This window comes from Equus quagga, chromosome 3 (assembly GCF_021613505.1).
Source record: "Equus quagga isolate Etosha38 chromosome 3, UCLA_HA_Equagga_1.0, whole genome shotgun sequence".
Taxonomy (NCBI): domain Eukaryota; kingdom Metazoa; phylum Chordata; class Mammalia; order Perissodactyla; family Equidae; genus Equus; species Equus quagga.
The window spans coordinates 119,559,074-119,670,246 of record NC_060269.1 but is presented as its reverse complement, the minus strand read 5'-3'; the positions used below and the strand labels follow the sequence as shown (position 1 = coordinate 119,670,246).

General features: G+C 36.5%; 2 protein-coding genes across 4 annotated transcripts; one reads left to right on the top strand and one right to left on the bottom strand.

Moving 5' to 3' along the window:
* Positions 1-21,733: 21,733 nt before the first annotated feature.
* On the top strand, positions 21,734-45,873 carry LOC124237181 (translation factor GUF1, mitochondrial). Of its 2 annotated transcripts, XM_046656584.1 has the most exons (18): positions 21,734-22,086; positions 24,336-24,447; positions 24,595-24,743; positions 25,022-25,102; positions 26,621-26,698; positions 27,729-27,812; positions 31,500-31,564; positions 32,073-32,276; positions 33,641-33,780; positions 34,929-35,052; positions 35,415-35,547; positions 36,364-36,507; positions 37,474-37,607; positions 40,490-40,591; positions 42,769-42,888; positions 44,360-44,396; positions 45,221-45,361; positions 45,501-45,873. In XM_046656584.1, exons 1-17 carry the CDS (start codon positions 21,922-21,924, stop codon positions 45,356-45,358), a joined length of 2,010 nt encoding a protein of 669 aa, XP_046512540.1. In that variant the 5' UTR covers positions 21,734-21,921; the 3' UTR covers positions 45,359-45,361; positions 45,501-45,873. The 2 variants fall into 2 exon arrangements, with proteins under 2 accessions (XP_046512540.1, XP_046512538.1); XM_046656582.1 differs by having other exon boundaries at positions 45,221-45,873.
* A 2,279-nt stretch (positions 45,874-48,152) lies between these two features.
* LOC124237182 (glucosamine-6-phosphate isomerase 2) lies at positions 48,153-76,556 on the bottom strand. 2 transcript variants are annotated; one of them, XM_046656585.1, is made up of 7 exons: positions 76,426-76,556; positions 73,215-73,376; positions 69,732-69,833; positions 68,057-68,239; positions 61,697-61,881; positions 57,986-58,160; positions 48,153-48,995 (listed from the first exon to the last, which is right to left on the bottom strand). In XM_046656585.1, the coding sequence occupies exons 2-7, from the start codon at positions 73,336-73,338 to the stop codon at positions 48,934-48,936; spliced, it is 831 nt and encodes a 276-aa protein (XP_046512541.1). In that variant the 5' UTR covers positions 73,339-73,376; positions 76,426-76,556; the 3' UTR covers positions 48,153-48,933. The 2 variants fall into 2 exon arrangements, with proteins under 2 accessions (XP_046512541.1, XP_046512542.1); XM_046656586.1 differs by lacking the exon at positions 73,215-73,376 and having other exon boundaries at positions 76,426-76,547.
* Positions 76,557-111,173: the final 34,617 nt, after the last annotated feature.

Below are 111,173 nucleotides of genomic sequence, written 5' to 3'. Positions count from 1 at the left end.
TCTACAGAGAGTAACAATGACAAGAGATATATTTAAGTTTTGAGTGTGCTATATCTACAGAGAGTAACAATGACCAGTCAGGCATTGTTCCAGAAACTCTAGGTTTAAGTCATTTAACTTTTGCAACTACATTATGAAATATTATTATCTCATTTTACAGAAAAAGAAATAGAGATTAAATAACTTGCCCAGGTTATCAGCTATTAAGTAGAAGAGTTAATGTTTGTAACCTGGTAGACTGAGTTCAGAGCCCACATTAATATCCGAGATAATTTCAGGAATCAGCCAAAATCTATCAAGAAGTTTGCATATGTTATAAAGATGGAGAGCTCAAAGGGGAGAGAATTTGGGTATTCACTGAAGGCCTCTTAAGAAGGTCATTTGGATTGAGACCTGATTGATGAGAAGGAAGAAGCCACTTAAAAGACTATGCAAAGAGTATTTAAAGCAAATGCTCTGAGATGGCAAGGAGTTGGTTGATTTGTGGTTTAGAAAGAAAGCTACGTGGCTAGTGATTTTGAATCAGGGAAGAGTTGAAGGAGATGAGGTCAGAGGCATAGGCAGAGGCCAGATCGTAAGGTAAGGAGTTTAGATTTTACTATAATTGAAATGAGATGCTACTGCAAGGTTTTAAGGAATGGGATGATGAGATCAGTCTTACGCAGAAACAGGAGAGCGAGACCGGTTAGGAGGATGTTGTGGCAGTAACACAGGCCTGAGATACAGTGGGCTTGGACGAGGTGAACAGTGGAAGTGGAAGAACTGGTAGAAGAGTCATGGCAGCTGTGGGAAGAATGAATTGAAGGAGGCACGACTGGAACAGGCATATAAGTAAGAAGAGAGTTCATTCCAGGGAAATGATGGTAAGCTGTCTGAACTGGACAAGGCCCAACAGAGATAGAGCGGACTGAACAGGTACAAAAGATATGTGGAAAGAAGATTTTTAGAGTTCAACTTCTACTGGACAGGAGGGAGAAGAGAGAGACAATTACTGAGGATGATTTCTAGAATTTCCCCATGCAACAGCAGGGACTCAGGGTGCATTCTTTTTTTTTAACATATAAATTTACTGAAAAGTTTACCAAAGATAATATTTTAAATCTTAGTCTATTTAGCTAAATTTTAAACTTATTTTGTGATTTTGCACTTTTCAACTTAGTTTTATTGATGAAAAACCAGCTTGCTTAAATGAATTGCAAAAATACGTAGATCAAAAATGGCATATAAAAATGAAATTAATCCAAGCCTCAAGTGAACTATAAGCCATGAAACATTGAAAACCAAATGACTTCATACTCCTGACAAGTGCATTACTGGACCCTTAATACATGATGCCAGAATACTTTGAACTACTCTAATACAAGTGACACTCTATCTGTGTAAAAGATGCATTTAAATCTTTTTTCAGTTAATGAATCATCCAATTGTTATGGTGTATGTTGAAAGAGTTTAAAGCAATATTATAAAGAGTCACAGTTTCATTAATTGACTATTTTAGTTCATTGACTCAAATAATTATTTCTGGATTCTGGATGACCAAAAAGACTGGGTAATATGAATAAGGATTCTCACCTGATGTAAAGAGCACGGTGTTCTACTTACAGCCACTTTCCTTTCCTCTTCTTTTTTATTTTCCTTTTCTCCCTTCCTCCATCCTTCTATCCCTTACCTCTATAAACTCTCTCCTAAGGTGACCTCATTCATTCTCCTGGCTTTATATACCATTGATATAGACACAGTTCCTGAAGACACATAGGCAGCCCTCATTTTTCTTCACAGCTCTCAGACTGTCTATTTGATATCTGATAGGCGTTTCCAACATCCTATAATCCAAACTGATTTTTTTAAAATCTCTACTCTCTCCAACCAACTCTCTCTTCTCCATTCCAGGAAATGGCATCACAAGCCACTCATTCACTTGTCAGAGATCATCTAATCCTTCAATCAATTCTATCGATTCAGCCTCTAAAATAAATCTCCCACTAACCAATCCTCTCCATCTCCACTGCTATCACCCTGGGTTAAGCCTCCTTGTTCTCTCACTTAGACTTGTGTTGGTAATTACTCAATAAAGTGAAACACTCCTTTTAAAGTAGCAGATTCATAGGCAGTAATACATTTTACATAATAAAGACTGTAAAAATTCTACCTTTAATGGCACAGAGACTTGCCAAAATCAGGAAAAAATTTTTCTGTGGTTGCTGAGAGCAATTAGCAGTGGAAATAAGGAGGAGAATCTCCATTCATAATTTCTTAGTCTCTCTCTGGTGATCTGTAGAAGTGTTGAAGAGATTGTGAGCTGACCAGAAGCTACAACTGAAACAACTTGCCCTGTACCTGATAATTATGCATATATATGTGTTACACTAAAGGATGAATGGTTAGATGGATGGATGAATGATTACCACAATTAGTTTTGCATACTCAGAACCCAGTATTTCAATTGGTGTATATCAATCTAAGATTCATACAAAATTATGACATCCATTACAGCAATCCTTTGATGTAAAAATGGAGGCTCAGAGAGGCTAGGTGACATGTGCAAAGTCGCACACCTAGTATGTGACAGAATTTAGTCTGGAGCATCAGTTCTCTCACTCAGCCCAGTTTCCTTTCATTACTCAGACTGTTTCTCCCAAAAGACTATGTATGGCTGTCCAAAATACTGGTATTTTGAATGTACCTGTTTGGACACACTAAACAATATTTATCTACAACCTCCAAAAAATATTTTTCAGCTGGACAGAGCTACTATGAACCAAGAGAAAAATATGTCCTCACTTTCTACGTCTGCTGACAGAGAAATGGGTTGTTTGTTATCAGTGTTTATCAAGTAATTATTTTGGCAGTCTGTATTGCATTCCAATGTACATTGATTTCATTCTACCTATAAATTGTTATTCTCATTAAGATAGAGAAGAAAACAATACATTCTGTTTTCCATTACTTTTTTTAATACGTTTTGGTCAGTATTCTCTACATGCTTCTTTTGTTAATACCACATAAGATTTGTTCCTGATCAGCTGCCCTTTAAAGACCATGCTGCTTCTATTTTATAAGCCTGAAACTGCAGCGCTGAATATCACATAGTCACATTAAACTGGGCATAAAATTCTGTCCAGATGCATGAATTTTAAAGAGCTCAATGTGTCCTATGGCAAGAAAAGAAAAGAAAAGTGCAGGGTTTTCCTTCATTAATACTATAGTAATTATCTTTGACTTTTAATTTGGCTATTTCTTGTTAGCTTTCACTTTTATCTTAGTAGAAAAAATTGGAATCTAGCAAAATTATTACTGAACATTAATAAAACTTTTAGTTTGGTAATAACTAAATGTTAGCAAATACATAATTTGCACCTGAAATTATGAAAGTAGACATGAGTAGTAGTTGAGTTGTACATTCTTAGTAACTATATTCTTATAATAATCATTTTAAAATGTAATAGCAAATCAAATTTATATACAGTTAGCAGACTGATATAATTAATTTTTATAGGAAATCTTTCCTAGGAATTACAGAAATTCCTCCACAAGTTATCTAACCAAATGGATCCACAGTTCCCACATCCATAAAAGAATAAATTTTATACCTACCTCTTAGCAACTATTTATTGTATCTTTATCTCATCAACTTAATTTTATTTTTTCGTTTCATAATATACATAAATTATTAATAAATACATATATATAACATATGTGTGTATAAATAAATTTGTGTATAAAATATGAAGATTAGGCAGGATTTTGCAACAGGAGCAATTAACACAGTGGGAGGCAAGTAGCAAATGCTCATTAAATGTTATCTGTTATGATTATGCTTCTAGGTGAAATGAAGTTGATCAATAGAAGGTGTTTGTTTTTACTCGTGTCCATTATTTACAGTCACTAAACAGATATTTTCTAGTGAATTCTACTCTGATATCATATAAATCTATATGAAAAACCCATTTTACCAAAAGAAGGTGGGGGGGGAGAGTATCTGCAAATGCTGTGTCATGTAGACAGATTGTGATGAGACATAAGACAGTCCTTCAGCATTTATCTCTTATTTTTAAATAAATAAATAAAGTTTCTAATAATAGAAAAGCTAGGACTTTATTTCCAAGATACCACCTATTATTTTGGCTGAACTGGCTTAGGTAGCAATCAGTAAAGATGCAAGCATATATTGGCTATATTTCTTTCAGCTATGACAGGCAAAATCCCTCCCAATACTCTGCCACAATTACACTTTCGTAACTGTACCAATATTAATATTTTTTCAAGATATTCCAAGTTTAATTGGAATATTTTATCATGATCAGTGGGTAAAAGTAGTTACAGCAGTTTGAAAAAATTGATGAGATATGATATATATTTAAACGTAATTCAATATACAAATTCTATTTCATAAAACAATATTTCAACCATCTTTTGGCACTAGGACCTCACTAACTACTTACAGCTTAGAATTTTAACTTAATTTGGGACATTAGCTCAAACATTGCCTTGATATAGAGGATCTCTTTTAACGATAAGAGGATAATATTGCCTTGATAAGAGGATCTCTTTCTACCTTGCAGTATTTATATTTTCATTCACAAACATCAGCCAGGAAAAGTAGTAATCAGAGTAACAAAATAATATTTGGAATATAATTTCATTTTCTTTGAAAAAAATTTGGCATCTCTTGTTTAAACTGGCACTAGACTAGACAATTCCTCACAATTCCAAGAAAAATGCCAGTGGGATTTTAGAAAAAGATAAATATTCCACACTCTGGAAAACTAATGTTTGGAGTCAACTTGATGCCAGAATCTGGGTGAAATTTCTGTGATAAAGCTGATGAGTCTGTGGTGATAAAAATGATTTTTGACCATCACCTTCTTTCCGTCACACACAAAAACAGCCCACTCATATGAAAAGAAGTAGGAAGTTCCTGAGACCCTTGGAGCCCTAGGTTTTATACTAAATGGAAGAAAGAGCAGCCATCTGCCTCCTATAAGGATGCTGCTTCTGTAAGAGCGGGCAGAATAATTCTGCCCCCTGCTCCTGTGTTCTGAAGCATAATTAAGAAAGCTACTCCCAGTGGAAAGGAGGACCGGTGTCAGGAGATATGGGAAGAGGGGTGCAGCTTAGTGGGTTTGAGGTGGAGGTTCTTGCTAATTATGGTTCTACACATCCTGGGAACTATTGTCCCCCCTTATCCTGCTGTTGTAAGGTCAGAGACAAGAGGCATCTGGGGACAATGTACACTGGGGGAATAGAGCTTTTAATGTACCACACTACATTCACTGAATGATCTGACGTGAAAGATGTGTAGCAGGATCCAGCGGAGTGATAGAAACCAATAGAAGAATTACTTTTTGTATTTATTCTTTTTTTAAAAATTAATTAATTTATTTTTAATTGCAGTATTTATTCTTATCAAACAAGAAGGAAAATATCAAGCTTTACCAGTATTTAGTATACAGATTTATACTGTATTCTTCCTGTTTGTCAGGGTTTATCTATAGCCTTGGTGAGGTCCTGAGGGAAGAGTAGGAGTCCATAACTTGGAGAGGTTGACAGTGGTACCCATTTTTATCCCTTCCTTTTGGTAGGACTTTGAGGTATTCTGGGTTCTGAGTGACAGTTAAATGGAGTTGTGTATTGGATTTTTTAACTTAAACTTTTCCTCACAATTTGCACACATGGCTTCAAAGTCAAAGTCAGAGAAGAGACAAAATGAGAAGACAATTGATTAGAACAAAACATAAGAGTAGGAAATCGACATTAAAAAGGAGTAAAAGGAGTTGTTGAGCGGGCAGCCCAGTAGCATAGCGGTTAAGTTTGTGTGCTCTGCTTTGGTGACCCAAGGTTCATAAGTTCGGATCCTGGGTGCAGACCTATGCACCACTTATCAAGCCATGCTATGGCAGGTGTCCCACTTATAAAGTAGAGGAAGATGGACATGGATGTTGGCTCAGGGCCAATCTTCCTCAGCAAAAAGAGGAGGATTGGTGGCAGATGTTAGCGCAAGGCTAATCTTCCTAAAAAAAAAAAAAAATGGAGTTGTGGAGGGTGGCCCATGGCCTAGTGGTTAAGTTCGGTGTGCTCCACTGCAGCAGCCCAAGTTCTGTTCCTGGGCATGGACCTACACCGCTTGTAGGTGGCCACACTGTGGCATTGACCCACATACAAAATAGAGGAAGATTGGCATGGATGTTAGCTCAGGGTAAAGTTTCCTCAGCAAAAAAAAAAAAAATGACTTGTGCATTCTAAAAGATATCTACACCCCCATGTTCACTGCAGCATTGTTTACAATAACCAAGACATGGAAACAACCTAAGAATCCACTGATGAATGAATGGATTAAGAAAATGTGATATACACAATGGAATATTGTTCAGCCACTAAAAAGAAGGAAATCTTGCCATTTGTGACAACATGAATGGACCTTAAGGGCATTATGCTAGGTAAAATAAGCCAGAAAGAGAAAGACAAATACCTTACAGTCTCACTTATATGTGAAATATAAAAACAAAAACAAAGAAACTGAACTCATAGATATGGAGAATAGATTGATGGTTGCCACAGGCCAGGGTTGGGGGGGGGGGGCAAAATGAGTGAAGAGTGGACAAAGATACAAACTACCAGTTATAAAATAAATGTCATGACGATTTAATGTACATGGTGACTATAGTTAATAAATACTGTATTGTGTATTTGAAAGTAGCTAAGAGAGTAGATTTTAAAAGTTCTCATCACAAGCAAGAAATTTGTAACTATGTGTGGTAATGGATGTTAACTAGACTTATTGTGGTGGTCATTTTGCAATATATACATATATCAAATTATTACGTCATACACCCGAAACTAATATAATGTTATATATCAATTATACTTTGATTAAAAAAAGGGAGTTATGCTAGTTTAGGAAACATGTAAGAAAACCATTAGTAAAATAGAATTTAAATCGTCAATGGAAATGGTAGAGAATATAAATGGTAGTGCAGAGAATTTAATAATTTTAGAGAGAATATATTTAAGACATTTTCTAGTGCAGTATAAAAGGATAAATAAATTGAAATGAGAGAGAAAAGAAGAGGAAAGAAATGAGCAATTCATAATAGGGAAAACTGTGAAAAATATTTAAACTCACTATTAATAATTTTAAACTACAATAAGATATAATTTTGACCTATCAAGTTAACAAAGATAAATGAAAACACTGAGTTTTAGTAAGAATGAAAACAACCAGAATTCTCATATAGAGCTCATTTTAGTATTGTTTTTAAAAATCCTTAGTCATTGAAAAAGCAGTATAAAACCTGTAATTCTCCTGTCTTATCAAATCCAATTGAAGGGATTTGTACTAAGGGTATATTCAGGGACATACTTTAAAGTAAAATCTTATGCTGGTCTAAATGTCTAATATTAGGGTACTGGTTAAATAAATCATGATACATCTCTGCAACTGAACACTTGGCAATTTGAAGCACATTAAAGATATCTGCAAATCCTTTGCACTCCTCTTTTTAAGAAGTGAGATCTAATTCCCTTCACTTTGAATGTGTGCTGGCCTTGCCTAGTAACTTGCTTGACCAATAAAATGCAGTGGAAGTGGTGTTCTCAGACTCTCAAGGTTGGATAATGAGAAGCCATTAGCTTTTCCTTGGGTCTCTTGGAATACTTGTTCTTGGAGCCCAACTGCCACATAACAAGACCAAGTCTCCTGGGATTGTCATGCTGCAGAGGCCACGTGGAGAGACCAAATGGAGAGGCCCTGAGACCAAAAGAAGAAAGAGAAAGAGATGCTGGGTTTTTCAAGTCCCCAGTTTTTTCAGTCATCCCAGTTGAGGCCACAGACATCAGGGAATGGTACCCAGTCATCCCTGCCAAGTCTTGCCCAAATTACAAATTCATGAGCAAAAGGAATGGTTCTTCTTTTAAGCCACTAAATTTTGGACTGGTTTGTAAGATAGCAATAAATAAAGAACACAATTCGTTATGTGAAATTGCACTTTTCTAAAGTTAAAAAATGCTTTTTGACTGGGCAGTAGGAAAAAGCTGCAAGTGCCTCAAGTCGACTGTTGGTGGAACCTTGAAGGGCCCCAAGGTGAGGGATTGAAGGACTGTGAAAAAATTGTTTTTGGAGGATGGAAAAAATTGGGACTGATTTTATGCAGTATCAGAAAGTTTGGCAACACTGTTGCCTAAGCCAATGTGAAAAATAGAGAGAGAACCTTCCAGGAAGAATACAGAAAATGCCAACCAGCTTCTTGAAGCAAACCTATGAGAAAATATGAGGAGAAAAAGATGAATTAAAGTAGAAACAGTTATGGTTCTGAATGGAATTTAGAGAAAAATTTAAAAAGCCAAGATTTTCTTTTTTTTTTTATTGAGTTATTGATAGGTTACAATCTTGTGAAATTTCAATTGTACATTAATGTTTGTCAGTCATGTTGTAGGTGCACCACTTCACCCTTTGTGCCCACTCCCCATCCCACCTTTCCCCTGGTATCCACTAAACTGTTCTTGGTCCATAGTTTTAAATTCCTCATATGAGTGGAGTCATACACAGATTATCTTTCTCTCGCTAAAAAGCCAAGATTTTCTTGATTTGAAAATAAAACTGTTTGCCAACCCCATTCTCTCTGAGCAAAAGTTTCTTAAAGTGAGAAATGGTATCAGAGCAAAGATAAAACCCTGAATGCCACCATTAAAATATGGAATCAGGTGATTAAACTCGAGGATGTGACTGTGAAACCATTGGAGACCTCAAATTGATTAAAGGGTATACTTAGTAGGCCTTCTAAGTATCTTAAAAGCATACATTATTGTGTGCCAGTCTCAGCCTATCGATAACCAATGTTGTGGCTGGACCAGCCATTGCAGTTCTTATCATGACTAAAAGACACCCTCAGCAATAGCCATCAGGAAACTTTGAAAGAGACAAGGTTTATTACTTAAAACCTGGCCACACAGGGAGGTCGTGGGGTGAGATGAGGGGGCAGAGGGAGGGAGAGAGAGAGAGAAAGAGAGAGAGGGCACAAGCCTTGGGTTCTGCTTTCATTGGGGCTGAGGGTGGGGGATTAGGGTTTCCTGGGTCACTCTTTATTAGTGAATTTAAAACATACAAGCAGGATTTTAAAGCATGGGAAGAGAAAAGACTAACAACGTAAATCGTCACTTATCAAAAACAGCTAAGATCTCTAAAACAAAGTGGGGATGAGGGGCACATGTGGCCTGGTTCTTTACCTAGTCGTGTAACTGGCAATGTGATTATTTGGGCTAGCCATCTTTGCAGTGGATGTCTCTTTGAAATGGACACCTTGGCAACCAAAGCTTAAGCTTGTATTACAAAAAGAAAAGCCAACTATCAGGACTTAGGCTACAATTAAATACCCTCTCAGTTAAATGATAAGAGTTTTAGCATATTAATGCTCCACAACAGTGGCATGAGTGGCCCAAGATAGAAAAGGGACAGTCTTGGAAGGAAATACTGGCTGTGAAGTTGATTGTGACTTGATCCACAAGAAACTCGAAAAGGGAGGCAGCAGATTCACTGAGCAGATACATCTCTGTTCTTTCAATGGACGTTGGTACAACTTTTGGTTAGTAAGAATTCTTACACAAACTTTGTATAGGTGAGCAGAATTTGCTACCCCGAAATGTGTCTCTTTGGCTTGATTATTTTTAAGAACAAAAGACTCAGGAAGAAACTTTGACCTTCCCCGTAACTGCCTAAAAGAATTTAAGATAGAAGGCTTGTTTCAGAGAGGAGCTATCATGATTAATTATAGTATAATATAAACTAGATGTGGTAGACCCAGAGGAACCTAGCAAGGCCACTTTGATCAAAGTCCTCTCCATGTCTCATTGTCTTTGCAAGGCATGACTAATAGTTGTTTACTAAACATTTGCTTTCCCATCTCCATGTGAATTGCCTTCCTCCTCTTTGAAATCCCAAGCCACTATCCCCAACATCCTTCTTTATCTTTAGCTGAAAATGGTATTTAAGGTGGTGCCTTCAGCCATTTTGATGAGTTACTCAGTTTTCCTGGGCTTCTTCCATGTAAATATGTTATTAAATTTGTTTAATTTTCTCCTGTTATTCTGTCTCATGTCAATTTAATTCTTAGACCAACCAAAAGAACCTAGAATGGTAGAGCAATATTTCTTCTTCCTCTACATTTGCAAATATTACACATTCCATTTGTTGCAATATATATATATTTGTAATCGTTTGTAAAACATGGCTATGTGTCTTGATGGCTCCTTCTGAAAAACAATATGAATCAGTATAATATGTTAATCCTATATCTTTCCCACCAGGGAGGAGACATTATTCTTTGAGAAGTGAGAATTATTGGGCTTCAAACCTTCAAGCTTCAAACCTGAAAAGAATGTTGCAAAGAAATCTGTATGGAAGACGGAAGATAATTGGAAGATTACCTCATGAGGTTGAATCAGAGCATGGGAACTTGGTTTGCAATTCCCGTGCCTCCATCTCTAGCCAGTAGATAAAGTTCTTGGCTCAAGGAACTCCCAGCTCTAAACCCTGTAAGGGCACTATCAACCTTTGCCTTCTCAAACTCTCTTTCTTCTTTGTTTCTAATTTATCTTCTTTCTGAGGGACACATCAACCTACAAAAACAGAAACTAGTTTAAAGAGCAAAGCGTTTATTTGGGATCAAAGAATTGCTATTTAGGGAGCACAGATTCCGGTAGAAATCCAAATAGTGTCCCAATTACAGAGTGAAAGAGGATAGATTTTGTTTTTTTGTTTTTGGGGTTTTTTTTGAGGAAGATTACCCCTGAGCTAACTGCTGTCAATCCTCCTCTTTTTGCTGAGGAAGACTGGCCCTGAGCTAACATTCGTGCCCATCTTCCTCTACTTTATATGTGGGATGCCTACCACAGCATGGCTTGCCAAGCGGTGCCATGTCTGCATCCGGGATCCGAACCCATGAACCCCAGGCCGCCGAAGCAGAACGTGCGAACTTAACTGCTGCGCTACCGGCCCAGCCCTGAGGATAGCTTTTTATGGGGAAAGGAAAAGAGTAATTATATGAAAAGAAGAGAAAGAGAAAAAGAAGAGAAAGAAAAAAATTATAAGTGCTAATAAGCTAGGTTATTCTTTAGCTAAACATGAATGGTTACCAGTTGTATCTTCAGAAAGAGAGTCCATAATCATCAGTCTTTGCGGTCAGGATGCCTGCTTTTCTCTTACCTTTATAAACAGTTTGAAAGACAATGTTGGTTTGGCCCAGCCCAAAGGTCTGGCCCAGTTCAAACAGTCCAAAACATCAGGGAGTAAGACATGCAGGCAATTCCTCTGAAATGTCTGCTCCAGCTCTCTTTTAAAATGGCTCCACTTATGTCAACTTTTCAGAGACATGCATTTTTCTTCAGGTAGACTGGAACCATTTATTAAGTTATACCAACTGTCATTCTGGTCTATACACCATTCTTTCTCCTTGAAGTGGTTTTGGATATTCTTGATCTCATTTCTGACAGAAGGATTTTTAGGCTTGAAGAGATGAATGTTTTGGTTCTGATTTCCAAAACTTGGAGGATGACTAATAAAGGAAAGAGCAGAACCACTATTGTGATCATCAAAGTGAGCACAGAGTTTATTGACTGGCCAGGCAAGAGAACATACACCAGTGAAAAAATTCAAAGAGTAGTTTTCTAAAGGGAATACTTTAGGGAATATGATGAGCTAGGAAAGTCGTGGGAGTTCATGGTGGTTATGTTAATTAAGGTGTCGACGAAAATAATCCATAACCAATCTATAAATGAAAATTTGGGTGAGTTTATTCTAAGCCAAAATGTGAGGAACATGACCTGGGGCCTTCCCTCCCAAAGGAAGGAAGGGCACCAAAGAAGTGGGGTGTACAGAGTGGTTATATACCCTCAAAGAGGATGTTTCACATATGATTGAAATGTCCCTTTTACAATAGTCATGAGACTGCTCTGTTGGCACAGTGATTTATGGACACAGCACGTAGTAGGTCTGCTGTCTCGGTGGACACAGCAGAGTGGCAGTTCTGTTATCTCGAGTTGGGTGGTCACAGGTAAGCACAGCAATCAGTTCCCTGTCTAAGGGAAGATGCTTATCCTTAAGGAAATGCCAATGTCGGGGGAAGTTGCACCTTTATCTTAAGGCCATTTGTTCTTGTCTTTGGGACATAGCAAATGCCTAAGCAGATATACAATGCATGCTCAGTGGCCATGTCAGGCCCTTTTGGAAAAACAAAGTCAGGCGGAATTAGGTTTACACCAAATGGCTTTCTCATATGCTTCAATATATCCTATTGCTTGTCATTTCTATTTGTCAAAGGATAGATTTTTACTGTCTGGATAGGCCACAAAGGTATATAAGTCTCTACAAGATGAGTTAAAACAAGCCCCATTGTCCACTGGTCAGCAAAGAGTCTTTCTATTTTGTCTAGTGATGGTTACTCAAAGTTTCCATTCATTTATCAGCTATGGCTGGTGAACACTCAGTGTTCATGATGGCTTAATAGCTTCAGTTGTTTAAAACCATTTGTGGAGAAACAGCATTTAGTCTAAATATATCATAGGCAATTACTGCTGTAAGTTGAAAAATTTTTCTTTTAAGTACCTCATTGTGGCCATAATTTACCAATTACTATAATTATGTCCAAGGCTTATATTCCGTCCTGGTAAGACACTTGAGAGCTCATTTGCATTTGTATTTCATTCACAGCATATAGCACAGTGCCTGGATGTAGTAGACGCTCAATGAAAGTTTACTGGATTACTGAATACTCAAATGAGGCAACTAAAATTTTTTACCACATATTTTGTGTTTTATCAAGATTAATGGATATGTATCATGACTAAAAACTCTGTGTAATAGGCTTTCTTAACATTTTATTAGAGTAAGATACCCTAAAGTATCACATAACATAGTAAAATCCCCATCAATAATAACTTTTCTCTGAAAAGGAGTCATTTCCAATTAGAAGTTTGTTAAAAATAAGATCCACTTATACCTTCATTTCTCTGTGCTTTCAATTAACTGGTAAATTAAATAAATGATAAATGGAATATACACTATTCTGTTCACAGCATTTAATAAATAAGACTAATAAGAAATACACTCCCAAATTCATTTGGCAGAATTGTTTTTCAGGACTGACTGTTTTAAATACATTTCTCAAATCATATAATGGCCTTTATAACTTACGTGACTTGTTTTAGTTAAATGCATATATATATACACACACACATATACATATATAGCATGGAGTTAAAAACAGTAACAATTCATAGTAATTAGCAAAACTGATAAATTAATTGCTTAGCAAATATTAAAGACAAACATTTCTACTAAAAAACAGATATATCACACTCCTTTGTATTTACCCAAAGGAGCTGAAACCTTATGTCTACACAAAACCCTGCACATGGATGTTCATAGCAGCTTTATTCATCATTGCCAAAACGTGGAAGCAACCAAGATGTCCTTCAGTAAGAGAATGGGTAAATAAACTGTGATGCCTGCAGATAATGAAATACTATCCAGTGCTAAAAAGAAATGAGTTATCAAGCCATGAAAAGACATGGAGGAAATTTAAATGCATATTACTAAGTGAAAGAAGCCAGTCTGAAAAGGCTACATACTGTGTGATCCCAACTATACGACACTTTGGAAAATACAAATTTATGGAGACAATACAAAGATGAGTGGTAGCCAGGGGTTGGGGAGAAGAGGGATGAATATGTGAAACACAGAAGATACGGGAAATTTCTGAATCTTCCTCTCAATTTTGCCATGACCTTAAAACCACTGTTAAAAAATAAAGTCTTAAAAAACAGATGCAATTCAAATCTCATTAATAAATATGTTTGGCTACCCTTTTGGTTGCAGAAATAAGAAATTACATGTTATAAACAATTTCTGGCTTTTTTCTTGCCAAAATAAGTATATTATGTACTTTAAATACAATAAAATTATCTCCAAAATCTTCCTTTTACTTTTTATTGCATCAGCGTTTCTATATGGAAATCTCCTGCTAAGCAGGTTTTTAGGCTGTGGATATCATACTATGGTTCTCATAGAATAATCGTTATACTGACAGGCCTTACTGGAAAGGTTGCTTTCTGATTGTTATAGGCAGCATCTTACATGGTTCCCGTTGATCCAGGCATCCTGGTATTCCTGCAATGTACAATACCTTCTCCTGAGTGTAGCTTGGACAAGTAACTTGGATCTAAACAGTGAAATATGTTAAATGTGATGGTGTATTATGGCCGTGATTAAGTTATAAACCATTGTGCCTTCTATCTTGCTAGGACGCTCTATCTATTCCTTCATGGCTTGCACACTTTGGGAGAGGCCCAGGTGGAGTGGAACTGGGGGGTCTCCAGTAAACATACAGGTAGGAAATGAGGTCCTCACTCCAAGAGACAGGATCTGAATGCTGCCAGCAATCACTGAGTGAGTGTGGTAAAGGATCCTTCCCAGCTGGGCCTTCAGATGAGACTCTAGTTCAGATGAGATCCTAGCTCAACACCTCAACCGCAGCCTTTAGGTGGGCTGCGAAGCAGAGGACCCAGTTCAGCCATGCCAGGTCTCTGACCCACAGAAACTATGAGATAAGGGATGTGGGTTGTTCTGTAGCAATAGACAACTAATACATTAACCTTGTCAGTAAAACTGCCTTTACATAAGTTCTGGGGTTTTTTTACTGCTTAAATGAATAAACACTCCTCTTCACAAATATCATGCCAATTTATGCAACTCTCATTTTCTAAGAAAATCAGATAATCCATCTGGCAAGCAAACCAACAGCCATTATAATGTATCCTCTTCTGTCAGATATTCACACTATTTCTTCCTAAATTATTTATCATGACAAAGAATGGAGATGGGAGACATTAGAGGCATCCAACAAAACTTACATGATACCAGTGGACCTACAACTCATCTTTTTCTAGAGGGAAGAACAGCATCAAGTTTCTCCACTTAGCCACTGAGCTTTGTCTCAGAGATTTCCCTCGTCCTCATTTCCTGCAAACTTGTAGGCTTACATCCAATAAGCTGCCTGCTTCCTCCTGTTTGATCTCAGGCAATTTACTTAGCTTCTCTGCATCTTACTTTTCTCATCAATAAAATGAAGTTTTTGGACTATATCATGTATAAAAATACCTCCTTTAACTACTGAAACATTGCAAATAAGTGCACCTAAAAAAATGCTACACTCAATGTGGCCACCGCAGTAGCTCTGATGGGACACTATTACCTGTGATACAAAACTGCTGATGCACAGCCTGAACGTGCCAACAATTTCTGCTCATGCATTCTATTACAAACTTAACTCTACTGCCATCTGCAGAATCCTTTTGAGTAGAGCCTCTAGGCCTTTTTTCCCCTCTTTTGACAGTTGTTTCCTTTTTTCATGTTCCTAGTGCAACCTTGAAAGTGTTTATTCCTCATATTCTTTACTCTAGATGTGACACTTTCTTTCCATAGGAATAAGAAAGAAAAAGATAAGTTCACAACTGCCAAAGAGAAATAAGCACAAAAGGAAATGTCAATCTCTAAGGTAACTCTCTTTCAAATAAATGAAGACTTATGTGAGGTGTTTAATGAATCTAAAACTAATGATAAAAATCAAAGCAATTAGAATATGACAAATTAAGCAGCACTCTACAAGTAATAGTTCACCTAAAAAGAACAAAAAATGTCAGAGGAGCAAAAAATAAGGCAGGTAAGAAGTGGATGCTAAAGTTATTTTCTAAAAGACAAATGAAGTCACTGAGAAATTAATTCCCTTAAGGAGTAAAAACCTATTTTCCTAGGCATTTGTGCACTTAGAAATGCACTCGCCTGGATTATTTGAGTCCTTTAATGCCTGTAATGGACATTTACTGCTCCCCAGTATCCACCTCTTTTTTGGTTTCCTGTCGGCACCTACCTTTTCCTTTGGAGAACATTCTACTGATGTGCTGTGAGAGTTACATGGTTCTGATCAGAAGGACAGCACACCTTCTGGTAGACACATTGTAATAACCAAGGTGTCTTTTATTGCTTCCCCTTGTTTAGCAACTGCTGTACATGTTGAGTTGGAATACTTTTTCAGCTTAAACACTTCTAATCTTATGCTTCCTCGTATTTTCTGAGGATAAAAATTACACATTAATATCCATATTAAATTATTTATAAGTAATTTAACGTTTTATAGCAAAATCTGTCAAACTCTTAATGAAGTTCTCTTCTTAAATGAAATACAGATGCTGACTGACATAGCATTTGGAAGAAGATAGAGCTTTCACAGTGTTACTAGTGAAGATGTGAGCTCCCAAACATATGACAGTCCAAGGAGCACAGCCATTGTTGGGCATTCCCTTGGGGTATGGAAGTTATTAGACTGATGAACTAAGAAGCCAGGCTGTTGGTGCGTGAGCAGCACATCATCTCAGCAGGTCAATGACTTTAAGCATCAAACAGGTCCTGTAACCCCAAACAGTAAAAATAAGATGCCAAAGACAAGTCATTTCAGTTATTTCTAGATCCCTGATTCAGTAAGTTTCACTGAGGAATCTGTGAACCATAGCTTTACTTTTGAGATTTTTCTTTTTTTTAATCATTAAGACCAATATCCCATGAAGTTAGAAAGTAGTTGAACTGGTCTTCATCTGACAAGACCGCCCCAAGAGTCTCAACAGTGCTAAACAAAACTAAATGCTGCCTCTTACCTTGTCTTCTTACTTTTTTAAACCAATAGACAATATCTGTGATGAATGGAAATCAGAGACGAGTTGATACATTTCAAGTGCGAAATAGGAAAATCTTTTTTTACCTTGGGTTAGTAAGAGGCAATCACCTCTTTCACATTCTATACCCTTTTTGAGGCAGACTAATTTTACTTTCTAGTCAAATTTCTTTCTTCTCCTTCCACATTACCACTACCCTCACAAGCTGTCATCATTTATCTCTTAAATCTAACTTATTCCCTGCCTTCAAGCTGCTGTCAGAATGACCTACATGAAACACTCAGTTGCCATTTGACTCTCCCTGCCTAAAACCTTTCTAACCTTGCCATGGCTACAATCACCTGAAACATGAAGTCCATGCTCCTCCTTCTATGGTCTGGCTCCTAATTTCCTTCCCAGTTTCATCTCTTTCTGAACTCTATATTCCCAAAACCTAGAAGTGCTGGAAGTTTCCTGCATGTATCATGACTTTGCTCATGTAGGACCTTCTTTCTGGACCTTCTGCCACCCTCCACTTTCACTTCTCAGCCTATTAAACTTGATTCACCCTTTAACACCCAAGTTAAGGGGCATGACTTTGTGGTCAATGGAATGCCAGTGGTTTTGAAATCTATCAGAGTGGTGTTTGAATGTCCCTTTGCTACATATTATCTGTGTGAATTCAGACAAATTATTTAACCTGCCTAAGCCTCATTTTCTCCATCTGTAAAATAGGAACAACAATACCAATCATAGGATTGTTTGAAGATTAATTGAGTAATATTTATAAAGTACTTAGAAGAGTATGTGGCACATATTAAGTCCTTGTAAGTGTGTATAAACATTATTGTCACCTGCTTTGTGAACACTTTTCTGATACCTCCAGCCCTGATTGTAGAAGTTGCCTTGACTCTGTTCTCCTATAATAACACAACCATATTTCTATCATAGCAATTACAACATTGTCATACAGTTATCTCTTATATAATGACTTTCTCCTCCTGATGCTGAATCCTTTCAGTACCATAACCATATCTACTTCATTTTTGCATCGCCATGACTTACTACTGTGCTCTACTTACTACTCTGGGGAATTTCTGAAAAATGTAAACACACAGCGTACATGCTATTCAGTGACTGTGAGGACTGTTTCTCTCATTTCACAAAAGGGTACCCCAAAGCATGTCGAATTCTGTCGACTATTTTATTTCCTACTCTCTGACTTCAAAAACTCACCCAATACCACAATTTTTATTATGTTTTTATATATGGTTTCCAAAATGCTAGCCTGAACTTTTTCCCAAGCTCCATTTATAACTACCTGTTATATATTGAATATCTAAGTTTCACATTCTGGCAAACATCAATTACATTCTCCAGTCTACTAAAGTTGGAAAATTTGGAGTTATCTTGGACCCCTCCTCCTCTCTCTCCATCAAATTAACCCTGTTAATTCTCTCTCCAAAAATCCTACCAATCACTCCCTTATCCTTTTTCTCTGCCAGTGACTCATTCAGGCCCTTACTGTGTCTCACCTAGATTATTAAAATAGGAGACTTTCCTCTCTCTGTCTGTTTCTCTTTCATCCCTTTATTTGCTTTTGCTTTTGTTTTCAATCCTTTTACACACCACTGTCAGAGTAAGCTTCCTAAAGCAAAAACCTGATGTGTTATTTCCTTGCTTACAATGGCTGCTGCACAGGATAATGGTGAAAATGCTAACCAGCAAGACTCTATTCAAAGTCTTTCACAAACTTGGCTGAAATTGTTCTTTCCATAGATAACTTCTGCCACTTTTCTCCTCCTTTCCCCAAGCACTTTCGATTTTGTGTTCCAAAAGTATTTATAAAGCCCTAATTTATGTCTAAAATTTGAAAATATATGAAATTCTAAAAAAATAAATCACAAAAGACTTAAACTGACTTAAAAAACGAATTCTAAGCTGTATTTTCCACTGTAGACACACGGTGGCACCATTTTATCTGCCTAACAGCAGTACCGGAGATCCTTTGTCAATATCGCATGGATAAGCCATAAATTTGTGCATGTGCTTGTGATCACTATTGTGAAGTTTGTTAATGGTATGCTACTGTTAAAAATACTCCAAATATCAATAACTTTGAAACATAATTTAGAGGTGATAAAGTTATTATTCATTTTTACATTTTTATTTATTATTTCCTTTGTTATGGGCTGAACTGTGTCTCCCTCCAAATTAATGTTTTGAAATCTTAACCCCCCATGCACCTCAGAATGTGACTGTATTTGAAAATAAGGTCTTTAAAGAGGTAATTAAGTTAGAAAGATGTCATGAAGGTGGGCCCAAATCCAATATGACTAGTGTCCTTAGAAGAAGAGGAGATTAGAACACCGATTGGTACAGAGGGAAGACCACGTGAAGACACAGTGAGAAGATGGCCATTTACAAGCCAAGGAGAGAGGCCTTAGAAGATACCAACCCTTCCGACACCTTGATCTCAGACTTCTAGGCTCCAGAATTGTGAGAAAAAAAATTTCTGTTGTTTAATTTACCCAGTCTGTGGTACTTCGTTACGGCAGCCCTAGCAAACTAATAAACCCTTCAAATATGTTTAAAAACATAAATTTAACAGTTGTGGATTAATGTGCTATGTAAGAAGGTAATCTATTACACATTTATTCCTAGGGGAAAATGATTCTGATTTATGAGAGTTTTTATTTATGTAAGCTCTTCAGATATCCTTGTCTCAAGTAAAATGCCACTACCCCAAATTATGCCCATTTTCCTCTACTGACCATTAACTCAATGTATCATATGTTTTACTCATTTACTCTTGCTCAGCAGCATATAATGGAATGGTTAAGGATGGACTCTGGAGCCAGACTGCTTGGGCTCACAGCTCACTCCATCACTAACTGTGTGACTCTGAGCAGTTACTTAAAAAACCTGAGCCACATTTTTCTCAGTTATCTGTACCACAGGAACAATCACAAGAATACCTGCCTGAGAGGGCTCCGTAAGGATTAAATTAGTTGATATGTAACAAGTGTGTGTAGACTAGAACTGGGAACACAGTTACAGTAAGTGCGCTTATGCTGGTGATGATGCCTCTACTTCATTAGGCTCCTTGAGAAAGACTCTTATCCTTCAAGGCTCAGAAGAAAAGAGACCTTCACTTTGAAACTGTAGACTCAAACTCCCCTTTCTTCCCAGGTTGAATACTAAATAAAGTCATGCTGTCAAAGATCCTGCAGAGGGATGAGCTTGTTTTCTAGCAATCTGAAGTCAAATATAGATTTTGCCATTTACCTATTATGTGATTTCAGACAATTTGCTTAATTTTTCTGAGTTTCAGCATCTAGTACATTGCCTGACACAGGATGCTTAGTATTTTTCTAATGAATACATATTTTAACTGTTGGCTTGGGCATATAACATCAACCACATAAGATACTGCAGTATTCTCAAAGTGGGGGACTAATGGAGGTATCAAGATGACTTTAAGTGAGAAATAGACATGGCATTAAGGCTATTGAATCATACAAAGAAAATTCTCCTTTCAATACTGCTGATTTGGTGCTGTTTTTAAATTCTTCTCTAGCTCCTGCTAACCTCCAGGTTTTTTGTTTTTGTTTTTGTTTTTTTGTCAGGAAGATTGGCCCTGAGCTAAAATCTGTTGCCAATCTTCCTCTTTTTGCTTGAGGAAGACTGTCCCTGAGCTAACATCTGTGCCAATCTTCCTCTATTTTTTATATGTGGGATGCTGCCACAGCATGGCTTGATGAGTGGTGTGTAGGTCTGCACCTGAGATCCAGGCCCAGGAACCTTGGGCCACTGAAGTAGAGTGCATGAATTTAATCACCATGCCAACCTGCAGCCGCTAATCTCCGTTGTTAATCAAGACAGGTTCGGAGCTTTTAACAGGTGACATCTTAGCTAGAACTGAATCACATTTTTCATTCATTAGTTTTTACTTAGGACAGGTCATAGCGCTTTTTCCACTTATAGTAATGATACAAATTTTTCCTTTAAAAAAGTATAGAAGGGACATTGATTTAAAGAAAAATATTAAATATATAATAGCCATATGAGGATATGTTGAAAATGCAAATTATTGCAGTTTGGGGCAACACTGATTTATATAAACTATTATGAATTATTGTGTTCATTGCATTTCAAGGTAACTGTCAAGTTTGGTCTCTAACAGTAACAGGAGCAATTAATGGTGTATCAAGTACTGTTTTAATTTATAGCAGTCCCAAGAACAAACTAGAAACAATACAATGGTGAATTCAACACAGCTGCTACATCCTTCCTCTGCACCAAACTCTGGATATTCCAGAAAGACCGAAGGGAGAGTAGGAGACAGATACTGGATACGGTCTCATTCCGTATTTCCCACCTTAGTCAGAGTTCTGCCCTCTGCAAGGTGAACATTTGTTGAAGTCGTAGCTTGAAGATGATGGAGACATTAGGGCATTCAGTGTGTAAATTTTTTTCACCTTCACTTCTGGCCGAAACTTTCCTAGGATACATTATTACAGTCAATTTTATGGCCTATTTCCTTTCAGATGTGCTAAACACCGACAGCGTAAGGAATACACTTCGACTTCCAGAGGTTTTTTTTTCAATTGGCGCTTGAGCTAACATCTGTTGCCAATCTTTTTTTCTTCTTTTTCTTTTTCTCCCCAAAGCCCCCCAGTACATAGTTGCATCTTCTAGCTGTGAGCGCTTCTAATTGGCCATGTGGGACACCGCCTCCACATGGCCTGATGCACGGTGCCATGTCCGCGCCCAGGATCGGAACCAGAAAACCCTGGGCCACCAAAGCAGAGCACCCGACCTTAACCACGTGGCCACGGGGCTGCACCCTCAACTTCCAGATCTAACAAGTTACAACAGTATTTTGCCACTTGCCAGGAGGCTAAACCCCGACGTTCTGTTAAAAGCACAGCTAACACGCACGAGAGTGCTTCCCCTCACGTGACTTCCTTACCCCGCACGAGGCGCCATGACGTCACGACATCTGCGACGGGCGGCCGACGAGGCGGGGCGCTGCGTCCCCGGCTCCCCGCCGGCGGCGCTAGTTGGGCGGTACTGTGCGCCGCAGGTTTTTTCTGTGCTCTTGACAGGCTGGTTGACTCCTGCCCGGTGGCGCCCAGTGGGGCGTTCTGGAGAAAGCCGAGCCGCGGGCATGGCGCCGTTGCGTCCCGGGACCCTCGCGTGACGCCTCCGTCGCCCGGGGGGATGTGGACTCTTTCGGGCCGGGGCTGGTGGCGCGGCCGCGCGCTCGCGGCGTGGGCCCCTGGGGCCGCTCATCGGGGCCTTCTTGGGCCTCCCCGACCGACGACCCGCCAGGCTGCACCCGGGTCCAGGGCTCCGAACAGGCTCTCCAGCTCAGCAGAGCGCCAGGTGACCGGCTCTTAGTCTCCGATTAGGCACTTTGTGAAAGGCGGGAGCGACCGCCTTGCGAACTTGGGAACGTGCGGGACTGCGGCGAACGCGGGATGCGGTTCTGTGCAGGGACTGAGCTGAGCGCGGGTTTTGCTCGGGTTTCTGAATCCTTCACCACTCCCCAGTGTGACCTCCGCAGGTCACTTCCTGGGTTTCCTAATTTGTAATGTCAGTAATTGATCCATTGATTGCTTATGTGAAGCACTGCCCTAAGCACTTTGCATGCATTACGGTAATTCTCCTAGAAGCCTACTAAAGAAGCTGTTAACACTCCATTTTCCTGCGACTTGTTTGTCTTGTGCCCTGGGCTAGTTATTTGACCTTTCTGTAACTATTTCTTCTGGTAAATTGAGATAGCAATAGAACACCGAATGGCTTATTTATGAGGATTGCCCGATGTAGGGCATGGAACTTTTTAGTCTAGTACCTAGAATATAAGAAGTGTTGAGTATGCCTTAGCTTATGTTTGTTTCCTTTTACCTCAACCAAAGCGCACTGGTGTAATTCTGCCTCTAGTAGTTGGGGAAGGTGGGGGTTTCAGCAGCTCTGCAAACGACACTATCTGATAACTATGAGGAGAGAGAGTTTAGGCAGAAAAGTGAAGTGCTTGAATGCAAGTTAGGAGTAACTGGGAAAAAGTAAGACTGTATATTAATCAGTTTTGCCCATTTTTAAAATGCCTGTGGAATTTTAAATGGATTCTGTGGCAATTCAAAGTTGTTAAAAGTGGGGCAGTCCTGTGTATCTTTTGAATTGAATGGCGGAAAAAAATTCTACAGGGCAAACAACTCAGGTTTAGTGTTTTTGCAGAATTTCTTTCAAATATAGTTGCATCCTTATTGTCAGTCTTGTTTTGGAGCACTTATAAAAAGGAAACTTAGGGTCCGGCGCCGTGGCCGAGTGGTTAAGTTTGCCTGCTTGGCTTCGGCGGCCCAGGCCCAGGGTTTTGCTGGTTCCGATCCCCAGCATGGACATGGCACGAGTCGTCAGGCCACGGTGAGGCGCAGTCCCACATGCCACAACTAGTAGGACCCACAACTAAAAAATATACAACTATGTACTGGGGGGGCGGGGGGGGCGGATTTGGGGGAGAAAAAGTAGGAAAAAAAAAAGGATTGGCAACAGTTGTTAGCTCAGGTGCCAAGCTTTAAAAAAATAAATAAAAAGGAAACTTAAAGCTCATGAGAATTTTGTATTTTATTGTAATTTCTTTTCTTTTTTTTTGGTGAGGAAAATTGTCACTGAGCTAATATCTATTGCCCATCTTCCTCTTTTTGCTTGATGAAGATTGTCATTGAGCTAATGTCTATGCCAGTCCTCCTCTATTTCTATGTGGGACACTGCCACAGCGTGACTTGAAGAGCAGTGCTAGGTCTGCACCTGGGATCTGAAGCTGAACCCTGGGCTGCAAAGTGGAGCCCGCAAGCTTAACCACTATGCCACCCGCTGGCCCTATCTTTTTTTTTTTTTTTTGCTGACTATGAAATACAGATTTGATTGGGAAAATAAAATACAAGAAACTGACATATTTTACTTCAAGACCAATTTTTAGCTGTTTGTGATGACTCTCAGTAAAACATTGAAGAAGTTGTATACAGTAAAAATCAGGAGTTTCGTTTTAAAATATTTTTGAGTTTTAAGTGATAAATAGCCTTTTTCTGGTGATGTGATGTTTTTCTCTCTCTCCAGAGAAGTGCCAAGTAACAAAATTGTATTTAGATTAAATTTGTAGACTCTATTAGGAGCACAGAGTTTTAAATAGATCTGACTCTGGTGATTAAATATATGATAAGGGCAGAGAGTTTCCTTTTTTATTTTCAGCCTGAAGAGGTTTTGTTAGACCAGCTCCTCTAAGGCTGTTCAGGAATTTTAGGTATCTTGTGTTCTCCGTTCATGAAAATAAACTCAGTTCCACATTGGTCCTCTTAGTGGTGGAAATATTATAAGGAACTTTTACTTAGCTGTATCCTCCCCTTTGACAATGAAACTAATGTATTTGGTGAGTCCTCTTGTAATCCATTGCTTGTAATATGAGATTAGCCATACATCTCTTTATTGTTAGAGGAATAATGGAATAATATAAACAATGTAAATTCTATAAATGAAATTGTCTAGAGAAGGCTAAAAGAATATTCTTTGAATTAGTATACTTGTTTCATATTGTACAAAATGTATACTCAAATGTAATATTTCTCCTCCCTTTCTAGGAAAAAATTGACATGTCTAGATTCCCTGTTGAAAATATTAGAAATTTCAGTATCATTGCACATGTGGATCATGGCAAAAGTACTTTAGCTGACAGGCTCCTGGAACTAACAGGTATTTTCGTTTTATATTATATATTTAATGGCAATGAGTAACTGGTAATTACTTTTACCATGCTTGTTAAAATTTTGATTTTAATTTTATGTGCAGTATTGTCTCTTTCTAAAAGCGCATAGAAATATCACGTGTTTCCATTTATAGGGACAATTGATAAAACAAAGAATAATAAGCAAGTTCTTGATAAATTGCAAGTGGAACGAGAAAGAGGAATCACTGTTAAAGCACAGACAGCGTCTCTCTTCTATAATCATGAAGGAAAGCAGTACCTTTTAAATCTCATTGATACACCGGTAAGTTTAATATTAATTTTGTCTCTGTTGTTAAAGTCAGCCTTGTACTAATAGTACAGACAAATTCTTATTTAGTTTTTGAACTGAACATTAAACACTTAACTTTGCTTTTTGTTTTCTCAGTTCCCTTATGTTAGTGTAAGTTGATTCACAAGCGCAGGCTAAAAAAAGAAAGCTACTGATTTTTTATCAGGTGGAATCAGTAGATTTGCCATAATGCCCCTCCCTAGAAAATTTGTTGCTGACATTTAGAGGTATCAATATTTTTTGTTTTTCAGGGCCATGTTGATTTCAGTTATGAAGTATCCAGGTCACTCTCTGCTTGCCAGGGTGTTTTACTTGTGGTTGATGCAAATGAGGTAGGTACTTTTCATTTTATATGATTGACTCTTCTGTTGTTTCAAGATGTTTTCTTTAAAATGTGTTTTAGAAGCAGAATTTTTCTGTTTGGAAAAAATAGGATTTATGTATTACTTAACCAAAATCATATACTTTTTTCAAATAAAATTTGAAGTTTTATTACACTAAAGCATTCTGTGAAATTGACTAGTTCATCTTTTAAAATTTTTAAGCTGATCAGAGGACTTGTTCAAGAGATTGTTGTAGTTTTTACTGAAGTACAATGTCATTCATACATCCTACCAGAAAACTCAATTTTCAGCAGTTCTTAATCAGCAGTTCTCATATCAATTTTCAGCAGAACTTGAAAATAAATCTTTAGTGTGTGTTTTTTTTTAAAAAAGATTTTATTTTTCCTTTTTCTCCCCAAAGCCCCCCGGTACATAGTTGCATATTTTAGTTGTGGGTCCTTCTAGTTGTGGCATGTGGGATGCTGCCTCAGCATGGCTTGTTGAGCGGTGCCATGTCCGCGCCCAGGTTCTGAACCGGTGAAACCCTGGGCCGCCAAACTGGAGTGCGCGAACTTAACCCACGGGGCCGGCCCCAGATCTTTAGTTTTCAGGTCATTTGGGGTGATTTTAAGGTAATAGTTTGGGAAGTGTTAGGTTTAAAGAACTATGTAGATAATAGTATGAGGTTCTTTTGTGGCATAAACATAATCATAAAAACATATTCAGCAGATGACCATATAAGAGCTATGATACAGTATTTAAAGTAAACTTTTGATTTATTTCAGTTTCTCACAAACTCTTCATTCAAAACCCAAAGGTGTTTTTTTTTTTATTGTGTTAAACTTTCCCTGATCCTATCAGGGAAGGTCACTCTCTACCTTATATACATGGTAGTGGGCTTTATAAACTGCATCATGTGACTCTGTCCTCTAGTAGGCTTTGATGATCTTAAGAGTTCATGTTTCACTTTTGTGTCTTCAAAGCCTAACATAGTCCTCTTCAAATTAATGCTTCCTCAACTGAAAGAAATTTTCACAGGAAATGATCCAGATGCATGGAAGTATAGACACCGTAGTTTGCTTTATACCTCTGCTTTTGTTGAAGATGTGTGGAATGTTTTTGAGTTACATTTGGGGTTACGCTTCCAAGAATTCAACCAAGCTTGGATTGAAAGGCCTATGATGGTTGTGCATGTACTGAACATCTACAGACTTTCTTTTCTAGTCATTATTCCCTAAATGATACAGTATAACAACTATTTTCATGGTGTTTACATTGTGTTAGGTGTTATAAGTGATTTAGAGATGATTTAAAGCATATGGGAGGATGTGCATAGGTTATATACAAATTCCTTTGGCAGATACCAAAGGACTTGGGCATTCTCGGATTTTAGTATCCCTGGGGGGCAGGTGAGGGGGCGGGTGGAGGTGGTCCAGGAACCAATCAGCAGATACTGAGGGACGACTGTACAAGTTTTGTGATAGACTGGAATGATTATCTCAGTATCTTGTGTCTTGATATTTCCAGGGTATTCAAGCCCAAACTGTAGCAAACTTCTTTCTTGCCTTTGAAGCACAGCTGTCAGTAATTCCAGTTATAAACAAGGTAATTACAATGAGAAAGCAATGCTGTAATTTTATTTTCTAAAAGTATATTTAGTGTTTGGATATCAAGCGTACTTTTTTCGGGGGCGGGGGGTGAAGAAGATTGGCCCTGAGCTAACGTCTGTGCCAATCTTCCTCTATTTTTGTGTGTGGGTTGCTGCCACAGCATGGCTTGATGAGCTATATGTAGGTCCGCACCCAGAATCAGAACTGGTGAACCCCAGGCCGCTGAAGCAGAGCGCGTGAATTTAACCCCTACGCCGCCATGCCAGCCCCATCAAGGGTACTATTTTTTATATGAGGGATCTTCAACTATTTATTAAATATATTGGTAGAATTTATTTCTTTGAGTTGCCTGTAATAGAATTGCAACTAAACTCCTGTTCCCTTTCATGTCATTGAGAAGATCGTCTCCTTGAATTACATGGAGTGATGGAGGACTCTTTCTCTAGGAAAAGGATGTATGGTGGCCAAAATGTCTGTTATGCTAAACTGTATAACTATGTCTATGAAAAGAAAAGGAGCATATGATCTAAGAGGAAACAATAAAACAACAGTTAAATGCTAAACTGAGCACTGTTTGATAAATTTCAACTTTTACATATTAAAATTAATGAATTAAGAATCTTAATTTAAAAGTCTGTGTTGCATTCAATGATACTTTTGATATTGGAGTTTAAGTTTAAAAGAAGCCAGGTTGCCCTTAGGTAAGTCAGTTTGTTGTTATAAGTTATATCTAATTTATAAAATCAGTTTACCTGGTGTTAATTGATAAACTGTTACTGAACTCTTCTACTGCCTTGAGTAGCTAACTGTCTAAATTTTTTGCATGCTCTGCTTTCTACCCTCTATTTTTCAGTGGCCATGCTTATTAAAATTGTATTGCCCATATGCAGATTATTTTAATACTTTGGGAAAAAAATCATAAGGGGTCATGTTAAAAGCTGGTATGCTTTCAACTATCTCTATATACTATTAATACGTACTACAGTCTATATTTTATATTAAGACATAATGAAATTTTTTTTAAGATAGATCTGAAGAATGCTGATCCTGAAAGGGTTGGAAAACAAATTGAAAAGGTGTTTGATATTCCAAGTGATGAATGTATTAAGGTAAATAACTTTATTTTGAAGACTCAGTTATACTTTTAAAAATCTCAGTTAGTCTGTCTGTGTGCAATTTCATACTATTTGATAGCTTATTATTATATATTATTTTTATAGTTTTAAAAATTCTTTTTACTAATATTTCATTTGCTCCTCACCAAAAATCCTTTTTATATAGTTAGAACAGATGGGAATTTTTCTTCTGATACAGTTGAGACAAGGAATGCTCAAAGATGTTATCATGTTCTTATGATTACAGATCTAGTTAGCTAATGTGCCAGGACTCAAACATAGGCTTTCTGAAACTAATTGCAGTATTATTTCTTTTATTCTATTTTGCTTCTATGAAAATATTCTTGAAGAGCAGGTTGAAACTGATTTTAAGGCATTTGTATGCATCATTCTTGGAATTGACAAAGAGCTTTTATGTTATGTTTTTTTTTGTTGTTTTTTTCCTGGTGAGGAAGATTCTCCCTGAGGTAACATCCATCGCCAATCTTCCTCTTTTTCTGCTTGAGGACAATTAGCTTTGAGCTAACATCTGGGCCAGTCTTCCTCTACTTTCCGTATATGGGATGCCTCCACAGCATGGCTGATGAGTGGAGTAGGTCCGTGCCTGGGATCGGAACCTGTGAACCCTGGGCTACCAAAGCAGAGGGTGTGGAACTTTAACCACTCAGCCACGGGGCCAGCCCCGACAAAGCTTTTTAATAAAAGAGCTAGCTATAGTAATAATCTTAGAAAACAATAGTTTTCTTTTTTTTAATATCAGAGTCGATTCTATTTTAAATTTGAGTTTTTTATTTACCTTTTAAAGATAGTTTAGGTGTTAAATAGTCACAGCCAGACTGTGCTGCGTGCTTGTATCGTATGTCACTACAACTATGTAAAGTTTAGTTTCTACTTTCAATCTCGTTTGATTTTTGAAAAAGCAAGTTTCAGGTGATGAACTGCTTTTTTGTTTGTTTGTTTAACCTTAACACCGTGGATGATTACATACAATTTGGTAATAACTGAAAAAGCAATAGTTTTCTTTCTTGGATATATACATAGAATTTAATGGTTATTATTATGAAGAGGGACATCATTTCATAAGGCATTTCTGAAATTACTGTTTCATAACTTAGATTGTGTTGTGTTGAAGTATAATTATTCTGATTTTAATAAGTCTTTACAAAATTTTTCAGATACTTACGTGATATGTGCCAGCTAGGGGCACAGCAGTGAACAGGACAGGCAAGACCCCTTCTCATTGTGTTTATATTCTACTTGGAGAGGTGGTCATTAAATAAGTAAAGAAAAAAGTCAGCATAGTAATTTTTGAATGAGACAGATATTGTCAAGGAAATTCATTCAATGAATTGTATTGTTCTAGGTGGAATACCATACTTAACAAAGAAAAACTCTTTTTTCTCAGAGAGATGCTGTGATGTAGAGTAACTTAGGGAAGTCCTCTTTGATGAAGTGAGACCTGAGAGAATGAAGAGTTGGGAGAAACGCATTCCAGGAAGAGGAAAGAGCAAATGTAAAGGCTTGGCATGTTTGGCATGTTCAAGAAACAGAGAGGCAAATTAGATGAGGTGGCTTTGTGGGGTAGGCAGGAATGAAGGCATGCTGGGACTCTTGCTGTGCTAAAGAGTTTGAAAATTATTCTAAAATAACGAAAGAGTTTTAAATGAAGAGAGGAACATAAACTGATCATTCAGGTTCTGTTATAGAGAATGAATTAGAAAAGGATAAGAAGGGATACAGGGAAACCAGCTTGCAGTGATAGCCCAGGTGCAAAATGGTGGTGGCCGAGAAAGTCATGGTGAGGTTGGAGAAGTGGGCAAATTTGCGGTATATTTTGTAGATAACAATACATTTCCTGGTTGGTTACATGTAAGGAAGTGAAATAAAGGGAAGAATCAAGGAGGCTTTGGGTTTGAGCAACTGGTTGATAATATGGAGAGGACTTGGGGAGCAACAGATATGGGAGGAAAATAAAAAGCTCTGTTTTGGACATAGTGGGTTTGCAGTGTCTATTAGACATCCAAAGTCTGGATATTGGATAAATCTACAATTCAGACATTCATGGAGAGGGCTGAGTCAGAGATAGATATTTAGGAGTCTCTATATGTGGTATTGAGGCCAGGGAAGTGGAAGGGGTTTCCTAGGGAGAAAGTGTAGGTAAAAAAGAGGTCCTAGAAGTCACACTATATTGTTGTCAGTTTTTTGGATGTTACAAGTAAGAACTTGAGAAGGATTAGAGGGAATACGATTCGGGATAGAAGCATGGAAGGATTGAATTTTCAAAGTGGGAATAATTCTCGGATGGTAACAAGAGAGAAGGCAAAGAGGTTGTGGGTATAAGTGCAGATATATCTGATATTTGGTTAAGGCAGTGGTTGATGTCTTCTGTTTCCTTCAGAGGCAAAGTCATCAACTGAGAGTGAATTGGCCAGAGGGGAAAATGTGGGAAGTGAAAAAGAAAGTGATGTGAAATATCTTACTGAGTGGTAATGTGAATTTACTAGGGGATGTGTTCTGGGACTGCCAGGAAGTGTTAATTGTCCATTGAGATCTGTGGTCATGAATTCACAAGAAACTAAGCAGACGAGTAACTTGACTTTTCTCCTGTAATGTTAAGCTGCTCTGATTACAGGCATAGAAAAAGCACATAGTTGGATGCAGTCACACTTGAAGTTGTACCAGTTGCTTATGATAGGGAGAGAACAGAAAGTAATTGAACAGAGGAATGCCGTATAGTGGACCTTGGAGTCTCATCTATGAGAGGATGAAAAGGAGGAGGCAGGAGTCTAATTGATAGTGACAAAAAGTAGTACGTTCAGTGGATTAGAGGTAGTGATCTTAAAGGATTGTTGCAAAGAAGTCTAGAATCTAGAGCATTGGTTCTCATTAGGGGGTAGTTTTGCCTCACAGGAAACATTTGGCAATGTCTGGAGACATTTTTTGTTGTCACAAATTGGGGTTGGGTGCTACTGGCGTCTTGTGGGTAGATGAGATTCCATGGATGCTGTTACACATCCTACAATGCACACAGCAGCCCCTCACACAAAGAATTCTCCAGCCCAAAATGTCATTAGTGCTGAGCTGAGAAACTGATCCAGAAGGAGTTTGAAGGGTAAGAGCCAGTATTCAGGGAATGGGTTTTGAAATCAGGATTTCAGAGACAGTCCGATTATTGGTGATGACAAAGGTCAGTCATGCACATGTGTTTTCAATCCTTTGGCTTGCTTTTTCACTGAGAACAATAGTCATAACATGCCTTATAGTTACCTGTATGCCATCCATTATATTGTTTATTTTCTCCACACAGCAACCTTAAGATTTAGGCATGGTATGAATAATCACTTCATTTATAAGATGAAGAACTTGAAGCTCAAAAAAATATTTATTGGTCAAAGTCATACACTCCATGCAGAGTCACGATTGTTACCCAGATATTTAGAGCTCTGTACTTTCAATACCATAAGCAGAATGCTTTTCCAATTTAATCCAAGAACAGTAAAATCACCTAACTGGACATCCATCAGTATACTGTATGCTTTGTGCTTCCCTTTAGTATGTTCTTCAAACAAATTGATAACTGTTAGAATTCTTTCTTTTTTGTGATCATAAAGCTCAGTCACCAGGACAGAAAAGTAGAGTCTTAACTTGAAATGTTTATTTTTTTCACATATATATTTTTAGATTTCTGCTAAACTTGGAACAAATGTTGAAAGTGTTCTTCAGGCGGTCATCGAAAGAATACCCCCGTAAGTATTTTGCTATTTTTATACTATTTGTTTATCTTTAATAGTAGAAAGACCATAAATTTGATTGTTATTTTAGTTCAGTAGCTATGGCAAATATACACTTGTGGTCAGTGAGAATAAATTTTTTATTTATTTTTAGTAATGAAGGTGAATAAAGTAGAGAAAAACAAAAGACAAAGATGGTAGGGGATTTCTTCTTAAAAATCATCGTAAGAGACTTGACTGCATTGGCAATTATTGTTCTTTGCTTTAATACTGAACAAATATATTTCATGTTTCATCAGTAATTTTATAGTGGTCATTTATTTAAAACTCAAGGTTGAATTTGAACTGATATACAAATAGGCATCATACCTTATTTTATAGAAAGGTCCTATTTTGGCTGTCAGTTACCAAGCTTTCTCAAGTGCTAGGGTAAGTTAAGTATAATATTTGAGTTAAAAAATAGGCATTTTATTAATTTTTTAATTTGTTCTGAGTGTATATATTTTTTACTTATTTTTAATAGTCCTAAAGTGCATCGAAAAAATCCCTTGAGAGCTTTGGTATTTGACTCCACCTTTGACCAGTATAGGGGTGTGATAGCCAATGTAGCGCTGTTTGATGGAGTGGTTTCCAAAGGAGATAAAGTTGTATCTGCACATACTCAAAAGACATATGATGTTAATGAAGTGGGAATCCTGAATCCTAATGAGCAGCAAACTCATAAACTGTAAGTAATCTGCATTAGTAGTTAAAATACACTTGTATGGGTTTCTCTGCCTTTCTCAACTCAGTATGCTTAGAATGATGCCAATTTAGCAACTTCGAAAAAAACCCATAACCTGGTTATTTAATGCCTCTATAGTGAATGCTCTTTCAGAAGGAATCTCATGTATAGAGGACAGTAGAAATTTGATATTTTTTTTTATTCCTTTTGACTAGTCCTAACTAATTTTATGATCTGATGCAGATTGGGTCCTATACTTAATGTATTTGATGAGACAATAAAAGAGACAGTTCCTTCACTCATATCCATATCCCTACTGGATATCAATGTTGACCTTTAATTCTTCTATAATTAGAGTTTTCAACATAAAAGTAGTGAAGAAAATTTGATAATTCTTTAGTGTGGAATTCACACTAAAGGTGGTAAAACTGTAACTAAAATTCATGGCATGTGGGGTAGGCAAGGTAGTATGCATTCCAAAAGCTGAGTTCTGAGTTCACTTATAAAACAAGTATTTATTGTGTGCCTAATCCATCAATACTCCAGGTACTGATGAGATAAATCGCCTGTAGGTACATAGCTGGAGCTTATTAAGGTTTTTGTTTTCTTATCTGTAGAAATTGAGATATTGAACCAGGTGACTATATAAGTCACACTTGATAGTTTAATGTTGTTTTTATGTTTTAAACTAGCACTGTTTTGCTCATTACATTTTTTATTTAATTGTGAGTCAGTCTGTTTTATTTTAATTTTACTCAAATATTTGTAAAGTCTGTCTATTCTGCCACATATATCATATATTGACCATTACTGCATCTTCAGTTAAGATTCTTGTACCTTATCCTAAATGTAAATTGTTTGTTATCATGTAGGAAATTTGCTTTAAAAAAATTAAAACTCTGAAATCTTGGGATTTGCTCTTTTCCTATAAGAGGAACGTCAAAATAGATGTCAGATTTGTTGAGAGTTCATTTTTCTACTTGGTTAAAAATTTATCTTTTTTAAAGCACATTTGTAACAATTCACTAATAAAATAGTCATTACAAGAAGTATTTTGTGTTTCTGTACTTATCAGTTTCTCTGTGTTTACATTATATTTTAGAAGCTATTGTGTAAAATGCAAAGGGGGGCAGAGCCATGAAGAAGGCCTTGGGCTTGTGTTGTAGAGGCCCTTGGTAAAGGATTGTAAAGCATGGTATGTTCTGCTGACAGTCCTTAGAGTTGAGCGTTGATATGTAGCACTTACTTTCAGTCTGGTGAGGTTTTATTTGGAAAGGGTGATCATTTCCTGGAAAGGTCAAACTGATTGTGAGTGTGCACTTGAAACGTTAAAGCAGTAAATATTTCCATATGACAATTTTATTTAGATATGCAGGACAGGTGGGCTATCTGATTGCTGGGATGAAAGATGTCACTGAAGCACAAATAGGAGACACATTATATTTACATAAACAACCAGTGGAGCCCTTGCCTGGGTTTAAATCAGCGAAACCAATGGTATTTGCAGGTGAGGAGCTCACAAATTCAGAGGATGAGGGCCAATTGATTGTGTAAATTAAAATATAAATTACTGGAAATACTTATTTTAAATAAGAGCTAATTCCAGAATACTGTTTGTTTTTTTGTGTGCTATTTAATATCAGTATGCTGAAATTTTATGTGGGAGATCATTTTCTACATTTTTTGAAGACATTTAAGTAATAAGCTATTAAGAAACAAGCTCCTTGATACATAGAAGAGCATAGTAATATGAACTTCCTTCGTGTTTCCCTAGAGAGTAGGTCATTATATTTGAAATAGTTTTCTAAATAAGATGGTTTTATTACCAGTTATCAGTGGACATTTACTGAGTGCCTTCCTCTTTGCTGGTCTTTCTTTAATATTGTACTAGTGTAGACATGGCAGAGAATAGTGTCACCTCACGTGTGTGTAACTTCACAGCCTTTTTCTTCTGTGTGGTATTACAGACATTTGAAAGAGGAACACCTAATTGAAGGTCATCCAGTTTTTCTGTGCTGAGTATCCAGCCAGTCCTCATTTTTCTCCCTTTAGTATCTCCCATTGGGAATTATGAACTTGGTTTACCCTCCAGTTTAGGCAAAGTCATTCATTTGGATTTTGGAAGACTTGAGAAGAAAGAATCTGATGAGTCAGTAACTTCTTAGTTTTTGTCAGTGAATTGAAAAAAGCAGAATTTATATTTGATTTTAATGGATAATCTGCTCTAGAGAATTAAGAATTCAGTGTAGTTTTCATTTCTACTGTTGTTTATCTACTGATAGAGTTTCATTTGTGGATGTGGAATGTCTTGCACTTTTGTTTCTTGAACTAAACACAATGTATTTTCCTAATAGACCTAATTCCCATGCCTCTTTTGTTTTCTCTGTATTTTTGCAAAAGCATAAAAATGTCACTTGGGGTGTGAATCTAGATTCACACTTAAATTTATTAAGGCTATGAAACTTGCAAGATACTTTGAAGCCAGTGTAACTTAATATTCATAGCCTTTTAAGCAAGCCAGTATTTTGGTCAGTGAAATATAGGAAAGTAATTCAAAAGCTAGATGATTAATTTTGAACTGGGCATCATTATATATTAACTTAGTTCTGTAGGCAACTTTTCACATGTGATAATTAGAAATCATTGTGTCCCCAGGAATGTACCCTGTAGATCAATCTGAATATAATAATCTGAAGAGTGCTGTAGACAAACTGACTTTAAATGATTCCAGTGTGACAGTTCATCGGGATAGTAGCCTTGCCCTAGGTGCTGGCTGGAGGTAAGATTCAGTTGCATAGTAGGGTCCCATTTTTATTGAAAAGTAAAGTTTAAATGATTTATTGCTCTTGAACATTTCTGAAGATAAATTCATATTAGTATAACGTGAACTAAAACAATTAATGTCTGTCTGTTTCACACTATAGATTCATATTTTATGGGTAAGTTTTATAGTGATTTTAAATAGAATCCAAATGGAAGAATTGTATCTTTCTCAGTGAAATTATGCTAGCATTTAATTATGATGTGAATGCTCAAAGACTTTCAATTCCACCTCTCCCCTACAAAGTAACAATATATTTATCAAAGAAAATAGAGCCCATGGGACATAAATATTTTGGAGTTTGGCTTTTTCTCCCCCAGGTTGGGATTTCTTGGACTTCTGCATATGGAAGTTTTCAACCAGCGACTAGAGCAGGAATATAATGCTTCTGTTATCTTGACAACCCCTACTGTTCCATATAAAGCTGTTCTTTCATCAGCAAAATTGATAAAGGTACTGTTGTGAACCAGCATACAAGGGAAAAATAAATGTGTGTGTACATGTATGCAAAATGCAAGAGAAACTTTTTAGTATACAAGTAGCTGACTGGCTACTAAAACTAAATATGTCTTGATTAGTCATAGTAAAAGTTGAATTACCTTATGAATAATGATGGAGAAGCTACTTGAGAACTAATTTATGCAATATTTTTCTGAACCAGGTAAAATCTCCACATTATCAATACTTGTCTGTTACTGAGGGTAAAAAATAGAGTTAGTACTGAAAATACTGTTCTACATCCAGCAGAGAGATGAAGAATATAGTTTTGGTTATAAATAATTTATCTTATGAAAAGTAAAGCTTTCATTCCTACATGGCTGTAGGAGATTTTTCAGATTTCAAGTTAATGATAGAGACCATATTCCCTCTAAGTGGCAGTCTATTCATTTTAAACAAGTATTAACTTTGGGACTGTAAATATTTTCCAACAAAATTAATTTAGGAAACTAATTATAATCCCTTATAAGGGGCAGATTAAAATGTATTCTTAGGTCATACTATTTTTAAATGGTACATGAAATGGGTTTAGTAAACGTCAATAACCAGAATACATTACTTATTAATAAATGTTAAATGATTATAATTGGAGAGTTTTCTTAATCAAAAGCATGTTAAGATAGTATTCTAACCTTTCAGAATTCTTTTGTTTTTATTCCAACAAATTTAGTAACAATAAATTCTAGCATGTACTATAAATTAAAGGAAATTTAAAAACATGGTAATAATTAAGACTTCTTTTTAACTATTGGTGTCTTTTCATATTTTTAGGAATATAGAGAAAAGGAAATTACAATCATCAATCCTGCACAATTCCCTGATAAGTCAAAAGTAACAGAATATTTGGAGCCAGTTGTTTTGGGCACCATTATCACACCAGATGAATATACTGGAAAAATAATGATGCTTTGCCAGGTATAAATATAATACAATTTAATACAAAAGTAAGTTTTAGTTCTCTCAAACAGTGCTTCCCAGCTCAGGTTTTGAAAGATTTCTCTCTGCAGAGCACATTGAATTTAATAAGAAATTGTCATAAAGATCTATACATTTGGAGAGAGAAAGAGATCTATGTCTGTACCTGTAGATGTAGACACACAGACTTTTAAAAATTATTTTGATTTTAAATAAGAAAAATAGAGCCAGAAGTTTTGATCATCTGTGTTAGTTTACTGCATTGATATTTTAGCCCAAAGGAAAGAAACTGGATGCTTATTTATCCTGAATAGCTAAAGTGTAATTTGTTTTAGCCTTTTTGAGTAGTTGAAGTTCAATATAGTTTGAAAGGTAATTATAATACTTCAGAGACCTTTGATTGAAGGATATTCCCCGTTGTGCTTTAGGTTTTGCCACACTGTAATAATGATTTAATCCACAAATCAGATATAATCATACTCCTCAAAAAACACCTATTTGAAATACTCTGACACACACTGGAAAGAACCCTCAAATGATGACTAATAGACTTGAATTTTAATTCTGTTACCACAAGCTAGATTATTACTTTACTCAATCATTGAGTTTCCCTGGACCTAATTTCTTTATTTGTAAAACAAGAAATTACAACTTTGACTTTATCTGTAGTTAAATTTAATTTATTGTTAAATGAAAAACTGTATAATTAAAAAAGATAACATTATTAGATAAAGACAAAAGATTAAAAGCTTTGGTAGCAAGTATTCTGTAATTGAACTACGAAATGGTTCTCTCTGTATTAGGAATTGCTCGCAAGTTTTTACTAGACCATTAAAGAAATATTCCTTCGTTTTGCCCAGTCTTTATTAGAATTTGTAAGGAAATTTTAAAGTTTAATATCTGTATTCATTTTTAAATCATTATTTGACTAGATTATCATTAAACATATTTTTCTTTCCTTTTTAGGCTCGAAGGGCAGTTGAGAAGGATATGATGTTTATTGATCAAAATAGAGTTATGCTTAAATATCTCTTCCCTTTGAATGAAATTGTGGTGGATTTTTATGATTCACTGAAATCCTTGTCTTCTGGATATGCTAGGTAAAAATTTAATGGGAAACTCGGATACCTGGACAATATTTTTGAAATATTGACCATCAAGAGTGCACTAATAACTTCACTTATTTAACAATCTCAGCTCTCTTGAAGATAGTTGAGAATCACACTCTAAGGCTAGAAGGCTTGGAGCAACATTACAAGTTTTACAGAGTGCTTGCAATTTGCTTATGGGAGAATGAGTTCCTTTGATTCATCAAACTCTTACCCTCTTAATGAAAAAATTTTAGTGCCCTCTTCACAAAAAGAGTTGTATTCCTCCTGTCTGTTGATTAAGAATTAGACATAATTTCAAAAAGCTACTCTGACCTCAGTGGCACTTTTAAAATGTATTCATATGTTATGTAATCCTGGGAGCATCTGTATACCTTTGAAAAATAGAAGTACATACTTTGTATGTAAAAAATGCTTAGTTGTGCCCCTTATGTTTGAACACTTTAATAACTCGGTCTTGCCAGGAATAAGTGGTCCACATCATGAAAACTATTGTCTTATCCCATAGGAGTACATGGAGGAACAGCCTAATAAAAGTGAAGGAAGAGTTAATATTAAATAACAAATAAGGAACTTGGTGCATAGATTTGGGGATTATTTTTTCTTGGTGTAAATGACTTGATACCCTTAGTATCCTAAAGTCTATTACTGGATGGCATATAATAGAGTATAAAGGAGATATAAAACACACTGAGGAAGTGAAGGAGGAATGAGCATTCATGTCAGTAGAACGCACACATGTATGTGCACAGGTATTTAAACTGAACATTCGAAGAAAAATTCCAATGTTTAAAGAGTATGCTACAGTATCTGGAAGATTATTAGCTTTATGAAATTAACTTTTCAGTGAAGAGGGCATAAATCTTTTTCTTTTCTTTTTTTTCTTTTAAAAGATTGGCACCTGAGCTAACATCTGTTGTCAATCTTTCTTTCCTTCTTCTTCTCCTGAAAGTCCCCCAGCACCTAGTTGTATCTTCTAGTTGTGGTATGTGGGACGCCGCCTCAGCGTGGCCTGATGAGCAGCGCTAGGTCCGCACCCAGGATCCGAACCAGCAAACCCTGGGCTACTGAAGCAGAACACGCGAACTTAACCACTCAGCCGTGGGGCCTGCCTCTGTAACTCTTGATACCAAGGAATTTTACATTTGTTTCTTTTGAGAATTTATTTTTTCTGCTTTGTCACTCATTTTTTCCTTCTGTGTCTTCTTTCAGAAAAAGTGGCAATGGAATTTAAAGTAAAATGAATTGAGGCAGCTTGTTGTTAAACAGTTACTATAGACAAAAGAATGATTACTAAGCTGAATGTTTATGAACATTTTTAACAAAAGTCTGTCGATTGTAGTTTGCTTTTGGGGACCACTTTCTCAGTTAAGTGGTCTTGAAGTCTTTTAGCTTGGAAACTTTGATATATTTCAAATTAAATGAGAGAACATGGTTTACTTTGAACTATGTAAAAATAAAATAATTCCAGCTTCCAAAATTAAGGTTCTTTTGTTCTTACATTCAAGATGGATGTTTTTCATATGCAGTCAATTCCTAACAAAACTTCATCGTAGTCCATGGCCTTCTAACCTAGGCCGTAGATCTTTCATGGATTGAGATCAGGAACAATTTCCCTGATCCTAAATGGCAAGAATCTACTGCAGCTGGGTCGGAAGGGGGATTCCTGTGTTATATAAAGACTGTAGTGAGGCTGCTTCTGTTACTTAACCAATAGAGCTGTTTGCCCTCAATCCCCCAGTAGCCTTTTGGAGTTCTGAAGGTCTTCCCTGCATTTGAAGTACCCTGGAATGCTCGTGTTTTGAATAGAGGTTAGGTTTCCGTTGGGCTGGCTTGGAAACACAAAATTTTGGAGCGCAAAACATACTAAAGCTGTAAACAAGGTGAAAGTCTAGGGACTATGTTTTAGCTCTCTTTGTATTCTGCATAATACTTAATACGATGTCTTTCAGATAGTAAGTGCTTAATGATGTTTGTTGAAGAAAGAATGGATTTTAGCAACTTTAGGCAGTAATCTGGTTTTAGAGAGCATTGGTATCACTTCGTGACCTTCCTGCTGAAAACTTTTAGAAACCAAACGTATCTGCAACTCTAGGCACCAGTTTGTTTTAAAATTAAGACAATAGGAATACACATGTTCTTGTCCATAATCGAGAAGACATGTAAGCATAACTGAAATTTCCTTTCTCATTAGACTTTAGGTTTGTAAATTAAACTCTCGTTAAACATGTCTGTTTTAATTTCATTGTAAGCTTTGATCATATTGTTGCTAGTAATAGCTGACACTAGGTGTTTGTATGTGCTAGACTAGGATCTCTATTTACTAGGCACAGGTCAAGTGCTTTACATGCATGAACTCATTTTATCCTCAAAAAAGCACTGTGAAGGTTCAAACTGAAGAGCTATATATGAAATCCAAAAATCTCACTTATTAATGGCTGTTTATCAATGCCATAGCATTTATTTAGCTGGTAATAAAAAACTGAATAGAAACCCAACTCATGAATCTGAGAATGAGTAGTTAGTATATACTACTTTATGCGGTCAGCCAGCTGCTGGGAGGGGACAGTAGGAAGGTGACATTTGCCTTCAGTGATCCATTTTTGTAGACGGTGTACTAGTTTCTTTTCCTTCCTTCTATAGAGCATGTTCCAGTTGCTTTTGCCTCTCATTTCATAAATATAAAAAGATGAGGAAGTTGCTTTCTTACTGTGGTCACTTAGATCCATTCACCTGAAATGTACATGGACTGTTTTGATGGAAATAAAATAGGGGGGTATAGAACCGGGTAGCAAAGATTTGCAAAGAAAGAAAAATGTAATCTCTTGAGAAGTATAATGTTTATCTAACACTTGGACATTTTTCCCGTTCAGTTTTGATTACGAAGATGCTGGCTACCAGACTGCAGACCTTGTAAAAATGGATATTCTACTGAACGGAAATCTTGTAGAGGAGCTAGTAACTGTCGTACACAAGTAAGTTGAATAGAAACTAATCATGGAGTATGAAAGGAACGACTTTTGACATGTTTTTATTTAACTATTGGTTGCTCATTTTTATTTGACAGCTACATTTTGAAAACTTTTAAAGGTAATTGATTAAATTTCCCTTTACTAGTTTTTCCTTCCATTCTTTTTCCATGCTTCTCTTTCCAAACTATAAAAATATGAAAGGAGAATAGAATTATGATAGCCAGAAAGAATAATGTCATGGAAAGGAATGTTGCCCTTAAAATGTTGCCCTTGCTCATACAGGTAAGACAAAAGAAAATGGGTTTTAAACTTTATGTGAGATCTAGAATTGAGAAAATGTTTTTTATCTTCATAAAAAAATTTATAATAATGAAAAATGAAATACCCTACATGTTCAAGAAATAGCAGATTGGTTAAAATAAATTATGGAGCACCTGGATAATAATCTGTTATTTTAAACCATTAAAACTGTACTGTAGAGTAATACTTGGTGACTTAAAAAATGTTTGTTAACACCATGTCTTCCCAGACAAGGGAAACAATAGAAAGAATAAACAAATGGGACTTCATCGGACTAAAGAGCTTCTTCAAGGCAAGGGAAAACAGGATTGAAACAAAAAAACAGCCCACTAACTGGGAAAAAATATTTACAAGTCATATATCTGACAAAGGGTTAATCTCCATAATATATAAAGGACTCACACAACTCAACAACAAAAAATCAAACAGCCCGATCAAAGAATGGGCAGGGGACATGAACAGTCATTTCTTCAAAGAAGGTATATGGATGGCCACTAGGCACATGAAGAGATCCTTATCATCAGTGATCATCAGAGAAATGCAGATCAAAACTACACTAAGATATCACCTTACACCCATTAGAATGGCAAAAATAACATAAACAAAAAGTAACAAATGTTGGCGAGGTTGTGGAGAAAAAGGAACTCTCATACACTGCTGGTGGGAATGCAAGCTGGTGCAACCACTATGGAAAACAGTATGGAGATTTCCCAAAAAATTAAAAATAGAAATACCGTATGACCCAGCCATCCCACTACTGGGTATCTACCCAAAGAGCATGAAGTCAGCAATTCCAAAAGTCCCATGCACCCCTATGTTCATTGCAGCATTATTCACAATAGCCAAGACATGGAAGCAACATAAGTGCCCATCAACTGATGATTGGATAAAGAAGATATAGTATATATATACAATGGAATACTAAGCCAGAAAAAAGGATAAAATCACCCCTTCACAACAACATGGGTGGATCTTGAGGGAATTATGTTAAGTGAAATAAGCCAGATAGAGGAAGACAATCTACGTATGACTCCACTCATATGTGGAAGTTAAACATGTAGACGAAGAAAACAGATTAGTGGTTACCAGGGGAAAGGGGGGTAGGGGGTGGGCACAAAGGGTGAAGTGGTGCACCCACAACACGACTGACAGACATTAATGTACAACTGAAATTTCACAAGGTTGTAAACTATGATAATCTTAATAAAAAGTAAAAAAAAAAATCTATTAAATAAAAAGGTAGAATATATCATATACACTATGATCCAAACTGTAAAAAACATATAAATATGTATGCAGGAAAATAACTAGAAGGATATATGTTTAACATAAACATTCTAAAATGTTTAATAGTTGGTTTTATATGGCTGAGGGGAAGGGCATCAAGAATGGGTTTTCTGGGACTGGCCTGGTGGCACAGCAATTAAGTTCACGTTCTGCTTCTCGGTGGCCCAGGGTTCACCAGTTCGGATCCCAGGTGTGGACATGGCACTGCATGGCACGCCATGCTGTGGTAGGTGTCCCATATAAAAAGTAGAGGAAGATGGGCATGTATGTTAGCTCAGGGCCAGCCTTCCTCAGAGAAAAGAGGATTGGCAGTAGTTAGCTCAGGGCTAATCTTCCTCAAAAAAAATAAATAAATAAAGGAATGGTTTTTCTTTTCAAATGTTTTTTTGTTCTAGATTTTCTATAATAGACCATGTTATTTTTGCAATCAGAAAAGTCATACATGATTCAGAGTAAGTGATATTGATGATAAATGTGTTCCATTTGAACCTCCTTAAGAAATCACCTTTATATTGATTATGCATATGGACTAGAAAGCTACTTTAAACATTCTTATTTATGATATGTAAATACTTGGATTTTGTCTGTCTCAGAGATAAAGCACACTCTGTTGGCAAAGCCATATGTGAACGTCTGAAGGATTCTCTTCCTAGGCAGCTATTTGAGATAGCAGTTCAAGCTGCTGTCGGAAGTAAAATCATTGCAAGAGAAACGTGAGTTGAAATTCATTCTTGTTCCTGGGTTGGTTTTAGAAATGATATACCTATAAAATGAAAGAATATTGAAAAATATAACTTAACATTGGCCTAAGCTTTATTCCTACTTGTAGAAACACTAATCTGACTCTTAATTCCATTAATTTAATTGATTGTTACTTTGAATTATGTAACACTTTTGGGTGATATTATTTATGGTTATTAATATAATGTATATGGTTTTGAGGAATTGCTTTTTTTCCACCCATTTATTGAATGGCTGTACTGAATTTCCTGGGTAAGGAATTTCTGTAAAGTTTTTATGGTTTTATACCTTCAAGTAGATTATAAGCTAATAGGAACTGAAACAAAAGGTTTTGGAGATATTCTTCCAAAAGACAAAATTAAACTGTGATTTTTACTTAAAGCATTTAATCTCACTTTCTCAGGGCTAGTGAGGTTGTAAATCAGAAAGGTGAGAGAGTAATGCTATTATCATGTTAGGCTTTGCATTCTAGATTAGGGACCTCACGTGATATAGTAGACTTGGAACATAGGCTAATTTGTGTAGGAAATGGGTCCTTTTCCTAAACTGTATAAATCAGAACATCGAATAAGCTGCTCTGTAACTAATAATATGTGTAGGAAGTATCCTGCAGCATTTCCCATTTCCTTTCCTTGATGAGCTTAAAACTTCTGGGAAATCAGAAGTATCTCCTCAGTTGGAAATTGCTGTTCAATTCTAGCTTAACCCAAACCTAATGTATCTGTAGCAGTGAAATACAACAATCATTTTCATAAAGTCTTGAGATAAAGTTTATGCCTAGATGTGCAATGAATTTCATTTCTTAATACTGTCTTGCTTTAGTAATTTTGTGTTTCATGAATACATCTTCTTAAGGACTACATAATAATGGAGCTATTTTTGAATTTCTGATCGTCCACATTTCTCTGAAACATGAATGAAATAGATTAGTTTATACCTGTTTGGATGGATATATTAAAATTATTTACCCTGAATTCAGTTTACCCTGAAATGGGTTTTATAAAAGTAATATATTCTTTATATTCCTAGATACTCTTGACCCACACTCGGAGGAGTTAGTAATAAGATAACAACCATCTTTAATTTTTTTGGAAGTAGTAGTGGTAGTATTTTTAGGTTGAGCCAGAAATGACCTTATATAATTCTGGTAATCAAGGTCACACCATGCTTGAGTTTGGCCTAATCAAGACTACCCACAAGACTTAAGCCTTGACCTTTTATTCTTAATAAAATTTATGTTGATATTCCTGTTGAATCGATTTTCTATTTTATCTCAAATACTTTCAAATACAAGAGCATTTGAGCTAGTTATTTGCTTATGGCGGTTTTACACAGGTATGACACGATCATTTAAATCTTTAGTAAAGGGGAGATTGTAAAAATAAAGTACTTTTGAATAGTATATTGAACTTATGTACTGATATGAAATTTCCTCTTTTACAGTGTGAAAGCTTATAGGAAAAATGTTTTGGCAAAATGTGTATGTATCTACCTATATTCTACTTTTTAATGATATATCTATTTTATGAGTTTAAAATCAAAAGGGGGTATAAGTATCTTGGTTTCTATTGTTGGTGTTTATAATGTCCTTTCATATCCAAATTTTCTTTTTAAATACGTAAATTTTAGCTTGACTATGATAGCGTATTCATTTTGATCCTAGTCTTAAATATTTTTCCATCTTATAAAAATTCCTTTATGTGTAAGTAATACCTAAGAAAGTATTTTATATAAGTTATGGCCAGGATAACATGTTTTGTTGATCTAATTTATAAGGAAAGATTTTGAAGACCATGGCTTTGTCTTACAGTGGGAAAAGGGTGGGAATTGAAATCCACCTCTCCTGTGTTGCTTTGCCAAGTTTGCTGGTGTCATCTATTAACAAACGTAATATTCTTAACTGTTATTATATTAAGTGATAAGTGGTTTCTCTCAGTCCTTAGCATAGGGACTGGAACATTTATGCCCATGTGAGTTTCAGTATAGACTACAGCTATATAATCCAAAATTTCAAGCCTTGAATCAATAAGGAGATTGATAATTCTTCCTTGACATGCACAATGTAGTACTAGGTTTCCTTGGAGATGTTCATTTCCATACGAAAAAATAAGCCTTTATCATTCTTTCAGAAGGTAGAAAAACTAGGATCTGCTAGGAAGGGGATTAGAGAGGTAACTTTGGAGATGTCTACCTCCATGGATAATAAGTGTAAGGTGGTTGTAGTTGTGTTGATGTCTTATGTAATTGTATGATTATGTTTCTGTGGAGTGATTTGGTCTTCCAATTTTTAAAAATATGTTTCAGTATGGCGGTGATATTACCCGAAAGATGAAACTTTTGAGGAGACAAGCAGAAGGAAAGAAAAAACTCAGAAAAGTTGGCAACGTTGAAGTTCCAAAAGATGCTTTTATAAAAGTTCTGAAAAAACAATCTGATAAATAATTGGTGGGCAAATATAAGGAATTTTCATAAATTAAAAACTGTGTATCCTTTTTCTTAGTAGTTTGTTTTTTAGTATAATATATAATTTATAATATTATTTATAACATGAATGAAAATTATAAAATTTGCTTGTTACTTTCAGGGTTTTCAGGTTTACATAACCTATTGGCTTTTCTTTGAAAGGAAGTAGTGGATGGATGAGAGCTTGGTTCTGAGGCCCTATTTCCTGTTTCAAATTTCTGTTCCACTACTTACTAGCAAGGTGAGCTTGGCCAAATTACTTACACTCTCTATTTACTATTTAGTAAAATCAGGATTATACTATTACTTATCTCCACAGGTTGTTGTGAAATTAAATGAGATATGTTTAAAATATTCAGAAGAGTGCATGACACATAATAAGTGCTCACTGAATTTTAACTATTTTGTTTTCATGCATATTTTTCTTACCAACACAGGCCCCATACTTAAGATTCTGCCTAGTTCAAGCCCAAAATAAAGTATTTTCAAAATCACCTTAAGTATCAATCTGTTAGCTGAATTTAGATGATATATATGAATGTTATTTAATAAAAGTCAGATAACATACTCTATAGACATGTGCTCTAGTTTTTAATAAAATTTTTACAAATGTTAGTTTGAAACCAGACAGTTTATATCTACATCTAAATTAAAATCATGGTGGGGGCTGTCCTATTTCTGATAATTAAAATGCATTTGTGCAAAGTGATAGGTATTTGGTATTAGCAGAAGCTGTTATTAATGACAGTTCAGTAATTATTGTCTAGATTTCATAATTAAGGAGACTGTACTTTAGAGTAGTTAAGTAACTTTCCTGAGGTCACAAAGCCAGTAAAATGGCTGTCTTACTCCAAAGCATGTTTACTCAGTGAACAAACCAGAGGGCAGACTGTTTTACAGTAAGCTTTATATTTTATAATTTAGCCATTGATTTTTGTCCGCTATCTTGAATGAACCGAATGAAGTAAATGTCTTTTAGGGATAAGACTATCAATGATGAATTTTATACTAAGGTTATTATGAGATGATTTTAATTATAAATTAAGATAGTGGGAACTGACTTAAAATTGTTTATAGAGGTTAAATAACCTTAGTCCTAGTTTTATAAATTAATCTTAAGTAACCTGTTAGTCCTAGTTATATAAATTAATCAGCTCATATCTTCCCTACCTCTTCTAGCTCTAATAGAACAGATGAAATGTGAGACTCCACACAATAGTATTTTGGAAAATGGCAGTATATTTGAAACTAGAAAAACATTTTAATATAATTTCTAAAACAAAATATTCTGTTCTACCATTATTGCCAGGGGAAAGTTACAAGTTGGTACCTGGCACACAGTATGCACTATATGTCTACACTATGTGTCTACTATTTAATATTTGTGCTTAATTAGTATGCTTGCAGTATGGACCCAATTAAATTTCTTCCTTTAACCTCTGACTTTTCAGGAAACAGTTTCTTTAGTAATCTAACAGTACAGAAAAGTATTTTTCCAATATTTAAGCGTAAGCATAAGTTCTCTCCCTGGCCACTCTCCCCAACAGGTGATTTTCATGATTTAGAGTTGTATATCTCCTAATATATCCCCTAGAGGACCTTTCATTACTAAAATTTTTGCAAACTTTTAAAATAATGTCAACTGTAAGATTAGCATAGTCACTATTGAGTTTAATATGTGACAGCCAGTGTGCTGAGTGCAAGTCATTCCCTCATTCAAGCTACACAAAAGCTGAGGTATAGGTGCTGTTACCATCCCATTCTATAGGGGAAGCAGCTCAGACTTATGTATTGCCCAGTGTCAGTTACTGACAGAGCTGGGATACACGCTGGCTTCTCTCTCCAAACCCCAATTCCTAGCTACTACGCTTTATTGCCTCTTGTGGAAATGCCTTCAATAGGCTTCTTAGTTCTCTCCCTAACAGCAGTTTAGCTCCTGACTTAGGGAGCTAAAGTGGCCAGAAATCAGTTTGCTGAGGAGCTTGAGTACATGGACCTAAACTAGCCTCTCAACATGAAGGGCAGTTATGGAAAGATCTTTAGACACTGTTTCAGCTAGCACATTTAAAGCACAGAAATAACTGGTGAACCATGCACTGCAACAGGTATCTTTAGTTTTTTCACTATGATACTATATGACCCTTCTAAGGTAGTAAAGTTAGTTTGCAGTAACTAATACTTTATTACCAGGAGTGTGACTGGAAAATGATACTGATTCATTCACTAGTCATTTAAAAACCATTTATAACGCTTAAGGCTATTAAAACTTCATTAACTGGAATTAAAGCAGCATATTTTATCTAATGGTTTTATTTATTTTTATTTATTTGCTATTTAAATATTTTAAGGAACTTAACCATAAATACATTTCAATCACATAGGCAGTTAAGCAGGTATATAAGTAATGCTTCTACCAGGTGGGCTTGTAAGATGCAAAACATGCAGACTAAAGAAAACATTTTTTATTCCCCAAGGAGCAAGACTAAGAAATTATAGACAGAGATACTGTCTTTTGACTTAAATCTCCTAATTGTATGATGGCAACAGACAAACAGTAAATGCAGGCTCACAGCTACTATTAATTGTTGGACTCTCTCAGATGCATGTATTCAGTTTCACTTCTAGAAATAAAATTTAGATAACATTTGTTATTATAAACTTTATTTGAATTAAAGATAGAAAACAATATACTTTTATTTGCAGTTTAATGATGCAAGTTATGACAATCTAAAATAGTTTATAGTAATTCCTTTTGTATGTACACTTCATATTATCCTTTTAGACATATATGTAAGAAATAAAACTAATTTATGAAGTTTAACAATAATCAGAAAATTTTCTTCAAAAGAATTTCCTTAAGAGTGTTGCTAGGTATAAAGCTCATAACTGCCAAAATATTTATACGAAAAGCATGAACCCAAGTCATTAAATAAGAGCACATTTGTAAAAAAGTGCTATAGAAGAAGGTGCACAAAAATCATGCACTTAGACATACCTTCCCAAAGGACATAAACTGTACTTTTAGGCACTGTCATCTCTAGATTTTGTGTACCAACAATACATAGCAGGACTTCTGATGTCCAGATGCTATTGCAGGAAGATGACTAAGGCAACCACGTGCAGAAAGCTTGTGTATAATGCCCCCAAAATACAAAGGTAGCGTTCCAAAAGTAAAGGTTTGCCGTGATAGTTGTTTGATACCTGAAAGGCTTGGAGTGTGATTAAAAAATAAAAATGTACTTGATGTACAGAATCTCCACCTTTAAAATGTTTAAACAGGCAGACATTTCATTTCTGTGCTGTTTTATAGAATGTCTAGGTGGTTTATATACTTAATAAACAGCCAGTTACTTGAGAGCCAACTACTTCTCCTAAACCCTAGTATAAAATGGACATATCCTAAATATGGAATGTTTAACATATAGATATTGGACTTGAAAAATGATGCTCTTCAAAAACTCCCCATGTTTTATATCATATTGCATAGCTGAAAGTTCATATACTACTTATAAAAGTGTTCTGTTCAGTCAAGCAGAATTTTGCTCCAATCTCCTTCATTTTCCTTCTTTCATACTGTATAGTGGATCCACAAGTTTATTGTGCACATGCATTAAACCTTAAAGGAAAAAAGCACAGTTCTAATTGTATTTTTAGTTTTGAACTATTTCTCATTTACTTTAGAAAACACAAGATTTTATGAGATACAGTAAGTACATTTGTTCCCATCTGATACAAAATAGGTTTATTGAAAAAATGCAAAATGTTTCAGAATGTTTAGTTTTAACTACCTAGCAAATACCCATTTACAATTATTTATGAATCTGTAGATCGAGAATGTGGACAGGTTCTTTGGGAGTAACTGGAAGGAGCAGTTTTTGTCTTCAGAGCTTCAGAATGACAAGATGACAGATGTGAATACTGACTTAGTTAAGACATTTTAATTATATCTAAAAGCCTGTTGAGTTTGATCCTCTGGCAGTTCCTCCACCAGACTCCAGCAAGGGGCTCAGAATTGTTGTTACACTAGGATAGCTTTAATGCTCCAATATGTTACCCTATCCATTCATCTGGCAAATTATTTTCCATTGTGACTTGTGTATTTACAATAGGGGTTGATGACAATCCACACTGAGGGAGGTTTATGACAACAATACAGAAGATAACCTATATTAGTAATTTCTAAGTAGACAAATTTCATCTCATAATTGGTATACTAGTAAATTGTTCTTACTTATTAAAGCTTCTTGGAAAATATCTTCCAGTCACTCATGTGTCTTAATGCATACGTACTATGTTTCCTTGAGGGAAAAAAAGATTGTCCCAATTAATAAATTAAAGATTTTTTATTCTGGAGGTTAAAGAAATGAGTTAAATTTTTCAGGTTGTTAAGAACGTGGAGGCTGGGCTGGGGAAAGGGACTCAAACTGTGTTTCTCTCTGGAAATGTGCTTACTGGATTGGGGGCACAGGGTACTTGTTAATAAGCAGATGTTCCTTGTCTGGAAGGCTGCAAAAGCACTCTAGAATCCAAACTGTGAGGAGGACCATTTTTAAGAGATAAGCAAAGAAGGAGACATGCAAAGAGCACTGAAGAGTTGATGTAGTAGGAGAAAAACCGAAGTGTAAGAGCCTTAAAAGGAGAGGAGAGAGTAACATAGACTAGTGCCAACTGAAAGAGAAAATGCTCAAGTGCCTACTTCAGCGTCTAATCAGCACCTCAGACTTAACAAGGTCCAGACCCACTGTTTCCCTTCCAAAGCATTTCTTTGAGAATCTTGGTATATGGTGTTTATCCTTCAATAAACTGCTAAAGCCAGACAACTAAAATTCACTGATTTTTTTTCTTTCCTTTAATTCAGCAGCAAGACCAGTTGGCAGGACTTTCAAAATATATCCCAAACTAGCCACAGTTCTTTATCTCCATGGCTACCACCCCAGGTGAAGCCACTGTCATCTCTAATCTGACTACTTCCAACTCAACACTCCACCACTCACTCATTTCCCCATCCCATAATACAATTCCTGCATAGCAGGCAACATAGTATTTTTAAAAACAGAAACTGGATTATACCATTTCCCCACTGAAAATTCCCGAATTGCTCTGGTCACTTAGAACATAATGTAGATTTTATTCTGTCGTCTTTGTTTACCCTTCAGACCTCATGTTCTCTCTCTTCCCTATTATGCTGTACTCAACTCTGGGTCTGTTGCTGTTACTTCAGAAAGCCTACGCTTGGCTCCAGGGCAGGGTCTTCATGCTTCCTCTCTCATTCAGCCTGGAATGCTCCTCTCCCTGAGCAAAGCAAGACTGCCTCTTTTGTTTATTAGGCCTCAGCCCAAAAGCTGCCTTAAAATGAATTGTAATTTCACTTTCTTTAGGGCAATTTTCACTCTTAGAAAATGTTTTTGTACCATGTCTCCAACTATAAACTATGGGCCAGGACCTTATATTCACTGTTCTAAGTTCTGCTCTATAAAGGTCATGGCACATGGTGGAAGCACAATAAATAGTTTAAAAAGTGTGAAGGTTCAGTGAGACAGTGGTATCTAGAAACTTTTTTTTTCCTTTGAGGAAGGTTAGCCCCTGAGCTAACATCTGCTGCTGATCCTCCTCTTTTTTGCTGAGGAAGACTGGCCCTGAGCTAACATCTGTGCCCATCTTCCTTTACTTTATACGTGGGATGCCTGCTACAGCATGGCTTGACAAGCAGTGCATAGCTCCACACCCAGGATCTGAACTGACAAACCCCAGGCTGCCAAAGCAGAACGTGCAAATTGAACCTGCTGAAGCAGAACGTGCGAATTTAACTACTGCACCACCAGGCCAGCCCCCTAGAAGCTTCTTTTAATTTATAAATTCACAAAGTATATTGATAATAAAGAGGCAGTAGAAAAGGAGAGGATGGAGACAGAGAAGATTCTGTAGTTCAAGGTCCTTAAGTTAGGACAGAAAAGGATCAAGGGCATTGGCAGAATGGCTAGACCTGAAAGGAAAGGATGCTTGAAGATTAGGATAAATTTGGAAATCTTAGACGTAGGTTATGCAGGGACATAAATTACGCCTTCCATGCAGCTGGAGGGAAAGAACGATCAAAGGGTCAAAATGAGTAATGGGAAAAGTGTGAAAACAGCAAAACTTGGAACAAGAACTAACCAAGGATATAAAAGGATTTATTTTCTTTCTTTCTTGTTTTTGTGAGGAAGATTGGCCCTGAGCTAACATCTGTTGTCAATCTTCCTCTTTTTGTTTGATGAAGACTGTCATTGAGCTAACATCTGTGGCAATCTTCCTGTTTTTTTGTATGTGGGACACTGCCAAAGCATGGCCTGACGAGTGGTGTGTAGGTCCGTGCCCAGGCTCTGAACTTGTGAACCCTGGGCCGCCAAAGCAAAGCATGCAAATTTAACCACTACGCCACTGGGAGGGCCCCTAAAAGGATTTTTGTATAAAAAGTACTAAAGTAAGTATAAAGGCACTTGATTAGTTCCTCCTCCACCTCAGGTATATGGCAGCCACTTAGCTATCCAGCTTTATAAAATGGAGTAATCTCAGCTCAAAAATCCAAAACAGCAGTGTACTCAACATATTGCATAACAGTCTTATAATGATGTTTGGGTTAGATATGTCTTAGATAATGTAATCTCTAATACTTCAATGTTTCTACAGTGATAGTTCCTATAAAGTTGTACAACCCCCACCCCGTGCTTCCCAGCACTTTGAAGACAAAAAAGCATGTAATAAAAATCCATAAATGTGAGTACAAACCAATGGAGTATTTCATTCATTAGACTGTTATATAAAGCTGTCCCTGAAGCTGGCTTTGAAATATACTGACTTACTGGCATTTGTTCTTTGCTCAAAAAAATGTTAATATGTAAGAATATTTTTCTCAGAGTAATGCCCTCCCTCCCAAACGCCATACCCTTTGGTGCTATAAAGGCTGCTGCAGTTAATTTTACACCTTCATAGGAAAGAGATGTGCTCTTGGATGTTCAAATACAAGAGTTCTGAGGGAAGGCAGAGCAGAACTAATCCACAAGCATTCTGTCAATGAACATTCTGTGTTCTTCATGGGGGCTGGTATTAAACCACACTAGCCCTGTGGCCTTGGCTTACATTCTAATATTGGGATTTTCAAGGTTAAAAAAAAATCCAAGGTACCATTGTTATTAAAAAAGTTAAACACACCATATTTAAACATAACAAAAGAGTTAAACTTGGAATGCAGGGGAAAATAGAGCAATGAATACTGAACCATTTCTGACTTCCAGACTGACGACAATTAGAAGCTGTCCACCTGATAGAAATCAAGTAAAGCATCAACTCTTAACCTGGAGTCCTAGGATATAACAGAGTTAGAGAAGGTTCAGAGAGTCCTTGAATCCTGAACTAATATACAGACTTACGTGTACGCACACGTGTGTGTGCGTGTGCACACATTCTCAAAGTGGTCCATGACCCAAAAAAGGTGAAGAGCCACTGACACATGAGCCCTGGTTTGCTTTTTGGCTCTTAAACTATACATTCCCTTTGTTTTTAAAGTACACTCTAGCCCCATTTTATTCATACATTTTGTTCTGTATTCTATTAACAGGAACTTTTTCTGCTACTATGTTAGCTCATCCTTACATCTGTGCTGTTGCTTGAGCCATTTCCTTTCAATTTAAATGCCACCTGTCTTGCAGAGCCCACCATCCCATCAAAGTTTTCTTCAACTATTTATAAATCTCCCCCTTATTTAATATCTATTCGACTTAAGAGTGTGATTTACATAATTTAGCACTTAAACGGAAATGCTTTCAGTCGTGTTCATCCATCCTTCTACCTGCCCAACAACCCTCACAACTGATCCAAGTGCCTCCAATGTACCAGGCACACTTTTAGACTGAAATAATTTAGTGAACAAAACTAAAGTCTCTACCTCCGTGGAACTCTTATTTTAATACAATATATTACATTTTATTGTATCAAATCACTTAATGAGTCAGCTTTTTATGAAGAATGCCAACTACTTTCAGGCAGGGATACTTACTGTGACTAACATCATATGAGACAATGTAGCTGAAGGTACTTTAACTCATGTTCTTGGCTGATGACACTAACTGGAAAATATGCATTTACCAAAAATATCCATTAAAGACTAATTTTTTGGGGCTGGTCCTGTGGCTGAGTAGTTAAGTTTGTGTGCTCAGCTTCGGTGGCCCAGGGTTTCGCCGGTTCAGAGCCTGGGCACGGACCTAGCACCGCTCATCAAGACATGCCAAGGCGGCGTCCCACATAGCAGAAGTGGAAGGACCTACAACTAGAATACACAACTATGTACTGGGGGGCTTTGGGGAGAAGAAAAAAAAAAAAGACTGGCAAGAGATGTTAGCTCAGAGTCAATCTTTTAAAAAAAAAAAATTTATAGTACAAAAGAAATATTTGCTAAGGGAAAAGATTTACCAGATGATATCTCCAAACAGAACCAATCCTATCTAAACAGGATCTAAGTGAAAAGTTTAATCCATTTTCAACAACCAGTACCTGAAGAGCTGTAAACTGGAGACTGGAGAGACCCAAGGGTGGGGGGGGGCAACAAAGATAATGGCCATTCCAGCCAGGTGGTTTACAATATGTTATCGTCTTCTAGAGGACCTCTTTTAGAGGATCATTCTACTTGACAGAATTCATCTGTCATTTGCTTATAGCTTTGATCGTGGAAAGAATATATGAGAGCTTTAAAATACAACTTAGAAGATTGGGATAAAAATTCAACTCATTTATAAAGTTTTTTTAACTGTACATTGACTATACCTTTAACACATAAGATAAGGCTGCTTCCGAACTATAAATTTTGAAAATTTTATTACTTGCTTTTTGGATAATCAAGAATTTACTATGACTTAAGATAAAAATTGACAACTTTCTACACAAGAATTTGATAAAAATAAGTAACTTCTACTTAAATCATAAACAGAAATAAGTAAGTTATTCTAATAAGTATTGATAAAAATGCAGACTTATGGACATACTACCAAAAGAAGAAAAGTTAAATATAGACCATAAATGTCCTTTTTATGGTTTTGGCTCAATTTGAACTCATTTAACCTCTGTCAGGCTATCGGAGTACAGTCTAAAAAGGATGAAACAGAAAAAAAAATGTTCATGATGATGGTATCTTGAAAATATATATCTCAAGGACATAAAACAAGTTTTACTTTAAAAAAGCGAAAACAAAAAACTAGAACTAATAATATTAAACTGTGTTTCCCAGTGATTTACTTTTATCTTTCAAAAGGTATATACTGAAATAAACTTCCATTTACTAATAATTCTTACTGTTTTAGATGTAGTTAACCTAGATTTTCTTCAGGAGCTCATTAATTAGAATCCTTTAAGATTCCTGTTGGCACTTTTTAGTGATGGCAGAAGAAAAGGTAGTGATGTGAATGGAATTTGAAGAATTACAGATGATAACTACAGGATTCATATCCTCCAGTACATCTTGAAGTGATATAATAACTCAATGAGGATGTGGCAAATGTATAAAATTACATTTATAATATGTTTAAATTTCTGAATACTCAATTATTCTACCCTATAACAAAAATACCTTACTATAAAATGAGGTCCATATATGGCCCAGAACAAAATCTCAGTTCCATTTTTCTCCATATTGAAGGAGGCATCCTGACAGGCTGATATCCTGAACCTCTTCAGAAATACATACTCTCCAAAGTGGAAAATATAGTGTCCTCAAAAAGGCAATGCAGTGAGTCTTTTATGAATAGTCTGCACTTCAAAATGTTTCAGAAGAGCTTAGAGAACTAAATACATATAATCATCTACTTCCTTTCTATTTTATATTTTCTTTAACATACCTAACCTTTTTGGAAGCAATTATTATGGTATGAAGAAAACAGAAATATGGTTCAGATCATAAATCATAGCCAGTGTTTACTCTTCTTCTATAAGGCAGTAAAACAGTGGACAGAAGCCCAGACTCCAGACAAGCCTAGTTTGACTTAGCAGCTCTGCTCACATATAAGCTGTGTGGCGTTGGTTGGGTAAGGGAGTTAACATCTCTATGAAAGCCTGTTAACTCATCTATAAATGGGATTATAAGAGTAGCTACTTTAAAGAACTGTGAAAATTAAGTAAATCAGTAAGTATAATGTATTTAGAATAGCGCCTGGTCATAAAAGTATTGGTTATTATTAAATATCTTATTAAAATCAACTCCACTACAATGTAAAAATTTTCTGTTAGAAACCAAATTGACAAAATCAGACAAGTAGAGAGGTTTATCTGGGGATCGCTGGTACTAGAAAATGGCAGTGTTAAATGAATCTCTCGTAAAACTGCCATTAAAATATGTGGATATGAGGATTCCTTCTGTTAACTTTTTTAAGGAATCTAATATTTTTTATGAAATCTGAAGGACTCTATGGAAATATATGTGTAGAACACCATCAAAGAGCTCTGTCTTATTCACAACTCATCACTAAGATAGTCTCTGCTTCTATCTGTCAACTTACTAAGAGGCTAACAATTTTTCAGTTTAATTTGATATATTTTGGCTTGGTAGAAAACTGGTAATTTAACTGATAAAAACATAAACGACTGGAAATAATCTAAGTATTTAACAATTAGCAAATGTTTGAGTAAATTATGATATGTCTACTTGACTATTATATAGCCATTAAAAATGCTTTTGAAGAATAGTAAGAAAGGAAAATGCTTACAACATATAAGTGAAAATACAAAACTATATACACATGATCAAAATTTTGTATTAAAAATTAGACTATTTTTGCTGTTTGCCAAACTTCAATCATTTGTGTATCACCTTCAAGATTTCTACCATAATCACACATTTACATGAACTATAACTTACTGGTTTCCTTTAAACTAATTTTTTTTTTTTTTAGGAAGGTTAGCCCTGAGCTAACATCTGCCGCCAATCCTTCTCTTTTTTGCTGAGGAAGACTGGCCCTGAACTAACATCTGTGCCCATCTTCCTCTACTTTATATGTGGGACACCTGCCACAGCATGGCTCAACAAACGGTGCGTAGGTCTGCACCTGGCATCTGAACGGTGAACCCCAGGCCACCAAAGCGGAACATGTGAACTTAACCACTCTGCCACTGGGCTGGCCCCGACTGATAATTTTTAAGTTTATATACTACAATTCATGAATATGAGATGCTGAAGACTGTAACACACACCATTATTTTATGTACCACAAGAAAAAATGCTACCAGGGCTGGCCCAGTGGTGTAGTGGTTAAGTTCGCATGTTCTGCTTCTGCGACCCGGGGTTTGCAGGTTTGGATCCCAGGCGCAGACATAGCACCACTTGTCAAGCCACACTGTGGTGGCATCTCACATAAAAAAAAATAGAGGAAGACTGGAACAGATGTTAGTTCAGTGACAATTTTCCTAAAGCAAAAAGAGGAAGATTGGCAACAGATGTTAGCTCAGGGCCAATCTTCGTCACACAGACACGCACACACAAAAATGCTACCAGATAAGCTATGACACCAATTTTAAACAAGTCCCAATTTCAGATAAATGTGAATAAAGATATGTCTTAGAAGCAATAAAATATGGTAACATCTTTAAACTTGTCAAAGCATTAATATCCATGAAATACAGGTTTGACTGGTTCAGTATGTTTTTTCTAATACATGTTAAACTCCTAGTTACTAGACCAAAAAGATTAAAATATATATTGATTCATGTAATATCAGTAGTACACATACTGCATACTTTGTGAATTACTGACCTAGATATTTGACTAATTACATAATGTTTTCATATCTGCTGTATGAACACAGGTGTTTTATAAAGAGTACCCCATTGGACAGCTTGTTTATGTGTGTGTATTTATATGTGGAGTTGACTCTTAAGCAGGGAATGGGTTCTAAACTGAGTGTAGTCACACTTTCCTTGAAAGTGTCTTAAATCACCCATTACATCAAGCAGAAGTGGTTTTATATATACAACCTGGTACGGTAAGGTTTAAGAATTATTGAACTAGGTTGCAGGAAGAAGCAAAAGGAAATACATACGCAGAAGTCTGGGCAATCAAACTCTTGATTACTTACAGAGTTTATTCTACACTGTTTTTGACATTTAGGCATTATAACTTTAAATATGGGAATAATTTGTTTGAAATTGTTAAGATTAAATGAGATAGTGAGTGACCCATCTTATCCTCTGATTAGGTTCTAATCATAGCTTGGAGATGGGGGTGAGACAGGTAAACAATGAAAAGAAAATCATAAGACATATTCATTTCGTTTTGGGTTATTTAATCTTGTATATTCAATATGAAAGTAAAATATTTTATTAAATTTTGGATTTCAAGAAAAATCTTGTTCACTGAAAATATGGATTGAAGAGATTCTCTTCAAGAAAAAAAACAGGAAACTACTCTGAAAACTACTATTATCTGAGGTGAGACATTTCTATTCCCTTGAAAGAACTGGCAGCTGTCTCAGCACATGCCAGTTTTCAATAGGCCACAGGGCAGCATAACTCCACAGTTATATTAAGTTTTAAAATTGTCATCTACAATAGAACATTCTCACAGTCTGCTTTTGAAATTTCAGTGCTCACCTTTAAAGTATTTCACAGTTTTAACTCTTAATTCTAAAGTAGCATCTTCATCACACACAAAAATAGTTCGAGGATGCTGCTGGAAAGCTGAAACAGTCCACATGTGGTTGACTCCTTCTTCTATTGCTTTGTAGAGAGCAAATGCCTTGTGTGCACCTGTTATGAGGATCATTACCTGAAAAGTTATGAACATTACTTGTTAATTCTTAAAACATGTTCCAAATGGCTAAGAAGCTCTCTTTTTTTTCTTTTTTAAAAACAAGGTCTCTGGCACCAGTATTCTCCTGGAGGTCAAATAAAAATTAACAGCTCCATATTTCTTCACAGTTCAAGGTATTTATTTCTACTCTTTAAGGTAACAGGCAAGCACAAAGTTTCTCTCTTCTGGTTTAACAAAGTAAAATAGTATCTTGTTATGGAGTATTACTGAATATAGAATAGTGCCTAAGATTATTAACATAGTAAATAATGATGTACCGAAGAGACCTGGGAGAATGAAGAAAAAGAAACAGAAGGGCTGTTTTTCAAAATCAGAATTACATGTCAACAAAGAATTTTATACAACCAGGAATGATACACCAAATTGCTCTAGTCCAGATAAGCAATAGATATTACTTTGGAAAAGCAAAAGACTGTAAAATAATGCATATTTAAAGAGTAATCTACAAAAAGAAACTTTAAGACTGTTTCACTGAATATGTGCTAATCTACAGTTGTCCTGGAACAAAAACTAGATTTAAAGAAGGAGTCAGGGTCTACTTAAATGCCATTAAGCACACGTGACTCAGGATATCCTTATGAACTATAGAAAATCCAAGTTCTTGGTCCAAAATCCCTAACAGCCTATGAGATAATTCAAAGAACATGTGCAAATGTGAGTAAGTATATATGTGTCAGAATGAGTCTTTATCATTTTTAGCAGTAAATCTATCCTATTTTACAAGTTAATCTAAACAGTTTATGTACTAAATCTTTAAACATGATTTTTTTCTCATTACAATTGTTACAATTGTTAACTAAAAAATGAATGTTAAGGTGGTTGTAATTCTAAAATATTTATAACAATATAAAAATTCTGAATTGCATATTTTATAACCAGACTTTCTTAAAGAGGGAGGAAATTAAAGATTAATGAACCAGATATTACTGTATATCTTTTATTAAGATTCACTACTTGTTTTCCATTTTGACATCTTGATTAATATCAAAGCCCATGGATGCATTAGAATATATATGAATTTCTACGCATGTTTTTATTGATACTTCTTGTTCTAAAGTATGAGGATCTATCAGTGAAGAATTTAATATGCCATCACATATAACTAAAAGCATCTGATGTTTAAAACAAAAATTAATCATGTTTGATATAGTAAGGTAAGCACAACACTGATTAATGGATTTGGTAATTAGTTTCCCTTGCTGGACATTATAGCAATTTTATTTTTAAGACTGATCCATGTGTTACAGAGGAGTTTTTAAAAAAAACAAAAAACATTCAGGTTGTTTGCTTTATCCTGTCTTCTAATCCAGAATCTTTGGAGTTAGAACCCAGGAATCAGGTCCCTTGAGTGATTATTATGCAATCTGGCAGAAGTTCTTGGACAAGCACTTGTAAAGTCTCTATAAAGCTACTTTAACACACACTGAATCAAATGAAAATATGTGGTGATTGCTGCATGATGGATATGTTCTGAAGTTTAATTTATTTAAGGAGTTTTAACATACGATTTGGTGGTTTCAAAGTTAAACACTGAACTTAGTTAGCACTTTCCTTAAATTATCTCATTTAACTCTTTAAAACAACACTATGAGATAAATACTATTCTTATTCACATTTTACAGATAAGAAAACCGAGATACTCTGTAACTTGCCCAAGGTCTTGGTAAGGCTATGCTACGAACAAGAGACCTGATTCCAGGGTCCACATCCTTCACTATATTATATTGTCTCTTGAGAGACAGAAACTGTTAAAAAGTCCACCAATTAGACAGTATGAGCTAAGTCTTTCATTACTGAAGCAAATATTATAAAAGGTAATGGGAGAGGTGGCAACAAATTTTAACATCAAACGTATACTAAGAAAAAAAATGACAAGACAATCAAACACTTATTGTTGAGAAACAGAAATACATAGTGAGGCTAGCATTAGCATTATGAAGGGAGTGGAAGGAAAGGAGGCTAGTAGAAGTTTGGGGTGGGATGAAGAATTAGTGTATGTGCATGCCTAAGACATGTACAACCTCTGAGAATTAAGAAGAAATATCTGGAAAAGCAGAAATTGAAAAAAAATTGCTCTCAGAATATGTGGTTACTTCTAATCTACCTGTTCCACCATTCTCAAGGAGAGTATTTCTCATATGGAAAAGTTTTAGAGTAGCTCCTATGTGAAACCAAGTCTTAAGGATAAGCAAAAAAGCTCCACATGGGGGCATTTCAGACAGTTACGGAGTGGTCAATAAAAAGCTAGAAATTTGGTAAGGCTGGAGTATAGGGAATTAAAAAGAAATAGTTGTAAACTGGCTGAAATCTGAAATGCAGAGCCTTTTTATGACAAACAGAGGCTAGGCCTCATCTTGTGATGGAATAATAGGGAATCAGACTCTTAATTAGATAGATGAATAATAACTGAACTGTTTTTGAAAAAAATAATTCAGGCTATAACATAGAGAATAGATAGGTAAAGAATGGAGATAGCCATGATTTAGGATGGATTTGCAATAATCTTTGAAAAAATTGATAGAGACTTTAAGGCAGTTGTGATGCAGAGCTGGATCCTTATTTATCTCTAAGTTATGCGTGAAATGGTCAGGATTTGGTGACTGATTAGACATGGAGAAGCAGCAGCTAAGAATGGCACACATCAGTTTAGAAATAAGATTGCTCTGAAATATTTTTTTCAACTTACTATGAAATTTCAGTCCTTGAAAGGTCTTTTTTAATATACCAATGACTTTTAGAAGAAAAACTACATTTTGAATGACAGTTCTATTTGTATGTTCAATTAGAGGTATTTATGTTAAAATCAATTACTTATTCCTCATACCTTGTCTGTACTCCTTCCTCTGAACCTCTCCCATCCTGATGCCAAAAAGGAATGGAGTTTTGGGTTTCCATATAATTTAACCACTTATAATCATAAGCTGACTATAATTTGTTCTGTTATTCTCAGGAAAGGAAATCACAGCCCAATTAAAAATTTAAAAATGAGGCAGGGTCTACTGTTCAGAGGTCTTGCCTTCTTAAATATATCAGTTACACTAGATCCAGCCCTAGTTGGCTTCTTTTTCTGCTGGAAACCAACTGGGCTATCCTCCTACAGTCAAGAAGCATATTAGATTATCCTGAGTCTCCAAAAGCAGTTTAGTGTTAACTAGCACTGCACCTTTGTCCCAATAGTCCTTTCATAAGACTATTACACTTAAAAACAGACCATATGATCAGTATGATTTTAGGACCTCAAATTGTGAAGCAGGAACAGGCAAGTGAAGTAGTACCCTAAAAGGGGTGGTGGCTAATTCTTCCTTTACAGCTCCAAAAGACTTAATTTAGTTGAGTTCTAAACATGGCAGTGAGACTGACAGAACTTACTGAAAGCTAGACAATTTATATTGAAAATAGGATGCAACCAAAATATCACTTATTTGGTGCCATAATTCCTCCAAAATCTATAGACATCAAAGGGAAAACATCAAAGAACATTTAATTCTTACTTCTCTAGCATCCATCACTGTTCCCACACCAACTGTTAGAGCCATAGTTGGCACCTTTGATAAATCTCCGTCAAAATATTTAGCATTTGCCAAAATGGTGTCCATTGCTAGTGTCTTTAATCTTGTCCTTGATACTAAACTGGATCCTGGCTCATTGAAAGCGATATGACCATCTGGACCGATTCCTTTCAAAAGAAATATACATACACACACATATACACATGAAATAAATAAGGTTGCTCACATAAGTAAGGTTTCTCAAAGTTCAACATGTTTTTAAGTGCAAAGAAATAGTCATAAACACACTTACCTTGTTTTATTTGATAGCTGAGTTTCTAATGCTGCATTAAAATATTTGTTCCTGTATTTGATTCAACAAGTATTTCAATTTTTTCCATAAGCTTAGCAATGAACTTGCATGATTCTAATAGCAGTAGAATTAAGTATCACCTTATATTAGAATAACACTTTACAGTTTATAAAGCATTTTCACATACATCATCTCAACAACAGATCTATTTAACAATCTTGTGAGATAGTCAGATTAGGCATATCTATTTCTTTCATCTCCCCCACCTGTTTTTAAGCTCAAAAGAAAACTCTGATGCTCAGGGATAACATGTGATTTGTTTTGTCACATATTGTTTGAGGTAACAGTTTAGTAAACATGGAGACAAGACTCAAATCTAAATCTTCTGATTCCTAACTCAGTGGTCTTTATATTAACACTTTAACTTCCTTGGTTCTGGTTTAGATGGCTCATTTAACTACTGGACCTCCCTGTAGTATAGTATCCTTACTTATAAAAATGTTTAGATTGGGGCCAGCCCCGTGGCCAAGTGGTTAAGTTTGAACGCTCCACTTCGGTGGCCCAGGGCTTTGCCGGTTTGGATCCTGGGCACTCATCAAGCCATGCTGAGGCGGCGTCCCACAAAGCAGAACCAGAAGAACCTACAACTAGAATACACAACTCTGTACTGGGGGGCCTTGGGGAGGAGAAGAAAAAAAAAGATTGGCAACAGATGTTAGCTCAGGTGCCAATCTAAAAAACAAAAATGCTTAATGGAAGAATTTTAAAAAAAATTCTTCCATTTAAAAAAAAATGTCTAGGGGCTGGCCCCGTGGCTGAGTGGTTGAGTTCGCGCGCTCTGCTGCAGGCGGCCCAGTGTTTCGTTGGTTCGAGTCCTGGACGCGGACATGGCACTGCTCGTCAGACCACGCTGAGGCAGCGTCCCACATGCCACAACTAGAAGAACCCACAACGAAGAATACACAACTATGTACCGGGGGGCTTTGGGGAGAAAAAGGAAAAAATAAAATCTTTAAAAAAAAATGTCTAGATTGGACAAGAATAGTATCTAAGGCAGTAGTTTTCTTCAAACCTTTTTGACTGTAACCTACTGTAAGAAATACATTTGAGACTGCAATCTAGTACACACATACACACAAATATAATAAAAACAAGAACTGCATGAAACAATACTTACCCTTACTAGTAGCCATACAAACTACTTTTGATTACATTCCATTTCATTAACAAAACAAACAGAAGGGAACTGCTAGAGGTGACTGACTATACTGATTTTATGACCTAATAATGGGTGACAAACACAATTTGAAAACACTGTTTTAAGGAGCCCTCCTGCCAGCTCTAATATTCTAGGATTGCCTTTAAAATATAGATCAGAATATGACATTCCATACTTGAAGGAAATTGGAGGTAAATCTTCATAAAATCAAGAATCTTTCCATGGCATAAATAAATCAAGTTTTATATACATATACTTTACTAGCTAGTCAGATTTCTGGCAACTTCAATCAAAAAATAAACCCACAAGTTCGCTGAGGCAAGATATCTGTTACATTTATATCCTGCACATTTACTTTAATGATAGATAAGTGTATTTTACTGACTCAACATACAATCCTAACAAATTGTTCCCAGGCTACAACAAAGTAAAATATAACAAAGTAACCTGATTTTGAAGGAAGAAAGAAATGAAAACCTTCAGCAGCAGATATAAACTACCAAAGCACAACAATCTAGGAATTTTTAATGCAGAGACATAAAGCCAGACCAACATGTGGTTAATATGTATGGATTGTTTCCACTATTAAGTATGTTTCTGCTTGTAACTATAAGTTTTAAATTATAGATATGCATTTCTTTCTATATTTGTAAAACTGTTATGTTTCTCTGAAGTACACATCTGACCAAATATTTATATTTCTCTATGTATGTATAAAGAGGAAAGGATGGAACCAGGAAAATAAAAGTTCCAGAAAAAATAGTAAGTCCGCAAACATCAACACTAGTGGCTCTTTTGATTTGGGTCGTCTAAAAGTGTATAGCAAAGCCAAAATTATCAGCAATTGTTCATGATGGAGAGGGATCAATACATTCTCCTACTGACCAAGAATATCTATCAAATATTGAGCTTCCTCATATAAAATTTATTTTAAAAAATGTTCAGAATGTTTTACAAAGCTTTATAAAACTTTCTTAAATATAATTATGAAATCTAAAAATCATGGCTAATTCTTATTCAATCTTTAAGTCTAAACTAAGATATCAGCATCTTTATGAAACATCTCTAAAACCTCAGAGTCTGGATTATATATCTTTCCTGTGTTCCTATAGTTCTGTGGGGTAGAATGCAAACTTCATGAGAGTAAGAACTTTGTCTTCTTCACTACCATATCCTTACCATTTAGAATAACACGATATGTAGGAGGCCCTCAATAAATAACGGCTGAATAAAGGCATGGATAACTGCTAATCTTAGGTATGCTCAGTATAGTTTCTTCTTCCTTCCCCTACCCTACTCTGCTCCCCCACAACAGGCACTAGAACAATCATAACACCTTATCTCTCTTTTAGGCAGAATAATTGTGGTCTAGGGATAAGCACTTGTCCCAAGCTGAAACAATCAGAATTTCTCTCCAGAAATTCTCAAACTTGACCAGGGATACAGAAAGAAAGAAGGCATCTAGAGCAGAGACATTTGATGGTTAGCATGCAGGAGAGGGTCGATGAGTTCTTGCTTTGGAGATCTGAGGCTCCCCGGTTCTTTTTCTTCTGAAGACTTGGTTGTTTCAACTCTTCTATCAATTCTGTGAGTTACCCCAGAATCATTGCAAGTAATTCACTTTTGGTCCCATTAGTAGATTACTGTTACTTGCAAACCAAAGAATCTAGTCATGTAACCAAAAGAGTGGGTTAAAGTTTTCCCCATTGCCTTACTTTTACTTTTGAAAAACAAATTATCTTAAGATAATTGTAAAGTTAATAACGCCTTTGGAGTCTACTTACAAAACTCCATGTTTGTGTAACTGGGGTGAGTCACGAATTGCATGATACACCTTACTCCTTCTCTCAACACTTTTACCATCAGAGGAAGACTGAGAATGTTTAAGAGTATATATATCCTCCTTTCTCTTTTCTACCGAGGGAAGGGAACTCCTGCTCCATTTCCCAGGAGTGAGCAATCATGGATTAATATTCTTGAGCTCTTCTTGTCCTACTATTTCCAATTCAGAGGGGAGAAATAGGAAACCCCATTCTGGCCTCAAGCCCAACCTGCAATCTCTAATCCAACTTTACCTTTAATAAAGCTGATATTTTGATCCCATTTGGCTCAGTTCTTAGTGTTTTTATTAACCAAACCCTGGAACAAAAGAAGGGTAAGTGGTAAGACCCAGATACCAAGCCTCATCTTGAAAATCCAATGATAACAAACCGAGATCAACAAAGGCAAAGAATCAGTGAGATTCTTTCATGAGTACACATCCAATAACAGGATATCCCCACAAGGAAACAGTTCAAGGAAAAGGCAATAAGCTAACCTTTCTCTCCCTATACACAGAGGAATTATGTCCTTTGGATAACATAAAATGTCAGACCCTGGATCATCACATGACTACAGTGAAGATGTTAATGGAAGAGGCAAGGAAAATCTCTTAAATTTTTTGTGGACGGAGAACTACAGAAAGCTCAAGACAAAAATTTGTAAAACACCAAGTTCTTTTTAGTAGTGAGAGTCAGTGATAAACATAAATAATTATAATTTATGCTCCATCTATTTCAAAGGGAGAACTAAGGTGGCTTATAGTGAGGAAATGTACCAAAAAACTTCAGGTAAAAAGTAATGAGAAGTGACTTAACGCTATGGCGAAAGAAGAAAGTTCTACTAGAAATCTTTGATAAGGGAGATTCAGCCTTAAACACTACATTAAGCTATAAATGCTTTCTGGAAAGCAGGAAAAACGACAAAATGGAGTTAAAGAGTTCTTATCAGTACCCCCCGCCCCCCCAACTAAATTCTACTTGCTGGCATTGAGTCCCCAAGGGATTTGTCACATGGCTCCTTATGTTAGGTCAATAAATTAACCAGAAAAAAAAGTCCTCAAATGAAGAGGTAAAAAAGGCATTTTTCATGCAGCCATTTTTAATAACAAACCTCTAATAACTACCATGCCTTTCTGTATACCAGTAAATGAATGAAAATATTTCTTGATATAACTAAGATAAATTGTTTAGGTATATTATATTATAGTACAGTCATGTGCCACATAAGGACGTTTCAGTTGACAACAGACCATATATATGACAGTGTCCATAAGATTGGTACCATATAGCCTAGGTGTGTAGTAGGCTACACCATGTAGGTTTATATAAGCACACTCTATGATGTTCTCATAATGACAAAATGGTCTAACAATACATTTCTCAGAACATGTCCCTGTCGTTAAGTGATACATGACTGTAATTCTACTTGATTTTGGTATAAAGTTTAGAAAGTTTAAAGAATGCATGGGTAGTACATTCTTTAAATGTTCTCAAATATCTATTGCCCTTTGCCTTGATTTTGGCAGGCGCAAATGGTAATTATCTCAGAATTGAGTGATATGGACAAAAATGGAGTGCAAATGTTTTCCAGGAATACTGAAGTAATATTAGCAAATTTTATTTAAAACATAGATAACTTTCTATCTTAAAAAGCAAAATAGCCTAACTTGTATTCTTGTTCAGATAAAAACCATCCCATCTACACAACAAAGTAATTGATATTGATTCTGCCAGGGAGAGATAGAAATTTCCTCAAAGAGAAAATTTCAGTCTCACTGGATACCCTTAGAGGTAATTCAGTTAAAACAGCAGAAATTTCAAGGATCTAAGGAACAATTATTTCAGCATCTACAGTTCAGAAATAAGGAGAAGACTGAAGTAACACTTAAGGGAGTACGAACTACATACCACCCACCGTACAAGGCATTTTATACAGGTTGTAATGCAATTAATTTTCACAAATTTTGGAATGATTAATATTAAACCTGTTTTATAAATTATACTGAACTTGAATGAATTTCCCAGGGTCATATAGATAGTAAGTGGCCAAAACAGGATGCAAATTTATCTCTGACTCTAAAACCCAATTTTTCCCAGGGGCAACCAACTACCTCAACCATACCTGGCCACCTCTACCATAAATTAACCTCAGTACAGCAATACTGAAGATTGAAATTCATGTAATTTTGAGCAGTCTTCTAAGAAATTAATTATAAGATATATCCAGAAAACTTAATTTAGAGCTTTAGTATGTTTAGTTGAATACTAAACAATCTGGCAAATACAAATTTTGGCTTCAGTTTAGTTGATATTATACTATTCTGATGGTAATTAATTAGCTGTTTTGGATGCTTCATACTGATGTCAGAAAACCATGTTGTCATTATAAAGGAAGAAACTCTTCCTCCTATTTTAAATGGTAGATTATGTACACACATATATATGTATATATATTATAAATTTCACGTGTAATTTAGTCAAATACTTATACACTTTGGAGCTTATTAAGACAATTATACAACTTAATTCATATTAACTAAAGGCTGATGATAAATAAAGTCTTATACAATTAAGCAATTTAACTGTTCAGTACAGAAATGCTAAAATCCACCTGTTCCACATGCAAACTCTGAGAGAGTTAACCCTGTAATTGGGTAAGAAGGCTGGGTTAGAGTTTTAAAGAAACAGTAAAAGGAGAAGAATATCATTTAGGAAAAGAAATACATCACTCTTTTTCTAAGATATGCTAAACTGTCAATTCTAAAGAGGCAATTAGAAGAGTTTAGCAGGGATTTGGACCTGTTTCTCAAAACATAATTTAAACAATTCCAACTTGCAACCTTAAGATTATATTTTGATGAAAATATAGTAAAGTATAAATCAGTAGCTCAATAAATTGGTATTACAGATAGTCATGGGTGTTCTTTACATACTGATAAGATTTGTTTTTTTTATTTAAAGCATTTAATTCAAATATTAACAAATGATTAATGACAAAATGTTTTACATACCTCCAACAAAAAGATCAATTCCTCCAGCTTCCTTTATTTTCTTTTCAAATGCATCACATTCTGCTTGTAAATCTGCAGCATTCCCATCAAGGATATGAGCATTATTAGGATCTATATCAATATGCTTAAAAAAGTTATTCCACATATATGAATGGTAGCTTTCAGGATGATTTCTAGGAAGTCCTAAATATAAAGTTAATAAATAAAAATGTAACTATTTTCAGAAATAAACCTGAAGTTTACTTTTCTAAGACTTAAATGTTATTTAAAATATATAACCTTTCTATACCACATTCAAATTAAAAGCATTTTTATGTGGAATATATGCTTATTATATGCCAGGCATTACTTTAACCACTGTATATGCATGTATTAACTCAATTAATTTGTACAACCTCTATGGAAATACTAGTATCATCCTATTTTATAGGTGAACAAAAGCACAGAAAAGTTAAGTAACTTTCCCAAGGTCACATAGCTCACAGAGGGGCTGAAATTCAAATACAGAAGCCTGGTTCATGTGCAATTTAATCACTATACTCGACTTCTCACACAAATTTTAACCAATGGAATTGATTTATATGTTAAGCTCAACATAAATTAATTAGCCACACAACTGAAATGTTAGCCCATGTTCCTCCTCTATTCTTCATACACGCATGCAAAGAATATTGAATCATAACAGTTTTTTGGCTATAACTTAGACTACAAATAAAAATGTATTCCTATATTTAAATTTTAACACAGAGTTTAGACGCATCACAGATCTTTCCAGTTAAGTAAGTTAACAATAAATTATAAAAGCTTAATGGCTAGAAATACAGTAATGAGCCACGTAGTGACATTTTGGTCAACGATGGACAGTATATACAATGGCGGGCCTATAAGATTAGTACCATATGGCCCAGATGTGTAGTAGGCTATACCTTCTAGGTTTAAGTACACTCTATGATGTTTGCACAATGACAAATCACCTGAGAACAACAAATTTCTCAGAATGTATCCCTGTTGTGAAGCAAAGCATGACTGTATAAATAGCCTTATATTTGAAAAGTCTTTATTTTACTAATTACTTTTACATACATTTTACTTAATTTATCTCCACAACAACACTGGTTTTAACTTCGCCTTTAAGGAAAAAAAGAGGGGCCAGCCCAGTGGCGCAGGGGTTAAATTCACATGTTCTGCTTTGGCAGCCCGGGGTTTGCTGGTTCAGATCCCGGATGCGGACCTACGCACCGCTTATCAAGCCATGCTGTGGCAGGCGTCCCACATATAAAATGGAGAAAGATGGGCACGGATGTTAGCTCAGGGCCAGTCTTCCCCAGCAAAAAGAGGAGGATTGGTGGCAGATGTTAGCTCAGGGCTAATCTTCCTCAAAAAAGAAAAAAAAAAGAGAATGAGAAATGTGAATGGACTGGCTCAAAGTTACATGACTGGTAAGTGGCAGTGCCCAAGATGAATGCAGGTATTCTGATTTCTGATTTCCAGTTCCATATTCCTTCCACTATAGATTCTTTTTTATATAAACTCTCAACCTCATCACAAGGCAGTATACTACAGAAATATATTCACATTATATTTGAAACATAAATTCAAATAATATTAATTTTCTCAACATATATTCATTTTATTTAAAATATAAAATATAACATATCCAAATAATATAGCTTACCTACATATTCATCCATGTTAAAGGTCTTCACATATTTAAAAGAAAGGTCTCCATTCTTGTGATATTCTATTAGTTTTTTATAACATCCTAAAGGTGTACTCCCTAAAACAGATAAAGATTCAATTTTCTAACATAACTTGAAAATCTATTCTTAAAAAAGTTTATATTATCTTTATCTCTTCTTACATAATGATATTCTACGTTTCTAATGTATTAGGCAAACAATTCTTAATTCAAATACATATTCAATTAACAAATCTAATTTGAATTAGTCTCTTTACAAGGTACCGTGAAATTTTAGTAAACTAGAATTGTTGAATAAAACTGGAAATCAGTCATTAGAAATTAGTTTTTCTTGAGTTGTTGAGTATTTGGAATTAATGTTGAATATTCCAAGATTGCAAACTTCTAGAGAGCACATCTGAATTAAAAGAAAAATAAACATCCCAACTTTTGAGAAAAATCTTTATTATTTAGAGAAGGATTTGTAAAATAAATGATACATAAATAGGTCAAGTGTTGACTATTTAATGAAATCAAAAGGGAAACTAGAGCTAGATTTAAATATTGCCCCTACTTTCAAAATAGACTCTGAAATTGTCAAGGATTAAGTGAGGAACCTTAGCCTTTAAGTTTTTAACTAGAGCTCCTGTTTCTCACTTTGTGTTAGCTTCAGCATGTATCAGCTAAAATGTATAAAGTAAAATGACTTTAGGAAATGGGATGTTGGCTTTGCATACTTCATCTGAGTTCTTGATTTTATTGTTTTATAAATGTGATTCGCATACATGTTTTATAAAATTAAGATCTGTTTGAGAGCACTTCATGATATGGCACAATAAAGACAAATGAATTTAGCCACTTGAAGATGGCCTCCTTTTGTTTTCTAAACTTGCTATATTTTTTTTATTTTAACTACAAACTGGAAGGCTAGATTGACTGTATTCTTACAAAAAGTGACCAGGTCCTCCCAATCCTAATTGAAGTAGTGATTCCTAATCTACCCACCATTACAAAATGACACAAAACACCTGCGCAAAAAATTTCCACTTAAGCACCAGTCAGAAGTATGACAGAACTCAGTCTCTGGCAAAAAAAAAAAAAATACAAAGGAAATTCTAGAGTAGTAAAAGATGACTCTCAATTGAAATGACAGAATTACAGAAGTTGCTAAAAATAATAAATATCACATAGGTTCAGAAAACAGAAGTGTAAGAGATTTTCTCAAAGTTAAGCACACATATTGTTTTAAATTGCAATTAATAATTCAAAATTTATATGGTCAAATTTTACAATTCCTTCTCAAAAAACTACAGCCTACTAACATGAAACCAGGCTAAAAGACGGATAAATATGCTTTTCCTTCTTTCTGCCCAGAAGCATAAACAAATCTTCTGTGTCTATCAGTGTCCAGAGAATAGTGATAGGACTCCCTCCTAATTTAAGGATATATGCATAAAAACAGTGAGAAGTTGTCACAATGGTGATAACAAAAAACATATTCATTTTCTACATTTTAATCAAGGTGGCTGAAGCAAAGAAAACAATGAAAGATACAGTACAGGGTGACACGGTTAAAGTAACTTCATTTTAATATCTGCTTTGCAATACTCATTTACTAATATTTACCAAGTGCTTACTATGATTCAGATAAAACAAAGATTAAGACGTTTCTATCCCAGAAGAACTCACAAGATAGGAACAGGCAAGTACAAAATAACCACAATACAAGGAAAAATATTATAAATGACTTATAAGAAGTCTGGAGAACAGCAGTGAATCAAAGAAGAAAAGATTGTAGTCTTCCTTGTCTGAGGAAGGACCAAAGATGTCATTTCAATTGAGTCTTGAAGAAGGGGTGGAATTCCAACAGTCAAAGATGGGGTAAGTTGTAGTTGAGAATAGAAAAAAGACGGGGAAGGAGGTTCAGAGATGACATTTGTATGCCTATGTTCTAGATGCTATGCTGGTGTTTTTATACATTAGATCATGTAAATCTCACGACCTTGGAAAATTGGTATTATCTTTCCCATTTTGAAGATGGAAGAACTGGGTCAAAAAGATTAAGGAATTTGCCACATATCACATGGCAGTGAAGCCAGATTTTTGAGAGATTTTTGAGAGATTCTGTCCAGAGCTCATAGTTTTCATATACACTAGCAACACGAGTAAGAGTGAAGCCAGCCAGTTCAGGCCTATTCTTTGAACCAGCAGCAGTGTAATCTGCCTATCATGATTCAGTGTCTATCATAGTGAGAATAAGTAAGGGAGGCAGGTCAGGCCCTCAGTGTGCAGGCCTGTAAAAGTCAAGCTTGTTAAGATCACTTTAATAAATATATACTGATATACATTCCCCAGAAACTGTACTTGGTGGAGGGATAATTACAATACAGCATATTGAGTGCAATTACAGAAATGTATGTTCAAATTTCAAAAGCTTGGGAGGGCGAGGCATGATTAACACTGTCAGTAGTCAATGAGGGAGAAAAGTGGAAAACATCAACAAAGGTTTTTCAGAGATACACCCTTGGCAGGTGTATTACTAGGCAGTTATACTATCCAAAATAAAACAAAAGTTGAGGATCTAAATAAACAAAAACATATTTAGCACTGCTGACATTTATGACTCTAATGCCTTTCTGCCCTCACACTCAAATTACTGTTTATTTCTACAGCATAATTAAGACAGAGTGATTAAGGCAGCTAGTCTGAGTGTAGCCACATAGGAGAACCTTAACTTTATATAGTTTGTACAGTATACAGGGGATTTGTACAAAGGCTATCTTATTTGAACCTCAAAACAGCACTGTAAACTATTATTATCCTTAACTTTCTTAAAGGTAAGGAAACCACAGATTAGAAATACAGAATAAATGCCTTGAAGTCACCAAGAAAGGAGCAGCTCTGATTCCAGGCCCAATAGTCCTTCCTGCAGAAGTCAACCTTATCTAATAAAGTGCCATGAGATCAATGACACTATTTGGTTATTTTTGAAGAAAAACCTTAACAGAGAACTACATTCAAGAAAATACGTAATTAATACTTATGTTTGTTCTGTCATGAAGACATACATGTCTTCAATTCTTACTTACAATACTTCTAAGATAGAAAATAAACCTAGTAAAGGGCTAATAAGATAGAATATGAGGCAGGTGAGGTGAAACTAAGTGGCAACAGTACACACTTTAGGTACCTCTTACTGATTAATAAGAAGGCTAATCTACCAAGAAATTATATGAATAGTGAAAGCAACATCTCTAAAAACAAACAAAAGACTAGTAGAAAAAGGTACAAAAGATACTATGACCACTTAAGTTGGGATATTTCCTTTTGCACTTTGGAGTGGTATGTAAGATAGAATTTTAACATAGTAACTATTTCGATCAGCAATATGGCAAGAAATAAATACGAAATATTTTACTAAGGGAAACACTTCACTGCTACAACATTCCGTATCTAAAATGGAAAAATATGGTGTATTACCTGTTGGTAAACCCAGTGTAAAATATCTGTCCTGTCCAGGTTTGAACTGAATGATGCGATTACAGATGTATTTGGCTGCCCATTCACTAGCCAAGTCATAGTTATCAAGAATTACAAGCCTCATTATGGGGATGTGCAGCTTCCAGGACCAGAAGTTCAAACCTGAGAAAATTTCATTGTAGAGCACTTTAAGCAATTTACAGACAAACAGGTATAACGCACTGATGATTTTAAAACGACTTTACTTAAGAAAGATACGCACGTATACAAATACAATCTGTACTTTTAAAATAGTAGTAATAGCTGTTCTCCTTTGAACAGACCTTGGGTTCTAGGCAGTGGGCTAGATTATTTAAGCACATATATTAATCCTTACAATAATCTTCTGAAGTAAATATAGTGCCCAGTTTTAGATGAGGAGGGGGACTCAGTGTGACTGAGGTCAAAAAGTTAATTAATGACAAAACCAGAATTCATATCAAGGAAAACTTACTAAAGACACCATACTGCACTCTCTCCAGGGATACTGTATAAAACAACATACAACAAAACTAAAGGCAAACAAAATAGTACTCATTTCCTGACTGGGAGTTAATGGTAGCAACGATTACTCAGCAACTTCTGGGTTACTTACTAAAATACAGAACTCTCCCTATAAATAATGTAATAACCCAACCTCCCTTTCAAACAATGTTAAATAATGTTTTTATAAAAATGATACCCACACTTTTAAAAAGTTTCAATCAATACAGAAAGGTACAAAGAAGTTTAAAGAAAAATCGTCCCAAATCCTATCACTCAGAAATAATTCCCATTATTCTTAGGTATAGATCATTCCAGATATCTATCTAATGCATACATATAAGCAGGATGTATAGAAATAATTTTGAACAATGGGATCATATTAAACATGCTATTTTTAATAAAAAGCATAACATTTAATTCTTCCTGCATTCAACAGAAGAAAAAGTGAACTAGAAAAACCGCTGATCTCTGGGGAAAAAAACTTTCTTCACAAAAAGCAATTTTAGTTCCTAAAAGAGTACTCTAAGGTTAAGAAAAACATTCTACAGACATTTAAAAATCAGAGTCATTTAAAAACATTATAGGATTCCATTTTAGAAAATGCAGTTTGAACTAGTACCATGAAAGATGTGAAAATTTCATTCCTACACTTCCTCACACCCTGATTTCTGTAATATGCATTATTTTTATATTGTCAAGATTTATAACATTTACATTATTTAATAACCATAATTCCTAGATTTTAATTCTTAGTTTATACTTAAATGAATCCATCACCCACACCAATTCTTTTACAATGGTTTCAGCAGTCCTGAATTCTGGACCCACATGCTTTACATACAGTAATACGTCAAATTTGTTAAATTAATGGGAGTAGTAGGTCTTATTACAGTGAATATATGGGCTCTAAATGAATATAATCCAAATGAATGGAAATTCAGATGGAATCTAAATTCTTAAGAATACAGTGATTTAGAATTCTGGCATAAGATAACAACATAAAATTATGATCACCATGATTTGGAATTCTGGCACAGTAACAAGAAATAAATAGCATTTACAGACAATAATTTACACAGTGAGTCATAAATTCAGTCCAACAAATGGACTTGGCCTCCATTTAAATTCATTAATAATCCAATGCCAGAAACAATTTCAAAGTTACACCAAAGAATCAGAGCATTTCCTGGCTGTTATGACCATCAAGAGATATTCTTCTAAGAAGAAGATTCAGCAAGCTGATTATTGATAAAAATTAAAAAAAAAAAAAACCAACTGTAATTAGGCAAGGAGGAGGAAGGGCATTAGAGCTTTCCAAGCGTCTTCTGTGTTGTGGGCATGCTCTCTCTTTTCTCAGTTTAACACACTTCTGAAGACCTATTAAATGTCAAGCACCTAAGGTGGGTTCTGCAGACAGAAAATGATTAAGATTAAGGACCCTACTTAAAGGGCTTAGAATCACTTAACGGTCTCTGCAGTAGAAATTACCAGCCTCATTTTTCAGACAAGGAAAATGACAACTCAGAAGTTTCTTGTTGAAGTTACAAAACTATCATGTGGTGGAGGGTCTATTTGACTGAAAGATACATGCTCCAAACACGTCTTGTAAGAACCACTTAGGATGCTTGCTAAAGATAGAGATTTCCGGGCCCCTCTCCCTGAACATAGTGTTTCAAAAGATGTGAAATGGGGTCCAGGGAATCTGCACTTTTACAAATATCACAGGTGACTATTACAATCAGGATAAATTGGGAAAAGAGTACCATACATGGTGACTTTATTGCAAAGAGCAAGTATGTCCCTCAGACCAGTTACCAATAAGTTCTGCTTGTTTTTTTAAACTCTCTGGAGAGCTCCGAGTTCACTTCCAAAAGTCCCAAATGTAAGGTTAAAGCAGAATGTTTTTACCACATGTATTCAGATTAAAAAAGTGTGTTCCTGTCAATCCCCGGAGATCCAACCTGCCGTGGCCCAGGGCAATGCTCTGGCATCACGACCAGAAAGCCCTCAAAAGATGACACAGCAGCACCCCTTCCCTGATCCTCCTCTGGTGCTGATTCATTTTGGATGCGCCTAACTTGGAGAAAAGGCTGCCGAATACAGGTCTCAGAACTCTGAGAGCTGAAAGGGAACTTCTACACGGCTGAGGTTCCAGTTAGGCTAGAATCTATACTAGAATCGAGAATCTGGACTTCCCGAATCCCCGCTCCGAGCTGTTCCCTCCACCTCGCTACACCTGACCTCAGAAGGGCTCTGAAGCTCCGACCCGGCGGGGGCGCGCACGGCCGGGAGGCCGCATCCTCGGCAGTACGAGCAGCAGAGACGCCTGTGGTCCCTGCCCGGGAGGCGAGGGCTGCAAACCCACCGCACCGCGGCTACTGGGCCCAGGCACTTGGCAAACTAGAACGAACGCAAATGAGTACGACTGTTCCAAATTCTTAACGACTGTCGGGAGAAAGCCACCGCAGAACAGGGAACGGGGAAGTCCCCTCCCGGAGGCCTAATTCCGAAGAGGACGACCAGCCAAGTTTGAGAGGGGCCCCGCGCAACCGCGCCTCGGGGCTCCCAAGACCTCGGTCCGTCCCGGGCCCCGCGTCTCCAAACAGGCAATAAGCCCACCCGAGGGAGCAATGACTAGCCGGGTCCCCGCCCGACTCCCCTTCTTGGTCCCCACCCCCGGACTCACGGGCGGAAGACTGGCTTCCCCGGCGCTGGAACAGCTGGCACAATCCACACCAGTAACCCCAGACCGACCCGGCCGGGGAGCGAAGCGCACAGCCCAAAGACCCGGATGCAAACCGCGGCGCCGGAGGCACGGCAGCGCGGCCTGCAGGTGCTGCGCATGCGCGTCCGTCGGACTCCCTAGGGATGAGCCGCGTAGAGGTCGGTCCGAGTTGCGTGCGGCGGGACCGATCTCCGACGTGGGAATATCCAGTTTCCAGGACGTCATCTTGCTGCTACTCTTTTTCTTCGTCACTTAGAGGTTGAGTTGTCCATTGTTTGGATTTATGAAATTTAGCATGAAGGACTGCAATGCTCACACATAAGCATTACTTTAGTTGTACTGGCGATATGCATTCATCTCTCTCTCTGTCTCTACCCCTGCCGGTTTGCAAGCACAGTGACATCAATAAGCTCATCAAAGTTAAGTTTGTTACGTGCTGCAGAAAGGCAAAGTGTATACTATGGGAAACCTTGGAGCGGCTCAGTAAGAGTAAACCAAAAGAAGGTTTTAATGCGATATGGACTTGTGCTGAATGATTCTAAGAAAGGGGTAGAGGAAGCAGAATCACAGATCTTTGCTCAGGACGGAGAAGGAAGGAAACAGGGCTGGGAAAGTTATTGTTTAAGAAAGCAGCAATGACTCAAAAGAAGGGTTGAATGGCCTCACTGTGTCCGGTTAGAACGCTGTTTAGAGTTCCCTTAGGAACAGTACAATCTGAATGCCACTATGGGCTGACGGGCAGACTCAAGGCCCTGTTTCCTTGGACACTAGAAAATTAAGATAAATGTAACATGTAGTTTCCCCAAACACCTTATCTGAAGTTCTCCACCTGAGTTGTAAATCCAGCCTGCTTCTCTGGGTCAAGTGGTCCCCCTTGCTTGCATTCTTTGGGCAACAGTAGAAGGTTCTATTCTCAATGATATGACTTCAAACAGCAAAGTTTCTCATAAACCGATCTTAGAGGACAAGGTTTCTTGGCACTATAGCCTTGGGTTAGTTTACAAAGGCAGTTTTTAACACCTTCCCAGTATTGCAATTTATCATCTAACGAAAACCTATCGTTCATCTACTGTGGTCACAAAGATCTGCAAGTAATAAAAAGAGCTTTCCAGAGAATATTATTGGAGTGTAGAGGGATATTTGTGAAACATGTTCTTTCTCAATGGTTTTACTACTTCTTCGTGAGTTTCTGACACTAGAAAAATAAGTTCTGCCCCTGCTGTAAGTGCTGACTGTGGTTAACTCCGCTTTGATTACACTATATCCTGTTCTGTCATCTTTCTCTCTCTCAAGTTGGTATTTCTCACCTCCTGCAATCCATATGGCGTGCTTTTACTACCAAGATTAAAGCAAGAAGTTACTGCTATCAAAAGGAAGATATTTAATACTAAACAGAAAAATTGTTTTTGACAAGGGCAGGGACATGTAAGCCAAGTCATTCATTTGTCCATTCAGTAAATATTTAAGAGAGCCTGTTATGTGCCAGACACAAAGCTGAGTAAAGCAGACACGGGTCCCTGCCCTCAGTTAACTAAGAGTCTTGTGAGGATGCAGACATCACCCAGTAAATCCTGATAAGGCAAAGTCGTCTCAGTCATGAGACTCTAATTGAAATATTCCTTTATGTTTGGGCATGACTTGAGCATAGAAAGGACCAGTGTCTTGTCCTCCAAATAAAGCCCTAAGGAATGGCAATATTCACAGAAAGTTCCCCTGCGCCAAGGTTTTGGATGACGAGTTGGTAGGCAAGTTTTAACAGGCTGTCACCCAGGGAAGGTGACAGATTTACAGAGGCATAGGAGCAGTGCAGTAGAGGTGGCTATGTAGGTGACAGAAAAATATGCCTGATGACAGCCCTGATCTACTACGGGTTACTGAGAGAAGCATCAGACAGCAGTCATACCCTGTGATCCTGAGTAGCTGACATAGAGCTGAAGTTAGCTGACAGAGAGCCTGAGGTAGTGTTTCAGTCAACATGTATCAAACTGTAGGGGAGGAAGACATTTCCTCTTCCCAAATGTGGGTTCGCCTGGCCGGAGAACGAATTAAATTCACATGAAGCAGAATAGCAAGAGAAAATTAAACAAAGCTTTATGAGGAACCATGGCCTGGGGACTTTCTTCCCGAAGGAAGAAAGGGCACTGAAGAAGTGGGGTACACGGAGTGGTTATATACCGCCAAACAGGGTGTTTCACATATGATTGAAATGTCCCTTTTACAACAGTCATGAGGCTGCTCTGTCAGCACAGCACTTGATGGAGGCAGATAGGTCTGCTGTCTCAGTGAACGCCGCGGGGTGGCAGGTGTGTTGCCTCGGGCTGGGGGGTCACAGATGAGCGCTGCAATCAGTTCCCAGCCCAAAGAAAGATGCCCAATCCTCAAGGAGATGCCAATGTTGGGAGGGGGAGGGAAGTCAGCTACAGGAGGCCACCAGACAAGCACAATAAAATGCAGATTTAAGTCCTTGCCTTTGGTATTGATTAAGAGTTTCTAGAGAGAAGGTCACCTCCCCTCCTCTTCCTGGTACAGAGAGGGAGGCACCACTTACAGATAGAGATTTACCTTACAAATGTAAATGTGTCCTAACAAAGGGCAAGTCCCATTCCTCAGAGCCTCCTTCTCTGTCCCAGTCTATCAAAAGCAATCAGCCTGAAACAATCCCGATTCCAAAGAGACATATCCTGGGGTAGCCAATTCCAGGTCCCCACAATACAAATAGAGGCCAACAGACAAAAGATGTTTCAGCAGATGCCAATGGGGATATATCCTGAAGACCAAAAACACAGGAAGAGATAGCTCTTCACTGCAGTGGGTGTCAGAGATGAGAAAATGACCCTAGCACAGATGCCTCTGCTGAGATGGAGACTACAGTAGCCTCCCTGCCTTAGATGCCATTGTAGGGGATCAGAATTGGCCACCTCAAGATGTATCTCTTTGCCTCGATTATTTTTGAGAACAAAAGACACTGAAAGAAATTTTGACCTCCCCCTCAACTGCCTAAAAGAATTTAAGATAAAAGGTCTGTCCCCAGAATAGGCTGTCACCATCACCCTAGCTCTGGGTATCAGTAGACTGTGAGGGTCCTTGCTAAGCCCACTCTTATCAAAGTTCTGTTTATCAAACATTTGCTTTTCCATCTCTATGTGAATTGCCTTCCTCCCCTTTGAAGTCCCAAACCACTACCCCCAACACCCTCCTTTGTCTTTAGCTCGGGATAGTATTTAAGGGGACAGCCTCCACCATTTTGGTGAGTTACTCAGCTTTCCTGGGTTTCTTCCATGTATACATGTTATAAAGCTTTATTTGATTTTCTCCTGTTAATTCTGTCTCATGTCAATTTAATTTGTAGTCAGCCAGAAGGACCTAGAGTGATAGAGGAAATGTTCTTCCTTTCCTACACCATCCTGAGGTGAAGGTGAGGAAGATGGATATTCAGAAATGACAGAATTTACACTTGGAATGTGTAAAAATACACTAAAACAATTAAGTGAACCTGAAAATAACTGATTTAAGTTTCCTGCTCTCATGAGAATGGAGCTTGAGGGAAAGATTTAAGTAAAAATTATATTAAAGATGAATATTATATAGGTTTATTACAGAAAAATAAGAAATAGCACATTGGAATCATGGCCTCTGAAATTTCTATATACTACACAATGTTTTAGAGGGATATATCGTGATCAGATTAGAATGTAACACAAAAATTGCCCTGTATGCCTGTAAAGAACAGATTGAATTTGGGTCAGGAGTAGATCAGGGTAAGCTGGATTTTACCAGAAAGGGAATACAGAAGAGGACCCTCTAAGCCCAGGAAATAGCTTGCACAAAGGTATGCAGGCAGGAAAGTAAAAAGTGTACCTATGGAATTCTGAATGACTAATGGCTAAGAGTGGGATGTGTTTCAAAAACTAGCAGAAATTGTCTGGAAAGACAGATCCAGGTGAAATGAAGTAACTTGTAGGCTATGCATAGAAATTAGACCTTATCTTGTAGGCTACAGAGAGCCACTTAAGCTTTATGAATGCAATAAGAGACTAACAGATGATATTTTAGGAAGAAGGAGGTAGAATGGGTGAGGATTGTATTATAGGAGCAAAAATCCAGACACAGAAAGACTCTAGGCTCATTTTGTATTTTCCCTGCTCCAGCCCTAGTATCAGGCATTTCATTTTTGGCTGATTTTTTTTTTTTTTTTTTTACCAAGAATGGATGTTAGGTTTTACCTAACACTTGCCCTGCATCTAATTAAATGATGGTATGGCGCTCCGTTTTAGTCTGTTGGTGAATTACAGGGGTTCATTTTCAAATGTTAAATACACCTTGCATTGCTGAGCTAAACCTGACTTGGGCATGGTTTTTCTTGATCATGGTCATGGTCTTTCAGCCAGCAGCAAGTAATCATTTTTTGACAAGTGCCCTAGGCAAGAGTTCTGAGTTGGACAAAATAAAGACAAGCCTTTTAATGGTTTATTTGAGGGTTCTTTTATCTTAAATAGAGAGGCTAAATAATGGTTGTTCTTCAGGATTGAGGGTTTGAAAGTGCCCCAGCCTGGTTTTGCTCCCTACAGTACTGGGAATGTAAGCTTTTCTTTGGTCTGATGGGTTTTTTCCAAGACTACCATTGATCTGGGAGCAGGAGATAGAACTAGGGGTAAGTGAAAACACCACAAAACTCACTGTTCTTAATGTTATTCAGCCAATTATCATGAATCACCCCTCCCCAGGTTGTTGAAAGCCTTTCATTAATCTCTAGAGTTCTCAAAAAGTTTATTTTGATCATTTGCCAGTTTTCTCCTTGCTTTTACAGAGGGGCAGATTTTTTGGATGTCCTTATCCTATGATTTTTGCTGATGTCCTCAATTAATTACTTTTTGAGAGCTTTGGTAGTTTGTCTTTCAAGGAATTTATAAATTTCTGTTGCAGAAATTATTGGCATAATGTTGTTTATAATTACTCTTGTTATCTGTGCAATCCATAGTGATTTCACCTCTAATTTCTGATATTGGTAATTTGTATCTTCATTTTTTTTCTCCTTAATCACTGGTTAGATGTTTATCAATTTAACTGATCTTCTCAAAGAAACAAATTTGGGATTAATTGAGTTTTGCATTGCTTTCTGTTTTTTATTTCTTTGATTTCTATTGGGATCTTTATTTCCCTAGGTCTGCTTACTTTGGGTTGAATTTTCACTTCTTTTTTCTAGTTTCTTAGAGTGGAAACTGGGCCTATTGTTATTTTCTCTTATAGACTCATAGTGCTGTATTTGTCCCTCTTAGAACTGCTTTGGTGGCATCCGACAAATTTTGATATCTTGTCTTTTTATTTTCATTCAGCAGAAGATTCTAATTTCTTTTTTGATCAATGGGTTATTTAGAAGTGTGTTCTTACTTTTGAAATATTTGAGTATTTTCCAGATATCTTTCTGTTTGTGATTTCTATTTTGCTTCCTTTGTGGTCAGAAAACATCCTTTATTTGACTTGATTCTTTTTAAATATATTAAGACTTGTTCGTGGTCCAGATTTGGGATATATTCATGTGTACTTAAAAAAAAAAAAAGCGTGAATTCTGCTGTTTTTGGGTGGATTATTCTGTGAATATCAATTAGGTAAAGTTGGTTGATAGTGTTCAAGTCTCCTATATCCTTACTGATTTTAGTCTACTTATTCTATCAATTAATGAGACTAGTATTAAAATCATAGACAATTATTGTAGATTTATCTATGTTTTGTTGCCATTTTATCAGTGTTTCATTCCTGTCTCCTGATGCTGTGTTATTAGGTACATAAACATTTAGGTTTGTTATGTACTCTTGATGAACCGACCACTTTATCATTATGAAAGGATCTTCTTTATCCATAGTAATATTCTTTGCTCTGAAATCTTAATATCACCATTCCAACTTTCTTTTGATTAGTGTTCACATGGTACATATTTTCCGTTCTTTTACTTTTAACCTATCCTTGTCTTTATGTTTAAAGTTGCTTTCTTTTTTTAAAACAAATTTATTGAGATATAATTAATATACAAAACTGCACATATTTAATGTATGCAATTTGATGAGTTTGGGCATGTGCATACACCATCATCGCAATCAAGGAAAAAACATTACCATCAACTCGAAAGGTTTCCTTCTGTCTCTCCCTTTTTTTGTGTGGTAAGGAGAGTTAACATGAGATCTACCCTCCTAACTTTTTTAAGTGCACAGTACAGTATTGCTAACATAATAGGCACTATGTTATACAGGACAGGAGATCTCTAGGACCTATTTATCTTGCATAACTGAAATTTTATATACACTGAACAACAAATTCTCATTTTCCCCTGTCCCCAGCCCCTGGCAACCAACAGTCTATTCTCTGCTTATATGAGTTTGGCTATTTTAGATACCTCCCATAAATGGAATCATGCAGGATTTCTCTTTCTGTGACTGGCTTATCTCACTTAGCATAAAGACCTCCAGGCTCATCCACCTTGTTGCAAATGGCAGAATTCCTTGCTTTTTTTGTGTGTGCGTGAAGAAGATTGGCCCCGAGTTAACATCTGTTGCCAATCTTCCTCCTTTTGCTTGGGGAAGATGGTCCTTGAGCCAACATCTGTGCCAATCTTCCTCTATTTTCTGTATGGGACGCCATCATAGCATGGCTTGATGAGCAGTGTGTGGGTCCACCCCTGGGATCCAAACCTGCAAACCCTGGGCTGCCGAAGAAGAATGTGTGAACTTAACCACTACAACACCAGGCCGGTTCCTGAGAATTCCCTTCATTTTACAGCTCAATGATAGTCTGTCTATGTATATCACATTTTTTTATTCTATTCATCTGTTGTTGGACGTTTAGGTTGTTTCCATATTTTGGATATTGTGAATAGTGCTGCAAAGAACTTGGGAGTGCAGATATTTCTTCAGGATCCTAACTTCAGTTCTTTTGCATATATACCCAGAAGGGAGATTGCTGGATCATATAGTAGTTCTATTTTAATATTTTCAGGAATCTCCATACTGTTTTCCATAGTGGCTGCATCATTTTACATTCACACCAGTAGTGTCCAAAGGTTCCAATTTCTCTACATCCTCACTAACATTTGTTTTTGTTTTTTATTCTTTGGGGTAATAACCATCCTACCTGGCGTGAGGTGATATCTCGTCATGATTTTAACTTGTATTTCCTTCATGATTAGTAACGTTGAGCACCTTTTCGTGTTGGCCACTTCAATGTCTTCTCTGGAAAAATGTCTACTCAAGTCTTTTGCCTATTATTTAATTGAGTTATTTGTTATTTTGCTATTGAATTGTAGGAGTTTCTTATATATTTTAGATATTAGGCCTTTATCAGATATATGGTTTGCAAATATTTTCCACCATTCTGTAGATTGCCTTTTCATTATGTTGATTATTTCCTTTCTTGTGTGGAAGTTTTTGGTTTGATGTAGTCCCACTTGTTTATTTTTTGCTTTTGCTGCCTGTGCTTTTGGTCTTATATGCAAGAAATCATTGCCAAACCAATGTCAAGAAGCTTCTTTCCTATGTTTTCTTCTAGGAGTTTTACAATTTCAAGTCCGTGTTTAAGTCTTCAATCTATTTGAAGGTGATTTTTTGTGTCCTCTTTCATTATTTTGCATATAGATATCCAGTTTTCCCAACGCCATTTGTTGAAGAGACTATCCTTTCCCCATTTGTATTCTTAGCTCCCTTGTCAAAGAGCAGTTGACCATGTACACGTGGGTTTATTTCTGGGCTTTCTATTCTGTTCTATAGGCCTATTTGCCTATTTTTATGCCAATTCCATGCTGTTTCAATTGCTATAGTTTTGTATTATATTTTGAAATTGGGAAATGTGATACGTCCACCTTTGTTGCTCTTTCTCAAGATTGCTTTGGCTAGATGGGGTCTTTTGTGGTTTCACATGAATTTTAGGGGTTTATTTTCTATTTCTGTAAAAAAATCCTATTGGGATTTTGATGAGGATAACATTGAATCTACAGATTTTAACAATATTAAGTCTTCCAGTCCATTAACATAGGCTGTCTTTCCATTTATTTGTGTCTTAATTTTTTCCTTGAGTGTTTTGTAGTTTTTGATTATATGTCTTCCACTTGCTTGGGTAAGTTTATTCCTTAGTATTTTATTCTTTTTGATACTATTGTGAATGGGATCGTTTTCTTTATTTCCTATTTGGATAGTTCTTTGTTAGTGCAGAGAAATGCAACTGATTTTTATATGTTCATTTTATATCCTGCAACTTTACTGAATTCAGTTATTGGTGCTACAAGTTTGTGACATCTTTAGGATTTTCTGCATTTAAGATCAGGTTATCTGCAAACAGATAATTCTCTTCTTCTTTTACAATTTGGATGTCTTTTATTTCTTTTTCTTGCCTAATTGCTCCTGCTAGAACTTTTAGTATTATGTTGAATAGAAGTGGTGAAAGTAGACATCTTTGCCTTGATTCTGATCTTAAAAAAAAGAGCTTTCAGTTTTTCGTTGTTGAATATGACATTAGCTTTGGGCTTATCATATATGGTCTTTATTACATTGAGATAAATTCTTTCTATTCCTGGTTTGTTGAGAGTTTTTAGCATGAAATGGTGTTGAATTTTGTCAAATTCTTTTTCTTATCTATTGTGATGATCATGTGATTTTTATCCTTTATTCTGTTAATTTGGTATATTACGCTATTTTTATTTTTTATTTTGGGGGAAGATTAGCCCTGAGCTAACGTCTGCAACCAATCCTCCTTTTGCTGAGGATGCTTGGCCCTGAGCTAGCATCCATGCCCATCTTCCTCTACTTTGTATGTGGGATGCCTGCCACACTATGTATTGATAAGCAGTGTGTAGGTCAGTGCCTGGGATCCAAACTGGTGAACCCCGGGCTGCTGAAGTGGAGCATACAAACTTAACTCCTGTGCCTCTGGTGTATTACGTCATTGATTGGCATATTTGGCACCATCCTTGAATCACAGGGATAAATTCCACTTGGTTATGGTGTATGATCTTTTGAATGTGCTGTTGAATTTGGTTTACTAGTATTTTTTCTAGTATTTTTGCATCTGTCCTCATTAGGGATATTGGCCTGTAGTTTTCTATTCTCTATTTTGTTTATTTCTGCTTTAATCTTTATTATTTCCTTCCTTCTGCTATGTTTGGACTTGGTTTATTCTTCTTTTTCTAGTTTCTTGAGGTTTAAAGTTAGGTTCTTTGGTTGAGATCTTTCCTCTTTTCTAATATAGGCATTTATTGTTATAAAGTTCCTTCTAGGAATGATTTTATTTCATCTCATAAGTTTTGATAGGTTATGTTTTCATTTTCATTTGTCTCAAGATAATTTTTTTTTTTAAAGATTTTATTTTTATTTTTTTTCCTTTTTCTCCCCAAAGCCCCCCAGTACATAGCTGTATATTCTTCGTTGTGGGTCTTTCTAGTTGTGGCATGTGGGACGCTGCCTCAGCGTGGCCTAATGAGCAGTGCCATGTCCGCGCCCAGGATTCGAACCAACGAAACACTGGGCCGCCTGCAGCGGAGCGCGCGAACCCAACCACTCAGCCACGGGGCCAGCCCCCTGTCTCAAGATAATTTTTGATTTCTTTTTATTTCTTCTTTGACATTTTCGTTGTTCAGGAGCGTATTGTTTAATTTTCACGTATTTGTGAATTTTTCAATTTTCCTTCTGCTGTGATTTCTAGTTTCATTCCATTGTGGTTGGAAAGATACTTGATAGGATTTCAATCTTAGATTTTTTAAGGCATGTTTTGTGACCTAACAATACAGGATATTTTACACCTCAGATATTTTAGTTTTCATCTCTAAAAATTTAATTGGAGGATTTTTATACTGTTTATGTTTCTACTTAACATCTTCAGTCTTTCCATTTTCCTGTGCCTGTTGGCCATCTGTATATCTTCTTTGGAAAAATATCTGTTTAGATCTTTTGCCAATTTTTTTTTTGTTTGTTTTTTTGAAGATTTTATTTTTTCCTTTTTCTCCCCAAAGCCCCCCGTTACATAGTTGTGTATTCTTCGTTGTGGGTTCTTTTAGTTGTGGCATGTGGGACGCTGCCTCATCGTGGTCTGACGAGCAGTGCCATGTCCGCGCCCAGGATTTGAACCAACGAAACACTGGGCCGCCTGCAGCAGAGCGCGCAAACTTAACCACTCAGCCACGGGGCCAGGCCCGATCTTTTGCCAATTTTTTAATTGACTTGTTGCATTTTTTGTTGTTGAGATGTACAAATTCTTTATATATTTTGGATATTAACCCCATATGAGATACATGGTTTGCAAATAAATTCTCTGAGTTGTTAGGTTGTCTTTTTATTTTGCTGATTGTTTCCTTTGCTATGCAGAAGCTTGTTAGTTTGATGTAGTCCCATTTGTTTATTTTTTCTATTGTTTCCCTTTCCCAGTCAGACATGGTACTTGAAAATATGTTGCTAACACCGATGTCAAAGAGCATACTGCCTATGTTTTCTTCTAGAAATTTAATGGGTCCAGGTCTTAAATTCAAATCTTTTAATCCATTTTGAGTTAATGTTTGCGTATGGGGTAAGATAGTGGTCTAGTTTCATTCTTTTGTATATGGCTGTCCGGTTTTCCCGACACTATTTACTGAAGAGACTTTCCCTTCTCCATTGTATGTTTTGGCTTCCTTGTTGAAAACTAGCTATTCATGGATATGTGGGTTTTTTTCTGGGCTCTCAATTCTGTTCCATTGATCTGTGTGTCTGTTTTTGTGCTAGTAACATGCTGTTTTGGTTTCCAAAGCTTTGTAGTATATTTTGAAATCAGGGAGTGTGATAGCTCCAGCTTTGTTCTTTCTTTTCAGGATTCCTTTGTCTATTTGGGGTCTTTTGTTGTTCCATATAAATTTTAGGATTCTTGGTTCTGTTTCTGTGAAAAGTGTTGGAACTTTGGTAGGGATTGTGTTGAATCTGTACTTTGCTTTAGGAAGTATGGACATTTTAATTATGTTAATTCTTCCAATCCTCCAATTTTTTTCAACAATGTTTTATAGTTTTCAGTGTGCAGATCTTACACCTCTTTGGTTAAGTTTATTCCTAGATATTTTATTCTTTTTGTTGCAATTGTAAATTGTATTCTTAATTTCTCTTTCTGCTACTTCGTTGATAGTGTTTAGAAACACAATTGATTTTTGTATGTTGATTTTGTATCGTGCAACTTGGCCATATTCATTTACTATTTCTAAAAGTTTTTTAGTGTATTCTCTCAAGTTTTCTGTATATAAAATCATGTCATCTGTAAATAGTGACGGTTTCACTTCTTCCTTTCCAATTTGGATCCCTTTTATTTCTTTTTCTTTCCTGATTGCTCTAGCTAAGACTTCCAATAACATGTTAAATAAGAGAGGTGAAAGTGGGCATCCTTGTCTGGTTCCTGTTCTTAGAGGGATAGCTTCAATTTTTCTCCATCAAGAATATTATTACCTGTGGGTTTGTCATATATGGCCTTTATTATGTTCAGGTACTTTCCTTCCATACCTATTTTATTCAGAGTTTTTATCATAAATGCGTGCTGTATCTTGTCAAATGCTTTCTCTCCATTTATTAAGATGATCATGTGATTTTTATTCTTCATTTTGTTAATGTGATGTATCACATTGATTCATTTGTGAATGTTGAACCATCCCTGCATCCCTGGAATAAATCCCACTTGATCATGGTGTATGATCTTTTTAATGTATTGTTGTATTCTATTTGCTAGTATTTTGTTAAGGATTTTTGCATCAATGTTCATCAGTGATATTGGCCTGTAATTTTCTTTTTTTGTGTTGTCCTTGTCTGGTTGTTGTATCAGGGTAAGGTTGGCTTCATAGAATGAATTAGGAAGCCTCTCCTCCTCTTCAGGTTTTTGGAAGAGTTTGAGAAGGATAGGTATTATGTCTTCTTTGAATGTTTGGTAGAATTCACCAGGGAAGCCGTCTGGTCCTGGACTTTTATTTTTTGGGAGGTTTTTGATTACTGTGTCAATCTTCTTACTGGTAATTGGTTTATTCAAATTCTGTATTTCATCTTGATTCAGTTTTGAAAGGTTGTATCATTTGGAAGAATTTATCCATTTCTTCTAGATTATCCAATTTATTAGAGTAGAGCCTTTCATAGTATTCTCATAATCTTTTGTATTTCTGAGATGTCAGTTGTAATTTCTCCTCTTTCATTTCTGATTTTATTTATTTGAGCTTTCTCTCTTTTTTTCTTGGTGGGTTTAGCTAGAGGTTTGTCAATTTTGTTTATCTTTTCAAAGAACCAGCTCTCAGTTTCATTGATTTTTTCTATTGTTTTTTAGTCTCTATTTCATTTATTTGTGCTCTGATTTTTATTATTTCCTTCCTTCATACTGATTTGGGGCTTTGTTTGTTCTTTTTCCAGTTCCTTTAGGTGGCTGTTAGATTATTTATTTGGGATTTTTCTTGTTTGTTGAGGTAGGCCTGTATTGCTATAAACTTCTCTCTTAGAACCTTTTTTGCTGTATCCCATAGATTTTGGCATGTCATATTTTCATTTTTTCCATCTCCAGGTATTTTTTGATTTCTCCTCTGATTTCTTAATTGACCCAATAATTGTTCAGTAGCATTTTGTTTAATCTCCACATATTTGTGGCTTTTCTGATTTTCTTCTTGTAGTTGATTTTTAGTTTCATATCTTTGTGGTCAGAAAAGATGCTTGGTATTATTTCGATATTCTTAAATTCAGTAAGACTTGTTTTGTGGCCTAATATGTGATTAATCATGGAGAATGTTCCATGTGCATTTGAAAAGAACGTGTATTCTGTGGTTTTTGGATGGACTGTTCAATATATATCTACTAAATCCATGTGGTCTAATGTGTCGTTTAAGGCCAATGTTTCCTTATTGATCTTCTGTTTTATTGATCTATCCATCGATGTAAGTGGAGTGTTAAAGTCCCCTACTATTATTGTGTTACTATCTATTTCTCCATAGATATTCTCCATTTATGTCTGTTAATAATTGCTTTATATATTTAGGTGCTTCTATATTGGGTGTATAGATATTTACAAGTGTTATAGCCTCTTGTTGGATTGTTCCCTTTATCATTATGTAGTGCCCTTCTTTGTCTCTTGTTACAGTTTTTGTTTTAAAGTCTATTTTGTCTGATATAAGTATTGCTACCCAGCTTTCTTTTCTTTACCATTTGTGTGTGGTTTCTTTTCCCATCCCTGCTCTTTCACTTTGTAAGTGTTTTAGGTCTGAAGTGTGTCTCTTGTATGCAGCATATATATGAGTCTTTTTTTTTCTTTTTAATCCAATTGGCCACCCTATGTCCTTTGATTAGAGCATTTAGTTCATTGATATTTGAAGTAGCTATTGATAAGTATGCACTTCTTGCCATTTTGTTACTTTTTTTCTGGGTGTTTTAGTAGTTCTTCATTGTTCCTTTCTTCTTCTCTTCCTCTCTTCCCTTGTGGTCTGATGGCTTTCTTTAATATTATGTTTGGGTTCCTTTCTCTTAATTATTTGTGTATTTATTATAGATTTCTGGCTTGTGATTACCATGAAATTCATATATAATAGTTTAATTATATTCCAATCTATATTGAGTTGATTGTCTCTTTAGTTTGACCTGTTTTTAAAAGCTCTACTCTTTTACTCCTCTCCTCCCACATTTTATGTTTTTTGATATCATATCTAATCTCTTATTATGTATGTGTGTATCCATTACCCTCTTATCTTTGAAACAAGTAATTTTAGTACTTTTGTTTTTTGACCTTCATATTATCTTCATAGGTGCTTGATCTGCTACCTTTGCTGTATTTATGCCTTTACCAGTGATTTTATTGACTTTTTGGGGAATAATTTTATTCTTCTTCTTTGTGTTCTTCTCTTTCCAACTAAAATAAATCCCATTAGCAATTCTCGTAAAACTGGTTTCTTGGTGATAAACTCGTTAGTTTTTGCTTTTCTGGGAAACTCTTTATCTCTCCTTCCATTCTGAATGATAACCTTTCCAGGTAGAGTATTCTTGCCTGTAGGTTTTTTCCTTTCAGTGCTTTAAATATATCATGCCACTCCCTTCTAGCCTGTAAGGTTTCTGCTAATAAGTCAGCTGATAGCCTTATGGGGTTTCCTTTGCATGTAACTTGTAGCTTTTCTCTTGTGGCTTTTAGGATTCTCTCATTATCTTTAATTTTGGACAATTTTAATAATAATGTTTTTTGGTGTGGGCCTCTTTGGGTTCATCTTGTTTGGTGCTCTCTGTGCTTCCTGTACTTGGATGTCTGTTTCCTTCCTTAGGTTGGGAAAGTTTTTAACTATTATTTCTTCAAATAGATTCTCTGTCCTTTTGTCTCTCTCTTCACCTTCTGAGACACCTATAATGTGAATGTTAGTATGCTTGATGTTGTCCCATAGTTCCCTTAGACTGTTCTTATTCTTTTTAATTCTTTTTTCTTTTATCTGTTCAGCTTGGTTGATTTCCTCTAGGCTTTTTTCTAGCTTGCTGATCTGTTCTTCTATATCATCTACTCTGCTATTGAGTCCCTTTAGTGAATTTTTCATTTCCAGTATTGTATTCTTCATTTCGAATAGGTTCTTTTTTATATTTTCCAAGTCTTTGTTGATGTTCCCACTGTGTTCATCCATTCTTCTCCCAAGATCAATGAGCATCCTTATGACTTTTTGCTTGAACTCTTTGTTAGGTAGTTTGTTTATTTCTTTTTCATTTAGTTCTTTTTTTGGGGTTTTGTCCTGTTTCCTTGCTTGGAATGTATTCCTGTGCCTCCTTAGTTTGCCTCTTTCTCTGTGCTTATATCTATGTATTAAATAAGTCAGCTATATCTCCTGATCCTGGAGAAGTGGCCTTAGGTAGGAGACATAAGGGCCTTTTGAGGCGCAGCAGTGTGCTTACCTCTCATCACCAGTTCCAAGTGTTCCAGGAGTGACCCCTGTGTGGGCTAAATGTGCCCTTTTGTTGCAAGTTTGCTCTTGCTGAAGGTGCCCAGGGAGTCTAGACTGTCCCCCTGACCAGCTGATTGTAGTGCTCAGCTGCCTCTGGCTGTGATGGACCCTTCAGTCAGTTTATCATGTTTAGGGAGTTGCAGCACAGTTAGCTGAAAGGTGTAATAGCACATTTCTGTTGCAATTTTTCTGTTAAGTGAGTAGGCCCCCAGTTTGTCTGGTTGCGAGGTTCAGGGGCTTACAATTGCTCTAGGCCTCTGGCCTGCAAGGCTGTTTTCAGCTCTCTCAGGATTGCAACAAGTGGGGCTGACCCCAGGCATGGGAGCAGCCAGTTTTTTAAGGCTTTGGAAGGCAGGACTGATCCACTTGTGGTTGTTTGAGAAGGACAGGTCTTCTGCCACTGATAAGCCCCACAGCCTACAGGTCCACACCCACCGTCAGCACAGTCTGGACCCATGCACACTTACCGACCCCCGGAGCATACCCAGTTGCTCCACTGCAGAGGCCCCACACACTCCACCAACACACCACACTCTGCACCCATTCCTGATGCATGACCTGCCCCAGAGACAGACCCACTTGCCTGCCTGCAGAGGTTCCAGGCGCCCAGTCTATGCAGATCCAAAAGTTTCCCAAGGGCTTGCTGTTGGGTGGGGCCAGTCCCTAGGGTGGGCTGCCTGCCTTGGCTGAGCTGGTTTAAATGGTTTAAATCTGCACTCTAGTGGACAGGCAGGCCCTGGGATAACAGGCCAGGGGAAGAACTCCAAAGGCATCTTCCAATGTCTCTGTCAGTACGCCCGTACTAGGTCACAATAATGGCTGCTGCCAATGTCTCAGTCACTGGAGAGTTCTCACTTCCTGGAGAGGTCTCACTTCTCACCACGATGCACCCAGACCCTATCTGGTGAGTCTCTTCTCACCAAAGGACTGTGTACTTTTCTTTCTGGTGATTTTAGGTTGTTTGCCAAAATGGGTGAATTTGTGCATGGGCCCTTTAAGAGCTCGCTTTTTTCCAGTTATGTCCAATAGCTTGTCTAGGGGTTAACAGCCAGCGAAGCCAGATATTCTGCAACTAGTCTCAGTTGTTCTGAGTCTAAAGGATGCTTATAGTGGCAACGCTCTCCACTCCTCCAGGAAAGTCTGTGTACCTTAGGATTGCTCCTGGCCAGTCAGCTGTGAAACTCCATGGCTTGCAAAACTGGCCTTTTTCTCTCCAGACAGGAATTTCTGTCTCTTCTGCCTCAGTCAGGAATGCATCTTATTGCAGGGCTTCTTTTTATCCAGTTTTCAGTTCTCTCTCAGGGGTAATTTTTCCAAAAATAGTTGTAATTTGGTTGTGTTCATCAGAGGAGGTGAGTTCAGAATCCACCTATGCCACCATCATTGACACCCTATACTTTCAAGCTTTTTAAAGTAAGAGTAGAGCAGGGATTTTTCTAGAGTTAATTCTTCTTACTACTAAAGCAAGAACTTTCTTAGTATTATAGCCTTACCTCATGAATTGTGATATTTTCTATTCTAGTTGTGGGAACAGTAACTGTGTCCATCCCTATGTATGCCTCAGACACTGTTCCCTCTAATCCTTTGAGGTGGTTCTCTCCTCATCCTCAGGTAGTTTCCTCACATGCTTGTACAGATCAGTACTCAACTGAATAATCCATGGGAACACTGTTCAGATCTTTAGAGTTCTCTATTTGTAGATTTTCTTTCTCTGTGGTACTCTGCCTTGCAAACTCTAGCTACCTTGGCTTCACTGGGCTTCCAACTCTGTCCCCTGAACACAGAGAGACCATGGGTCTCCACCTGAGTTCCCTTTCCCTATGCTGTAGTCTAGAAATTTTCTCTAGGTATTGAGCTGGGACAATTTCAGGGCTCACTTTTTTGTTTCCCATTGCTAAGGGATCACTGTCCTTCATTGCCTAATGTTCAGTGTCTTGAGAGCTTTTTTTTCATATATTTTGTCCAGTTTTTTAGTTAAGTCAGGAGGATGAATCAGATCCTTCTGACTCCCTCTCGACTGCATTTAAAGAAGGGTTGGATCTTTGACATACAATTTAATGAAATCTTATTACCCAAATTCTGTCTAATGCTGAGAAGTGAGTTGCTGTGGCTACTGAAAAAGCAATACATTTTCTCCTCCCAGTTGTTTTAACCTATTTGCTTCCATAAAGTGACTGTTAAACTTTCAGAGACTTTGTCATTAAAAAGCCACTATCAGGAATTACTTATAGCCATGTCAAACAGAAGACCTCATAGAAAAAAATGTTACGTTCATGGAATCAAATTCAAATTTCTCAGAAAATAAAAATAAAAAGATTTTATTCGAAAGTTTTATACAAATTAAAATTTAATATATTTTTAATACTTTCCATATTATTTTTATTATCTGAATTATGTAAATGAAGACATTAATATATTTTCCACCAATCTGACCTAGATACCTTCAAAACTACTCTAGTTTACTTGAAGGTGCTGTATATATATATGATCTTTTCCTGTGTGTCCCATTACATGAAAATGTTTATAAGCCCTCACATGAAAAATGAGTCTGAATCTTGAAGGACCCATTGCTATAAGTAGCAACTATAGAGATGGGATTGGCATGAGAGGGCTCATGAGTGTTGGTAGTGGGTACCCAGAAAGTTTGTGTGTGCATATATGTGTGTGTTAGTTTTCTTTGTTCAGAGTGTATAGTAAAAGAAAAAATAAGGTCATATTTAATTCAGAAAGGAGATAATTATATAGCATTTATTAGTGGAAATCTTATGGCATACTGATTGCAAAAAATGGCTTGTATTCTTTATCTCTCCTTATATCCATCCCCTTTCTAATGTGACTGGGCTTGGTGGTAGCTTATTTCACATCATTGTTGTAGCAATTGCTAACTAATACACTTCTGTTGTAATGCATTGGAGAAAGAAGGTAATCATGTATGGATCCCTCCAGTCTCAAATATGATGATAAAATTCTCACAGATGTTGGATATATCTGCTGAGATGGGTTTCATGACTCCCAAGCAAAGGTGTTGCCTCACCTTTTGCATTATGTGGGGGTAAATGGTTTGTCACATCAGGTTCCTTGGCTCATGACTTAGGCCTCCATATACAAGGTAAACAATTCAAGATGCCTTCAAATTTGATAAGCTTTCATTCATGATTTTAGTGAAATATTTGAATATACAATAAGATGAGTTGAAAGCATTCCTAGGGGAAAATGGAAAAGGCTCATATCATCCATTTCTTAAGGAAAATATAGTACACAGTCTGAGAGGGAAAATGGGAGCGTTTATATTTTTAATGTAAATGGGGTTTTGAATCGGTCATTTGGTTGTAAAGAGGGACTGGCGAACTTGATTTGAAGCTACATTTGCCTAGCAGATTTATTATTTTAAATTAGATTTTAGGTTTATGTGGGGTTTCATCACTTGGGGGAGGGGTTAAAGTCACCACTCATAGGACTAGCCTTAACCAGATATTCCCTTGCCCCCAAACACTGAAGTAGAATGAGAAAATACTCTTACAGTAAGGATAAGAAAAATGGGCTATTGACTAAATAACAAATGCACAGGGGTCTTCATAGTTAGGAATGAGGGGGTAGTCTCCTGATACAGAAATATGATGATTCCTCTGTTGTGGGTGAAACAATGGTCTTTGTGTAATCAAAAGCTAGAATAGATGATTATTGATTTAAATGTTTCATTAAAATCAAATTCCCCCAAATATGCCTACCGTGGTTTACATCGTATCATATTTGCATTCATTACAGGAAGGTGCATTCTGGGCCATATAATATGTCATCTATATGCAGCCATCGCAATTGAGTTGCTGTCCCTTTAAATTAAAACAAGAACTTCTGTTTTTGAAAGCCACAAAACCAGGCAGTAAAATTTGAGAAATTTATATCAGCACTGAGATTTTCAGATTTCTTTAGATAAGAATCATAAAAGTGCAGATGGTAAGAAGTATAAGATTTAGGGAATTTCCATTTTAATAACATAGACTAAAGCACTGTCTCTTGTCTGTAATTTAATAAAGAAAGTTTTTCTGGGATCATAAACTATGAAATTATAGCCTCAGAGGCTTCTCATTGACAACACTAAGATTAAATAAGAGCTTTAGAATTAAACTTCACAGTGTTTTGTATTCAAGATTGTATCTTTGTAAAAATAGCTATAAAACTAAATCAATGTATTATGAAATTTTTACCACTAGAAGTTAAGGAAAAAGTTTAGGGGCAAAGTGAATCAATAATTTAAGATTGTAGACTGAAGAAATTAGTGACAATATTTCTTTTTTAACTGATAGAACTATTTATACCATATAATGAAATGCTTTCTCTTCATCCAGAGATTTTCCAATGGAATTTAAACTTCTATAACAATTAAATTAAGTCCTAAATAATCTCCATGAAGGTAGGTATCTTGTAGGTCTTGTCCACAGCTGTATCCTCAGCACCTAGCATAGCACCTGGCACATAGTGGGTGCTCAGTGTTCTTTGTATTTCAATTTAAAATGGGAGCTGCTATCCTATGCTTATACACAAGAGGGCGTTATTGACCCTGATGTGGGACTGGCTGTGTTGATAGTACTGCATTTTTTTATAAGCTGTGGGTTTTGTTTTTTCCAATTGTTCTTTATGGATAGCAGGTCACTCTGGCTGACCTACTACAGTTTAGCAGTAACAGACAATAAAGACTATTAAAAAGCCTTTAAACTAAAATTTACTACAGTATAAAACTTAGTATCCACTTTCATTTAGAATATTTAAAAGGTTTACCTGAGAATTGAAAAAGCAAAATGCCAATTCCAGTGACGTAAAACTTTAGGATCTTTTTCTTTAATAGCAGCTCTTCCACATGAACTGGGACTCTGTCTCAGATCACTGCCACAGGAATTGTGCTTTTATTTGGATAGCATATTCCTTAATTTTCATTTTCCCCCATTTTTGTGAGTAGTGAATTGAAGCAAATTAGTGCAAGAAAATTAACTTCAATAAAGAAAATGTATTCTTCTGAATATAAAATAGTCATAATAAGCAAGGGGTAGAATTTTAGAAGTGGTCCCCAATATTTTATATTTGAGGCTCTACTGACCACTCTAGACACTTGGTAGGTGGCTGTGCTGGTTCCACAAACAACCAAGGCACAGACACTTCTGACAATTGTATATTATAATTGTATGGCTGTTACAGATCACTCTTACTCCATGTCTTCTATCTCTCTCCCCATGAGCTCACATTGCCTTCATTAAAAAATAAACAGCATAACAAATATACCAAAAAAATCATTTCTGTATTACCATTATTATTCCCTATATATATTTTTTTCCTTACCAATGGCCACTATGACGTATTTGTTGCTAAAATTGATAGCCACTCTTCTTCCTAATCTTCTTAATCATCTTCTTAATTGATTTCTTGGAAGCATTTAGTACCGTTGACCTCTCTTCCATCTTAAAATATTTCTCTCTCCTGCTTTCCATATTACTTCCATGGACTTTCCTTTTCAGTCTCTTAAATGGGCTTCTCTTTCCAAGATTCTCTTTAACTCTTCTCTAATAACTTTACATGCTATCTTGGAACAAACACTTTTACTTTGTGACTTCAGTTATAGTGTCCCAAACGTGTAACTTTAGCTTAGATCTCAATCTTGAGCTCTAGACCCCTGTGAAACTGAGCTCTGAGCTTTCTGGCTAGAAATTCAGATATGTTTAAAGAGATCTCATCGCTTCCTACTCCAAACCTGTTCCTGTTTCATTTCTTAGTTCAGTGAATGGCAATACTATCTGGACAATGGCACAAACCAGGTGTGTAAGCACTTATTTTGACTTCTTCTTTCTCAGCCTCCACATCTAATCGAATACTCTGGCAGATGCTACTGGTTGTCTCTCCAACAGCCAACCCCGACTTTCTCTTCACTGCTATTAGAAACTACCTCCCATTATGGAAGCTGAAAGGACCAGATTTCTCAACTTTCCTTGCATTTAAGGCATGGGAATTTGGCCAATCCTGGTTAATGGGACATGGGGGGAAACTGTTTATAGGCTTCTGGGAAAGATCTTTCTCTCTGATTAGAAAACAAAGAGAAACCTGTGGAATGGCTTCTCCCTTTCCTTCCTGTTATGAACATTGCTGTTTGAGGATGTGACGCTCAAGGCTGCTGCTTGAGACCATGAAAGAGAGAACAAATGTGGGGAGAAGTCAACACAGAGTTCTGATAGTTGTAGGAACTGTGCCTATCTCCATTCTTCCTATATAAGAAAATGACTCCAAATTATTCTTTTTACAGTTGGAATTATTCTAACTTGAAGCTGTGATACAACTTCAAGGCCAATTGATTTTAGCTCCTGATTATCTCTTGAATCTGCCTCCTTCTTTCAATCCCCTTTGTTAATGCCTTATTTTGGTCCTTATCATTTCTTGCGTGGATGACTGCATGCCTGACCTCTTCCACTCTACTTCTTTTCTAGTCCAACTTTCTCTCTGGTATCAGACAGATTTTAATTTCAAACATCAAATCAGGTCATGCCTCTGCCCTTGTTACGGAATTTTCAATGGTTCCTCTTAAACAATTGTTACTGCTAAGTGGTCAAATAGTCCCTAATCAACAACTATTTTAGCTGCTAGGTAGGCTTCCAATATTTCCATAAATGTGGTTGGAAAGGAAACAATGAGCTTAAGTAGATTAGACAGTTTACAACTCTTGAGTCATCGGGCAGCATGAGCTTCATGATTGTGTTTGTTCCCCTTGCTCTCCCCTCATCACATGGAGGTGGCACAGAGTGGGTCCTTGTGGACATTGCACATATTGGGTTGATATCACAGCCGAGGAATGTGGAGCTTAGGAAATCCAATCTTATGAAGGGGTTGCAAGCTGCAAGCCAGTCTGTCTAATCTTTGCTTCCAAGGGAGACATTATCTTTGTTATCTTGATCAAGAAATAAATCTGCCTTTCAACCTAGAGGGAGACACAGTCTCTAATTTCTAAGAATGTTTGCTGTGTAAATATCATTTAAAGTATAATCTGAGTCATGTAGAAATGCAATGGAGAATTGCTCCCAACAGTTAGGAGCTAGGTAGTTTTGGGAATCAAACAGATCTGGAATTAAATTTATATGTTAATGGCTTCCAAATCTATTTCTCCAGCCCAGATTCTTTCCCCTAAACTCCAGTCTGATATATCCAATTTTCTATTTGACAAGTAAACTTGAAGTCTAATAACATATCAAACTTACCATGTCTAAATCTAAGCTCCTGATATTTCCCATCAAATCTCTTCCTCTCAAATACTAATGGCAATTTATCTTTCTGGTTGCTCAGGCTTCAAATCTTGCTATCATTTTTGACTCCTCTCTTTCTCTTACACCCCCATCCAACCCATTTGCATCCTGTTGGTTCTGCTTTCAAATATATTGAGAATCCAACAACTTGCCACTCCCCTACTGTTATCACCCTGTACAAGGCTCTACCTTCTCTTGTCTGGATTAGTGAAGACATGTTCTAAGCACTCTCCCTGCCTCCTCTCTTCAGATTGCTCTCAGCATAGCAACCAAAGTAATCCTGTTACAATATGTCCTCTTAGGATCAAAACCCCATTTTCCTATCAGGAAAAGCCAAAGACCTGACCATGAACTACAAGGTCCTGTATGATCTGCCCCCGTTCACCATTACCATCCAGAGTCATCTTCCTTTCTCCAACTTAGCTTCAGCCACACCAACTTTCCATCAGAACCTTTCTACTTCCTATGTATTCTCCCTTAAATGCTTTCCCCTTAGATGTCTGCATGTCCAACTCCTTCACTACCTTTAAGCAATTACTCAAGTGTTGCCTTCTCTTGTATATTCACTGCCTACTTGACAAATACACTTGGATGTCTAACAAGCATGTCAAACTTAACAAGTTCCACGTGAGGACTTCCTTGACCGTCTTATTTAAAGTCTCAATCTCCAACCCCCTTCTATTTCCTTTCCATGTTTTAATTATTTTTGTGGGCATTTATCACTATCTACCATAATATATAAATACTTGTTATCTTGTTTGTCTACTGTTTCTGTGTCTAGAAGGTAAGTTTCTTGAAGGTAGCTATTTTTGTCTGTTGTCTTTATTACTGTAACCCCAGCACCTGGAACAATGCCTCACACAAGGTAGTCGCTCAATAATTATGTGTTAAATGAATAAAGAAATGGATGAGCCTTGCTTTATCCCTTATTTTTCTCAGGCCTTAGAAGTTAGTTAACCTTCCAAGCCTTGTCTTTCTCATCATCATCAAAATGAAAAACAATAGCACTACCACATCAGGCTATTGTGAGGGTTAAATTATATAACGTGCATAAAACACCTGGTATACATGTGCCTGGCACGCACTAGGCACTCTGATTCCCTAGGGATGGAGATAACTCACCATCCTCCTTCCAGTTTGTGCTAGCCATGGATTCTCGTAGCATTCTGTGTCTTATATTGTATATTAATTGTTGAGCTATTGTCTAATTCTTGTTTGTGTGCCTAGCTTGATGTTTGGCCTATAGTGAGAACTGAGGGAAAAAAAGGGGGTTGGCCGGTTACAAGTTGCTTTAAATACATTATCTCATTTGATTCTCAGCACTAACTCATGTGGGGAATGGGCTGGGTAAAATCAGCTCTCTTTTACATGTGAAAAAATTGAGATTTAGAGGGATTCACAGTATATTGCCAAATCTTATCTGGTGATGATTTTTTTTGTTGTTTACATAAAAAACTGTCTTGCATTTTCTAAAAGGTACTGAAATAAAAGCATTTTTGGAAAGAAGCAATCTATATACCCATAAACGTTAATTTTTCTCCAGGTGCCAATTGTGTTTGACCTTTGCAGGCATTTAAACACATTTTTAATATCTTGGAGAAACTGTGTTAGAAGTGAGATATCACCTTTATTCTCCTCGTTCTCTTATGCTTCACTTAGATACCTATTATTGGAAGGTCAAACAAAGAATGCCAAATTTTCTTAAATAGTCCGTTCTTAGAGAAGAGATCAAGTCACAACACAAACAGCAAGTTTGTCTTCTCAAAAATAGAAAAAAACTCATAAAAATTATTGTGTTGAGGATTTAAAAATATATTTTGCTTCTAAATTGGTGTCTGAAATGACATTAATTAAAATAGCTGTATAATCATGACTGAAATATTCCTTAAGTCTTTGGTAATATCTTCCCTAGTGATTGTTTTGACAAAGCAATTTATAGAAAATATCACTATCTTATCGAATTCTATTTATCATCTTACAAATAAAGATAGTTTGGGAGTAATGACAGGTGATTAAAATAGAAAAGATATTTGATAAGGAGGGAGCAGTTTCTGGGCAACTGGGGAAGGTTTGAACAATTGTTGTGGATGTACTAGTTTCTTATTGCTGCATAAAACATTGCCACCAATTTAATGGCTTAAAATAGCACAAATTTATTATCTTATGTTATCTGGGAGTCAGAAGCCTGAGATGGGCCTCACTGGGCTAAAATCAAGGTGTCAACAGGGCTGTATTCCTTCCTGAAGGTTCCAAGGGAGAATCCATTTTCTTGCCTTTTCTAGCTTCTAGAGTTCTCCTGGATTCCTTGGTTCATGGACCCCTTCAATCTTCAAAGCCAGCAAAGTCTTTCTCATGATACAGTCTCTCTGGTTCTGATTCTACTGCTTCCCTCTTCCACATTTGAGGGGCCCTTGTGATTACATTGAGTCCTCCTGGATAGTCCAGGATAATTTCCATATTTTAACTTCAGTTGATTAGCAACCTTAATGCCATATGCAACTGTAACTCCCCTTTGTCATGTAATGTAAATAATCATAAGTCCTGGGGATTAGGATGTGGACATCTTTGGGGCACGTTATTTTGCCTACCACAGTGGGTAAAGCAAAGATAGAGGCCTAAGATGATACAAAATGGTATAGTTATGGTTGTTTGTTTAGGTCAGGAGTGCAGGGGTGAATATATACTGCACTTCAATACGTGCTCACATCTCAGTTTGCTACTTATTTTAAGAAGTTCCACAACCATGCTTTTCTATAGCTATTTGATCCATGTCAAACCCATCACTGGCAATTACCTCCGGTAACAGTACTTATTTTTTTGCTGGCTTGCCACTTCTATTTTTTAGCAAATGATTTTGCAATTATCAATAATATATGCCAATTGATTGAATATGAACTTTTTCATATTTGGTATCTCTTTATTGCTACCTTCTGGCAGGTGGAGGACAATTTTATTCATCATACTAATTTGAGCTCATATATATTGTCCCCACCATCAGGGGAAAGGGATTATGTTTGGGACAGCAAGGGATGCAAAAATAAGCAAATGGTAGTTTTCAAACAATTTTTTTTTTATTTATTAATGTTATGATAGATTACAACCTTGTGAGATTTCAGTTGTACATTTTTGTTAGTCATGTTGTGGGTACACCACTTCCCCCTCTGTGCCCTCCCCCCACCCCCCCTTTTCCCTGGTAACCACCGATCAGATCTCCTTATCAATATACTAAATTCCACCTATGAGTGGAGTCATATAGAGTTCGTCTTTCTCTGACTGGCTTATTTCGCTTAACATAATACCCTCGAGGTCCATCCACGTTGTTGTGAATGGGCCAATTTTGTCTTTTTTTATGGCTGAGTAGTATTCCATTGTGTATATATACCACATCTTCTTTATCCAATCATCAGTTTCTGGGCATGTAGGCTGGTTCCACGTCTTGGCTATTGTAAATAATGCTGCGATGAACATAGGGGTGCAACGGACTCTTGAGATTTCTGATATCAGGTTCTTAGGATAGATACCCAGTAATGGGATGGCTGGGTCATAGGGTATTTCTATTTTTAACTTTTTGAGAAATCTCCATACTGTTTTCCATAGTGGCTGTACCAGTTTGCATTCCCACCAACAGTGTATGAGGGTTCCTTTTTCTCCACAACCTCTCCAACATTTGTCACTCTTGGTTTTGGATGTTTTTGCCAATCTAATGGGTGTAAGGTGATATCTTAGTGTAGTTTTGATTTGCATTTCCCTGATGATTAGCGATGATGAACATCTTTTCATGTGTCTATTGGCCATATTCATATCTTCTTTTGAGAAATGTCTGTTCATGTCCTCTGCCCATTTTTTGATCGGGTTGTTTTTTTTTTGTTGTAAAGCTGTGTGAGTTCTTTGTATATTATGGAGATTAACCCTTTGTCAGATAAGTGGCTTGTGAATATTTTTTCCCAATTAGTGAGCTGTTTTTCAAACAATTTTTTAATCTACAGAACTTTTTCTTCAAATGACACATTCCATGGAAGTCTGCAGACCATTAGATGAAGCAGATAAAAATGGAACTGTTTTGTTGGCAGAAGGAGCGCTCTAACCTGATTCTTCACTTCCCACTCTTGGCAACTCCATCTCAAAAAACAGTGAATTCATGTGTCCTTAGGAAATGTACAAGGAAGTAGAGGATATAACAAGTAAAAACTTTCACTTTTTATTTATATATTTTTTCCATCTTTATGGAGGTATAATTGCCATATAACATTGAGTAAGTTTAAGGTGTACAGTGTAATGATTTGATATATGTATATATTGCAAAACGTTTACCACAATAAGGTTAGTTAACACATTCATCACCTCACGTAGTAGAATTTTTTCTTTTATAGTGAGGATATTTAAGATCTACTCTCTGAGAAACTTTCAAATGTACAACACAGTATATATATATATGCTATATATATATATATATATGCTATATATATATATATATATACATATAGACACAATACCGTTAACTCTAGTCACCATGCTGTATGTTATATCCCCAGAACTTATCCATCTTATAACTGGAAGTTTGTACACTTTAACCACCTACACCTAATTCCCCCACTCCCATCCCCCATGCTAGCAACAGATACAAACTTTAGTAGAAGGTATAATGGAATAAATGATGAGTGAGGTATAATGTTGAATGGAAGTTCAGAAAACAGAAAAATCGTAATAATCGGCTGGAATCGGTTGGTATTGGAGTCATGACTTGAACGACAAGCAGATTTTGGAAGAATGGAGATAATGAGCAAGCAGTACAGGCAAAGAGTACAGAGGTGAGCTAGAGCAAAGAAACAAAGGAGGACAGGGTATGTTTGTGGACAGCACATAGATCACTTGGACACCAACACTGGCTAAATTTAAGAGAAGCCTGAGAAATAGGGGTCAAGACATGAATTGGGGGGAGGCTGTGGAAAGCCTTGAATATTAGGGTGAAACAACTGAGTTTATTTTATTTGCTTATGGAAATTTGCACTTAACATGGGAGTCAGGAATTAGAAGCAGGTTGGATTAAAAAAGTGAACCTCGGGGCTGGCCCCGTGGCCGAGTGGTTACGTTTGTGCGCTCTGCTGCCGCGGCCCAGGGATTCACGGTTTGGATCCTGGGAGTGAACATGGCATGGCTCGTCAGGCCACGTTGAGGCGGCATCCCACATGTCACAACTAGAAGGACATGCAACTAAGATATACAACTATGTACCAGGGGGTATTTGGGGAGATAAAGCAGAAAGAAAAAAAGTGAACTTCATTTATAAAACCAGTTGATAGTCTGATAATCTCCTCTGACCTAAGCAGACAATACACTTTAATCAACCGTGACAACTACTTTGACTTCCTTTCTGTCATACAGTAGCATGTCCTAGTTCGTGACAATGAAGGCCCTCAGTCATATCCCCTGACCCCAAAGACTTTGTCTCTCACACCGCTAATCCGCCCTGCTTTTTTCTGTAGTATAGCATGCATGAGATGTTCTTATTCCTGGAAGGGCCTTTAACTTGATTTAAACATAGCCGAGCTCAGCGAATATAAAGCCTATTTTTATAGCATCCCTGATAATGGTTTGATTTCAGTGAATTCCCACAAGAAGTTTCATTTGGCAGATGCGAGAGGACTTTACATGGCTTCAGACCTCAAAGGAAATCCTGGCTTATTTTCACACATTCTGTCAGAGTTTGCTATAAAAGTTCAGCAGTTTTTGCTGTTACATCATGCAACATATAGTTTTCAATAATAAATGTTTAAAAAATTGAGTTTTATGGTGGCTATTTTACATAGTTCTTGAAGTTGTTATTGCCATGTTATTTGTGTAAATTTATCTTTTGGACCACTAGAAATATGCATGGAAACCTTTATTCACTTTCTGAGGAAAACCAGTGAGGGGCCATAGTGACCCCATTTCTGTAAATGGTGTCATCTTCCACTCAGTTCCTTTGGTAAGAAACCAAGGAGTCATTATTGAAGTCATCTTTTCCTCCTTCCCATCAATTAGATTTCAAAAAATGGTGACAATTATCTACTCCTTTCTGTCCCCACACCATTTACAATGTGACTTTTCAGCTCCTTCCATCAAGAGATGGATCTGTTTCCCTTCTCCTTGAATCTGAGTGGGTCTTGTGACATTATATATATAATATCGATAACATATATATTTTTGTTCAAATATTTACACATTAAACTTAAAAAGTTTTTTTCTAGTATCAAATATAATAACCATATTTGTAAATTTGTAATTCCAAGGTCATCCCAGTTTCTTTTTATCATTAGCCCAATAAATCTTTTTTTAGCCTAACAACTTTATTGGGATATAATTCACATACTATAAAATTCAACCATTCAAAATGTACAATTCAGTAATTTTTAGGATATTCACAGAGTTGTGCAGCTATCATTACAATAAATTTTATAACATTTTCATCACCCCTAAAAGAAACCCTGTACCCATTAGCAGTCATTGCCCATAGCTGTCCAACCCCTTGACCCTAGGTAATCACTAATCTATCTTTTGTCTTTATAGATTGTCTTGTTCTGGACATTTCATATAAATGAAATCAAACAACATGTGGTCTTTTGTGTCTGGCTTCTTTCACTTGCCATACTGTTTTCAAGGTTTATTTATTTGTAGCATTTCATTATGTTTTATTGCCAAATAATATTCCATTCTATATTTATCTGCTTATCAGATGATAGACATTTGAGTGTTTCCACTTTTTGACTATTATCAATAATGCTGCTGTGAACATTCACCTGCAGGTTTTTGCATGGACATATACATTTATTTCTCTTTGGTTTATACCTAGAAGTAGAATTACTGGGACATAAGCTAACTCTATGTTTAACTATTTGAGGAGCTGCCAAGTTGTTTTCTAAAGTGGCTGCATCATTTTTCATTCCCACTAGCAGTGAATGAGGATTCCACACTCTCCACATCCTCGCCAACACATGTTATTATCTGTCTTTTTGATTATGGCCATCCTGGTGTGTATGATGTGGTATTTCATTATGGTTTTGATTTGCATTTTGCTTAAGGCTAATGATTTTGGCATCTTTTCATGTTCTTATTGGCCATCTTTATATCATTTTTGGAGAAATGCCTTGTAACTTATTTTGATCAATAGGTGATGGTGCTATTTCCAAGCCTAGGCATCAAGCAACCTCGTGCACTTCTACTGTTCTTGTCTAGACTTCCGTTCTGCTGCCGTGAGAACAGTCCTGAGGTAGTCTACTGAGGGACAAAAGACCACACGGAGCAGAGCTGAATCAATTGATTCATCTCAGACATGTGAGAGAGCCCAGCCAAGATCAGCAGAACTATCTTACAGTTGACCCATCTGTTCACTTGCACACGTGAGCAAGGCCCTTCTAAACCTTCCTGGTCCCAGCTAATATATAAATTTATGATTGAAAAAAATACATGTTATTTTAAGTCACTAAATTTTGGAGTGGTTAATTATGCATAAAAAGCTAACCGATACACTCTCCTTCATTTAATCATTCTTTGAGTATTATAGCTTCTACTTCCTTAATGTAATTTCTCTACATTTTATTTTCTCCTTCTTTACTGTCTTCTATGTCAATTTTAATCCTGTCTCATCTCTGCTACTAGAATACTTATATTATTCTTCTACTTAAAGTCCTTCAACAGCTCATCATTTTCAGTGTAATAAAGCACCCACTGCTGAAGAGAGTCAGCCTGATGGCTAAGAACCCAATTTGTTCTATCACACTTCCTGGCTCCTCCACTTTCTGGCTGTGTGACCTTGGTAAATTACTAAACCACTCTGCTTCAGTTTCCTTATGCTTAAAATGGAATAAAAATACTACCAAACTGATAGCTTTTTGTGAAACTCAAATGAGTTTATGCAAATAGAGTCCAGAATAGAACTTGGCACATCATAATTACTCAAATATATGTACTCCAAATTGTACTTCTTAGTGTAAAATGTAACCTTCCTGAACTGGGGCTCTTTTATTCTCTTCCTAAAGTCATATCTCACTATGACTTCTTCTTTTTTTTTTTTGATGAAGAAGATTGGCCCTGAGCTAACATCTGTTGCCAATCTTCCTCTTTTTTGCTTGAGGAAGATTGTTGCTGAGCTAACATCTGTGCCAATCTTCCTCTACTTTGTATGTGGGATGCTGCCATGGCATGGCTTGACAAGCAGTGTGTAGGTTCACACCTGGCATCTGAACCTGCAAATCCAGGGCTGCCAAAGTAGAGTGTGTGAACCTAACCACTGTGCCACCAGGCCAGCCCCTCACTATGACTTCTTCACAACCCAAGCCAAGGCCCTCAGATCTTCCAGTATGTACCATGTTATTTAAAGCCTTCATATTTTTATTCATGTTGCTTCAATGTTTCAAATGCCTGGTCCCTGTCTCTCTTCTCTCCAGGATCTAGTACCCCTCTCTGTCCATATGGCTACTTCTCTTTCAGTGCTTCTCTCAAAAAGTATCATCGTAATGAAATCTTTCCTAGACTCCACTGATACAATCAGTCATGCTCTGAGTTAGGCCCCGGTAGTATCCTGTCCATACTTCTTGCCTGGCATTTGTTGGCTTATGCATCCCAGACTGTTGGTTCCTTTTGGGAAGAAACTGTGTCCTATTTGTTCTTGTTTCTCTATCATCTAGAACAATGCCTGACACATAGTCTGAACTTCATAAATGCTGATTATGAATTTAGGACATTATAAAGACAAAGAGGAAGTAATTGAGAAGAAATGAATTGGGCTCTGATTTTCTTTCCCAAATGCTAAAGCTACAGTTGCTCTTGGAGTGATTGCAGATAACTGTAGGCAAGGAGGCCACTGGCGTGGGGCTGATTGTAGGCAAGAGGGTAGAGGTAGGGCACATGTGGGTAACATTACAGATCCATGTGGGTCTTGAAAAACTTGGGAGCTGATAATATAATTAAAACCTTAAGAGGAAGTTGAAGTCCAGGAGCGTGGCATCACCAAGGACTTGTAGAAATTGCCTAGTTTTGTCAGAATAGAAAGATTCCTACCACTTTAGCCACTATGAATGAACACAAAGAGAATTTAAAAATTGGGATCTTTGACAGTGAGAATTTTCAAGTTGCATATGCTATTTGCCGACTTCATACTTGCTATACATTTTTTGTTAATATTTTCTCTTCATATAAACTTAATGTTCTTAATGTTAGAAGGAGGGATGGAATGCATATGACCAGATATGCTATAGGACATAATGTCAGGAAAGTTGGATCAGAAATATTATGTGAAGTTGATTTTTCATACATTATTGACCAAAGTTTGTGATTTCCTATGATTAAAAAATGCAGTCCAGTAGAATCATTGTTTGCAAACCAAACATCATGTAACGCCCCAATGGAGAAAGGTGAAACTCCATATCAAGTATATAATAACTCCCCATAGCTCCTCCCCCAGCAACTGGAAACCATAGTTCTACTTTCTGTCTCTGTGATTTTGACTACTATAAGTATCTCATCAAAGTAGAATCATGCAGTATTTGTCTTCCTGTGATTGGCTTATTTGACTTAGCTTAATGTCCTTAAGTTTCACCCATGTTGTAGCATATGCCAGAATTTCCTTCCTTTTTAAGGCTGAATCATATTCCATGGTATGTATATAACACATTCTGCTTATCCATTCCTCCGTTGCTGGACACTTGGATTGCTTCCACATTTTAGCTATTGTGAATAATGCAGCTATGAACATGGGTATACAAATATCTCTTCCAGACTTTGGTTTCAATTCTTTTGCTTAGATACACAGAAGTGGAATTGCTGGTTCATATGGCAATTCTATTTTTAACTTTTTTGGGAAACTGCCAGACTGTTTTCCACAGTGGCTATATCACTTTACATTCCTGCCAACAGTGCACATGGGTTCCAATTTCTCCGCATCTTCGTCAACACTTGTTATTTTCTGTTTTTTTGATAGTAGCCATCCTAATGGATGGGAAGTGGTGTCTCATTGTGGTATATATGAGGTGGAATTTCATTGTAATTTTGATTTGCCTTGACCTAATGATTAGTGATGTTGAGCATATTTTCATGTACTTATGGGCCATTTGTACCTCTTTGGAGAAATATGTATTGAAGTCTGTTGCCCATTTTTGAATTGGGTTGTTTGTTTTTTATTTTTGAGTTTTAGTAGTTCTCTATCTATTCTGGATATTAATCCCTTATCATATGTATGGTTTAAAATATTTTCTCCTATTCTATGGGTTGTCTTTTTATTCCATTGATAGTGTTGTTTGATGCACAAAATTTAAAAATTTTCATGAAGTCCAATTTGTCTATTTTTTCTTTTGTTGACTGTGCTTTTGGCATCATATCCAAGAAATCATTGCCAAATCCAATGCCATGAATCTTTTGCCCTATGTTTTCTAAGAGTTTTTATAGTTTGAGATCTTATGTCTAGGTCCATTTTGAGTTACTTTTTGTATATGGTGTTAGGTAAGGGGCCAATTTATTCTTTTGCATGTGGATATCCAGTTTACCCAGCACCATTTGTTGAAAACACTATCCTTTCTCCACTGAATGGTCTTGCCCTTTTGTTGAAACCCATTTGACTATCTATGCAAGGGTTTATTTCTGGGAACTCTGTTCCATTGGTCTATCTGTCTGTCTTTATGCCAGTACCACACTGTTTTGATTGTGGTAGCTTTGTAATAAGTTTTGAAATAAGATCTTGAAGTGTGAGTCCTCCAGCTTTGTTCGATGTGTCTTACACATTTTTGTGACACCCTGATCCATGGGAGCATTTAATGGATACTTCAAAACGCTTGTGGACTTAATGATGGAACTGCTACTATTATGTAATGTGGAATATGCTGGGATACTTGCTCCCGTCTTGCCAAACCTAGAGTAATTCTCACAGAACTATTTTCAATAAGAAAATATCAAGCATATTTTTCATAATATAAATTATTCTGTAGCTACTTACTGGAAGCTGCTATTCTGGTGGAGAATCAGTTGATTTATTTTCGTACTGTTTTGCCCTCTTTTGTATTCACTAAAATTCAGGTGACTGGTATTACAGAAAGAAAATCTCTTTCAGTTTAGTCATGGGTTCTGAGCATAAAGTTTTTCAAATGCTGGAAAATTGATCTGGCACAATTTCTTATCCATAACAAAGTAGCATGATCTCTTTATTACAGTTTTCACTTAACATTATGATATGGACTAAAAGCCTAGGGAAATATGATAGGGGATGTTAAGGTTATAGTTAACAATGCCATGATATAAAGAAAGATAAAGTTACTAGAATCCAAAGAAGTAAATATCAGAAGTGATGTACATTACAAGTCATCTTAGTGGAAAAAAGTCTGGTGCTAGAGATTCTGGTTTTGTTAAACTATAATTTCTGTTTGTTTTTAGATTAATGAGCAGAACATTATCATTTTTTCATTTTTCTGGTTAAAGCTTTAGAATTTCAGAATCTATGGCATCTGGAAGTTCATCGTGTTAGCTAAGGTAAAGTTTGGTTGCTATAATAAAGAGAACTGACAATAGTTTAGTGGCTTAAAGAAAATAAAAGTTTGGGCCAGCCCCATGGTATAGTAATTAAGTTTGCACACTCTGCTTTGGTGGCCTAGGGTTTGCGCGTTTGGATCCTAGGTGTGGACTTACATACTGCTCATCAAACCATGCTGTGGCAGTGTCCCACATACAAAAAGTAGAGGAAGATTGGCACAGATGTTTGCTCAAGGCCCAATCTTCCTCACAAAAAAAAAAAAAGAAAATTTTTTTTTCCTCATCTTACAATCTGAGGTGAGCATTCTGGGTTGCATACAGCTCTGCTCCAGGCAATCCTTCAGAGACTCAGCTTCCTTCTACCTTGTTTCTGAGTGATTCTCTAGGACATTTTCTTCACCACTTGAGTGAGCTAAGTTGAGACACTTCCTTATTCCAGTTTGTAGAAAGAGAACTTGAATATAGGAGCTTAGCACAACGTTTTATAAGCCAGGCCTGGAAGTGGGAAGTGTCACTTCTGTGACATTCCTTTGGTGAGAAGTCAGTCACTAAGCCACACCTGTTTGCAGGGGCCACTGGGAAATAAAGTTATGGTGAGGCAGTCATATTGGCTATAGCTCTCTTACTGTGCAGAAAAGGAGAAATAGATTTTGGGTAATTAGCAGTGTGCTCCATTATCACCTAGACCAAAAAGCTCTCTGTTTACTAAGGAGGGAACGGAGGCTAGAGAGACAGTCTCATTTACCACCTATGTGATCTTGGACACATAGCCTCTGCCACTTATCACCCATCTGATCTTGAATACCTAACCTCTACCACTTACCACTGATGTGACTTTGAACACATAATTTCTACTAGTTACCACCCATCTGACCTTGAACAACTAACCTCTTATCATTTATCACCTATGTGACTTTGGACATATAATCTCTATCACTCACCATCTATGTGACTTGGACTTGTGCCTCTACCACATAACACCTTTGTGACCCTCAGCTCATAACTTCTACCAC

Bases quoted from the DNA above. Each gene is read 5' to 3' on its own strand.
- LOC124237181 (XM_046656584.1), top strand. From the start codon at position 21,922: ATGTGGACTCTTTCGGGCCGGGGCTGGTGGCGCGGCCGCGCGCTCGCG. The intron at 22,087-24,335 runs GTGACCGGCTCT...CTCCCTTTCTAG, and splicing joins CCAGCTCAGCAGAGCGCCAG to GAAAAAATTGACATGTCTAG. The intron at 35,053-35,414 runs GTAAGATTCAGT...TTTCTCCCCCAG, and splicing joins GCCCTAGGTGCTGGCTGGAG to GTTGGGATTTCTTGGACTTC.
- LOC124237182 (XM_046656585.1), bottom strand. From the start codon at position 73,338: ATGAGGCTTGTAATTCTTGATAACTATGACTTGGCTAGTGAATGGGCA. The intron at 68,240-69,731 runs GTAAGCTATATT...CTTTATATTTAG, and splicing joins TAACATGGATGAATATGTAG to GACTTCCTAGAAATCATCCT. The intron at 48,996-57,985 runs GTGAGCACTGAA...TTTTCCTTTAAG, and splicing joins AACTGTGAAATACTTTAAAG to GTTTAATGCATGTGCACAAT.